This window comes from Saccopteryx bilineata, chromosome 7 (assembly GCF_036850765.1).
Source record: "Saccopteryx bilineata isolate mSacBil1 chromosome 7, mSacBil1_pri_phased_curated, whole genome shotgun sequence".
In the NCBI taxonomy this organism is placed as follows: Eukaryota; Metazoa; Chordata; class Mammalia; order Chiroptera; family Emballonuridae; genus Saccopteryx; species Saccopteryx bilineata.
The window spans coordinates 100,260,419-100,404,597 of record NC_089496.1 but is presented as its reverse complement, the minus strand read 5'-3'; the positions used below and the strand labels follow the sequence as shown (position 1 = coordinate 100,404,597).

The 144,179-nt window shown below is 42.2% G+C and overlaps 2 protein-coding genes, 1 long non-coding RNA gene and 1 other non-coding gene across 9 annotated transcripts in view; 2 read left to right on the top strand and 2 right to left on the bottom strand.

Moving 5' to 3' along the window:
- LOC136310836 (uncharacterized) overlaps window positions 1–11,564 on the top strand; it is a 19,945-nt gene extending 8,381 nt beyond the window's left edge. Inside the window, exons 4-5 of the long non-coding RNA XR_010726621.1 lie at window positions 10,085–10,131; window positions 11,395–11,564. This is a non-coding gene — a long non-coding RNA (uncharacterized lncRNA). The remainder of the gene's footprint in view (window positions 1–10,084; window positions 10,132–11,394) is intronic.
- Window positions 11,565–57,881: 46,317 nt separating this feature from the next.
- On the bottom strand, window positions 57,882–116,862 carry NHLRC2 (NHL repeat containing 2). Of its 4 annotated transcripts, none has more exons than XM_066239679.1 (12): window positions 116,440–116,862; window positions 113,334–113,486; window positions 100,138–100,593; window positions 95,202–95,323; window positions 86,436–86,565; window positions 76,288–76,387; window positions 72,373–72,604; window positions 71,696–71,818; window positions 70,244–70,453; window positions 68,704–68,923; window positions 63,622–63,865; window positions 57,882–59,867 (listed from the first exon to the last, which is right to left on the bottom strand). In XM_066239679.1, the coding sequence occupies exons 1-12, from the start codon at window positions 116,717–116,719 to the stop codon at window positions 59,807–59,809; spliced, it is 2,331 nt and encodes a 776-aa protein (XP_066095776.1). In that variant the 5' UTR covers window positions 116,720–116,862; the 3' UTR covers window positions 57,882–59,806. The 4 variants fall into 4 exon arrangements, with proteins under 4 accessions (XP_066095776.1, XP_066095779.1, XP_066095777.1 ...); XM_066239682.1 differs by having other exon boundaries at window positions 57,882–59,862; XM_066239680.1 differs by having other exon boundaries at window positions 57,882–58,045.
- TRNAT-UGU (transfer RNA threonine (anticodon UGU)) lies at window positions 96,570–96,645 on the bottom strand. Its single transcript has one exon. It is a non-coding gene; the product is annotated as a tRNA-Thr (tRNA).
- A 66-nt stretch (window positions 116,863–116,928) lies between the features above and the next one.
- On the top strand, window positions 116,929–142,923 carry DCLRE1A (DNA cross-link repair 1A). 3 transcript variants are annotated; one of them, XM_066239676.1, is made up of 10 exons: window positions 116,929–117,183; window positions 117,634–118,729; window positions 120,796–122,493; window positions 124,360–124,493; window positions 124,833–124,951; window positions 129,206–129,346; window positions 130,850–130,995; window positions 131,860–132,014; window positions 141,150–141,291; window positions 142,317–142,923. In XM_066239676.1, the coding sequence occupies exons 2-10, from the start codon at window positions 118,267–118,269 to the stop codon at window positions 142,475–142,477; spliced, it is 3,159 nt and encodes a 1,052-aa protein (XP_066095773.1). In that variant the 5' UTR covers window positions 116,929–117,183; window positions 117,634–118,266; the 3' UTR covers window positions 142,478–142,923. The 3 variants fall into 3 exon arrangements, with proteins under 3 accessions (XP_066095773.1, XP_066095775.1, XP_066095774.1); XM_066239677.1 differs by lacking the exon at window positions 116,929–117,183 and adding an exon at window positions 117,281–117,342; XM_066239678.1 differs by lacking the exons at window positions 141,150–141,291; window positions 142,317–142,923 and adding an exon at window positions 138,243–138,357.
- Window positions 142,924–144,179: the final 1,256 nt, after the last annotated feature.

Sequence of the window (144,179 nt, the reverse complement as noted above, 5' to 3'; positions counted from 1 at the left end):
CTTTATCTTGGGGCAGGGAGGACGTTAGACCTTGAGTTGGAAGGCGCATTTGTATGGGTAAAGGTGTCTCCAGAGATGGTCCTAGTAGACTTTACTTGGAATCTTCTAAAAATGCACAATGATCCTGGATAGCTGTGGCTCAACTTGAGGTCCCGTAGCATTGTGAATGGTCACATGCAAAAGAGTGCAGAAGGCCATATGGAAAAGAGCCCAGCCATTGTCTCAGCACACATCCTCTAGGACAGGGATCTCCAAACTATGGCCCGCAGGCTGCATGCGACCCCCTGAGGCCATTTATCCCGCCTCCTGCCACACTTCCGGAAGGGGCACCTCTTTCATTGGTGGTCAGTGAGAGGAGCACTGTATGTGGCGGCCCTCCAACAGTTTGAGGGACAGCGAACTGGCCCCCTGTGTAAAAAGTTTGGGGACCCCTGCTCTAGGAAGACAAAGTTCTAAGTGCTGCCTCTGCCTCAGATGGGGTCTAGGATCTTTAGAACAAGGCCTGGGAGAGTGGGATAGCCCAGAGGGCTGACCCCAGCCCCAGCTGGAAAGTCAGTCTAGAGCTGACTCTAGACAGCGTCTGAGCCACTGTCCTCATTTCACAGTAGGGGACAGTGAGACCTGGAGAGAAGTGTTTTACCCATGGCTTTCTGGTCATTGTGTTCGTCTGGTTCTCCAGTAAGTAGGCTCCAAGATCAGGTTCAACACGGAGGGATTCTGTTGAAAACCCCACCCAAGTCTGGGAGAATGAGAAGGGAGCTGGAGAAGACCCCTGTGAGTGATCTGAGCAGAAGGTTGGGTGGAAGCGTCTTAGACTGCTGTGCTCTCTAAGGAAGGCTGCACCTGGGGGTGCAGGTGGGAGGGTCTTCCAGCCAAAGTCAGCGGAGAGAGGGCTCTTGTGTCTCCCAGGAAAGGCACACCTTAGACTCCCTCCCATGGTATTCCCTGGCCAGGAGCAACCCGTGGGATCCATGGGGTGTGTGGCTCCCATGCAAGGCCAGCAACGCATGTCAGGACAGCAGCTGGGCCTTGGTTGATTACTTTCCCTCTAATGCTCGCAGCCAACTCAATGCAGATGATCGTGGAGTCACAGCTCATACTCATCCTGTTCCTCCTCCACTATCCGTTCTAAACTTCTCTCGCCCTCAGCTTCACTTTGTTAGGTCTTGGTGGCTTAACTTGGTGCTATGACCCAAGCCTTCCCTTCTAGGGGTGTCTGAATGCTTGATAATGAGCCTCTTTCAGGTTGGGGCTGCGCTCACAGTTACAGAGAGACACAGGAGAAGCAGGTGGCATTCTAATGGATCACTCAGATTGATTTTTTTTCTTCCTTGATGACACTTTGGCAAAGAATTCAAAGTACACTGGTAGCAGCCATAAATTATATTGATAGTTCAATGGGACCCTTACTGTGTCCCCTGCCACAAGTGAGTTCCTTTGGGAAACCAAGACCTTCAGCCAGGCAGAGTCCAGAGTTGCGGGGACAGGAATCACAAGACACCCAGGGTCGCTGGGAGTGACGGTAAGTGCGACAGCTGTTGGCTTCTGCCCCTTGACTTCCAGACTCACGTACCCTTCCTACTGGAGACAGTGTCATAGAGGAGTCTCTGACTTAATACACAGAATGCATTCTGAAAAATGGGCTTCCTTATTTCTGAACATTTCCTCTGAGCATCTAGTACCTTTGGACGACTGTTGCAGCATTCTGGGAGGTAGGCTGTCCCAATACAAATCACCAGGTCAGCTGCCCAAGCAGACAGCCAACTGGGAGATGACATGCCTGTCTCTCCATTTTCAAGAGCAGTTTGCTGGATCTCAGGGAAGGTGTTATATTATCTGGAACTTACACTATCATGCACAGTATGATCCATACGAGGGTATTAGTGTTACACTCTGAGAAGTTAGTCAACATTCAGAGTACACTAATTAGGAACCCGCACTCTAGGGGTGGTTAATTTGCATTTGAGAATTCTAAAGGTCACTATAAACCTTCAGCTATTCTGCCTGCTGACCTCCAGCTCCATCATCTGTCCTCCACACTGCTGTATGTGACCTTGTGACCTGCACCCACCCAGCCCCCTTGCCTCTGGCTTCCTGATGGATCCAGCTAGCGGGAGGCACAGCAGGAGACAGGGGGCTGGAAGGAGAGAGAGGGGCTGGGGTACTTATCCTTCCTCCCAAGGCGCAGCCCGAAAAGGCCCTTTGGGGCTACCGATAGGCGGTGGCCACATTTTCCTATCTGAGTCTGCAGCTGCTGTCGGGAGCCCTCTGCTGCAGCCACAGCTTCCTCCAGGCCCTGGGTTTCTCCTCATCCCTGTTCCTTCAGGCCCAGGGCAGAGCAGCCAGGCTCTCATGGTGGCCGGCCCTTGGGTGCTCCAGCAAGCATCCCTTGTTAGTTTCTCCTCACCCTGACCACACCTTTGCATTAGTTCCTGCATTAAACTTTCTTCTGTTCCCTGGCATTGAGACAGAGGAGGGATCAAAGGGACCAGAGGAAAGGAGGACAGAGGGAAAGGGGATGACAGGATGGGATAAAGCTGAAGGGAAGGGGGGAGGACGCTGTAGGGAGGGGGGCAGGGAGATGTTGAGGGGAACACGGGGGAGGGGGGTGCATTCGGAGCGACACTAGAATCTATGTAAACACAATAAATTAAAATCAATAAAAAACAAAACAAAACTTTCTTCCGTTCCCTCCTTTGAATGTGCTGTCCATTTTCTGCCAGTTCTTTGATCTCCAATCAATACCAAAAGGTTTATGAATCAGCATGGGGATCTTTAGAAATCATTTTTGTATTGGCAGAATGAGCGATCAAGCGACAGGAATTAATTGGCTAGAAATGGTGTGCAGCACCTCCGCCCTGACGTAAATAAAACGAGGACCCAGAAAGCTCGGCCGCCTATTTCCTGGGGTTGCCGTTTGGGCTGAAGGTCCACTTAACTATCTGGCCTCTGAACATAGGAACCTCGATGATGCTGAGGCAGTGGGCTGAGACTTGCCAGGAGAATGCTTCTGCCTTTGCCTCAGGGGAACCCAAGGGCAGAGCGCAGGGGCTGTAGCAAGCTCGCCAGCCAGTTGGGTGACTGTGTTTTGATTTGTTTCGCGATGTCTACGTGTTTATGAAAGTTAATGTGTATGTCAGAATTTGGCTAGAACTTTGGATTGTGGGGTTGAGAGATGGTTAGCCTTCCCCCTTCTCAAGCTTTTAGAAGCCACCGATTCCTGAAAAATGGGCTCGGTCATTGTGAATCATCGGGCTGGCTTAGATCCGGCCAGGACAGAGAGAAGCACTCTTCTTTCCTCCCCAGTAGGAAGGGAAGAAAATCATCTTCCCTGGACACGGGGCCTCCCCAAAGGCCAGAGACCACAGAGCCATTCCTCTTCCCATGTGCTCTGTGGGCTGAGTGTGGGAGGACGGGGGAAGTGTTTGCCGTTTTGTAGTAAATGCTGGGGAGCCTGGTGCCGTATCCAATGGCTCTTTTCAGGGCGTAGGGTGCGTGGCAACTCTGTTTTCATGTCTTAGCCCTCATTACCCGTTGGGGCCCCAAGTCACATCAAATCAACACTTGGCTACAAGCTATATTACAAATGCAGCGTTTCATTGCAGGAAACCTCTGGGGAGAGCATAGGGATAACATCTTCCAATTGCAGGACAGGACAAAGAGGCCCAGAGAGGCCGAGCCACTTGTCCAAGGCCACCCTTATTTGGTGGACAGAGACCTAAGAGAGACCCAAATTGCCCCCACCCCCAGGTCCTGCATCCTATGCGAAACAAGGACAAGGAAGCTTGAGGGCAGGGATGGTATGGAGACATACTGATCAATCACTAGGCATTCATTCACTCAACCGTTATGAGGTATCCAAGACAATGCTGTCGCAGGGGTCCCCAAACTTTTTACACAGGGGGCCAGTTCACTGTCCCTCAGACCATTGGAGGGCCGCCACATACAGTGCTCCTCTCACTGACCACCAATGAGAGAGTTGCCCCTTCTGGAAGTGCGGCGGGAGCTGGATAAATGGCCTTAGGGGGCCAAATTGCGGCCCGCGGGCCGTAGTTTGGGGACGCCTGCTAGGGGACAGAGAAATAAGAAAAGACACAGTCCTTTCCCTGGAGAGTTCCTGTCTGGTCAGGGGCTCCAGGTACCATGGGAAATAGCAGTGAGCTAGCTCCCTGGAGTGGGGTAGCTCTAGGAATGCAGAAGCACAAAAAGCAATCGTTCGGACGGTGGTTCAAATGTCTACTCAACTCAGACAGACGTGGTTCAAATCCTAGCACTCCTTGGGCAAGCTACCTAATCTTCCTAAGCCTCACTCTGCCTGTCTACATGAGAAGCACCTCTGACATAATACAGTGAAAATTAAATAAGATTTTGCCTGCTGAAATGCTTCATGGAGAGCTGGGCAACATGGTAAAGCCTCTATTGGCTAGTTAACAGTAATTAATTTAGTTAATAATCAAAGAAGATGGGGTGGGGTGCCATAAGCATACACCTCGGTCCCCGATCAAGTGTCCCAGTGCATACAGTATCCTGAAGGGGTCTAGCTGGGAGGTGGCATTCCCTTGAAGAATGCTAATTAAATGACTGCAATGACTTGTGCCAAGTAAACGTGATCTAGAAACAGGATTAGCCAAGGGTCAACCAGTTATGGTGGGATTACTTGGCCACTGGTTTGTCAGGGTTGACTGAGTGTCACACGGTGTTTGCGGAGCAGGGATCACCTACTTTCCCACGCACTTCGCCTTCAGCCTTCTGATCAGCCACCAACGCCAGCGCAGAGACACAAATTACCAAGAAGTCTGCTTTCAGCGTTGCCTGGAGCGCACCTGCCGTGCAGCTATGTAAAAATGGATGAATTGTTTTCAAGGTTTCTATTTGCTAATCCCTTTGCCAGCTTCCCAAATACCCCACAGTCACGTTTAATTCTAGACCAGTCTAAGGTAGTACAACTTCAGGGCAATAGTGTCATGAGGCCAGTCTGTACAACTGTCACTAAGTTCTTCATTAGTTAATTAAAAAGGTCGTCACCCATCCAAGTACTAACCAGTCTCGACCCTGCTTAGCTTCCAGGATCAGAGGAGATCAGGCACATTCGGGTGCACGACTAAGTGGAACAGCAAATCCACGTGTCTTTCTCTCCCCACTCCCTCCTCTCTCTGATATTAATTTGAAAAAGTAGCTTCTCTTTTAAATAAATAAATAAAATTAAAAGGTGATGACCCGGGTACTCGCACAAAGGGAAGCAAAAAGAGAATGCCTGTTTGTCTAGCTGAGGGACAGACATTTTCGTATCAGGAAAGTGGAGTCAAGAATTTTAGAAGCCTGAAGGAACTGGTTGAAAAGCCAACACGACTTTAGAAGATGTTTTCACCAGAGAACAAAGCCTTACTTTGGTATCAACGCTGGTTCAGAATCAATCACGAATTCAGGACATGAAGCAGTCGAACTTTAGTTTAGTTAGGCCCATATCTGACTATGAATACAGAAAAGGAATGTATACGTGTATTAGCACCCGTAGTGGTGACAAAAACAAACAAAAGCAAAAAACGGTGGCCTTTTAAACCAGCCTATGGAATGACACAATTTAACAAAGAAATAAGACTGTGGAGAGAAATTCCATCCCTGGATTTGTCCTGAGATGCTTCCAGATTTACCACCTACTTCTAAGAAAAGTTTTTACTTAAAATGGTCTAGATTTTTTTTAGTTGTTTAGCATTGCAATTTCTCCTTAACAGTCCAGTTTTCTCAGTTACTTGAAACAAGGTTAACTTAAAAAAAAAATCAATGTAATAACCAGTTCACATCCATTAGGATGGCTACTATCAAAACACCAGAAAGTAACAAGTGTCTGCAAAGAGAGGCAGATGTTGGAATCCGTGGCTGGAGTGTAAACTGCTACAGCTGCTGTGGAAAATAGTGTGGAGGCTCCTCAAGAAACTAGAATTACAGCTACTATATCATTTAGCAATTCTGCTCTGGGTATCCTTACTGGGTATATACTCCAAAGAATTGAAAGCTAATCCTCAAAGAGACATGTGCACACCCATATTCATGGCAGCACCATTTATAATAGCCAAATGTGGAAGCAACCCTCATGTCCATCAATGGATGAACCATCAATGGAAGGTTCTGACCAGTTGGCTCAGTGGTAGAGCCCAGCTCAGAGTATGGATGTCTCAGGTTTGAGTCTCAGTCAGGGCACATAGGAGAAGCGACCATGTGTTTCCCCACCTCTTCCTCTCCCCCTCCTCTCTCTTTCCCTCCTGTAGCCATAGCTCAATTGGTTTGAGCATGTCCCTGGGGCACTGAGGATGGCTCTATGGAGCCTCTGGCCTCAGGTGCTAAAAACAGCTCGGTTGCCAAGCAATAGTCCAAGATGAGCATAGCATGGACCTTAGAAGATTGCCAGGTGGATATCCATTGGGGTGCATGCAGGAGTATGTCTCTCTGTCATCCCTCCTCTCACTTAAAAAAATAGAAGAATGGTTAAACAAAATATGGTATAGCTGTACAATGGAATATTATTTGGCTTTAGAAAGAAAGCGAATTTTGTCACATGATGCAACATGGATAAACCTTGAGAACATTATGCTAAGAGAAATAGACCAGTCACAAGGAGACAAATACTATATGATTCTACTTACATGAAGTACCTAGCATAGTCAAAATATGAAGATAAAAAAGTAGAATGGTAGTCTCCAGGACCTGGGAAGGAAGAGAAGGAAAAGTTATTGTTTAATGGGTGTAAAGTTTCAGTTTTGCAAGATGAAAATAGATCTGAAGATCTATTTTACAACAATGTGAATATACGGAACACTGCTAAACTGTCCGCTTAAAAATGGTTAAGCTAATAAATGTTATGTTTTTTAATATAATTTTAAAAATTAATGTAATGAACACCTCAAAAAACTAAGATAAAGTGGCAGGTGGAGAAATGGACAGATAGGTTAACAAAGTAACTATTAGAAAATAATAATTGTTGATTCTAGGTGGTGGGTATATAAGTATTTTCTGTAAAACTCAACTTTTTTGTATATTTGAAATTTTTTTATAATGAAATGTTGGCAAAGAATAAAAAAAATCAATACAGTAGTAATTAAAATTTATATACACGTACTCTACATATATGATGCATATACTATACATAGGCAGCTAATATTTTTCATTGTGACACACTTTTCTTAAAAATAATTAAACCTCTGAAAGAGTGGACTATGATGAAAATAAAAGAGGGACTCTGCTTGACAAATATTTGCTAAACATTGTTTTATCAGATAATACAGTAACGCCTTGGTGTTTAGAAAATCAATTAGGGCAGAAAGGCTCTTAGAATAGCTAGCTGACTGCTCAGCCCTCTGCAGCCCCAGCCTGCTCCCCAGGGCAGGCTGCATTGCCTCACTTCCAGTTTTTTTGTTTCTCACGGTTATTTCCCTATCTTTAACTAAAATGCTTATTCCGCTATTTCTCATTTTATCAACTTCAGATGTTGTCTGTTGACTTCCTGCCCCGAGATGTGAACTTGGCTGCACACGCGATCCACTCCACCCCCTGCCTCGCCACTTTCCCCTCTCCTTTCTCCCCTGCCGAGTACACCACGCTCCGTTCCTCCACCGGTTAGCTCTCCAGCTTCAAATGTGTGCCCAGGCCTCCACTTTTTGTGCCACTCACCATCCCTGTTATCTCTTGAGTCTCCGTAAGGTGGCATTTTTACATCCCCTCCTCCCCCTTTCTCCTCCTCCCCCTGACCGCCCATGTCTCAGACTGTTCACCAGACCTCACCTTTATCGCGTGACATCAGTTTGAATGTGTCCAAACAAACACAAAAACCCCGCACTTCTGTGTTGAAAATCCCATCCCAACATGGTGAGCAGGCACGCTGCTGCGAATAGAGTCAGCACTTTGTAAACACCTGGACAGCTGGGTGGTAGTCCTGCTGGCCAGCACTAAGCTCACAACGCAGGGGCTCACCAGCACCTCCTTACCCCAGGGAGGCAGACGGCAAGTCCCAAGTGGGAACGCAGACACAAGGCATGCCACGAACTTCTTTCTATGTTATTTAAGCATCTTACCCTGCATATTCTCAGGATTCTGAAAGCTCTCTATATAACTGCATTAGATTTTTAAAAACTTGACTAAATTGCCTGACCTGTGGTGGTGCAGTGGATAAAGCATCAACCTGGAAAGTGGAGGTTACCAGTTCAAAACCCCGGGCTTGCCTGGTCCAGGCACATAAGGGAGTTGATGCTTCCTGCTCCTCCCTCCTTTTCTCTCGCTCTCTCTCTAAGATGAATTTTTTTAAAACTTGATTAAATTAATTGAAGGAAGATAGAGCCATAATGGACCATTAAAGGAAAATTTGGCACATTTAAGGGATGTCCTCAGTTTGTCTGAGCTGTCCCCCATACTGTCTCTTGGCATCTCTATCAGAGACACAGAATGGCCCGGATGGTTAGAGGCAATGAGCGCAGTAGCGCATTCCTCCTGGAGCGGCACCCCTATTTCATCCTGCCACGAGTTCAAGTCACGCATATGATGATGCTGTCATGAAATTATATATCTCTGAACCCAGGGGTTCAAGGGTTTTAGTGATCTTTGCCTCCTCCTCTCCCCATCATCATTCTCTTACTGTCACCATATGGGAGCCCAAGTTCTCCTGAAGTGCAGGCAATTTCACTCTACAGCCTTGCTCCACGATGTCACATGCAATATTGATCCGGTCGCTGTTTGATCAGGAACAGGTTGTTTATGCTGCGTCCTGACACACACTGGGCTCCCTCTGCCCCGTTTCCCCAGGACACTGCCCACAGTCTCGTCCTAGGACTTCACGTACTGTGACAGCCCCAGGTTGCTGTCTGGCGTGGGGAATGCAATAGAGAGCCCCTTTTATTTCCCTTATTCTACCAGAAGAGAAAGCCACAGTTCAGAGCAATTCCGTGCCTTACTCCATAGTGCCAGCTTGCTGACATTTTTGAAGTGTGTGCTGACCTCTGTTGATTCGAAGTCTAGAGTCCTGGCCTCTATCTATCTCCCAGTGATATCTACTTTTGAATCCTCAGAAGCTGTGAATATGTTCCCATTCAAAGGCATGAAGAACTTTCAAAAGTGACTGAGGTTAAAAACTTCGACATGGGGAGACTTTCCTGTATTACCCAGATAAATCCAATCTAATCACACGAATCCTTAAAAACGGGGACCATTCCAGACTGTGGAGAGAATGAATGAGACTTTGGAAGGGAGGGGTCAGATTGATGCAACGGGGGAAGAACTCAGCCCACTTTTCTTGGTTTTCAAGATGGAGGAGGAGGCCACGAGCCAAGGAATGTGGGTGGCTTCTAGAAGCTGGAAAGGCATGGGGTATGCAAGAAAGAACACAGTCCTGCCAACACCTTGAATTCATGGGGCCCTGGTTGGGACTTCTGACCTACAGAACTGTAAGATAAGCGAGTGTTGTTTTACATGACTAAGCTTGTTGTCATTTGTTCCAGCAGCACCAGACAGCTAGTACACTCCCTAGTCCAGCTTGTCATGCCCTCAAAATATATGAAAGGAACCAACCCCTCAGAGCTATTCTGTGCTTAAGAATTGCTTCTACATCATGTAAGGAGAAATCTCTGGACTCTTACAAAATATGCCATGGTGATAACTGAGTTTTTCCAAGTAGCTAAGGATTTATTCATTTAAGACATGATACTTTTTTTTAACGTTTTGTAAGATAAAAATTTTTAACTTTTGGGAAGTTAAAATTGTAACATTTTAAATGAAACACTCAAGTTTAACATTTTACCCTTTAGAAAGAGTAAATCCTTTATAATCCTATATATATCTCCATATATATATTCCTTCATATATATACAAATATGTATACATTCATATATATTCCTTTTTACTTAAATGGAATACATTAAACTTCATTTAACATTTTCAGAATGTGTGTGTGTGGGGGGGTTATTTTAAGCATTAATTATTACCCAATACACCAGCATTGCCTTGGAGATGACTAAGTATTGGAAAACTTTGATATGTCGCAGATTTTCTGGAATGATCTTAATTTTAAATATTCTGTCTTGCCTTCCTTTTCTCTTGTCAGATTACTCTTCCCGATTCCAGGCTGAGTGACAACAGTCACCATGGCTGGTAAGCTACTTGCCTTCACTATAAAGGGCCCCACCTACTGTATTTTCCCGGAATAAATTTTGTAAAAATATCATGCAGTTTATGGTTTGTTGCTTTTAAACCCTGATAGATGATTTTCTGCTCATGGTTTTTGGCTGGTGGAATCTTCCATGTTGGGCTGTTGGCAGGTGACAACAGGTAGCTGTGGCTGTGGGAAGTTAACCAGCAATGATGTCAAGCAGGAGATCTACAGCAGGACCCCAGAGAGAACACAGAGTCCCTTAGGCCTTTGTCTGTTCCTTGACCTGATAAATCTCCCGTCTTGTTTCTGACTTTATTAGCAAAGCCTGCATCCCTCCTAAGACGTCCTTGAAACGAGACTAGAATCACCAGTCAAATGAACTCATGTGATTATGATCTCTCTCCCCAAAATAATGCTTCCTTTCTAAACCCAGGCTCAGAAAATCTAAACCAACACAGGCCTCCAAAGTCCAACCACAACCATCCAAGACATGAGATGTTCTACTTCTTAGCAGTCTGGCTGCTGACGTCACCACCTGCTCACATGACTGATACAGGAGGCTCCTTTCCAGGGGGTGATGTGGCCAGAACCCGTTTTGTATACAAGCCCCCCCTGCCCCCGCCCCCGCCAACTTCTTGGCCCTGATCCTCGGACCTATTCGATTAACTGAGACATGGTTACTAATCACGCTTAATACAAAGCCATGGCAATATGCTGTGGGTATGGGCACCAAGCTGGTCTTCTCCTGGGGTTAGCTTAGTTTGGCCTAGAGAGGGTGGAGTGAGTATGGGTGTGCATGTGTGTATGGCACGTGTATGCATGTGTGTGCACGTCTCTCTGTGAGTGTGAGCTGGTGTGGGCTTGTTCCTGTGTGTGCATGTGTGCATATATGTGTGTGTTCACAAACGCAGCACAAGCAAACACAAGGAGAGAGGAGAGATGGAGGTAGAGAAGGAAAAGAGAGCCAACAGAAGAAGGCAAGGAAGGAAAGACCTACAGGGACAGACACAGAAAGAATGAGTGAGGTAGAGAAGCGAGGGGGACACAGGTGACTGGGCACAGGCAGAGAACAAGACGGCAGGAAGCAAAACTGATGGCGCACAAGACACAGAAAGAACTAGAGGTGCTAGGTCTGCATCATTCCCAGGGTGAAGAAGTGCCCCTTAGGGGAGGCAGGCAGACTGAAAGCTCTCGGGAGAGTGACATTGCCCCCCTGTCACTTGTCTGCCTCCTTGTCACACCCTTGCTGTCCCCTTGTGCAGGTGGCTGTCCACACCCAGCCTCCACCCAGCTCCAGCCCACGGAGATGGCGCTGCCCGGTCATAACTAGAACCGCAGTGTGGAGCCTGCAGTTTTATTTTTTTCTAATAACTTAGCAACATCAAACAAAAAAGTCATGCTTGTCGTCTGTCTCAAAAGGCAAACAGTGGCTGCCTCAGCCGGGGCACCGCCCTCCCTGGATACACACAGGTGAGAGCGCAGACCAAGGGGCTCGGCCCTGGGTTTGTGGGGCTGATGCGGCAGGGGCCTTGGTCCGAGAGCAGTAAAAACTGAGTCTGGCCCTTGTGCTGAGCTGTGAAGTGGGAGGAGTGCACCTGGGAAGCCATGTGTCCCCACTGGAGCCTCCTCCAGCCTGTGGGACAGACCATGTGCTGGGGACTCAGGGGAGACTGAGGCCCAGCTTCCCCATGGGTCATCGGGAGTGTGGCTTTTCCATTCAGGCCTGGGTATGTTTCATCCACAGAAGGAGTTGCCCTGGATCAGTCATTTCCAGAAGTCTGTGGGGGTTCCAGAAGCTTCCACAAGCTCCCTCAGGGCCTGCGGACGGTGACAGGTGAGTGAGCAGGGTGTCATCTCTCCTTTGCACTGACCTAAGGTGTCTCATGTTACCACGTTTTTGACTTTTGTTTGAAGACCGCTAAGCAAAAGCAAGTGTGAAGTTCATCTCCCCACCCCGACCTGGGTGTTGTCAGCATCCCTACCAGTCCCAACACTGATGACTCACCTTTCTAGTGCAGAGGGTAGAGCAGCGGGGTGGGTGGCACTTGGGGACCTGGGAGAGAGTTGGCAGTGAACTTTGGCAGGGAAGATGATTCATTTATTCACATGATTAGGGGGTCTAGACTCTTCTTGGCTGGCTCCCAATGCTGGAAACTCCCCCACAGAAACTAATTCCCTGGGACTGAGGCACATCTGTCCACCACCCTAGAGGAAGCCAACAGGTGTACCCCACCCTGAAGGGCACAGTCTCGTCACTTTGGAATTTCTGGGCTGGGCAGACTCTTAGTTGACACAGTATTCAGCCATAAAGAAACAGAGATGTGACTTCCTTGAAATCAGTGCCACTTTGAAGATGATAAATTCTGCGGAAACCGAGGGGGAACCCGATGAGACGGCTCGTCGGGTTAGAGGTCGGGTTCAAGCCCCGTCAGCGGCCGGTGGCTGTGCCTTCCTGCCAGCTGGCCCTGTTTTGCGTGCCGAGGCGTCCCAGCTGGTCCAGCCCAGCTCTGTCCTCCTGCACCTCACAGGGACCCAGCCACTTTGTCAACAAACAGATGTCACCCCTCAGGATATGTCATTTCTGGGCTCCTGAGCTGCCCAGCTAATGTCACAAGTGGATTGGCCACACTGCATGTTCTGGAAGGATCAGGAAGCAGATAACTGATGGGAGACCCCCCCTCCCCCGTGGGTGCTCTTTGAGCTGTTCTGTTGGACTCGGGAGCTGTGGCGTGGGAGGACCTGCCTGTTCGCTGAAGGGTGTGGGGGAGAGCGACTGCCACTAGACTGTAAAATGACCAACTACTCAAAAGCCAGGTGGGTAAATCTGCCAAATCAGTGAAATGCATCCTGTTCTATTTGGAGGGCACAGCAAACAGAGATGTACCCAGCCAAGTGGCAACTGCATCTCAGAAAGAGATGCTAAATATCAATATTTCAATGCCTGCCTGCTGCCCATTCTTATTAGAGGATATTTTTTTGATACTGGGTTTTACAGGCAGTAAACTGGTATACTGAGTTATTTTTTCCCCCTCTCTCTTAAAAAGTGCTATGTCCATATTTCCCATGTAGCAGGTTAATAGCCACGTTCTCCTTATGTAAATCATTTGTTACCTCCAACCTCAGCCTTCGTCCTCACATGGGAGCATTCTTTGCTGCAGCTGTCGCTTTGCTAGGGAAATCTCTTCATAATTGGACCACAGTTTATTTCTGTTTCCAGGGGCAACCACTTCAGATTTCTGGCATGTGGGTGGTTTGCATACATGAGTCATGCAGATGTTATGTTCCCGCTGAAGAACCAGCCGCGTCCTGAACCAGGCCAGGGCTCTCATCTCCAAGCTCTGTGCCAGGAGGCTGGCTCTACGCCTGCAGGGGGCACACAGGCCTTACCCCAAAGGCCAGCATGATTGCCAAATGGAAACGCTCCAGTGGCCCTCGTGTTTCAGGTCACAGCTCACCTTTACCTGACGCCCACCCTTGCTCTGCCTTCCTTCTCTCACCCCCATCAGTAAGGGTTTTCCCGACAGGAACTCCTTCCATAAATCGCATGCCTCAAATTCCTTCTCAGGTTCTGCCTTTGGAGCCTGAACTAAGACACAGTCTCTACTTCCATGGCCCCGCAGAGCCTGGTGTCCTGAGGGCTCACCTGGTGTCCCAGACAGCTCCCTCAAGCCAGTCTGGTTTCTCTGGTGTCCTGCAGAATGCTGCCTGGGCAAGCGGAGGGTGATCACAGTGGCTCCACTCCAGCACAGAACCAGGGACAACATCCGGCATCACAGGACAGTGTCCTGTGGTGGACCTCTGCTCCACTACATGCATTCTTTCTGGGATGCATCCCAGAGGCAAAGCGCTTCAGGTCTGAAGCCCACAGGCTTATGGAGATGGACAGGGATGAGCCCAGTCGCTGTGTGCAGACGTCTAAGGGCTGTTGTGAATGCGAATGGGGTCTCCCTTACCAGGTGACAGCTGTGTCTTAGTCCCTTCAGCCTGCTCTGACAGAATACCATAGACTGGGGGCCTTATATGCAACAGAGATTTATTTCTCACCATTCTGGAAGCTGGGAAGTCCATGAGCAAAGTGCCAGCAGAATCTGTCTGGAAAGTCCTGCTTCCTGGTTCATGGGTGGCCATCTTCACAAGTGGCAGAAGGGACAAAAGAACTCTTTGGGGTCTCTTTTATAAGGGTACTCATCCCAATCATGAGGGCTCCATCTTCACAACTGAATTACCTTCCAAAGGTTTTGCCTCCAAATACCATCACATAAGGTTTCAATATATGAACTTGGAAGGGGTGGGACACAAACATTCACTCGACAGCAGGCTGTCATCTGAAATTCTACTTTTAGAGATTTGGTTCTTTATGTTGAATTAGTTTGCTCCAGCCTGACCTGTGGTGGCGCAGTGGATAAAGCGTCGACCTGGAAATGCTGAGGTCGCCAGTTCGAAACCCTGGGCTTGCCTGGTCAAGGCACATATGGGAGTTGATGCTTCCAGCTCCTCCCCCCCTTCTCTCTCTCTGTCTCTCTCTCTCTCTCTTCTCTAAAAAAAATGAATAAACTTAAAAAAAAAGAATTAGTTTGCTCCAGAGTCCAGTGGGACAGTTGGGTCCAGGCAGCTCGGATGGGAGCAGGAGGAATGTCGGGACTGTCTCTCCGCCCTCTGCTAACGCTTCCCCATCACAGCTCTGCCCAGGGTTTGGCTTTCTTGCCTCTTCTTTCGGATTTCCGATTCACCTTCTAGGATGTTGACTTTGGCTTTTGTCCCAAAGCCCATTTGTTCATTGCTCTCACTCACCATGGTTCTCACTACCTGATCAGCGGAAGGTCCAGAGGTTGGTTTGGGGGTATATGCTAAATACTTCTTGGCCAGGCCAAGGGGGATCAGTGTGTTGGGCAGAAATAGAAGTCATTGGGGAAAGGATAATGAATAGTTTCTAAAACTATATATATATATATAGTTTTAGAAACTCCAGTGGGGAATTATTTTTGCTTGAGAAGCCTGATAGAGGTGGGGGAAAGGTTCTTCTGATCTTTACTCTCTTCCCTCTCACCTGGGACGAGAAGAGAAGCAGGGGAAAGATGACAGTTTCTATGACAATGGGGGCTCCTCAGCTGGGTCCTGCTCTTGGACCTGGCAGACTTTCGGCAGACACCCTTGCAGAGCCCTGCTGGCCCCTCTCCCCTGCACCTGGGCAACCACACGCCACGCCGCTCTCCTCCAGGTCAACCTCCAGTCTGCCCTGCTGCTCCCTAAACACCCATTCTATCCTATAGATGGATATATAGGATATATCCATTTATCCTATATATATACATACACACTTCCTATGCAGTTTTCCCCCCTGTCTAGTCAGGACTGTTATCCTTTATTTCTCAGATTTTATGTGTTTGGGTCCTTGTTCATATTCTCATGATGTGGTAGAATGCAGTTCAGCTCAACAAATTCAACAGAATTTGCTGGAACCCACTAGGTCCAGGGTGTCATTGAAAAGGTCAGACATGGCATCTGCCCTCAAGGTGTTAATGGGCTGGGCAAAAGGACACAGAGGGTAAACTGAGGATTCTGCCCCCAAGTCACACTTAGCCTGGTGACTCAGCCTCAGTAGCAGCTCTCCCTAAGCAGAAAGGGGTTTCTAGAATATATCAGTTTATTAAAATGGGGCTCTTGTGCCCTAGTGCCCTAGTTTTGATGACCAATGTTTCTATAGGAGGGAGCATCTCTACTCACATTTGGGGCAGAGAGGAGGGGTGTCCCACACCTTGGGAACACTTAGCCACCCTGCTCCCATGCACTAAATGCTAGGGGAATCCCCCACCCCTGTGTTCAGCAATCCGTCTAAGAGACCTCACACACTTCAGTGTGCGTCCTAGGGGGGCGGTGTTGCCTGATTGAGAACCACTGGACCCTGGGGTAGATACGGCTCCCTCCCCAGGAATAGCTTTCCAAAGCATGTGACCCTAGGAATTGTCCCACCACTCATAGACCCCAAAACCAGAACGAAAATGAAAAAGAAGGGATCAGCTAGGATAGAATGGGTGTTTAGGGAGCAGCAGGGCAGACTGGAGGCTGACCTGGAGGAGAGCGGCGTGGCGTGTGGTTGCCCAGGTGCGGGGGAGAGGGGCCAGCAGGGCTCTGCAAGGGTGTCTGCCGAAAGTCTGCCGGGTCCAAGAGCAGGACCCAGCTGAGGAGCCCCCGATGTCATAGAAACTGCCATCTTTCCTCTGCTTCTCTTCTCGTCCCAGGTGAGGGAAGAGAGTAAAGATCAGAAGAACCTTTACCCCACCCCTATCAGGCTTCTCAAGCAAAAATAATTCCCCACCGGAGAAGAAGAGAGGACACTCTGTTTGCCAAAACAAGTCTGTGTTTGGGCCTCCAAAGGACTGTAGGACACAGAAGCTCCTGATCGGCGGCTCGAGGCTTCACCTAGCTGCAGGTGAAAGTTACCTTCACTAGGTAAAATTCAGAGAGAGAAATAGTGTAGGTTCTGTCTTGATCACAAGCCAATGTCATGAGCTTACACAGGTTTCATATAGATTCATTTTGAGAGTAATCATTCTAACTCCGCCCCACCCTGCTCTTCACGGGAACACGGCCAGCTTGGTTAGTAGGCAGCGGAGATTTTGGCAATTGACACAGGTTTTAGAATCACCACCCCCTTCGCCACCCCCCAATTCAGTGCCAGCTTCTATAATTAACATATTGTCGTCAACCGGAATGCTGGCCCAAGCTGAAAAACGTAATGTGTAATTTATTGTGACTGTTTTTCACTGAATGAAGTAGAGAGAAAGTAAATCAGCCATAAATTTAGAGAGCTGGCACATGGCGAGGCTTGATGGGGACAGCACCCCAGCAGTCAGAGGGAAGACCAGCTCCGGGAGACACGCAGGAGCGCTTACTTCCTGGGCAGCGCCCCCAAATTCCGTGAGCAGAAGAGTGCTGATGTGAGCTGCAGATATGCAAGGACTGGTGGTTTCAGTTCATCGTCGAGGGGAGAAAGAAGTGACGTGGGAAGGCTCTGAGATGTGCAGGGTGAAACGGGCTACACCAGTCACAGGCACTCAGCAAGTAATTGATGCAAACCACACAAGCTCTCTGTGGTCTGTGCACGTGACCTGCCAGGGTGGTTAGACCTTCAAGGTCTGGCCAGTGCTGTAATGGTGTCTCAGTCGGCTCGGGCAGCTATAACAAAATGCCACAAACTGGGTGGCTTTAGCCACACACATTTATTTCTCTCATTTCTGAAGGCTGGGAAGTCCAAGATGAAGGTGCCGGCAGGTGCACGTCTTAGTGTGGGCTCTTGTCCTAGCTTGCAGACAGCCAACTTCTCCCTGTGTCCTCACATGGCAGAGAGGGGAAGCTGTGGTGTCTCTTCCTCCTCTTATTATTTTTTTTGTGTGTGTGACAGTGATAGAGAGAGAGAGACAGAGAGAGGGACAGATAGCGACAGATAGGAAAGGAGAGATGAGAAGCATCAGTTCTTCATTGCTGCTCCTTAGTTGTTCATTGATTGCTTTCTCATATGTGCCTTGACCAAGGGGCTACAGCAGACCGAGTAACCCCTTGCTCAAGTCAGCGACCTTGGGTCCAAGCTGGTGAGCTCTGCTCAAACCAGATGAGCCCACGCTCAAGCTGGCAACCTAGGGGTCTCGAACCTGGGTCCTCTGTATCCCAGTCTGACACTCTATCCACTGTGCCACCGCCTGGTCAGGCTCTTCCCGTCATGGAGGCCCACTGTCATGACGTCATCTAAATCTGATTTCCTCCCAAAGGCCTTACCTCTGAATACTATCATATAGGGGGTGAGGACTTCAATATATAAATTTGTGGGGGGAGGGGAGGGGAGGGACAGAAACATTCAGTCCATAGCCCATGGTAACTTTCCTGGGGGCGCAGATAATGGACCTTCTGTCGAAAGTTCTCTGTGTTCCACCTTGAAGAGGTTAAGACTGAGCTGTCCCCCCTTCTGCACACTCCGGGATTTCAGGAAGAAAACGAAATGGGAGGAATGAAAAATCCGAGCTTGCTCAGTGAGGGCCTTCAAATAGCATTTGTCAGGACGAGTGTGTCTGTACATGTGTCTTGTTCCACAAAGGACTTACGGTGGCTTCCAGGGACAAAAACGTTAGAAGTCAGTAAGAGATGTGAGGTAGAGGCGCAACGAAAATAGGGACAAAATATAGGACCAAGCCTTAAAATAGAAAGACAATGAAGTCTATTTTGCTTCAGGGGGGAAAAGTGCCCGGTTTTCTGGGAAGCCAGTAGCATTCTGTTCTGTCTCTCTTTTCAATTAAGAGTAAAGCAGTGTTAGACTCAATTTAGGGAGCTGCATTTTGATGAGTTTGTTCTGTTTTCGTGTTTGTTTGGTTCCCTGACCTTAAATCTCCATTTCAATGAGAAAATTGGGCTCCATCACAGGCAGTTGACAGTTTTCTTGTAACTGCCTTCCTCTAGGGATATTTTGGTGGGGAACTTGGCAATCCATGAGGGTAGGAGAGGAAGTCAAAGGTTAGGAAAGGATCAGAAGGCCTGTACAATGCAGGACTCAAAAAAAAAAAAAAAAAAAGAAAAGGAAAGAAAGAAAGAAAGAAAGAAAGAAAGAAAGAAAGAAAGAAAGAAAGAAAATTCTGGAAGAAACAGCCATATTACACCTAGCATTTAGATGGCTCAGGATTTAATTATTTTCTAAAAGGAAAGAACACTAGTTAGGCTCACTTCCATGACAGCTAAAAGCTCCACAAATAAAACAGGATTATCTAGATAATTGACTTGACTTTTTGCTTTGGCTGTGTAGGCCCAGGGAAGCCCAGTCGTGTTTACTCAATTCTGTGATATTTTTATTTGATGGAACAAAGACCATCTTTTTTTTTTTTCAACCTCAAGACTTGTTTGCCAAGATTATCTTTGGTTAAATACTCCATATTAATAAGCAACACCTTTGTAGTCTCATGTAAGAAGTCCTTTTTATAGCCTCCAGAATTTCAAATAAAACAAATCAGAAACAGGAAGTTACAGAAGTAGTATATCAATACTGTCTAATGATTCCCCATTTTCTACAGGGTCAAGTTCAATGTCATAGACACAGGTGACAGGATTTGCTGTATTTGGACCCTTCTAACTTGGTACCTCACTTTTCCTCCAAAAATACTTCCCTAAGGGGACCATTGGCTCCATTTAAATGTCTTTGACTGGTGTCTCAGGCCCAGGTACTGGCACTTGTCCCCTCGGTCAGTCAGGTGTGGTTGGGGGCGGGGTGGCAGGACGTGCCAGAGAATTAATTTCTCCTCGTGCTCCTCCACTAGGATCAATTAAGATCACTTGGGGTGGGTACTGTGATGGGCCGAATTCTGTCCCCCCATCAAAATTCACATGCCGAAGTCCTAACCCAGTACCCAAGAATGTGACTGTATTTGGAGAGAGATGGGTTCTTTAAAGAGGTGAGTAAGTTAAAAGGAGGCATTTAGGGTTAGCCCTAACCCAATATGAACAGTGTCCTTATAAAAGGAGATTTGGGCACCCAGGCAGATACCCGGAATGTACATACAGAGGAAAGACCATGTGAGGACAAGGCAAAGGAGCGCCATGTACACGCCAAGGAGCGAGGCCTCAGGAGACACCACACCTGCGGACACCTTGATCTTGGCCTTCTGGCCTCGAGAGCCATGAGAAAGTAGATGTCTGTTGTGGAAGCCGCACAATGTGTGATATTTTGTTACGCTAACCTAAGCTGGCTAATATAAGCGTTCTCCGCGAAGATTTTCTTTGTAGCTGAAGTTCATTGTCACAATCCTTCTCCTCAGCGCATCATAATTATTTTCTGTACCATTCATTTAAAAATAAAACCTGAGGTTTTAAAGTGATTTTCTTTTAACTGTTTGTGGGTGGGGTTGTTTTTCTCTCCAATTCTTCATTCGGTCATCAACCAGATCTTCTCTGAGCACTACACGTCCTATTCTAAAACAAGGTCGCCTGAGTCCCCGGCTCAGCCCTGAACCCACCAACCCACTGCAGAACCACAGCCCGGGACACTGCAGGCTCAGAAGAGTGCAATGAGGTTCTTTCCGAAGTCATCATTTTTATGATTATTCACGTAATTGGAATTATTCAAGAAATTTGGAAAATACATAGAAAAAGTATGACTATGAAAATAAAAATTACTCATAAATGCCACGACAAGGGAAAAATTACTGTTAAGATTTTGAAGAATTTTCTCCCAGTTTAAAAATAAACAGGCCTGACCAGGCTGTGGCACAGTGGATAGAGCGTCGGACTGGGATGTGGAGGACCCAGGTTCGAGACCCCGAGGTCACCAGCTTGAGTGCGGGCTCATGTGATTTGAGCAAAGCTCGCCAGCTTGGACCCAAGGTTGCTGGCTTGAGCAAGGGGTCACTCGGTCTGCTGTAGCCCCACAGTCAAGTCACATATGAGAAAGCAATCAAATGCCACAATGAAAAACTGATGATTAATGCTTCTCATCTCTCTTCATTCCTGTCTGTCTGTCCCTATCTATCCCTCTCTCTGACTCTCACTCTGTCTCTGTTAAAAATAAAATAAAATAAAAAATAAACAGAGACTCGGACCACTTTCCCTTGTTGTGAAGGGGCTCTTTAGAGCAATTTTCAATGCTGTAACAATATTCCTTTGTATGGATTTGTTCTTTCTATTTTTAGCATTCACCCGTTACTGAATATCTGACTCTTTCCCATTATCATGTCATCATCATCATCATCATTATTATTTTAAGTAACTTGGCTTATTAGCTCTCCCTATAAATCTTTGTTCAAGTGTCTGCTCACTCCCTTCTAAGGGATCCCTAGAAGGGAACCACAGGCTCATGGAAGATGAACTTTCAGTTCTTGATAAATGACCAAACTGCCACCCTGGGGCAAATGCACAAACCAGACATGATTTTCATTATAGAATAATCAGGTCCATGCTACAGGACCTTCTAGTACTTAGATTTGATAACCCCAATCTTTATAAGGCAGTCAGAAAACGCCTACATACTATCAGAAAGTTGATGACAAAAAATGTTTAATTTTTTTTAGTATTACACCTTACAATTATGACAAGCTTGTCATAATTAAGATGCATTACTAAAAAAAAAACCCAGTGGTTCATTTTTTTTACTTTAAAATTTTAAATCTAGTGCAAAAAGGAGGAGGAATTTAGAAACCCCCTGCAAGCCTTATAGATGACACAATTGCAGGCCAGGGAAGTGGATTTCTTAAGGTCATGCACTTACTCACTCATCGAAGAACTGGCGTTGGCATGCCTGTCTCCTGAGGACCAGTCGTAGGAATTTCTCGTAGGATAGTCACATTAGGGTGGCACATACCAATAAGGATATGACTTACTCTTAAACATTTCCTGCCGGAGCGATCCCTAAGTCAGCACCTTTTCAATTACCTCTGTGAACTAGAAAAGCAGTGGTTTCATAAAGAGGATTCTGAAATAATGAATATTCCTAAATGAGAGGTACCATTGGGAAAAGAAAAACCACCCACTGCAGCCTTATGACCCTGCGAGTCCACTTCTGCAAATATATCCAAAGAAACCTGAAACGCTAATTCAAAACGTTATATGCACCCCTACATGTATTGCAGCGTTATTTACAATGGCCAAAATTTGGAAGCAGCCCCAGAGCCCATCAGTAGATGAGTGGATAGAAAAGCTGTGGTACATTTACACAATGGAATACTACTCAGCCGTAAAAGGAAATCTTACCCTTGGCAAATGGCTAAACCTGGAGAACATTATGCTGATGAAATGAGCCAGTCAGAGAAAGACAAGTACCATATGATTTCACTCATATGTGAAATCTAATGAACAAAACAAACTAACAAAATAGAAACAGACTCATAGATATGAGGAGCAGACTGACAGCTCTCAGAGGGGATGGAGGTTGTGGGTCTGGGAGAAAAGGTGATGGCATTAAGAAAGAAAAAAACCTCATAGACACAGACAGTGGGGTGGGGACTACAAGAGGGAAGAGCGGGTGGGGAGAGCAGAAGAGGGTGTAAGGGAGAAAAACGGTGATGGAAGGAGAGCGACATGGGGTGGTGAGCATACAATGTAATATACAGACGATGGTTTATAGAATCATACACCTGAAACCTATATAATTTTATTAACCAATGCCACCCCAATAAACTCAATAAAAATTTTTTTTAAAAAATCACCCACAGGAGAAATTACCATAGCTTGCCTACAGAGAAAAATAAAAACTTGATTCCTTTCAGAGCCTCTTGACAGACTGACATAATGAATAACTAGTGAGAAGTAAGGGGTTGCTCCTGCTTGTCTTGCAACCTGGGACACAGAGATTGAACATCCAAGAACGGCAGGCACAGCACAGTGTTGTTCTTCCTTGTCTGAGTTTAGAGACTTGGAAACAAGTCTAAGAAGTCGTAGCTTTATATCAGTACCCTCTAATAGAATGTAATGTGAGCCATGCACGTAATGTTAAAATTTCTAGTTGTCATTAAAAAAGTAAAAGTTGATTTTTAGTCATATAGTTTGTTTAAGCCCAGTATACCCCAAACATTATCATTTCAACATGGAACCAATATAAAAAGTATTACTGAGTTATTTGGCATCTTTGCTCATATTAAATCTTTGCAACCAAGTGTGCATTTGTACCCATACCCCGTCTCGGGCTGGGCTGGCCACGTTTCCAGCGTTCGAGAGCCACACGTGGCACAAGGCTTCCATGCTGGACAGCAGAGCCTTATACAGCAGATTCAGTCTCTGGTGGCTTCCTGTCTGTGAGTTTTGTCACTGGTGTGGAAGAGGTATGTTAGAATAGGAAACCCGATATGGTCATTGTTATCTTTTTAAATGGTCTAGCAGGTGATGTGCATAAGTTGTTATTAAGAAGTGGGTGTGGGGAAAAGAGAAGCTAATCAGACTCAGCTGAGCTATTCTGCACATTTGGCTGACAGTCTGAATTCATGTCCCTGATTCCCCAAAGTTCATCGGCTGCTGACCTTGCAGCCGCCGCCCGAAGGCCACCCACTGCCTTCACTGCCACCCGGAGGAGCCCAAGGCTCCGCCAATAACAGGGGCGGGAGGGCAGGCCTAGAGCCGGATGCTGCAGCTGGCAGAACGTTTTTCTTATCAAGGACTCGCAGTCAGAAAAAGAACATCTCCCTGGTCAGGGAGGGTGTCTTTTATTTGCTTTTTCTTTTCTCTTTTAGCTGAAGGGAGTTCCTGGGAAAGACAAATGCCACTGGCAGCGGAAATTCTTGGCAATAAGAAAAAAAACACCCCCGTGCGGACACACGCCCCACCCAAGCCATGGTCTCAGCTTCAAAGCATTCAGCGAGTGTCCAGGCCCTGCTGCACATGGGCCAGTCCCAGGAAAGCTGGCCGGCGACGGGGAGGCTGTTCCCTGCGCTTCCTCTCCCGGGGGGCCAGGGGCTGCCCTGAGAGCAGCGAGCCCAAGGCCGCCTTTGCTGGTTCGGGTCAGGGGTGACCGGAAAGTCCAGGGGACCTCAATGTTCTCCAATTCTGCAAGTAAGAAAGCCTTGAAGCCAGGCTGGAGGAAGCTGGGCAAGGCCCGGAGACCCCCATGCCCAAGAGAAGTCGCACAGCTAGGTAACAGCCCCGCCCGCCGGGGAGTCAGATGCGGCCCTGCATGGCGGCCCGGGCATTTTCCCCCCAAATTCATGCAGTGCTGCACGGAAGCAGGCCCTCACCGTGGAGTGTGGGTGTTGGGAGTGGGGCCTTACAGAAGGAGGGCTGCTCATTGGGAGCCCCACCCTGGCCATCACCCAGGCCAGTGTGTGGGGCTGCTCACAGCCACCGAGGCGACACTGAATCCCAGAGTGGTCACTTCATCCGTCAGGAAACAAATGCACAGTCCCTCCCGTGAACCAGGCACTGTACGGGACACTGGGGGACCGCAGTGGGCAAAACGGGCAGGACCCCTGCCCTTGCTTTCCCCCTACTGACAAGAACAAATAATAAACAAAATAAGTAAATGACATAGGAGGTTAGAAGGTGACAAGTCAGGATGGAGGATAAGAAGTAGAGACAATTACCACTTAAATTGGGTGGTCAGGGAAGGTCTCAGTAAGAAGGTGACCTGTGAGCACAGTCTTCCTAGGTATGAAATGTTTAGGCAAACGCCTTACTTTTCTGGACTCCTAGTAGCAGTAGTCATGGACACATCTATTTAAAATGCTTATTCTGCACAAAGTTCTTTATAGGCATGAAACTCAATCCCCATAGCACCACGAGACAGCTACCGTTTACCCCATATTGTGGAGGAAAAAGCAGAGGCAGACACAAGTGAAGTGAGTTGGCCTGAGATCACACAGTTAATAGCTCAGTTGGGCAGGTTGCCTCCAGAGCCCGCCCCGAAAAGGGGTGGTCTTCAATGGAGAGCTCTTGGGTCTCTCCCAGCTTCAACAAGGGAAATGGAGGGAAGCGTTTCCAATGGAGTGTTGCTCATGGCTCAGGATTTACCTGGACAGGTTGTTCTCTGTGCTTCCATTTTTTAAATCTCCTAACTTGAGTGACAAAATGCTGCTCAAACATCTACTGTTTCGGAAGCATCGTGGATCTCCGCTTTAGGCAGAAAGAAGCCAGCCCGTTGAGAAGGTAGGCAGGACGAGATACCAGCAAAAGGTTGTACGGCCAACGTTCAAAGAGGTCAGAGGCCATGGGGTGACAGGGGCATTGGGCAAGGCTTGAGGCTCGGGGTAGGGGAGTGCTCTTCACTGCCAAAAGGACGTGTATAGAAGGTATGGGTGGGACCATGAAGGTGAGTTTGTTTATCAAAACAACCCTACTCTGATGGCAGTTTCCTAGAGGCGTAAGGTTAATAAGTCTAAAACTGCTCCAAAATCCTGATTATCTGTTCTGATTTAGTGGCTAAGAAGATGCAAAATCAATACCACCAACAAATCCCGACATAATTTTAGCGAGTTTGGAAATGCAGCTGATTTGACTTCCTGATTATGTTGCCTCCCGGGATACACAGCACCTTGACCAGGTAGGAAGCCCTCATGGACAGTGAGAGGAATCATTTCTGTGGTCGAGAGGGAAGAGCCTGAGGTCTGAGCACCAACAGGTGAGCTCTGGCCTTGTTATTGATACTGAGCATGTGATCTTGGGGTATACTTTGTTTTGTGTGTGTTTTATATTTTTCAATTACAGTTTACTTTCAATGTTATTTTGTACTGGCTCCAGGTGGACAGCATAGTGGTTAGACACTCATATAGTTGACCAAGTGTTTGCTCCGGTGTTTCTAGTACCCCCCTATCACCATATATAGTTGTTGTTGCGATGTTACTGACTACATTTCCTATGCTGAAGTTTACATCCCGGTGATTCTTCTGGGTCAGGCTTGTCTTCATCTGGGCTTCTCGTTTCTGTGAAGGGAGGGTGTATTCCCTCCTGCCTCCCTGAATTGTTTAGGGGCCTGCTGAGCTGGCCTAAATATAGCAGCCACTGTCGCTGCTGCACCCAGACCTCTGTGGAGCCCTCTCACTGGTTCTGTGTGCCTGTCCCCCGGGGTCTGAGTACTTTGCTCCCAGAAGCTCCCACCTGAGACCTCCTGTGGGGGTGGCTTTGGGGCTGTGAGCACTGCTCCCCCTGCCCCCGCCTTCTTCTCATGGAGGCCCCTCCGTTGTAAATCCCTTCCACATGATTCTGCTTCTGGGGAACCCAGCTGAAAACATGTTACCAGAGCACTTTGCAAATTTGCAAATGAAACATACTTGCCAGGAGTGAGCATTTGAGATCCCTGCAGAACTGACCGTACACATCTTCTATCTCTGAATTACTGGGGTCAGGATAGAACAAGAGGCCAAAAGGAGAGCAGAAGCTAGCTTTTCTGTAACTGACTCATCCCGATGGGCCTCCGAGGCCGAGCACACCCTCGGAGTCTTCGTCTTCCGGGGCCTCTGGGGGCCTCTACCAGTGCTCTGCCGGTTAAGGCTGCACTGCTGTCCACCCAGGGGTCTTCAGCTCATTCCCACCTCACTCCCTGCCTGACCTTTCTCAGGCCTTCAGGAGAAGGCCCAGGTCCTGAGCCCAGGACATGGGCCCAGGCAAGATTCAGTTGTGAGAGCTGCGTGGGGAAGACACATGCTTTGGGAAATTGTCAAGGGGACTAAATCGTGAACCGAGACTTTGATCAACAGAACTTTTTTTTTTTTTTTTTTTTTTTTTTTTTTTTTTTCTGAAGCTAGAAACAGGGAGAGACAGTCAGACAGACTCCCGCATGCGCCCGACCGGGATCCACCCGGCACGCCCACCAGGGGCGACGCTCTGTCCACCAGGGGGCGATGCTCTGCCCATCCTGGGCGTCGCCATGTTGCGACCCTCCTGGGTGTCGCCATGTTGCGACCAGAGCCACTCTAGCGCCTGGGGCAGAGGCCACAGAGCCATCCCCAGCGCCCGGGCCATCTTTGCTCCAATGGAGCCCTGGCTGCGGGAGGGGAAGAGAGAGACAGAGAGGAAGGCGCGGCGGAGGGGTGGAGAAGCAAATGGGCGCTTCTCCTATGTGCCCTGGCCGGGAATCGAACCCGGGTCCTCCGCACGCTAGGCCGACGCTCTACCGCTGAGCCAACCGGCCAGGGCTGATCAACAGAACTTTTAAATAAGAAACTAAGGCTATTCCTTCCATCGCCAGATTTAGTACTTTTAACAAGAAACACACATGCTTTAAAAATAGGTCCTTCAAGTTCAAAGTCTTGTTTTGATCTCTCTCCTATGGCCGATGAGTTTCCGTGTTTTAGTGACATCCATGGGAGCCTGGGGACGGGATGGACCTGTCACCACATTCAGGTCCTCAGAGTTCTCATCTTCCTCATTTAGTGAAAACATTTCAAGTCCCTTTCAAAACCTGACCCCTTGAAGGCATTGATGAGTAATCAGTTACTCTATACAGTGGTCCCCAAACTTTTTTGGACCATGGACCGGTTTAATGTCAGAAAATATTTTCATGGACTAGGGTGGGACGGATAAATGTATCACGTGACCGAGACAAGTGTCAAGAGTGAGTCTTAGACGGATGTAACAGAGGGAATCTGGTCATTTTTAAAAAATAAAACATCGTTCAGACTTAAATATAAATAAAACGGAAATAATGTAAGTTATTTATTCTTTCTCTGTGGACCGGTACCAAGTGGCCTACGGACCGGTACTGGTCTGCAGCCCGGGGGTTGGGGACCACTGCTCTATGAGACCCATCTGCTTTGTTTCCTAATGTCCGCCCTCTTCACACCCTGCCCTGTCTACCTCTCATGTCAACCACCAGATAGCCAATGCCTGTGCTTATAGACTTGTGCAGGGCATTTCTTTAAATCATGGGTGTCCCGCCTGGTCCCCTTGACTTTCGAAAGGCAGGCTTAACCTGGAACTGAACCTAACTGAAAATTGAAAGAGGAACGGGAAGGTAACAGGTGGGAGGGCAGGGGGCAGACCTAGCTGAGACTGGAGGAAAGCCAGCCCTTTAGTTTAGTGGTCCTCAATTGTGGCGAGGCATCAGCTTGGGGGTCTGAATGTACACAGACATAGAGAATCAGACACTTCAGCCCTGCCAGGAGAACCTTCAGCTCTAGAGAGGTCTAGCCCAAGATTGTCCTGGGTCCCAAGGAGTGGGCAGGGCACAGGGAATCCAGAACCCGGCACTCTGGAGGTCTGGGAGACAGTGAGTGAGTGTGCAGAAGAGAACCAACAGGGCCACTGGTAGATGATTCTGTTGCAGGCTCCCCCTTAGGTGGGGGAGAGCAAGTGTGGATACCAGCCTAGGAACAGATGGCGTGAGTAGTAAGTAAGTGCTTCCCTCTTTCCTGGCTTGTGAAGGCCAGGCCAGAACTGAGCCTTTCTGAGAGAGCCCGGCAGGGATTGAACTGACCCCAACTCAAATCCAGGTCCCCTGTCTGTGGTTCACTGGCTCCACTAAGTGAGATTCCCCAGAACCAAATACCAGAAAAAAAAACCTTATTGTAATCTGCCTCAGTCAGCCTGCCTTGGGGCCAGAAGGCGTTTGTTACATGGGTCCTTTCTGGGGGTGCAGATATGGGAGAAATGGGCTGTGTGTTTGTGGTGGAACATTTACGGAGCACGGGTCTGGTGTAAGAGAACAAAACACTCAACCAGGGCACGCTAAATAAACAGATCACTGATGGATAAGTCAAAAATCTTTTTCCAGTTGGACACATCAAACCACATGAATGCAAATTTCAAAATCTCTAGGTTCTGCTGGAATTTTTGTCGTAGTAAATATTGACCGTTGTCGGTGGGCTGCTGGCAGGGTCTCGTCAATGTTTTGGTCATCTGGAAACTCTGACGGATGGTGGTGGGAAAATACAATCACTGGGTCCTGGCCCAGTCTCTGTTACGAACAACAGGTGTCCTCCGATGACCCTCTTCAACTCACAGCGCCCCCTTCGTCCAGTTTCCTCCTCGGTAGGTTGAGGGCGTTGACCTAGAAGATCTCCAAGATCCTCTCCAGCTCTAAAAAAGCTGATGTTATGACATAAATGAAGGCACCCTGGATAAAACCATCTGATGTTAATTTGGACTTAAAATCATTCTGATAAATGTTTCCAGGCTTGGGAGGTGGCCAGAGGTACACTTGCCTGATCCGAATTGACCTCGTGGCCTTGGGGAGCTGTTGGAGTCTCCGGGCTGGGCAGATGGTGCAGAATTTGGTGCCACTGATAATAATGGTTGGTCCGTATCTGGCTGGACCCTGCAGTAAAGAACACAACCAATGTTTTCTTTCCCATTCGAGCTGGATGGGCCTCAGTGCAAACACAGACTGGAAAACTCCAAACGAGGATACAAATATTTTAATAGATAGTCTGTCAAGAACCTTTCAACTCCTTGAAGGGATGCTCCGGACCTCGAACCGCACTGGCGAGGCCCGAGTCCAAACTGTCAGGTGGACCCTGAGATGTTAGGGACGAGCAGGACAAGGCCCGCGTGGGAGCTGTCTTGCAGAAAAACCGGTCTCTAGCAGGATCTGACCCCCATCTCAAACATCTGCTGTTCTCTTTCTCTTTCTCTCTCTCTCTCTTTAAAAAAGGGTTTGTAAAGTGAAAACGTGTTTTTCTCGTGGGGGAGCATCATCAGAGCAGCCCTGACTGTGGGTGGCCGTCCTTTCGGCTGCACCTTTGACAAACCATCAATGTGATTGTAGAGGGAACTCTGCTTTAAGAAAACGCGATTCACTGAAGTTTCACTTCACAAAACGAAGAGTAAAAGAGATTTTCCCCCCCTCTCTACTAAAGGATGTACTGTAAGTTCATTGAAGTAGTGGGTGAAGTTTCCCAGTAGGCTGTTCACAAGCAGAAAGAAAACCTATGCGCCTGGTGTGGCGAGCGGCAGCTGGAGGTGGCCGGCTCCCTTCAACACTCCCCGGGCGGAGCCACCCCTATGCTGTGTCTCCGTGTGCGTGTGCGTTTATGACATGGGAGGAAACTTTTTCCAGTTGTAAAAAGGTTAGACAGTGTACAGAATGTCCCAGTGCTAAAAGTAGGCTCCCAGGAACACTTGGACACTTCATTGAACATACTCTTAGCCACAGTGATGGGGGTGAAGAGTGACCCCGATATGTTAAAACCACAGTGTCCAAAGATCATGTATAGCAGGCTCACGTGTGATTGTCTTGTACTGTGTATAGGATCACAGATTTTCAGAATGAGATTAGTCTCTTCCCTTTCTTAAAAAAAAAAAAAAAAATCATGATGAAAAAAACACAACATAAAATTACCCTCGTGATAGTTTTTTTTAAGGCCAAATAATATTCCGTTGTATGTATATATCACATTTTGTTAATCTGTTCATCAGCTGATGAACATTTATCTAGTTTGCTTTCACCTCCTGGCTATTGTAAAGAGCGCTGCGGTGAGCGTGGGTTCTCAGGATCCTGTTCCCATTCTTTCCGATAATTACTCAGAAGTGAATTGCTGAATCATGTATAGTTCTATTCTTAATTTTTAGAGAACCCGCCATACTGTTTTCCATAGTAATTCCACCAATTTACATTCCCACCAACAGTGCATGGGGGTTCCCTTTTTTCTACATCCTCGCCAACATTTATTTGTCTTTTTGATAATAGCCATTCTGACAGGTGTGAGGTGATGTCTTGTTGTGGGTTTGATTTGCATTTCCCTGATGATTGGTGATGATGAACACCTTTTCACGTGTCTGTTGGCTATCTGTATGTCACCTTTGGAAAAATGTATTCAGATCCTCTGCCCATTTTTTAATCAGATTGTTTTTTTTGCTATTGAGTTGTAGAAGTCTTCAGTAGTTTTTGGATAGTAAGCCCTTATCAAGTATGTGATTTGCAAATATTTTTCCCATTGAGTAGATTGTCTTTTGAATTGGTTGATGCTTCTCTTTTTTGTTTTCTTGCTGTGCAAAAGTTTTTTAATTCGATGTATTCCCACTTGTTTATTTTTGCTTTTGCTGCCTTTGCTTTTGTTATCAAATCCAAAAAAATCTTTGCCAAGACTCAGGCCAAGGAGCTTACTGCCTATATTTTCTTCTAGAAGTTTTATGGTTTCAGACCTTATGTCCAAGTCTGAGTTAATTTTTGTGTATGGTGTATGATAGCTGTCTGGTTGCATTCTTTTGCATGTGGCTGTCCAGTTTTCCAACACCATTTATTGAAGAAACTGTGCTTTCTTCATTATACATTCTTGGCTTATCTGTCATAAATTAACCATATTTTTTCTGGGTTTATTTCTGGGCTCTTTATTCTGTTCCATTGCTCTATGTGTCCGTTTTTTTGCTAGTACTATACTGTTTTGATTACTATAGCTTTGTAATATATACTGCTCACAAAAATTAGGGGATATTTTATCACTTCATATGAATAAAATATCCCCTAATTTTTGTGAGCAGTATAGTTGAAAATCAGGACGTGTGATGCCTTCAGCTTTGTTCTTCTTTCTCAAGAATCCTTTGGCTGTTTGAAGTGTTTTGTGGCTTCAGACAAATTGTAGAATTTGTCTGTTCTATTTCTGTGAAAAATGCCATTGAAATTTTGATAGGGATTGCACTAAATCTGTAGAATACTTTGGGTAATATGGGCATTTTAACTATTATTATTCCTATCCATGAAATGGGATATCTTTCCATTTCTTCGCATCTTCTTCAGTTTCTTTTTGATAAAGAAAGTGTCTTATAGTTTTCAGTGGTTATACAGTGTGTCCGTAAAGTCATGGTGCACTTTTGACCAGTCACAGGAAAGCAACAAAAGACAATAGAAATGTGAAATCTGCACTAAAGAAAAGGAAAATTCTCCCAGTTTCTGTAGGATGATGTGGCAGCATGTGCGCATGCGCAGATGATGACCTAACACCGTGTATACAGGGGAGCAGCCCACGGCCATGCCAGTCGAGATGTGGACGGTACAGAGGAAAGTTCAGTGTGTACTGTGGCTCTCTAAATTCGAATCCGTGACCAAAGTGGAATGTGAATATTGGCGCGTTTATAACGAAGCGCCACCACATAGGAATAACATTACTCGGTGGGATAAGCAGTTGAAGGAAACCAGCAGTTTGGTGGAGAAACCCCGTTCTGGTAGGCCATCAGTCAGTGACGAGTCTGTAGAGGCTCTACGGGATAGCTACCTAAGGAGCCCTAAAAAATCTGTGTGTGAGCCCACATCGAACTGCACTGAATAGGTATGAAACTGGGAGAGTTTTCCTTTTATTTGGTGCAGATTTCACATTTCTATTGTCTTTAGTTGCTTTCCTGTGACATGTCAAAAGTGCACCATGACTTTACAGACACACTGTACTTGCACTATGATTAATTCCAGGTCACCAAGTTGACTTCATGAAGAGTTGCCCTGTTTTAGAGTAGTTCTACCACACTTGCAAGAGATACAAATAAACTCAAGTCCAATGTATTATAATAATTCAGATGGGATGAATTCTGAGCATTTACTACCTTTGTTTTTAATGTAATTTATTTCATTCTAAATTTATATAATTTAATTTTTAATAATCCCTGTGTTCATTAACCAGTCTTAAATTTTCTAAAAGAATTACCAGTTAGTTTTTGTGAACTGGTGTGAGCCAATGTTAGCACACCACAGATGAGAGTGTCAGGGCAAGCTTTCTGAAGAGGGTGGGACTAAATCTGGGCTTTGGAGGATGGATAGGAGTTTGATAGGCTCGGCAGAAGGTACTCGAGGCAAGGTAAAAGTGTGGCAGATGGCATGAGTAACAATAGAAAGGTTAAGAAATTGCTTTTTTAACAAAAAATAAAAGAGGATAAAAAGACCAAGTATGCATTAAATACTCATAACACACATAACACAAAGCACCCAAATATTCATGATGTAGTAAATATGCATAAGTTATTGAAGTCACTCAAAATATCCACACATTGCTGTTACCCATTCTGTCCCCTGTATCCCCTGCCAGGAAAAAAAAAAAAAAAAGGCATACTGCTCAGCAGGCTAATTGACAAGCTATAGCTGTGGCATGAGTACTTGCCCCTGCATCCCCATGGAGCAAAGGTGTATTATTGGCACAGCTACCTTCTGCCTGTGAGCCCCTGGGCACAAACCTCAGCCCTGGTCCCTGCAATCAAACCATCCGCTGGGAAGGCTGACGTGGCCGTGAGAATATCGCCACATCCAGGGCTCAGGCAGTGTGGTCCTTCACCCGACGTGAGCCTAGGCCACCTCTTTCTCCTTGTGACTCAGCTTTAAGAAACTGTATTCATGTCTTAGTCCGTTTGGGATAGTATAACAGAATACCTTAGACTGGGCAGCTTATAAACAAGAGAAAGTTATTTCTCACAGTTCTGGAGGCTGGAAGTCCAAGGTTAAGCTGCAGCCAGATGTGTGATGAAGTCTGATTTCCTGGGTCATAGATGACTGTTTCCCTGTGTCTTCCCGTGGTGGCAGGGGCAAGAGAGCTCTCTGGGGTGTCTGTTATAACAGCCCTAATCCTATTTATGAGGGCTTCCCCTCATGACCTAATCACCTCCCCAAAGTCCTACTTTCTAATACCATCACACTAGGGATTTGTTTTAACTTAAGATTTTTGGGAGGGAGCAGGGGGACAGAAACATTCAGTCTATAGCAATTAGTTATCTATGGCTGTGTAAAGAAAAATTACTCCCAACCTAGTGGCTTAAAATAACAAACATTTATTATCTCACAATCTCTGCGGGTCAGGAATCTGGACAGTGCCCTCACTCGGGGCTGTCACAGGCTGTGATCTAGGCGTTGGCCAGGCCTGCAGTCCCCTCAAGGCAAACTGGGGGAGGATCTGTTTCTCAACTCACTGAAGTGGCGTTGGCAGGATCCTCCAGTTTCTCATGGGCTGTTGGCCAGAGGCCTCCCTCAGCTCTTGGCCACATGGGCTTCTCCATACGGCAACGCACAGCATAGCAGCTGTCTCCCATCACAGCGAGGGCGTGAGAAGGCAAGAGAGAGGGTGCACAGGACAGAAACGCACATCATTTTATAACCTAATCTCAGGGGTGAGGGCTCATCATTTTGCCGGGTTCGTTAGCAGTAAGTCACTAGGTCCAGTCAATACTCAAGGGAGAGCATTGTACAGGTGTGAGTACCAGGAGGCAGGGGGCCCTGGGTCCCCATCTTAGATGCTGCCTTTGGCCAGCCTGAAAGTAGACTTGGGCCTGACCTGTGGTGGCGCAGTGGATAAAGCGTCGACCTGGAAATGCCGAGGTCGCCGGTTCGAAACCCTGGGCTTGCCTGGTCAAGGCACATATGGGAGTTGATGCTTCCTGCTCCTCCCCCTTCTCTCTCTCTCTCTCTCTCTCTCTCTCTCTCTCTCTCTCTCTCTCTCCCCCTCCTCTCTAAAAAAAAAAAAATGAATAAATAAATAAAAATTAAGAAAGTAGACTTGGAGGTTGCCATTGCAGCGAGGTAGTTCCCACACCACAATTTCCGGTCATCGTCACGCTACTCTCACAACAACCTCGAGATGTAGGTGGTATTATTGTTGTCATCATTATCATTCCTATTTTATAGTAAAGGCACTGAGAGCTTACTGACTCGACTAAGTCCACATTCTGACAAGTAAAAGAGTTTGACCTTGAAGTCAAGTCTCCTGACTTCTAGGCTGTGGCCTTTGCGGTGTTGTACTGGGTTGAGTGGCGTCCCTTCAAAATTCATGTCAACTCAGAACTTCAGAATGTGACCTTATTTGGAACTCTGGCCTTTGCAGATATATGTATATAATTACAATGAGTTAGGGTGGGCCCTAAAACTATGGAGGCCATGTGAAGACATGGGGACTGTGACCATGTGATGACAGAGGCAGAGCCACAAACCAAGGAATGCCAAGAATTGCTAGCAACCAGCAGAAGATAGAAGGGGCCAAGAAGAATTCTGTCTCGAGCCTTCAGAGGGAGTGAATCCCTGCCCACACCTTGATTGCAGATTTCTAGCTGCCAGGACAGTGGGGAAACACATCTGTGTTGGTTTAAGCCACCCAGTTTGTGGTCATTTGTGGTTATTTGTAATGGCAGTCCTAGGAAACTAATCCATAAACTGTCTCCCTGGAAGGAGATTTCAACCACAGACTTCCATTGGGTCTGCCGTGTGTTGAAGGTTGAAGGGCTTCTGAGAACGGGTCAAGTTGCACAGCGACCCCAGCTTAGGCCCACCTATCAGCCCCCGAGGCTCCATCTAGAGTTCAGTTTCATGTTTCCCTTCCCAGTCAGCACACTGTGTCTACTCTAATTCCAAGCCGGTGGCCCTAACCCACCAGGGCTGGGAGAGGAAAAGGCGCCCCGAGAATAGATTCACTGGCTATGATCTCCAGTGATAAATATTACAGGACACCCGCGTGGTACGTGAGATTAGAATGCGTCTGCCTTTCTCCCCCTTGTGCTCTTGAACTTGAACGCACTTGGAGCAATTTGCTCACAGCCACTCTGGATACGTGTGTAGAGTTTTTGGTCGTCTCTGCTGCCCCGGAATTGTAATGGCTTATAATAAGAAGCAGAGGGCAGGTTTCAGCTGGAAAAGGGGTGGGTGTGGTGGGCTGGCTGCGGGACATGTTGTTCTTTGCATCCAAGTTGGCAGGTTCACACAGAGGAATCGGCAGCATTGTTCAAAGGGAGAGGGAGGCTGGAAGAATGTTGTTCAGATTCAATGCCATGGCACAGGGCTCCTGCTCATGTTTGCAGAGTTTTTTGAAATACAAGAATTTCCTCTTGGAGAAGTACAAATAGCTCCTCGTGTGAATTATGCTTAAAATGTAAGGGTTATCCTTAAAATAGTACTCAAAAATGTCTGCCACTCTCCTCCTGGTGAAGGAGGCTAGTTGTGCCACTGTGTTCACCAGAGCCCAGGGACTAGAAATGCCCAGTTTGTGGTTCAGGAGGCTTTCAAGTTGGGAAGAACCTTACAGATGACATAAGCCCACTCCTTTGACAGACAGAGCAGCAAAGGCACAGAGTCCCTCTCCTGTCTAGAGCCTCCTTGGTCCTCCCTCCAAACCAGGTGACCCAAGGGCTCTCTGCTCTTCATTTCTCTCCCCATTTGCCTCTCTACTGTCTTCTTCTTAAATCTACAGCTGCCTGGACAATCTCTGTCTCTACAGCACCTACAGTTTAAGTTGTGGGCACCACTAGGGTGTATCCCTCCCTCCACCCATCCATCTATCCATCTTTCTATATGTCTCATATTTATTGAGCGAACTGCTATGGGTTTGCCACTATGAACTAGGGATACGGAGATTATTAGGGCAAGACCCTTGCTATCAATGAACTTACAGTCTAATTAGATAAAACTTGTAGGCAAGTACCTAGATTCCAATTAGACTTCTTCAACGGAATGCAGGCTAGCTCCTCCTCAAGCAAATCACTTGAAGAATTAGAAAAAAACTGTTAATAGAGGACATGGTCAGTCTTACAAGTCAAAGTTAGTGAAACATATATTTGTCAACCATACATCCTGGATTTTTCAAAATATCTATGGCTTAAAATATTCCATTCTTTGTTTAGTTGATGTGACCTACCGTTGGTCAGGAAAAGCTGGACATCACACGGTTGGGGTTGTCTGCACCCAACCCATTTTCTCTGCCACCTTCCTTTTCTGCCTCAGACAGTCATTCTCTTGACTTTGATCTTATTACAAAGTGCTGATCTCTGGAAGGGTAACATCCCAGGGCCTAGGCCATATGTCAGCTGCATCTTCCTCCATCCCCTGAAGCCTTGCTTCCAACGGGGTACTGTGCAGTTGATGCAAAGGTGCTTCAGCGTGTCCCGAAGTCCTGGCCTGTGGAGCTGAATGGGGGACTGCATCGTGTGACTCTCATGAAATAGCCATGAGCAGAATGCTTAGGGGATGAGATCACGGGGACTCGGAGCAAGTATTGGAGATGAAAGGGCAGATGCGGTGAGAAGGTTCCGGGGAATGGGGCAGAATCAGAGAGATCCGCTCTGCCAGGTAGGAGCTGTCAGCTCCGGGGCTGAGGGACCTGGACACCCAAACCTTCATCAGCAGGGTCTTGAAAGCCTTGGCACTTCAGTTTTATAAGTAAAGGAAGCCCTGCTCTTGCTTTCCCCAATAGCTTAAAGAGGAAACGAGTCACCATTGCTTTTCAGATGAGTGCAAACACCTTTTCTCTATGCGTGGGGAGCAGTGGCCCCCTGAGAGGAAAGTGTTCACTCAGTCGTGGACAGCTTCCATCGGGAACTAGGGAGCGTGCCAGGGAGTAGGCTACAGGTGCCCAGGGTGTATCCAGCCTGGTGGTCCTGACACACATCCCTGTGCACCCCAGATGTTTTTCCCCCTAAAGACCTTGCCTTACTGGTATTTCAACTCCAGCTGTCAAGGTAATGAACAAAGATGTTATATATCATATGCACATTCGAAGTGAATATGTAAAGCTATAATAGATTTGTTAAAAATGGACATCTTCCGGCCCTGGCCGGTTGGCTCAGTGGTAGAGCGTCAGCCTGGCGTGCAGAAGTCCTGGGTTCGATTCCCTGCCAGGGCACACAGGAGAAGTGCCCATCTGCTTCTCCACCCCTCCCCCTCTCCTTCCTCTCTGTCTCTCTCTTCCCCTCGCGCAGCAGAGGCTCCATTGGAGTAAAGATGGCCCGGGCGCTGGGGATGGCTCCTTGGCCTCTGCCTCAGGCGCTAGAGTGGCTCTGGTCGCAACAGAGCGACGCCCCGGAGGGGCAGAGCATCGCCCCCTGGTGGGCAGAGCGTCGCCCCCTGGTGGGCGTGCCAGGTGGATCCCTGTCGGGCGCATGCGGGAGTCTGACTGTCTCTCCCCGTTTCCAGCTTCAGAAAAATACAAAAAAAAAAAAAAAAAAAAACCAAAAACGGACATCTTCCCTCACTAAAACTTATTTTGTTTATCCAAGCATTTCTGAGCACCAGCTGTATACCAAACACTAATGGGGCTGACAAGCTGAGTCACCGAGGTGAGGCACGGCGCATCAGCCTTCTGGGAAAGTTGCGCTTCCTCCCTGCTCAGGGAGTTTCCTGTTTAGACCTGAAATGTACTTTCTAAGCCAAGTTCAACAATGAGCTTCATGGTGAGCGTCCTTAAATTCCACGACAAGGAACTCGAAGGCATTGTCCCAACGCTCTTGTTGATTGATATTGTCTGAAATAAGATTCAGAACACCTCTCTTTGATAAATGTTTTGACTTCAGGCGTGTGACCTATTGCTTTCTGCAGTGGTGCTCAGACAGAGTTAAGGTGCCTGAGTATTGCCTCCAGCATATACCTGTTTGTACTGTATCAGGCTGGAAGAGCCCTTAGGTATATCTTTTGTGTCAAGGTCCTTATTTTTTAGATAAGGGTAGGGGGACCTGGTGTGGGTTATTGACTGTCCAAAGCCATGGCACCTTAGCTTTTTAGAGTAAGGAAGGCACCTTAGTCTTTGTTACCTAGTTTTGTCTCTAACCCAAAGGAGCAACACTTTGCTCATGCCTTTTGCTGGTTAATCACTGAGCCTCTGCTTGAAAACATCTGGGAGAGGGGACAGGATTTTTCTGTCCATTCCATTTACAGACATGTCTACTTGTCCAGCTCTCCTCGAGAATCAGAGGGATCTGATTTTCTGCTGTATCCACTGGCCACCTTTAAGAACCACCGGAACAAAATCAGAGCCTTCTATGTCCTGGGAAGATTACTCTCCCATCGATCCCTTTACCTGACTAGACCATTAAGGTCACCCTGTCTTACTTTCCCAGAAGGGTTAGGGCCACACTGACTTTCTTAGTGTGGCTTAGTTCAGTATGTTTATTTATTTTGCTTTTACTTATTAATGATACCCATCACCTTCTAAAAGTCCCACCCACCTCTTCCCTTCTTTCAGGTGCAGAGGGCTCTCATTAGAACATCAGTGAGTTTACTGCAGCCTCTAAAATCAGGGCATCAAAGCGAGCCTGAGTGTGCTTTCCTGACAAGGCTGCTTAACTATAATCATAGATCTGTCACAAAATAGGCAGGCTTATGAGGGGTTGTCAGAGTCTTTCCTGAAGTGGGAGATGCTTGGGGAAAAAAATATTTTTTCTAAGTATACTGAAAAGGAACAAAGAGGACAAAAAGGAGGATTAAGTGACTTTATGAGAGATTTGCGTAGTTGCAAATGTTGCAAGCTCTGCCTTAACGATAATGCTGACAGTTCCTGAACAAGGGAAAAACGAAGTTCTGAGCTGGATGTGCAGTTGGCTGTGACATTTCCGTTCTGTGAGGTTATTATTCTCTTAACCTAGGGAGGAAGCAGAAGTTTTTCGTCTCTTAACCTAGTGAAAGTGTCCATTTTCGGCCACCCAGATTCCAACCAGTGGTTCTGATGGGGAGTAGACCGAAGGGCAGTCACTTAATAAACACTTGGGTTTCCTTAAGCCGTGTCCTGCTCAAATGCTACCAGTTATCTGGTTACATTCCACACCATGACTCAAGGGGGTTTGGGGACTCTTAAGCATTTCTTAGAAAAGATTAAAAAAAAATTTTTTTTTAAGCCACTTGGATTTATGTATCAGCATGAAGGAAAAGAATTCAGACCCTCTGGGTTCCGTTGTGGGATCCTGGAGGGTGTTCTAGAGTTCTCTGGTTCTCGGGCAGCCTCTTTGAGGCCCCAAGGACATCTGCCCAACCTCCCAGTCCTGAATGGGTTCCTTCCTGGTTGCTTCAAGGGCCGGTACTGACATGGCCCCAGGTCACATGGCATTTAGCGGAGCAATTTTAAGGAGGACACGTGATGACTCGACCTGGTGCTGTGGTCCCTCTGTGGCGGTTGGGCTTCTCCTGGGGCCCTATCACATCACATCACATCACTCCCTTCCCGTCCTCTGGGGCCAACCTTCCCAAGCACTCCATTGAGTTCTCAGTCTCCGGCAAGTCCTCGGCATGAGTCGGGGTCCAGAACTTCCCAGGGTGCACTGCGCTCTTTCCCCTTTCCCACCACGCCTCGCCCTGAATCAGACGTACATCAGCAGAAAGAGTCACAGGCCCTCAGACTGTCCCAGCGGCACGGCACACTTCTCCTTCTCCAGGGAACTTTTCCTTCCCCTTTTCTTCTTCACACAGGCAGGTCCAATGAGAGCGTTGTATTCAGACACAGCGGAAAGGCCCCGCCCAGAAAGGGAGCTTCATGAAGATCAGCTTACCCTTTCCTCCAAATGACAAAACCATACCCCACCACCACCACCAACACACCCCTTTAAAATTCCCAGCGATGGTAATGCAGGCTATGAGCCAGGACAGGCAGAGGTCAGTTTTCAAATGAAATGTACTGTCAGTACTCTGTCCAGGGCCCTGCAATACGATCCAAGTCGGTTTTGAAACCCAGGTTGACAATGCTTCCAATTAAATTTCATTGTACCTGCGCATGCAAAGGGAAGGGACATCAGAGAGAAAATCCAGTGGGTTGGCAAACAGAAATAAATGCCGGGCACCGACAGTAAAGACACCTGGCTTTTCTGGAGCCTGATGTTTGTTTCTTAGGTGAGGACAATGAATGACTAGGGAGAGCTGGGTGTGGCTTGGTTACATCCTCTAACTTGACGGTGAGTCTGTTGTTGAAACCTTATTTCCAGGCAGAAAAGATGTGAATGGCCTGCATGTGAATGGCCATGATGGTGGCTTCTGGCTTTACAGGAACTGAGGAGAATAAGGCTGGTGAGCTAGAAACCTTTGATTCTAGGAAACTCGGATAATTCAGTAGCTTTTTGAGCACTGAATGTGATTGGGTTTTGGAGCCCAGTGTGTATTTTTACTTGCCCACTGGGTGCAAGCTAGAATTAAAGAAAATGGCCTATCAGTTTTTGGCTCCATTGTTTCTTTACCAACTGTCCGAATCCAATGCGAACCTACATGGGCCAGAAGGCTGCTCTGATAGTGGCCCTGGCCGTGGCTTCTGGATTTACAAAAGGTTTCTAGCTCACCAGGCTTACTCACTTCTGTTCCCCATCTCCTTTTCTCTGCACAAACTCTGCAGAGATTGTCCTTTTTAGTTGCTCTTTAAAATGGCTTTCTTGTATTTTAATAAAGAAAAGTCACCTTTCAGATAAGAAGTCAAGGTCGAGGTAAATGCACGAATGCACGTGAAATCAGGGTTCCTCTTACAAAGGAAATGTAGCTCCCTTACTCTCCATGGAGAGAAGTCGAAAATTGGTTGGGAAAGGGAGATGGGTGAGCACTTTATTTAAATAGAAAAGTAACAAATATTTGTAATTAACACGTCACTTGTCTTACTTATGGACTTTGATGTGTTTTGAATTTATTCTTGCACGTACATTTAACACTGCCTTCTACGATCTTTCTGGGCTTTGATTTATTTCTAGCTAAAATGTGTCAGATGTTAACCTGGCACCCTAATGAGAAGGGTCTTGTCGCCCACTTTGAAGCAGTATTGGTGGTCCTGGAGTCGCAGGGACCTGGTTTGAGTCTTGGCTCCATAGCACTGTCTGGGTAACTTTTGGGCGCCGTCATTTAATGGCTCCTCGGATCCGTTTCCTCTTTGGTAAATGGGATAATGACAGTCTTCACTTCCTGGTGGTGTTGTGAAGATAAGATAGCGGAGTTAGCATAGCCACTTACGCCAGGGCCAGGCACATAGTAAAGAGCATTAGTTGGTATCCAGGGATTTCTGAGAAAAGTGACAGAGTCGCTTCACTAGGCAAATGCCTTCGTCTGCAAAGTTCTCTGCTCTCCACCACCCTTCCTAGGAGGAAACAGGGCAGTGAGGACACCTCCTGTGTGCCCAGGTTTAAACCCTAAGTAAATAACAGATTTAATCTCATGGGAAGCGAGCGCATTTTGTTATGGGCACAAAAACATTTTATCAGTGTTCAGACAAAGTAAACAATACATGAAAGGACGTCATTTTTCCGATTTTCCTAACACGGGGGGCAGGAAAATGGCAGTGAGTTTCTCAGCAGCCTTCGGGCACCCGCGGTACAATAAACAAGACCATGGAGGTTTTGCTGCGAAGTAGGGACCCTGGAGGGCCCTTTCTGCATGCCTGGCTTCTAAGCCCACTTCTCCCATTAACAATGGGACTGTGAGTAAGTCACAGGCTCCACGGGCTGGATTCCCCTGACAACATGATGGGTCAGCTAGTCAGTCCCCACAGTCCTGTGACCTCCTGCATCCTCAAACCAGCTTTCACAGGCTGTCCTTTCTCACTCTGGGGTTTGATAAAGGCATTTGATGATAGCAGACTGCCTAATAAAACCCACCTTACTTGAAGGCCCGGGGCTAGATGTGTTTGACCTAGGTCCAGGGAAAATACCCCAACCTGGCTGTGTTCTGAGGTGACATAAGATGGGCCAGCCATCTCCTCTCATGGGGATTCATTTGGGGACGTCCCTTTCAGGGCCACCACCCAACATTGGCCATGGTTAAATGGAGGTGGACAGGAGGGTGTTCTGTTTGGAGAAGGAACGATGTTAATGAAGCGATACCCAGATGGCCAATGAAACTTATCCGGCGTTCCTTCAGAGTGATGGATGGTCCTCACAGGGAGTTTAGAACGTTCCATATTTAGTTCCAAACTGCACGTCCTCGTCTCCATTTTGCAAGCGGGCCAGCTGTCTCTCAGTGGGAGTGCGTGCTGCTGTTTCCTCCTGACGTGGGTTTACTTGACACTGTCGTGCTTGCTCCATTTGAAAACAGTCCACTTGCCCTAACTTGGAAATCAAATGCGGATCTCTGTTGCTTTGAGATGAGGATGCTGTCTGTTGCTGGGAAATGGGCCACCAGTTCAGTTGTGCGTCTTGTCTAATTGCCCATGATTTGTGAAGGTCTGCAGATCATTGTGAAGGGCCATCTAGGCAGAACACAAGCTTGGTAACAAGTCATGAGAATTAATGCACAGAATGCCAGTCCCCCCTGAGCGCCCCAGTTTGCTCCCCAAGCATGCTGCTCTCCTCCCGTCAGCTCGCCAGCAACCGTGACATCTGTAGTTAGGATGCCAGGAGATGTTCAGGTGTTGTCGCCATGATGGGCCTGCTTGCCAAGAAAACCCCCAAAACAAAAAAAAAAACGGGTGATGCTTTTGCTGTTCTCTTAGTTATTATTTTTACTCTCCATAAAAGACTGTAGTTTAAAGAAAGAAGGTCGATCTCCGACCAGGGCACACAGGAGAAGCGCCCATCTGCTTCTCCACCCCTCCCCCTCTCCTTCCTCTCTGTCTCTCTCTTCCCCTCCTGCAGTCAAGGCTCCATTGGAGCAAAGTTGGCCCAGGCACTGAGGATGACTCCATGGCCTCCGCCTCAGGCACTAGAATGGCTCCAGTTGCAATGGAGCAACAGCCCAGATGGGCAGAGCATCGCCCCCTGGTGGGCATGCCAGGTGGATCCCGGCCGGTTACATGTGGGAGTCTGTCTCTGCCTCCCTGCTTTTCACTTCAGAAAATAAATAAATAAATAAATAACATAAATAAAGAAAGAAGGTATTTTGTAACCCACCACTTTTTAAAAGCAAAAAGCCAAGGCTGTTACAGAACCCAAGTTTGTGTGCTTGATGTTTCAAACAGCCAAAACTCAAAACATCAGTTTCAAGTAAAGTTTACTGATCAAGAAGACAGAAAGCCTAATGAAGCCTCAGATCTATCTTGCTAGTTAAGGGTTTTAAAGGGCTGAGAGGGAACTGATATGCAGAAGTGCTGGTCAAGCAAGTTTTAATCAGAGGACCTTGGAACTTGGCCATTTACGGTAAAAGGGTGTCAACACTGGGTCTTCCTGGGCAACAGAAAGGGTTGTAGGGCTCAAGTTTTCGTTTTGCCTTGGTTCTTTTTTCCATTTGTGTGGTGGTTGTGGGGGAATGGAGTGGGACTTTGGTGACAGGTGCAGCCGGAGGTCAAAGTTCCCTCCTCTGCACATGCTTCGGCTGTATGACTTAAGGTTTGGGTCTGTTGTCTCTGCAAAGCAACTCAGTATATCATTTAACAGGATAGGATCATTTTGAGCTGGTTCTTCAGTTATAGCTGTATTGAAACTTAAAGTTAAATGTGCAGTTATAAGTAGCACACTTGTATATAAGACAGTCTCCAACTTACGATGGTTCAACTTACGATTTTTTTTTTTACCTCACCATGATGTGAATGTGAAAAAAAGCATTCAATAGAAACCATGCTTCAAATTCTGATCTTTTCCCAGGCTAGCCAATTGCAGTACGATATTCTCCCATGGTGGTGGACAGCCAGCTGCGTCTGCCAGCTGGGCGATCACAAGGATGAACAACCAACCAAAACTCTACAGTGTATGCATCACGTTCGGTGACACTGACTGGGGGCTAATGTAATCTCCTGAGTGCAGTTAAGGCGGCTAGGCTAAGCTAGGATGTTGGGTAGGTTAGGTGTATTAACTGCATTTTTGACACGATATCTTCCACTTACAATGGCTGGGTTTATAGGGACATAACCCCACTGTAAGTCAAGGAGCATCTGTACTGGGTGAGGGTGATGGAAGATGGTAAGAAAACACTGAACTTGGGGAGCTATGACAAACCAACCAGGAAGCAGTGAGTGCCCGATGGCATGCACGGGCACACGGCTGGCCTTCCCACGCCCCTGCCAGCCTTTTCCAGGAGAGGGACACGACAAAGCGGGTTGATTCGATACGAACTGGGCTAAAACTGAAGGGACTCTGAGGACTGCTTTTCTTTTTTCTTCCTCCCTCCTTTATTATTTCTTTCTTCTTTTTCAACTAGAACGTCCTACCTGTGTTAGTGTCCTATGCTGTCATAATAAATTACCACCAACTCAGTGGCCTAAAACAACACACGTGGATCTTCTCACAGACCTGGAGGTCGCAAGCCCACACATCTCAGCCAACGTGAAGACGTCAGCAAGGCTGTCTTCCTTCAGGAGGCGCTAGCAGGGAACGTCCCTTTTCCAGGGTCTGACGGTCACCCGCTTCTTTGGTGACATATTCATGGGTTCCAGGATGAGGATGCGGGCATCTTTGAGGGGTGTTATTCTGCCCACCACACAGCCAGGATCACTGAGTGTGGTGATCAGCTGCTGGGTGTGGGGCTGGGGAGGGAGTGGTGGGGACAGGACAGTGACTGCACATGGCAGTGAGGTTCAGGCCACACCTCTCTAGCAGTGGGGATAACCTAGGAGTCCAGAACTTCTGGAACGGATTCGGAACAAACTGATCATCCTGGCTTCTTTCTTGCAAAATTACACAGCTCACTGTGCGTGTTGCCAAACATTAATTTGAGTGAGGTGACAGACGTGTATATCAATATGTGTATATGTGTGTGTGTATATCCAGCATATTTTATAAATGTTAAGGCACCCACGAGACAGGAGGAAACTGTTGAATTTAGCTCTTACCTTGGGAGGGAAGCAAGTCCTTCAGGTGAGAGGTTAGCGACGGGCTGTGTCTCCAGCAGGAGACATGGACAAATCAGTGTTCTTTGAAAGGGAGTAAAAGGAGTTGCCTGGCTGCTGAGTTTACTTTGACCCCGCCCTTGCTTTCCAGCTCTGCCCCTATTCCTGACCCTGCAGTTAATAAAATGTGATGCTTCCTGAAGCAGAGACCTTGCTGGGTTTCCCTCCATCAGACGGACAGCCACTCCTGCTCCCAAAAACAAGAGCCATAGCAATATTCCTAAGCCTTTGGGACCATCTACATTTTTATAGAAAATATTCTCTTTTAGGGACCTTGTTGGGCAGATAAAATATATTATGCTCACTTTGTTAAAGATGGCGCTGCCCACGTGGAAGCCCATCGCCCAGGTGATATTAATGTGTATTGGGGACGGGCTGTGGGCAGGCAAGATGCTTGTAGCCTGGGGCTTGGTTTAAGGACAAAGCTTTTCCCACCCTTTTTGATGTGGGATGATGCAATCCCATCATGCCCCAGATTAGTGACTTTGTATTAGAGACTTCCCTATTTTGTATATTGGATTAAAGGTTTTGATTTCTATACTATAAAATGGGGGCAGAACGGGAGCTTGCTCTCTTGGTTCCCAAGATTAGCATTAGAGAGGAGAGCAGAGAAAGGCCACGTGGAGGAGGCCAGGAGAAGCAGCCAAGATGGCGGAATGTTGAGTGAGAAGCCAGTTTGTGCAGAGTTTGTGCAGGGAGAAGGAAGGAGATGGGGAACAGAGGTGAATAAGTCTGGTGAGCTACAAACCTTTGATTCTAGGAAACTCGGATAAGTCAGTAGCTTTATGAACATTGAATGAGTGGGTTTTGGAGCCCAGTGCGTGTTTTTACTTGCCAGCCAGGCACAAGCTAGGATTAAAGATGATGGTCCATCAGTTTTTGGCTCCGTTGTTTCTTTACCGTCTGTCCGAATCCAATGTGAACCTGCATGGGCCAGGCTGCTGTGATGGTGGCTTTGGATACTGGCTTCACAGACCTCAAGTTATCTTTAACAGATTCCTTCCTTTCCCACCTATCTTCCCCCCTGCCCCCACCCATCAGAATCACAATCTCCAAAAGAATATTCTAAAAGAAGGAGGTAGATGGGATGAATACTCATAAAAGTTCCTCTCCAGGGGTCTCCAAACTTTTTACACAGGGGGCCAGTTCACTGTCCCTCAGACCATTGGAGGGCTGCCAAATACAGTGGTCCTCTCACTGACCACCAATGAAGGAGGTGCCCCTTCCAGAAGTGCAGTGGGGGCTGGATAAATGGCCTCAGGGGGCCATAGTTTGGGGACGCCTGCTCCGCCTTCCACCCTTCACTGAGGGCCAGCAGCCCGCAGTCAGTAAATCTGCTCACTTTGTGATCAAGTTCAAGGCTGGCAAGAGGCAAGCTCGTAGCCCCTTGCCAGGCCTATTTTGTGTCCTTGCCTTAATCTTTAATCTGGTGACCATATGTTGTCTCGGAAGGATTAGTTAATTAAAAGGCCTGATTTTCTGAACAAGCTGGACTTGCATTGGCAACATTCCAGAATATGAGAACCAAAATAAAAAAAATAAAAAAAGCAAAAGCAAACTTGTTAACTGCAGAAGTCTGGGGAAAAAAAGCTTAGTAATATTTTTATAAATGAACAAAATTTTTTAAAATTAATCTGGGCTAGAAAGAGATGTGGAATTTACTGTGAATGCATGAGCATGTTAACCCACAAGAAACGTTTCTCTATTGGCAATAATAAAAGTGGTGCGTATTGGATTAGGACTCCTCTGAATCAACTGTATTCCTCAGGTCGAATTTAAACTACATAGTAAGCAAATACTACCCAGTTAGAGAACCATATCACTTCGTTGTTATTTTTTTAAAACTATGGTAAATATTTGCATAGAGTTCATTTACATAGTTACTATCATTGTCCCTTGGGGCAGCTGTGGCCAAGGACCACAAACTTGGTGGCTTCTAACAAGAGAAATGTTCTCTCTCCAGTGCTGGAGGCGGGAAGTAGGAACACAAGGTATCGATGAGGCCATGCTTCCTCTGAAATTCCAGAGAAGAATTGTGCTACTTCTTTCTCCTCACTTCCAGCAGCTTCTGGGAATCCTGGGTGTTCTTTAGCTTCTGATACATCCATCAGGCTTTGCTTCTGTCTCTGTACAGCCGCCTTCTCCTCCCTGGGTGTCTCTGTGCCCTCACATGTCTGTGATCAAATTTCCCTCTTTCTATAAGGACACTGGGCATGGGATTAGGCTGACCCTAATACATTATGACTTCATCTTAATCACTTGTGCAAAACCCCTACTTCCAAATAAGGTCATATCGGAAGTTCCAGGTAGACATGAATTTGGGGGGGAATGCTATCCAACCTGGTACAGTGACCATTTCCCTGGCTCAGCTTCTCTGTCCATAATGAGACCCACATTGCTTATTCATGTTTGGTTTTCGTGTAATGGATACATTATTAATCATTCTTCAAGACAGCCCGTTCTTTGAGTCTCAGTCCTGAGATCTAGTCAGACTGGAAGCTCTAAGGCCAGTAGTCGCCTCCATCGCGGCCATTCACATGCAGGTTCCCATTACATTAGGACAGACGGTAAAGAAACAGTGGAGCCAAAAAATGGTGGGCCATTCCTTTAAGTCTTGTACCGGCTGAAGAGCAAACACACAGGGCTCCCAAAGCCACTGACTTCTCCGGTTCTACAACCAGGAGAATCTTTTCCGGTTTTTCCTAGAATCAGAGGCCTCATCAGTCTCAGTCACCAGTCAGGTTCTCCATCTGCCAACATGGCTTCTACTCTGCAAAACTGGCTTCTCCCTCAACACTCTACACCAGGGGTCCCCAAACGTTTTACACAGGGGGCCAGTTCACTGTCCCTCAGACCGTTGGAGGGCCGGACTATAAAAAAAATTATGAATAAATCCCTATGCACACTGCACATATCTTATTTTAAAGTAAAAAAACAAAATGGGAACAAATACAATATTTAAAATAAAGAACAAGTAAATTTAAATCAACAAACTGACCAGTGTTTCAATGGGATCTATGGGCTTGCTTTTGGCTAATGAGATGGTCAATGTCCGGTTCCATATTTGTCACTGCTAGCCGTAACAAGTGATATGACGCGCTTCCAGAGCCGTGAGGCATGCATCCCGCGTCACCAGAAGTAGTACTGTACATGAGCAATGCTGTGCTTTGTGGCGCTGCCACATACAGTGCTCCTCTCACTGACCACCAATGAAAGAGGTGCCCCTTCCGGAAGTGCGGCGGGGCCAGATAAATGGCCTCAGGGGGCCCCTGCTCTACATCCTCTCTTTCCTTGCCATCTTGGCTTCTTTCTCCTTTCTCCTTGCCTCCTTTCTTTTTAAAACTTTTCTGGCACCAAAATCTCTCCTCCAGCATACATTAGCATAACAATGGCCCTTCCCAAGCAGGAAGGTAATTTGCAATTCCACAGATCAACTACCTGGCTGCCCAGCGCCATTTATTTATTTATTTTTAATTTTTTTTATTTTTCCGAAGCTGGAAATGGGGAGGCAGTCAGACAGACTCCCGCATGCGCCCAACCGGGATCCACCCGGCATGCCCACCAGGGGGCGATGCTCTGCCCATCTGGGGCGTCGCTCTGCTGCAATCAGAACCACTCTAGCGCCTGAGGTAGAGGCCACAGAGCTATCCTCAGCACCTGGGCAAACTTTGCTCCATTGGAGCCTTGGCTGCGGGAGGGGAAGAGAGAGACAGAGAGGAAGGAGAAGGGGAGGGGTGGAGAATCAGATGGGCGCTTCTCCTGTGTGTCCTGGCTGGGAATTGAACCCGGGACTCCTGCACGCCAGGCCAACGCTCTACCACTGAGCCAACTGGCCAGGGCCCCAGAGCCATTTTTAACAATAAAAGTGAGCAAACTCAAAAAATACAAAATGTAAAAACTCATTTGCCCAACAGAAGCTAAGCTTCCTCTGGAATTATGTCTATGCAACCTGAAAATTATTAAGCAAGGGATCTTTTTTTCATGTAATCTCTATAGAGAGGAGAAGGAGGGGGGAACAGCTCCTGACCTCTTCTCAAAGGAACTGATTTCATTTACAACAGAGTGTAAAAGTTCAAATGTTGTAAAAGCACACTCAAGAATGGTGGAGGTTGTAATTAAAGGCAATGGAGAGGTGATTCACACACCTGGATTTAAAAGAATACAGTTTAGATTGTAGGCTGGCTCCTTTGCAAGAGAGAACTGAGGAATTAGGTGGGAGAAGTCCTCCCAAGGTCAGAACAAATACCAAACACTAACCTAAGAAACTATTCCTTCAAAGGTGCCACAGTTTGACTGGGTTCCTTTGTAGAGCAATTTAAACCCCAGGGCACTGTTGACAACAATAGAGCTACTGGCTGGAAGTTACTTTGAATCTTACAGCTGGGTGTCATCAGAGAAAGGAAGAAACCCCTACCAATAAATACCATAGTCACTGCAGGCAAAGAGAAACTGTGCCCCCTGAGAAGCAATATCAGAGGCTTAACACTGTGTGTGTGTGTGTGTGTGTTTGTGTGGGATTTCAATAAAATAATACAGCCTGTCACTAAAATTAAGCAAGCAAATCAGTAGAGGACCAGCATCCAGAGTTGCTATGGTATGTTACCTAAAATGTTCATTTGTCAACAAAAAAATTATGAAGCCCTGGGCAGGTGGCTCAATGATAAGAGCGTCGTCCTAGAGTATGAAGGTCATGGGTTTGATCCCCAGTCAGGGCACATATGAGAAGTAACCAATGAGTGCACAACTAAATGGAATAACTAAGTGGAATAATGAGCTGATGTGCCTCTCTCTCTCTCTCTTTCATCAATGAAAATTTTAAAAAAATTATGAGGCATGCAATTAAACAGGAAAATATGGCCTGTCTGTGAGAGCAACCAAAGGTTGGATTTAACAAAAATAGACTTCAAAATAGCTACTAAAAATATGTTCACAGAACTAAAGTGTGGTTTAAGTACGAAAGGAGGGTATGAAGACAATGTTGCATTAAATAGAGAACATCAGTGAAGAGATAAAACTATGTGTGTATGTGTGTGTATACATATATATATATATATAAAAGCCTGACTAGGTGGTGGTACAGTGAATATAGCATCGACCTGGGACACTGAGGACCCAGGTTCAAAACTCTGAGGTCTCCAGCTCGAGCGCAGGTTCTCCAGCTTGAGCACGGAGTCACTGGCTTGAGCGTGGGATCATAGACAGGACCCCATGGTCGCTGGCTTGAGCCTAAAGGTTGCTGGCTTGAAGCCCAAGGTTGCTGGCTCGAGCAAGGGGTCACCAGCTCTGCTGTAGCCCCCCAGGCAAGGCACATATGAGAAAGCAATCAATGAACAACTAAGCTGCCACAACAAAGAATTAATGCTTCTCATCTCTCTCCCTTCCTTTCTGTCTGTCCCTATCTCAGACTCTGTCTCTGTCAAAAAAAAAAAAAAAAAAAAAAAACAAATGGAAGGTTTTCGTAGATTTTCTTGAATAGATGTTTCTTCATTTGTTGTATGCCCTTGGGACAATAAACAATTTATAACTAATTTTCATCTGTTATAGTTGTTCACAGGAAAGAGAGTCCCCAGACCTCTCCTCCTGTGATATTCTGTCACTATGCTCAATCTCTGGTCGTAGTTTTTTTCCACAGAATGCGTTGCTCCACTCCTGACTTTCTAATACGAGGTGGCCTTGAACAGTTCAGGGAGGGCTGACAGAAAACAAGATGGAGAAAAGGAATTTAGGAGGCGTCTGTGTGGGGAGTTAACATTGAAGAAAACGTGAAAATATGACATGATTAACTTTGATTAGAGAAGGATAAGGTTATGAAGAGCTAGTATATGTGTTCACTGAGCAACAAATGAAAAACTTACATGCAGCGCAAGGTATGTGATGGCACACAAGGAATTACCTGTCTGCAAGGTTTTGATAGGATGCACTGTTCATACAGGTTGCAGAATAGCATTGTTGAAACACGTTCAGTCCTTTGGAAGGTTGACCTCACGAGTGACTAAAATGCAGCTTCTCTCTCACCTTATTTATTATAGAATTTGGCAGAGTCACAAACTATCAAAATAATTTCAGTTTTGTACCTTTCGCCGATAACATTGAACTATACCAAAACACCCAAGAACATTTTAAAGTTTGTTAAGAGCAAGGTGCAACTGAGCCAGATAAGGTTCTGGGCCACACAGATGATCATTTGGCTCTTCCTCCAGAAAGATACACAGATACAAGCAGCTGTCTTTTCTACTTTACTTTCTGCGAGGCTGACTTCAGTGTGATGCTTGCTGCCCAGACTGGGCATTCCGTAGTAGACAGTGTCCTTAGAGCCCTGGCAGTGCTGGGGTTCTTAGGACCCGTCAGATTCCTGAACATGGGCCAGCTATTGTTTTCCCCTTTCCAGGATGCCCAGACAAACTAGACTTCAAATATTTATCCTCCTTATCTTGCTTACTCTAATAAGGTTGTGGTGTCTCTTCAAATGAAACACCAAATCGAGAACAATTTCAATTTAAAGAGATAGGTTTTATTCAACGAGCTGCCTCTTTTTCCAATTAAGATCTTCAAGCTATTAGGAGAGGCGAATGCTCCTACTGTGGGTAGGAGTCCAGAAGTCGGCCTTTTTTATGGACCCTCTCATTCCTCTCCCTGCTGGTCAGAGATCTCGTCAGGAAGAGGAATAGAAGCAGGGGTACTATCTGTCAGCTTTTCTAGCAACACAATCCAACTATGCTGGACCTATATTTAAATAATAATTTGCTAAATACAGTCAATTTTACTAGTTGTTAAAACTGTGTTCTAAGATTGACTAGAATTTGACTTTTGAGTCAAAAAAGGGGAAACAAGAGACGGCATGGGGGGCACAATGCAGTGTGTGGAGGGTGTTATGCTGAGCAGGGCACTTGATACCATATCAACATGATAAATTAAAAATAAATTTAAAAAAGGGGAAACCAGAAACTACAATTAGTCAAATACGCAAAATTATATTTATATATATTTATACTAAATTATGTATGTATGCCACAATTTTAAGAAAAGTCTTCTTTCTTTTGATATAGATATGTATCAATAGTGATAACTAATTTAAAGTAGTTCTGTATATTTGAGGGATTTATACCCCAGTTGGAAAATAATTAGCCAACACTGATATATCACTGGGTGAGGGATTGCTTCATGTACCGAAAAGGGAATTTCAGATTGCAGGAGTTTGGAAATTCACTGGCCTGTATTTCAGTTCTCCAAATCCTTTGATTACATCTGCTCTTTAACCGCTGACAAGAATTGAACACAAAATACCATCAATGTCTAGATGTATTTCATGTGTCATGAAAAAAAACCACACAAAGAATGATACATTTTTTGGAAAGCTTTAAGATCAAGGTCACATTTCTGTAAAATGCCCAATTATCAAAAGTTGAATAGTGCATGATTTTTTATAAAACTTCATCTTAATGGAGTTTAAAAATAGTCTAAGTAAGGTGATATATATAAATATTTCAAATCTTTTTTTGTGGCATTTTCATAAAGAAAAAGAGGGGGACGAATCTTCAATTTTCCCCCCTCAAGATCTGTTTCTTAAAAGTTCTTACCTCGTTGGGAGTTTAAAAATGCAACTGAATTAGCTTGAGACTGGAGTGACAGAAAGTGACTTACACTAACAAGGTGCATCTGGAGAGCTAAAAGGGTTTTAAATCATTTTCTCAGTCTTACTAAAAATCTGTGAACATACCAATATCTGAGTTGTAGTGTGTGTTTCATTGTAAAAAAGACTGTTATAAATTCCAAAGGCATAAATAACAAATTATTATTTTGAAGTAAGACTAAATGATTTTTCCATATACACTGTTCACAAAAATGAGGGGATCAGGGAACCTGCAGATAATCCAGTACTTTCAGCCTTTTGTAAAGTGCATTTTCACCAATGAAATAAAAGTTGGTTTTGCATCTCATTTGCATAAAACAACTTTCTTTGACTTGTCATTTGCTTTTCTGATGTTCTTGTTATATCAAAAAAAAATAGGCCCTGGCCGGTTGGCTCAGCGGTGGAGCGTCAGCCTGGCGTGCAGGGGACCCGGGTTCGATTCCCGGCCAGGGCACATAGGAGAAGCGCCCATTTGCTTCTCCACTCCCCACTCCTTCCTCTCTGTCTCTCTCTTCCCCTCCCGCAGCCAAGGCTCCATTGGAGCAAAGATGGCCTGGGCGCTGGGGATGGCTCCTTGGCCTCTGCCCCAGGCGCTAGAGTGGCTCTGGTCACGGCAGAGTGACGCCCCAGAGGGGCAGAGCATCGCCCCCTGGTAGGCAGAGCGTAGCCCCTGGTGGGCGTGCCAGGTGGATCCCGGTTGGGCGCATGCGGGAGTCTGTCTGATTGTCTCTCCCCGTTTCCAGCTTCAGAAAAATACAAACAAAAAAATAAAAAAATAAATGCTTTTATCACTTCATATTCATTTTGAAATATCCCCTAATTTTTGTGAGCAGCATATATTCCAAATCTCAGAATCTTAGAATGGCTCAAGACTTGGGGTCATCTTTGATAAGCACTTGGATCAACACTGACAGGCAGAGACGCTCTCATGGAGTGAAGGGCTCACTGGAGGGTTTAGATTTTCCAGTTGTTAGCCTTGGGGTGAAATGTTTCTCTAACATTCTCATAAAATGGTCCATGAGATATTCATACTCAGTGTACAGATGAGGAAACTCAATGTTGATGGAGGTGAAGTCACTTGCTCAAGGCTAATCTGTTACTAAGTGATGTCGGGTCAGCTGGCACAAATTGGTGCTTTGGATACAACATTATGCTTCGTAACAAATTGACTCTCATTTTACATGATTTCTCTTCACATATTGAGATAACCATCAGCGGCTCCCCCAACAAATGTTAATTTATTTCAACACCGTTTCTTGTTACTCTTCTGGTTACACTTTCTAGACTGCACACAAACCAAGTAATACCACTGTGGGAAATAGAAATAATCTTTTTCCCACTTTGGTTTGCTCTGTAAAAAAAATCACAATATTCTTTTGTAAAGATTCAAACACAAACATAAGGTCTACTGGAAAGTTCTGTCCATTTTTAGAATAAAACAAAATACAAATTTTTCTGTCAATAAACTTTATTAAATAATATAATTGCCATTATTATTGATTTCTTGCCAGTGTGAGGGCAATTTGTATATCCCATTTTTTAAAATGTTTTATCTTTTGATGCGAAAAATTGAACCAGTGCTTGTTCGATATCTTCTTCATTTTTGAATTTTTTGCCCTTCAAAAAATTTTGTAAGGAGAAAAACAAGTGCTAGTCGGAGGGTGCTAAGTCCAGGGAATATGGTGGATGTGACAGACATACTTCTGTAGCATTTCTTCCTTGTTGAAATTCGTAAAAATTACAGTGGCGTAAATGAACTTTATCAGTAGCCATGGGTACACACTATCGCTTCACACATAAGACTAATGTGAATCAACTTTGTTTTAGTTAATTTGCTACGTCAGTATGTATACATTAAGTGATAAAAATAGAGAGGCACACATGCGCCAAATAAACATGTGCTTACGTGTCGAAACTTGTGATAGAAACGAACAGAACTTTCCGGTAGACCTTATATATATGGTAAATACTAGTCACTCCCTCGCCCCCGTATTCAACTCTGCATAGTTCTTAGGTGTTTGTTGGGTCTTTTTGTTTATCTATTTCATGCACAATTTCATTACTACAGTTTAAATCAACACAATTCCAAGTTCAGTTGCCGTGGGATATTTACTTAGACACAATTACCTAAGTACAAACTTCACTGTTGGCTCTTTGGCCCACAGATTGCTGTGTGATAACTGGTTTCCCATGAACAGTGACCAGTAATGTCACTTCTTTCAAAGCCTGGTGGTGACTGGTCACTGTATACATTCGTTAGTGCAAATTGTGTAGTTGTGTTGCCTTCTCGTGACCCAGTGATAAAGCCCCGTGATCATTTCCCCAAAACAGGTAATCAAAAGGGGAAACTGGCCTACAAGACAAAAAGCACAGCAAAGGAATGAAAAGTGGGAACACTGGAAGGGAAATCTGAATTGAACGTGAACAGCGCTGTAGAGAAAACAGCCGGCTATGGGAATGTTTGGGAGACGGGAGACTTGGTGAAGGTGAACTCTTCGACATAAATCAGCGAAGTGGCCGTGATGAAAAGGATGATGATGTCCCAGAGGAAATGACTCTGGCCAAAACTTCACATTAAAAGAACTCTTGGAAATATAGCACAACACTGCAAGCACAGAGATGAAAATGTTAGCTGATCCAAACTTAGAAAGGAGCATGACAACTTGCCAGGGCAGAGAGAAGATACTTGTGCTGTATCATAAATTTTACGATGAGAGGAAAGCAAGCATTGTTCAAATAACCCTTGGTAAGTTTTCTTACAAAGAAGTAAATGCTTTAATGCTCACAATTTATAATATTTTACATTACAGTGTATTAAATATTAGCTTTCTTTATTTTCCATGTTTGTAATTGACACCAAGTGGTTAGTATTTTAACAAACATTTGTAAACATCATGGAACACTTATTTTCCCCATCAGTTGAGTGCTTTGCAGTTCCAGCCTGCACGATCATTTGTGTGCTCTTCTGTGCAAAGCAAGGACCGTCTGCGCGTGTGTGTGTAAACCAATAGGCTCTATACATGTGCACATTTCCTTTTTAATTGGAAGGTGGTACCGTTTGACACTCTTCACCCACTTTTGCCTCCCCTACCCTCGGCAACCACCAGTCTGTTCTCTTTGAGCTGGGGTGCAGAGCCCCACTGCCAACACTATATGCTCTTCCATTTCTTCTGGCCTTTTTGTATATATTTTTTTAATTCCTCTCAAATTCTGTGTATAGCGTTAAGCAGAGCTCTATTTTTTTCTTTTCAAATGTTCCCAGTACCATTTATTGAAAAGAGCAGCTTTTCCAAATGTTTTAGAAAAATCTATTTTAGTCACAATTGCATTTTATTTTAAATTATCTGCTTGCAGAAGCTTTAAATAAACAACCACCACTAAGTATTATGCTCTTTTCCCCAAAAGTTCAAGCAAGAAGTGATCACTTCCAGGTTTCTAAGCAGTAAAATGATCTCATGATATACTTAAAAAGTGTTATTAAAAACCAGAAACGTGGCTGTAGAGAGACAATATTTAATGTTCATGAAAACATGTACAAAGCTTTAGGAAAGAGCCGTCAGGAGTCAGCGTCCGGTGCCAGCCCTCGAGCTCCCCGTGGCCACGCCCTCCGGTCCCTCGGACTTGAGAAGTGCACTGCACACTCTTCCCAAACACCTCCCGGTGACACAAGTACTGGAAAGTCACTGAGAAGTCTCGAAATCAATGTAGAAAGACAGTGTTGTATAAAAATATATTCATCTGTCTACATGAAACACTTAAAAATGCAAATAATTTTTTTTTTTTTTTTTAGAACTAGACCCATGTCTAGAAATATCAATGTATGCCCTTGTAAATTGGATTCCATTGCATTTTTTCATTTTTGGAGAAAAAAGTAAATACAATCAAATCTTTGGAATGACAGATAGGAAGTCAGCACAGCATATCAACTCTATTCTCAGAAATAAAACTACACTTTTAGCAAACACACAAGTTTGTCTTTACAATCTGACAAATTTATGAATTGTTACAATTTGAAAGTAATTATATAATATCAAACAGAAAACTGATTTGCCCATCGTCCACGTGTCAAGTAATGACAGCAATTAAAACATTTTTCAACTGGCTCTCAATGGTCCCTCACGGTGAGAATTTAAAATTTTTGATATTAACCTACCTAAAATATAATTAGGGAGGTATACCTCAGAACAGAAGTTAACTTCAAAGTCACATAGGGTACTTTTCTCTTCCTCTGAAAACATATTAGGAATTCTAGAAAAAATATTTATCACAACCAAATCACTCTGCTAGATCTGTTCTTTGTGTAACCACGGTTCTTCTGGGAAACTTCTACAGAAATAACTATTTTTAAAGAGAAGAAGCCTCAGGTGTGGAGAGGAAGCAGCAGTCTACTTTTTTACAGGTAGGTTTGGATGATCAGTATCAGAGGCATGCATGAACAAAACACTTCAAGACTACACAAACAAAAACCGTGTTTGCGTTCTGAACACTAATAAACACAACAGTGAACACAATGTGCATGCTCACAGAACGGATACATTTCTGGGGGGACTAAGAATAATGACTACACATTATAAACAGACTGTTACAGGGCAGAGCCCTATGTTTTCAGAAAAGAACATTCTAGTTTTCCTCTTCTTTACCACAATTTTATCAACTACTGTTTTATCCTCTATACCTTAACATTTTTCAAAAGCATAGCACACTAGGGTAAGAATCATAAAACACTGTTTAAAACTGGCCAAATTTATCTGAGAGCTCATTTTCTTCTCTACTTCAGAATGAGGCTTCATCGCGAGAATTTCTAATGTACCTATGTACGTAACAAAGTAGATAAAAGCAAGAGGCAGTTAATTCTGTTTGTCCATCTGACTGAGTTTCAAATTCTCCACGTTCAAAAACTTGGGACCATTTTGCTTAACCGCATCACTGAAAACACCAGGACTATAAGTTGCTGCTAAAGGAATTCATCATGCCACGCCCGGCAGTTATAAAAATGCTTTGGGCCCACGGGGTAGCACTCCGGGGCGCGTGTGCAGGGCTTTCCATTGTGTGGTTGCTGGGACAGGCTGGGCAGTGTATCTGGAAATACTTGCGATTCTTTTCTGTTTTGTTCTGTTATGGAGCTTTCAATGGAATTAAATGTCCTCTGGTCTGTAAGCTTGAGAGCCACAAGCAGCAAAAAGGAACACACTAAACACTGACTATAACTAGGCAAACATTCCACAAGAATCCAGGGTTTTCACTTTCCAGCTCTAACGTTGAAGATAATGAAACCAAGTCAACCGTGCGCGGGCTCTCTGCTGGTGAGACCGACGGGGGCCAGCCAGAAGCAGCCGGTCTCACCTGCTGTTTCCTGTAACTGTCTGTGTGTGACCGAGCTGAGGCTCGCTGGCCGTGGAGCACACACAGGCAGATTAGTCGAGCCTCTAACTTTTCATTCCATTGTTTCTATCACTGTATTGTAAGGAAATGGGAAAAAGCAAACTTTTAATCATTCAGGACAAAATAGTGACTTTTGCTGAGTGTGAATTCTTTATTTAAAGAAACTATATATGTGCAACACAAAGAAAAGGAGAATCTTGGTGACCAACAGTGAATTCTACTTGTAAATAGGATGTTATCATTACCCTTTTAAGTTGATGTACTATTCTTTCTGAATTTCAGAAATGAGATTTTATAATAAAATTAACAAATTCCAATATTATTTAATTTAAATGAGCAAACTAACAATAAAAAGATGTTTATATTTTTGTACCTGGATGGCCGTGTATCATAATCAGTGGTATGTAGTATTTTGTTGTTTTTTTGTTTTAGTATTTTCCCGGTTAGAAGCAGGGAGGTAGACAAACAGACTCCTGCATGTTCCCGACCAGGATCCACCCAGCATGCCCACCAGGGGGCGGTGCTCTGCCCATTTGGGGCATTGCTCCATTGAGGTTGGAGCCATTCTAGTGCCTGAGGTGGAGGCCATGGAGCTGTCCTCGGCGCCCAGGGCCAACTTTGCTCCAATGGAGCCTTGGCTGCAGGAATGGAAGAGAAAGAGAGGAAGGAGAGGGGGAAGGGTGGAGAAGCAGATGGGTGCTTCTCCTGTGTGCCCTGACAGGGAATCAAACCTGGGACTTCCACACAGCAGGCCGATGCTCTAACACTGAGCCAACCAGTCAGGGCCTTGTTGCATTCTTTTTAATAGTAGCTAACGCTGGAATAATAGGTTGACCTGAAAAAACTTTAATACAGAATTAATACATATTTGAGTCACTGTTGGGGGGCGGTCTACAGACCACAATGTTATTTATGAAGCAAGGAAGCACAGGCCTTTATGTATGTTATCAGATTGGCCAAATAGGACGTTTCTAGAGCTCACTTTGCTTAATAAAACAAACTTTTCTTAAATATAAATGATTTTGGGTCTGAGGCAGTTCTGTGCCAAGAATTCAGTTAAACTTCATGATAAGGTCTTATAATTACCTTTTGAAGACCAATTAAAATAGCCTTGTCAGAACTAACACTGAAAAGCCATTTAATTCTCTAATATATCCATTTGCCAAGAAAAACTCTGGATAGCATCTGAATTTAAGAAAGAATGGTACAGAAAACCTTCTGGGGAACAAGAATTATACAGCCTGTTCCATACCTTGGAACATGAGTGTATCATGAGAAACCCTAAAAGCTAATATAATGAAATGGGTTTCAAGTTTAAAACCAATTCTCACTAGGACCTTTTGGGTTCTTTGGATTGATTAGTTACTATATATGTATATAACTATGGAAAGTTTGTTTTTAAGGAAACTACAGCATGGTGGGTGAGCAGGCTCAGCCTCTCCCTAACTCTGGGACTTATATAACTGTAATGCTTATGTAACTTCTGCGTCTCAGTTTCCTCATCAGGGAAGCAAGATAAAATAGTACCTTCCTCATAAGGTGGTTGTGAAAATTAAATGAGTTCATACATAGAAAAAGCACTCAGAAAAGTGCCAGGCACACAGCAAGCACTCAATAAATTTAGCTGTTATCCTTTATTGAACTACTGCAAAGGTTTAATAAGGCATTCACAAAAGGATGGGAGTCCTCTGAATTTCTCAGTCTGTTTTCGCTTTTCAGCTGGGAGTAGTGCTGGGAATTAGGAGACCTGTGTTCATATAAAACCTGTCCCTTTCTCTCCTTCAGTTGTTCAGCCCTGGCCGAGCCACTGCGCACGTGGGCTCTGCTGCAGCATCAGGCTGGCTCTGCAAGCTCTGCTCGAGAGGACACCCACTTTCTAAAGCCGTTTCCTGTTCTGCAAAATGGACATCGGTTACAATGAAGCTCAAATGAGGCAAAATGTACAAAGGTACTTGGAAGATTTTGTAAAGCACTATTAGTTACAAGAACGTGGTTTGGGGTGAGCAAGTTTATTGCTCATAGTTCTAGAAAGTCTTTAAAATGTTTTAAAAATAAAACTGCAGGTATGCTTCTTTATAATATTGTTTATAAAACAGTAATATAATTTATTATGAAACTATTTCTCTTCTTAAATCCCAACTCTATGGAGAATATTAACCTATCTGATAGCTGGTAGAGAAACAGTTTGCTTTAGAAATTGTGGTTGCAGGGGTCATGTCAAGCCATGTGTTTGTGGTCATAAGTTATTATTATTAACTAAGCCAATGATGGGCAGTTTCATTAATTACTAAATGCTTTACAAACACTAGTTCATTGAGTCCTTACTGCAGCCCTGGGAGGCAGGGATAGTAGCTCCATTTTATAGGGTTAGAATCCAATGACTGGGAAGTCCCTGCTCTTAACCGCTACATTCCATTCATCACACAATAAACACACCAGAAGAAAAAGCCATAATCATTTCTGACTTCCCCAAATCACATGCTTAGAACTGGTAGATCCAAGAGCTCTAAACTATGTTTTGATCTTTGGTAATAAAAGTGACTTGAGAAAAGTTGTTACATAATAAGTGCTTACTGTTCATTTAAAATCTTTAAAAACATTTCCAGTTGGTTTTTCTTTTAAATAACATATTGCTCACTGAAAAAAAAAAAAAAAAAAAAAGAGTACAGAAAAGTAAAATTAAAATAAAATAGCCTCGAGTCCATCACTCAGGAGAACCAGTCGGCACAGTCCTTCTGCAGATATTTTTATTCAATTGTGAACTATGGGATTTAGTTGATTTTTGATGATTGTTTTAAAACATGATGCCAAATATAGTGGCTAGACTAAACTTTTTTTTTAATTGGAAGATAAAAACTAATAGTAAATTTTGTGCAAGTAGAAACTTATATTACAGAGATGGTATTATCAATATCTTCCCAATTTTTCAACTATGGAAAAACAAGCAGAGTATACTTACTTCAGTGGTATTAGCTCAAAAATATATTGGCCATAAGAGAAAGTTATGTGAGAAATTCTTGAGTTGCTCTTTGTATCTGTATGTGTATACCTCCCTACAGGTATACACATACATATACTCATCTACACATATTAAACTCTTTTAGCTGTAAGGTTTATAGCTTTCTGCAGGCCTGATAATATATACTATCACTAAATCTATTTTCAGAACAGTTAGGAAGATACCGTTTTTCTAGCCACTGAACTTTGCCAAAGTTACACTTATGGGTGATTGAATTGTAGTTTTCCCTTATGAGTAGTTGTTAAATATTTGCTTGAGACCGCATATTCAAGATTAGGAAAATTCTTCTCAGGGATCGTATCAATCCAGAGTACAAATGCAAACCCTACCATTTGTGAAATCATAAGGAGGGGTGGAAAAAATACTGACAAAGCAGAATAATTTAGGGCAAAGACTCCAGGTATTTTATGTCCAAGTGTTTATAATGCCACGCTCCTGGCACTCTGATTAAGGTGGCTTACACTACTATCACTGAGTATCATAACTTATGCAGGAAGAAAAGCAAACGTTAAAAATATACAAACGTTCCTATGGAAAACAGAAGGCAGGCAAGGATCAAGAAATTTTAAAAAGTAAACATTCTCATACTTCCTCTTATGTAAGAGGTTTATGTTAGTCATAAATTCTAAGAACCTATTTATATTGCTTTAGTGTGATCTATAAAAAAATCACACTAATCATAAATAATATTTTGAATGTAAAAAACAATGCAGACAGGTGGCTGGGTTTTAAGAATAAGAATGTTCATTAAAACTGTACTTTAAAAATCAAGAAATACCTAAAACACTGTATAGACAAAGGAAACATTAATAGATTCTAAGAAATACTTAAAAAATTTTTAATGTACATAAAAAGGTATGTGTACAATATTGAAAAACATTAAGATATATCTGAATTACCAAGTTAAAATTGTATAAACTTCTTTTAGAGAGTGAAACTGTTTATGCCCTTAAATAGAAAAAGGTAAAGCCAAAATATTCTCATCCTATCCATCTGGAAATGAGAAGTCTAATCATCAAATATTAAAAATGAGAATATTAATGTACACCTCTTTATTATAGAACATTTTTTTGGAGAGAAAAGGTTTGTGAGGTAATTATATGCAATCTTAAACCTAATTCTTTACATTTATCCCTCTTTAAATAGCTTTAACAGGTTAAAAAATAAGTCAAAATTATAATCTATGCATTTCCTTACTTCAGAGATTTAGTTAACCTAAATCAAAGAAGAGACAGTATATTCAAAACTATATTTCAAAAATATATAAGGAAATAGAACGATGATACTTAAAAGATTCTACTTCAAATTTAACTTTTTGAAGGAGGGAGGTCATATGCCATATTGTCTATGAATATTAATTGAATATGGTTTACCTGATTTTTAAAAAACATTGTAAGCTGATTAAGTCACAAAAAGTTGAATCAGTTTTAGTAAAAATAAGAACAGGCCTTTAAATAGTTATAAAGGGAAATGATGATTTAAAGAAGCCTTTCAGTATCTTTTGGGGTTAAAAAAAATCCTGTGTTATCAAATCTGTTTGTTTCAGCCTTAATATTTTAACAAGTAACATATTAGAATATACTATATATATTAATAGCATGAAAGTGCATCACGTTGAAATTTTCACTCTGAAGGCTTAAATGTGATTTTAAAAAACGTCACAATAAATGATCATAAATTATGAATATGGGAACTGAAAACACCAAAACCCAACCAACCTGCATTTAAAGCTTACACGTAAAATGTAAATTTCTAAAACATACAAACCACTTACATCTGCTATCACAATTGTTTATCATTAACTATAGCAGTATCGCAGTAATGTGTCCCTAAGTCCCTTCCTCCTTGAAAGCCCTATTTCTGAGGACTCATTTGTTATCTGGTAAGACTGCTCATTCAGAAAACAGTCAAGGGAGTGAGTCTGTATGTCTTTGGAGACGTCTCTGCATAGAGTTAAAAGGCATTGATAATGGTAAGTTAGAACAGCAAATTACATAGTAAAACATAGTAGAACAGACATGATCTGTTTTCAGTGTATCTGAACTGAGGAAACCGCAGAAGAGAACACAGCACACTTCCCACCCAGGTACTCTTAGGCTCCTCCGTGATGGAAGCCGTTTCAGGGGGAGGGAGGGTGGCAACAGACCTCACGCCTTGAATGTCAGGTGGCCTTCTACCAACATGTGGACTGGACCTTGGGTTCGCTTTCAAGTTACTATGAAAGTTACACATTCAGTGTGCTGCTCGCTATTAATAAAGGTAGAAAAAGTTAGGTAAAATATTTGGTATCATTATTGCTATCAGTGATCACTGCGAGTTATCTCATGATACTGTGCTAGCCTGTTAAGTGTGGACTACGTCATGTGCCAGAGAGCAGCACAGATTATGCCGTGGTCTGGACTACAGTCAGTGACTTAGCTGGTCCACAGCCAGAGCAAAGGGCTTTGTTTATAATAAATAATTAAATAAGGAGCACAGCTGTGCTTTAACATCAGGTGCAGACCCGAGCAGTGGGTTTCCTGGTGTCCAGAGCAGAAGTCAGGTTTCTGGTCATGGGTTCCAGCGATGGCGAGGACAGAGTACAGCGGCTGAGCGGACTGGCGGCCGTCGGGGCGGCTAGAATGCATACCTAAGCTCCACGGGAGGGGGGCGCCCTTGCTGGGCGCCGGTGATCTGCACGGGCTGACTGAACAGAACCCCTTGCATCGTGCAGGCCCCGCTGTCCGCGCTACAGTAATAGAGAAACACGCTGATGGACACGACGGCTTCAGGTGACGGGCAATCCCCGGGAATCTGCAGGGAGATGGTGGGTTGACTGGAGATGCTCTCTATTTCTCCAGATGGCATCTGTCCCTGAAGAAGCCATTCATGGCCTAAAATATAAAAAGATAACTCACTAAAACTGCACAAGAAGGATATAGGTATTCAGGACTATAATATGAAAACTACAGAACAATCTAGGGAATACAAATGGATGTATAACTTTGTCGTGACTTGCAAATTAAGATTATGATAATTATCAAAAGGTAATCGGAAAACCTAAAAAATTCTTTTAGAAATAAGTCACATTGCATATAATATTCAAATGAGCTTAAACAATGTAAAAACTGAGATTCTGTCTACCTCTTTAATACATAAAACTCTTCTAAGACTTACATAAATAATCTATGTAACAAAAGTCTAGAAAAACCACCAAAAACTTTAACCTTATAGCATTAAAATGTTTAGATGTCTGTATTCATCTAGTGCCTTCCGTCAGGATGAAGGCATGTATCACGAGGAAGCACGTTCTCACAGACATTCAGCGTTAGAAGGGGTTGGCATCAAGAGCCAGCATTCAGGAAGTGCAGGCCACACTTTCCTGCCACCCTACACAGAACAGTGAACATCACCCAATGACTCAGCGACACGGGGCTGTCTGTACAAAATCTGAACTGCCTACTGAGTAGTGATGAAATTCTAGGCCCACTTCTTAGCTTTCCTGTCTTTCTTTTGACCTCAGGACGAGCCAACACTCGGAGCACCTGTCTCTACTGGTCCTCTCCATCTCTCTAGTTCATTGCCTCTAATGTTCTGTTGACTTTAAAATCAAAGTTGAGAAAAACACGTCCAATAAAAGGAGAAGGTGAAAGGTGAGAATCGAAAGAGTTCAGACCAGAGCTTTTATGCAGGAACTTTTAAACAATTATTTAAAAATTATCTTTAAAATTCTTTGGCCTTCTTTGTTTATTTCTGAACTGAAGAGTGTGTTTTATTTTATTGAATCTTTGATTTTGCTAAACAATAGGTTGGAGGGGAGTGTCTTATATTTTAAAACAAACAGCAAAGTAAATCGAGCTATTTTAATGAATAATTCTAGAAATAAAACACAGAAAATGTTCCTTCAGATATTTTTCACATACCTCACACGGGATTTGTGAAGTTATAATCTGCTAGTGGCTCTTTTATGCTGGCTTTTTTGTTTTGTTTTGTTTTTGGCTTAAAACCTTCACACAGCCTGACCAGGTGGTGGCGCAGTGGATAGAGCGTCGAACTGGGATGTGGAGAACCCAGGTTTGAGACCCCAAGGTCACCAGCTTGAGTGCGGGCTCATCTGGCTTGAGCACAAAGCTCACCAGCTTGGACCCAAGGTCGCTGGATCCAGCAAGGGGTTACTCGGTCTGCTGAAGGCCCACGGTCAAGGCACATATAAGAAAGCAATCAATGAACAACTAAAAGTGCCACAATAAAAAACTAATGATTGATGCTTCTCATCTCTCTCCGTTCCTGTCTGTCTGTCCCTATTTATCCCTCTTTCTGACTCTCTCTCTGTCTCTGTAAGAAAACAAACAACCTTCACACATGCTGAAAACTTTGACTATATAGATCCATATTTATTCACAAATAGTGACTGTCTCTAACTGGCCAAGGGGAAAAGAAATGTCCCTTAATCATAGGTGTCCAAATGTACTCTATAAAATACTTTTCAAAAACCTTAAATTATTGGGATTCTTGCCTAAAAGCTTATTTGTTCCTATACAATAAAAATGAAACCAACATCTTGGATAAAATAGCTAAGAATTTGTTCTATAGACTGCTTTATTTTCCTATAATACTATCAATATTTTACTCCGTCTCAATGTTAATTTGTGTTGACAAAGTAGAGTTATAGTAAACATGTTAATATCCTATTTTAAAATCAATACATTGCTCTTTAATTTCACACAGAGAAATGAACAGTGATCTCCAACGGACGCAATGCTTTCAGACTAATGGACACAGAGCAGTTCAACAGGCAGCCAAGGAGCTGCTCTGAACCTACAGAGGGATGAGGAACAGTCGAGGTTTGAGTCCTCTTGTGGCCACAAAGCTAGCTCCTAGCACCTCATGGCTCAGCCTTCTCCCGCGTGCAGACAGGTGGGAGGGGAAGCTTCCCCACAGGCTCAGTCACCCCAGAGCTGGACTCTAATTCGAACCCAGCAGTTCCTCCCGGCTAGTCCACCCAGCTCTCTGCTCACTTGGTGTGGACCCGAGTGGGTGGTCGCAGGAGTCACTGCCGCCCCGAGAATACACCAAGGTAAGAAGGCACAGATCTGGGTGGTGTACAAAAGTGTGTGAGAGGGCACAGGACCGGAGGGGGGGTGGTAGTGAAAGGCTTAGTGGGAACACCTGAAAGAGTGGGGGAGACGAGGACAGCGGAGATCACGCAGACCAGAGGTCAGAATCTAGCTCTGGGCGACTAGTATTTTGCTTTAAAATCAGCACCCAGTCTGCAGAGGAGCTGAAGGCACTGCTGTGAGGGGCAGGGCGCTGCCTCCTCACTGTACACAACAGTCCACACTCACCGAAACACACACTCGGGTCTTTACAAAATTTACAGGAGCTGCATACTTGGAGAACCGACCCGAACAGGAAGTGTTCTTAGATCAAAAGACCCCAAATTATTATTGAGGGAGGACAAAGGCTCTGCCTGGATTCTGATCACAGTAATTCATTCGTATTCAATTACATATCCTCCAACACTGTTTTATTCTGCTCCAACGGCATCCTTTTAAAGTATGGCTTTGGAATCCATTTTCTTGTAGCAAGCACGTAACAAAGTATAAATTCTACCTCTGGCCTCTCTGAAGAAGCCACTGCTTCAGGCTTGATAACTGGTGGTTGAAGTCTCAATGATACTATTACTTTGAAATAAACAGCAATGGACAGCTCTAAACCATTTAACAAACTATTTGGAAGACTAAACATCATAAAACAAAGAACTGAATTGGAAAGGACTTAAGTTACTTCAATTAAAAGAGCATATATTTAAGTTACTTCAATTAAAAGAAAGGATATATACTCAAGGGGAAAATCGAGGTAACTCTTGAGAACAGACTGTGAGAGATTCCATCACTGTATACGGAAAGGAACAGCGGTACACACAGCTAACAGCGGATCCGGACTCCGGAGACCTGACATTGGCTTCTTACCTGTCACGGGGGCAGCCTGCTTATAAACACTGCTCAGCACTCCCCTGCACTGTGGCTGCCTGGGCAGACAGACACAGCCTCCCTGTGAGCATCCGTGACAGCAGCCTCAGGCTGCTCAGCAGTCACCTGCCTTCCCCTCGTCTGCTCTACCCACTCTCCTGGGTGACCTCTCATCCCTTCACTCCTGCAGACCCTGTCCCCCTCCCACTCAGGCTCAGTCGAAGGCCTGTGCTTCCCAGTGTATTAAGATAAGACAAGCATCAGAAACACCTACCTCCACAGCCACCCAGCCAGAGCTGAGTCACACATGCGGCCTTCTCTCCTCACTGCATGTGTCCACATCCCTGGCAAAGGCCAGCCTTCTACTTGTGCAGCTGATCCTGTCCTTTCTCATATCCCACAGGATCCCCACCCCGCCACATACCAGCTCTGTTCTCTGCTGGCCCTGTGCCACCGGGAAGCACGCTGTTCTCTCAGCTCCATTCCCCTGCCCAGCAACTGCTCTATGTATCTCCTCTGTGTAGCTGAACTCCTGGTACCTGTATTTGCCTTCCCAAGTTCTCCTCCTCCTGCTCTCTTTTAACCTGTCCTAAGGAGGCATCTCCTCTAGCATTCTGCAGCGGCTCTGGTCAAGGACATCAACTGACTCGATAACATCAAATCAACGATCGATTCTTAGTGTTGATCTTCCCTGGGCTATCGACAGCCCCTGATATGCTGGTCACTCTCCTCAGAGCACCCGGCCCCAGGAAACCGCTCTCTTGCAGGCGTCCCCAAACTACGGCCCACGGGCCGCATGCGGCCCCCTGAGGCCATTTATCCGGCCCCCCGCTGCACTTCTGGAAGGGGCACCTCTTTCATTGGTGATCAGTGAGAGGAGCACTGTATGTGGCGGCCCTCCAACGGTCTGTGGGACAGTGAACTGGCCCCCTGTGTAAAAAGTTTGGGACCCCTGCGTGTGCTCCTGTTAGCTGCCTTGGTCTCCTTGTCCCCGTCCCCGTCCTCCCCCCCCCCCCCCCCCCCCCCCCCCCCCCCCGCTCTATGCTGGAGTGCTCTAAAACAACAGTGCCACTCCAAGGACAGTCCGCGGATTGGACTGGTGCCCATCCACAGACTGTGACGAGTTAAGTACAGAAATTGAACGTAAGGTTTAGATACTTTCATAACATCCAAATGTGTAATTGATGGCTTTGAACTTTTTTTTTTTTTTTTAAACAAAATTACTTTTTAGGACTAATAACCCTAGAGCCCAGTTGAGAAGGAGTAGCACAATGGAAAAGACACTAAGCTAAAAACAAGCAGAACTAGGTTTAAATTCCATTTTTTTCGCCTAATTCAATATATGCCCTTGACCACTTACCATAATCAGCATAATAAGCATTTATTATAATTACTTTTTCTCTTTGAGCCATTAGCCTCCTCATAATAGATGGTGCCTTTCACAGCCCTAATATTCGAGGACCTGTCATTCTGTGACTACAGAAGTCTGCCTCATGTGACAGACTAGCCTCGTAGCGAATGGGGGCAATAATGGTTGAGTAATTTTGGGTGAGTTACACTGTTCTTTAATGAAAGAGAAGAATTTTAAAGACTATAGAAAACTGCTAAAGTGGGGTTAGAGCTGAATCTATTCTGTCTCAGGACGTCCCTCAAATCCTGCCCAACTATAGAGCAAAAATATCATGTACAAATGAGAGAAAGTACTAGATTAAATATCAAGAATTTATGGAATATTTGCATTTGCAAGATTATTTTCATACCTTCAGCTGTTAGAAACCAGCAACTGGGTACTCCTTCAGTTAGTTTTGTTCCTGACGGGAGCTCTAACCTTAGCTTGAACTGAAGTGTCTGTCCTGGCGTTGCAGCCACTGGGGAGAGGCTAATGCCTGGAGCTGACTTTGGAAGTTTGGGTCTCATCTTCTGTTTCTCTGCCAGCAATGGGCCATCTACCATAGCATTTCCAGATCCAAAGACAGGGAGCTAGGGAACAAGAAAATTTGTTTATTGAAGCACAGGTACTTTAAAGTAATTGTACAGTGAAAATGTTTTTTTTTTGTGTGTGTGTGTGTGTGGCTTTTTTTTTGTATTTTTCCGAAGCTGGAAACGGGGAGGCAGTCAGACAGACTCCCGTATGCGCCCGACCAGGATCCACCCGGCATGCCCACCAGGGGGTGATGCTCTGCCCCTCTGGGGCGTCACTATGTTGCATCCAGAGCCATTCTAGTGCCTGAGGCAGAGGCCACAGAGCCATCCTCAGTGCCCAAGCCATCTTTGGTCCAATGGAGCCTCGGCTGCTGGAGGGGAAAAGAGAGACAGAGAGAAGGAGAGGGGGAGGGGTGGAGAAGCAGATGGGCGCTTCTCCTGTGTGCCCTGGCCGGGAATCGAACCTGGGACTCCTGCACGCCAGGCCGACGCTCTACCACTGAGCCAACCGGCCAGGGCAAGAAAGTTTATTTTTAGACTTCAGTCTAACATGAGATTCAGAAATACATTTTGCTCTGGTAAAAAGATGAGCAACACTTACAACGAAGCAAGTTATTGTTCAATATATTTATGGACGGCAGAAAATTACAGTAAAACTATCAATTTAAATGTAGTGAATATATTCATCATCTTGTAATTTTCATTGGAAATTATATGGTATCATTCATCTTTTATCAGTGTCAAGAGTAATGACACTAATGATGACAATGTTTTTATTTTAAAACATATCCTAGAAATTCCTAGAATTTTAGAAAAAAAAACCCCAAAACAACTCTTGTGTTCTTCTTCAGGCAAATGGGATGCTCCAAGGCAGCCTAACAATTTTATTAGAGACCATGCCTGTATCTTTAAAAATTGAATAGAACTTATTTTTCTTTCATCTTATTTTCAGTGTCTTGAGAAATGTGGTTTCTAGAACTTCTTTTGAATGGCATTTGGTAATGGATTCACCAGAGGAAAAAAAATTACACCTTAATCTAAGAATCATTAAAAATAAGACTAAACATCCCAACCCCCACAGTATGTGTGGGTAGTGTGTGCCAGTATGTCTACATAGTTAAAATAGATGAATCCTCTTTTTCTTTTCTGAGTTTATCAAATTCTTTCCAACTTCTAGTATCTTTCTCCAACACTCCTGACACAAATGGAATTTTCACTTTAAAAATAATGATATCCTTGAAAGACACTGACTATTCTACCAACATGCTTCACTTTCACCACTAGAGACGAACCAACCAAGAGTGCCTTCAGTGCTGTGAGGATCTCAGAATCACTCGTAAGATGATACCCTAGAACTTATACTTGAAGATTACTTACCACAGAAACCGTTTTTGTTTCTAAATCCATCACTTTAATTTGATGATTATTCGTGTCTGCTACGTATAACAACTGGCCGTTCTCTCCAATACACAAGCCTCCTGGTTCATTAAAGGTTGTTTCAGAAAAACTGGAACTGACAGCATTGCTTGTGTCACCAGTTCCTGCTAATGTTGTACAATTTTTTGTTTTTGGATCCACAACTTTAATCTAAAAAAAAAAAAAAAAAAAAAGATATATCTGAAGCTCAATCTCATGTTTGTGGTATGGAAAAGTACAACCAGAGAATTTCTGCTAGTCATTAGTATCCTTTAAAAAAATCACAGAAAAAGAATAGGAATTTCCGTATTTCCTTGAAAAAGCCAAACACTGAAATTATAGTCTAAGGCAGGGGTCCCCAAACTACGGCTTGCGGGCCACATGCGGCCCCCTGAGGCCATTTATCCAGCCCCTGCCGCACTTCTGGAAGGGGCACCTCTTTCATTGGTGGTCAGTGAGAGGAGCACATTGACCATCTCATTAGCCAAAAGTAGGCCCATAGTTCCCATTGAAATACTGGTCAGTTTGTTGATTTAAATTTACTTGTTCTTTATTTTAATATTGTATTTGTTCCGTTTTTTTTTTTTTTACTTTAAAATAAGATATGTGCAGTGTGCATAGGGATTTGTTCATAATTTTTTTTATAGTCCGGCCCTCCAACGGTCTGAGGGACAGTGAACTGGCCCCCTGTGTAAAAAGTTTGGGGACCCCTGGTCTAAGGGGAGATACTCCATTCCAAGAGCCGAAAACTATGTAAAACCCCCAGTTATAGCTTGTCCTCTAGAAAAGATCTTTGAAGAAATTATGAAATTTCAAAAAATGATTTCAAAAAGTTACTATTTTTTCTCACGACAGGACACAGTTGAACTTTCTTCTCATGAGCATCTAACCTTGGCTGAGGAGTTGCTACTTAAAACAATGATTCTAGCTGCCTCACTGTATTAAATGTCTCATCACAAAATATTAACATTTTCCACTGATTTTAATAAAAAATAGAAATGGCTGTAGTCAATGAAATGCTGCTTTTACTTCTGTTTTAATGAAATTATTTGCAAGCAGGCACTGCAACTATGCAGCAGCTCAAAAACGTTCATTTGTTCAATGACATTAATTTCTGTGCTCCGTGCCTTCTTGTTTTCTGAGTTTGTGGCTGAGCAGTCCTGAGGGCTGCAGCGCACAATGCTGGCTACTGCCGCTGGGAATGTTGATCAGTCCCTTCCCGAGCTAGAATACCACCAGGCCTTCTTTGAAAAGAAAGGGCCAAGAACAGAAAAGGCTTGTACATAGTTGTCAGACTATTGTTCCTCTTTAGTAAGAGTTTAGAGTGGCAATTGTGGGAGGCTCACAGATTTTTCGGCATCTTAAATATCACAGATGGAAAGCAAGGTATTACATAATTCTGTCAAGACTTACCTTGTGGTTATAAGAGTCTGCCACATAAAGTAAATTCCTTTTTTTGTCCCACGTTACTCCAAGCGGGTGCTGAAGCTTTGCACTGACTCCTACTCCATCAATGTCACCAAAAGCAAATAAATTCTTTTTTTTTTTTAGGAAAAGAAAAAAAAAGCATGTATTAAAATTTTTACAGTGTTTTGTTAACATATAAAATGAAGATTAAGAAGGCTGTATATGCTACTCAAATTAAAGGGCAATGATCTGATTTTCTTTAACAGGGCGAGCCTTGGATTCAGACTGGAAAAAACGGCAGAATTCTGAACCTGTACCACTTGTGGAGCTTGGTCGTTTTATGGCCACAGCAGTCACACATCTGCTCAGGAGCAGGTCAAGTCTAACAATCTGCACTCTTCCCACCACCCTGCCAATCATCCAACCTACACTCTCCTCTTCTCTCACTAATCCACTCGTGTCCTTCCTGTCTCCCTGCAGCCTGGGCACACCGATCATCAAGCAGACTCAGCTGACTTTTCTTCGAGGGTTCTGTGTTTCTGTTCCCACTCCCTATCATTTCACTTCTGCATTACCCTACGGCCAGGCCGCGAGCTCTCCCCCCAGGTTTGCAGAACTCCTCACAGCTCGGGAAGCTGCAGGCCTGGGGAGCAGGCAGGCTGCGCGGGAGGGGCCGGCATTACCATGGGATCCCGCTCTCCTCCAACAAGGTGCTTCACGGCTCCGTCCCGCAGAGAGACGGTTCTCACCGCGCTGCTCTCACTGTCGGCCACGAACAGGCAGCTCCAGGGCTCCTCGGCGGCCAAGGACAGGCCCGAGGGCTGCGCGAACCCCGCCTTGTGGGGGTACGCGTTGTTCCGGTTCTCTTCGTTTCCGCTTCCGGCAAAGCGTAGGCAGGTTCCCTTCTTCACCTCGCTGAAGGGACAGGGTCACAGGTGAAGTCAACACTGTTACAGTGTGCCCAATTTAGTTAATAAATGAGTGTAAATGATGAAATCAATGGTGATAAGCACTGTAAAAAAAACCTACTGATCTTGCCCAGTTAGATTGTGAAGTAAGCTTTCATTGCAGTTTTCTAATCATTAGCTCGTCTGCCTACTGTGCAGGGAGGGACCTGTCTAGTTTTCTGATATACAGAAAACGAAACCTATTCTCCATGGCAGATAGGAAATCCTTGGCAAGGGTAGAATGATCAGAATAAAGGTCATATCATTGATGGGATAGAGTTTTCTTTCTCCGAACAGTCAGAGATAGGCATAGCTGGATCCCACCTTAACTTCATGTAATATTCAGTTCTGAAAGGTAATGAAAAAGATCATCTAGCTTTTGAAAACTCAAAGCTTAAATTTCCATTAAAATGTTTTGTTTTCTTGTACATAGTAGAGACTATGAAAAAGAATTGAAAGAATCCTTTTAAAATATAACCAAATCAAGCATTACCCTTTTTAAGAAATGGATATGATTATGCTGCTTTAATCAGTTAGATCCATTTCTTACATACATTAAGGAAATTTCTACTTAAAAGGATTATTGCAATTATTTCTGTTCCTTTTGTAAGGAACAGAAATTGTTATGCCTTGGTTTTTGGGTTTATGCGGGAAGGAAACCTGGTGGTATCTTGTGTTGGGGAAAATGAAGAGACTGACTTAGATGCAAAATAATGAGACTATATGCGTATCACATCCAACTATGGCACAACGTGCAAAAAATCTAAAATGATCACTCTTTGATTGATATGTTCCCAGTTCTCAGGTAGGGAGCAGAGGAGAAGAAATACAGAATGTATAAAATATGGCCGCTTTTTCAAGGTCCTTGGAAAAATAATCTAGTCAGAGAAAAACATGTAATAACAAATATGTCAAGCAAATAAATTAAAAGGTAATTACTATAATGAGTTTTAATCTAAAAAGGAATTCCCCCTTAAGTATATAAGAGAGAAAAAGTGGGGAGGAACAGTAACTTCTAAAATGTTAGGAGTCATTATCAATGAAGATCAATAATAAAGATAAAGCATCCTTAAAATTATAATTCAGGTCAAAAATGATCTGGTTGGACATTTTCCCATTAAATAATGAGAGTAAAGCCAAGCCAAGTAGATAAAATCAGAAATTAAAGAGGAGAAGTAACAACTGATGCCAAAAAAAAAAAAAAAATGCAGGGGATTTTACAAAAATATGAACTATATGCCAACAAATTGGACAATCTGGGTGAAATGAATAAATTCCTAGAAATATACAATCTTCCAAAACTGAATCAGGAAGAATCAGAGAATCTGGACAGATTATAATCAGTTTTGAAGCAGTAATCTAAAAACTCCAGAGACAAAACTCCTAGACCAGACGGCTTCACAAGTAAAGTTTATCAAATATTCAAAGAAGAACTAACACCTCTCCTCCTCCTAAAACTATTCCAAAAAATTCTGGAGGAGGGAAGACTCCCAGGCTCATTTTATGAGGTCAGCATTATCCTAACTCCAAAACCAAATAAAGACACTGCAAAGAAAGAAAACTATAGGCCATTATCCCTGATGAACATAGATGCTAAAATCCTCAGCAAAATATGAGCAAACCGAATCCAGCTGTACATTAAAAAGATCATAGATTATAATCAAGTGGAATTTATTCCGAGGAGGCAAGGTTGGTACAATATCCAGAAATCAATAAATATGATGCACCACATAAACAAAATGAAGGATAAGAATCACATGATCCTATCAATAAATGCAGGAAAAGCTTTTGATAAAATCCAGCACCCATTTATGATAAAAACTCTCAGCAAAGTAGGAACAGAGGGAATACTTCTATGTAATAAAGGCCATCTATGACAAACCCACAGCCAACATCATACTCAAGCAAAAACTATAAGCATTTCCCTTAAGATCAGGAACAAGACAGGCATGTTGGTTTTCCCTACTCTTATTCAACATAATACTGGAAGTCCTAGCCACAACAGTCAGACAAGAAAAAATAAAAGGCATCTAAATTGGAAAGAAGTAAAATTGTCATTGGCACATGACATGATAGTGCATGTAGAAAACCCTAAAGATCATATAAAAACTATTAGCACTGACAAATGGATTTAGTAAAGTAGCAGGATACAAAACAAATATCCACAAATCACATTTTTATACAATAATAGTGAACTATCAGAAAGGGAAACTAAGTAAGCAATCCCATTCACAATTGCTTCAAAAAAATAAAAGACCTAGCGATAAATTTAACCAAGGATGTAAAAGACCTATACTCAGAAAATTATAAGACACTAAAGAAAAAAACCAAAGACATAAATAAGTGGAAGCATATATCATGTTCATTAATAGGAAGAATTACCATTAAAATGTCCAAACTACCCAAAGGAATCTATAGATTCAATGAATTCCTATTAAGATACTAATGGTGTATTTGACAGACTAGAATATTCCAAAAATTTATATGGAACCACAAGAGCAATAAGAACAAAGTTGGAGGAATCACTCTACCTGTTATCAAACTATACTACAAGGCCATAGTAATCAAAACAGCATGGCACTGGCAATAAAAAAATAGATATATAAAATAGAACAGAACAGAGTTCAGAAATAAACCCACATCTTTATGGTCAAATAATATTTGACAAAGAAGGCAAAAACATACAATGAGTAAAGATAGTCTACTACAGTGGTTTTCAACCTTTTTACACTTGGGGACTAGTAAAAAGAGAATGATTTCGGGGATTGCTAAGGTAGAAATCACCCTGAGCATATGTGAATTTGACTAAAATCATTGGGTCTATAATCTTCAAACAACATCAGGGTGGTCAGCTCTTTCGTGGATCAGTCCAGACAGGCAGTTGAAAACACTGGTCTTTTCAATAAGTGGTATTGGGAAAATTGGACAGATTCCTAGTGCAAAAAAATAAAGCTAGACCATCTTTGTACACCATACACAAGAATAAACTCAAAATGGGTTAAAGACTTAAATGTTAAGACTCTAAAGCATAAAAATCCTCGAGGAAAAACAGAGACAGTAAAATCTTGGAGATTTTTCGTAGCAAGAGGGAGCTATAAATAAGGAAACAGAGGTGTAGAAAGTTCCAGTGGCTCTCGGAAGCTCACACAGCCAACGGCAGAGCTGGGACTCACTCTCAGGTCAGACTACAAAACTGGAGCTATTCAACACTATGTTCTACAGTGCCGATATGTGAACTAACGATGGAGAGGTCTGAGCTGTGTGGTAAAAGATGAGTGTCCACCAAACGTTCATAGTCCTCTTCCTGGAAGCTTGCTGAGATTGCCCATTCCAGGTGCCTTGAGTTAAGTGGTCATGAGACTGACTTTGGCTGATGACATGTAAGTAGAATAGACACTTTAAGAGCTAGTGAGCGCCTCACCACCTCTTTCGCTGCCAGGATGACCAGCAGAGCTCAGATGGTGGCTGCTGTCTCGGCCAGCGAACCTATGTGAGTGAGCAAAGAAACAAAGCTGTCTTGAGCCGCCGAGTCTGGGCTGTCTGTTACAGCGGTGTATGTCCCAGAGAAGGTGGAGAAGATGGAGACTGGGAAAGGGAACTCGGCAAACCCCAAGTTGTGCAGCCTACCCACAAAGCGATGTTGCCACTTACTTCTTCTTTGGTAGTCGGCCACAGTCCAATAGGAGTGCCCATATCTGATGAGTCCCTGCCATGGCTATCCACAAAATGTCATTTCTTTGGACCTCTGAACCTTTACAAAAAGAAATAGTAAATATTATATATGTATTTGGTTAATACAAAAACATCAATTGTATGAGAAATTTAAGCTAAGGGAATATAGCAATATGTTTATAAAACATCTAATAGAAAATAAAAATATTATGTTTTAAATTGCTTTTGAAATTTTTCTCTTTTCCTTGTGAAAGATATACTTCTTTAGACTTATAAACTTACCTGTAAATTCACAGAAATCCAAAGAAGTAGTTTTTTCTTTTTTAAAAAAATTGAATTCATTGGGCTACCACTGGTTAACAAAGTTACACAGGTTTCAGGGCAACCTCCAGCACATGTCTGTACACCGCACTGGGCGCTCAGCGCCTCAGTCCAGTCCCCGTCCATCACCATTTACCTCTCCTGACCCCTGCTCCACCTCCGCCCAGCAAGCACTACACCGTTGTTCTGTGTCCACGAGTTCAAAGTGTCTAACAGTGGTATGTCCCTGCATCTCTGGGCAGAATCTTTCAAAACATTTGATTTTTTATTTTATGTGACAAAAGAAATGGGTTGACACATACTTTCCAAAGAAATTGGCAGTCAAATACCTCGCACTAACCACCTGAATTATATACACTTTAGTAACAGGTTCTTTAAACAATTTCTCATGAAAAGACTCTTTTTTAATAGCTTAAGAAATATATACAGGGTAGGCCAAAAGTATAGTAGGTTTACAGTTGCTTGTATGGGAAATAATACAATAAAAAAAGCTCTGTGTTTTGTGTACTCACAACTCTAAACCTTCTTGAGCCCCACCCTTTGTTTCTGCCACAGTATCAGCTTTTCAACTTAGATGCACATCACAACTGCTGTTTAAAATTCAACTCTCTTAATTGGTTAGGAAATATTTTCAAAAAGATACAGCTGACATGCAGAAAGCTAAGAGTACAATATATTACAGTACAGCTGTTTACAAAATCTTTTCCAAAATTTAAAATAGTTGTATAAATTTACAACTTATTACAATGTGACAAGGCTCTATTTCTCAAATTAATTTTATTGTTAAAATATTTAAATATTAATTTGAGATGTAGTCTGAGGTTACTTTTACATATAACTGAGACATTTTAACTAAAATAGTTTGGTCAGACATATGCTCTAAGAAATTATCTTAGTAAGGTTATTTTATTTATATTTTCTTTTTAAATTATTTTTGTTTGGACAGTGAGAGAGTCAGAGAGAGGGACAGAGAGGGATAGACAGACAGATAGGGAAAGAGAAGCATCAATTCTTTGTTGCAGCACCTTAGTTGTTCATTGATTGCTTTCTCATATGTGCCTTGACCATGGGGCTACAGCAGAACGAGTGACCCCTTGCTCAAGCCAGCGACCCTGGGTTCAAGCCAGCAACGTTGGGCTTCAAGTCAGTAACCTTTGGGCTCAAGCAAGCGACCATGGGGTCATATCCATGTTCCCAAGCTCAAGCTGACGACCTCAGGGTTTCAAACCTGGGTCTTCCGAGTCCCAGTCCAATGCTCTATCCACTGCGCCACCACCTGGTCAAGTTATTTATATTTTCTTTAACTTCCAGTAATTTGTATCCAAAAGAAAATTTTCTTCCTTAACCTGTAACTTTAAAATGCCTTTCAATTTAACAACAAAAATGATGATGGCAGTTCTTAATAAATTGTGGTTACTATGTGCCAAGCACTTTACAGAGATGATCACGTAGGTTTCCTCAAAGCCACAGAAGATAGGCAGTACCACTAGCCCTTTGTACAGATGAAGAAACTGAGGGTGAGAGAGGAAAGGTAACTTGCCAAGACCGCAGAGCTACTAAATGAAGGAACTTGACTCAGGCAGTCCAACAGAAAAAACCTATTTCACATGTTGCCTTTTCTCTGTATTCTTAATTGATCTTAATTGATATCCTATAAAATATAAAGGACATTAGTTTATTTCAACTTAATTTTTCATAGTCAAATATTTTTATAAACATAAATTGTATTAAAAGTGACAATGGCATCCATATATTCTGGGGACTCATCCTCTGTTTAATCATTTTAAAACTAGATCAAAGCTTTCATAATTATTTAACTTTTCCTGTTCCATGAGAGGAGAGAGTGGGCAGGTGACTACAAGCCGAGAGAGAGCTCTCCCGGAAACCAGTCATGCTGACACCTTGACCTTGGACATCTAGCCTTCAGAACTGTGAGAAAGGAAATGTGTATTGTTTAAGCCCCGCGGTCTGTGGTCCTTTGTTATAGCAGCCCGGGCTAAGACACTCCCGAGGATAGGTACGACACAAGGAGATTTGCGATAAAACACTTATTTAGCATCAAATGAGGGTCCTGAATTGTACAATAAAAAAAAGCAGCAAAAAGTATGAAGATTAGCAATAAAACTGTAATTATGAGATGTTAACAGGCTTCTAAAGCCTCTACATCAGCGGTTCTCATCCTGTGGGTCGTGACATACATATTTTATTTCCGATGGCTTTAGGCGACCCCTGTGTTTTGGTCGTTCGACCCCCGCCGGGGTCGTGACCCACAGGTTGAGAACCGCTGTTCTACACTGACAAGAAGAGCGTGATGGAATATACGTGACAGACCCGTCGGGTCTCCGTTACCCAGTTCTCTGAACAGGCCAGTCTCGTGCCAGTCTAGTCCAACCAGGGTCTACTATTGTATATGAAGGCGGAGCTTCATAGTAAGAAAGCATTTCTGCAAAAGCCTAAGGAATGAGAAAACGTGGCCAGGCTGTGTCTGGTCAGGATTCAGGTGTTTGGGATTCTCCACAGCAACTGATGAGGATGGTGGTGACGATGAACAAAAATGACAACCATCCAGAACACCAGCTCTGTTTAAAGTGCTGAGATAATAAACACTTTGAGTTGTTTCCTTTAACAGTTTAGTGTTTCCATCCAACCTTAGAAAGTCTACTATAATCTCTATTATATAAAGAAAGTGACATTCAAAGAAGTTGAATAATTCATTGAAATTCACACAGTTAAACCTGGAATAATGATCGATTAGCAAGTCTGGTTACAGACTGTCAATGTTCTCACCAGAATGAAGGAATACAGAAGTGAGCCGATGCTCCTCTGGCCAATTCTTGCTTTTGGCCTGATCGCCTCCCTCCCCTCGGCCTCTGCCCCACGGATTTAACTCCGGCTTCAAGTACCCAAGTGCACCACCGTGTGTGACCGGAAACAGCGACTTGCCCAGTGTACCACAGCTTTCTGCTCCAGGGCCACTCCTGCCCTCTCGCCCTACATCCTCCGGCTGAATCATCTTTTACCAGTATTTTTTCCAGCCCCTTGACTTTCCATTTTTGGTTTGGTTCAGCTTATCAACATCTCTTTATAACCTCTATGATGAGACTTCATTCTTATAGCAAACGGTGGTAATAACAAACATATATATTAAACATTTCTATGTGCCAAGCACTGTTCTGAGTGCTTATATATAGTCTCATAGCCTTTGAGATAGGTACTATTTGCATTTTCCATTGAGGGGAAGAAGTTGAGACATAAGGAGTCTAAGTAACTTGTCCAAAGTCAAAGTCACACAGCTACTAAAATGTGAAACGAGTTAGAACCAAGCAGTCTGGCTCCAGAGTCTGTGCCCACAACCACCACGCTCTCTGTCTTTTGGGAAGTTTTCACCCTGCCTGCTCATTTCACTGAGGGCTGAAGTTCGTTCTCACAAATAAAATAAGTTAAAAAAAAAAAAAAGAAAGAAAACAAGGTAGTCTGGCATTTATAATGTCTGTCAAACTAACAAGAGTCATATGAATAATTTATGCTGCTCATCCTGGATTTTAAAATCAAAACACATAGTTTTATCACTATGGGTATTAGTTTTGTTCCTTCTAACAAGAATGCGACAATCACGAATATTTCAATTTTAAGAGTACACTTAGTACCACTGACTTTCAACGGCCACAGATTAAAAACAGGGTAATGCCCAAAGCTAAAACGGGTTTGAGATTATTTTAAAGGTAAAACCCCCTCACGATTATCAATAAGGATTAGTAAAATAGTTTTGGAAAACAGGAATAAAATCAAATGAAATATGAAAATGAAAAATATACCTACAATCCAGCTTTTGCTTAAAAATATTGTTATTTTAAGCAACTAGGATCAAAATAGAGTTTACTGACTAGAACTCTCCTAACAGCATCTGTGAAATCATCCATTTCTCCCGTCTCTAACCCTCCTACGAAGCAAAGCCTTAAGCCACGAGAAAAGAGCAGTGAAGCCCAGGATTCCCTGGGCACAGGAAAAGACCAACTCGAGGACTGGAAGAGGGATAGAAAAACAACCTCTACCTCTGGGGGAGAGCAGGCAATTGTCTTTGGCTGAAGACTCCATACTGACACCAAACAGAGGTTCTCCACTGCAGGTGGAAAAGCAGGAAAATCTTCAAAACCACTCACAGATCCAAGGCTGAGTTTAGCTCCAGAGAGAGACAGACAAAACAGGGACAATGGAAAAGCTCCCCGCCCCCTTCCATGGACCCCAGGCACCCAAGGCCTCCCCGAGACTGAGGCTGATCAGAACAGAGAACCCTCCCTCAGTTAGCTCCAGTGCAGTGCCACCTAGTACAGAACGATCAACGGCAGCAGGGTATCCCTCATGCAGCTGCAAGAGCGCAGAGAGAGCCACTCTGGTTCAGCCGACAGGGTGACTGAACGCCAAGGTGGAGTGCTGACCCTGCAGAAAACCCTCCCGCCTCCAGTTCCTGTGCTTAGGCAGGACCAGCCCCCAGCTAGAGCAATTCAAAAGCTATGGTGGACTGGCAGAATTCACAGCAGTTCTAAAACTCAGAGCCAGCCCAACTTCTGACCACACTGACTCACTGCCCATAATAACTGCATCAATACTATTGATCTTGGCTTCTATAGTCCACACAGGACAACTGAAATTTAAAACTGAAAAGACAAACATAAAGTAAGCAAAAACAAAACAAAAAACCCCCACCCAAACAAAACAATACACACACAAAAGCAAAAGCCTTCATCAAAACTAAACAAAAAAAACACAACTTTTTTTTCAAGAGACAAAGCAGCCAACAGAAACAGATTCAGAGATGACCTGCAAGCTGGGCTAACAGCATGGACTCTGAAATCACTGTGCTTTACTATGTGAAAGGCGCTACAGCAGGGGGCAGGAACCTACGGCTCGCAAGCCAGATATGGCTCTTTTGATGGCTGCATCTGGCTTGCAGACAAATCTTTAATAAAAAAAAATAATGTTAAAAATATAAAATATTCTCATGTATTACAATCCATTCATTTCCTACCGCTCATGTTCATGGTTGCAGTTGGCTGAAGCCAATCACAGCTGTCCTCCGGGACAACATCAAATTTTTATTGGATAATGCGTATTGTACACAGGTCGTTGTATGGCTCTCACGGAATTACATTTTAAAATATGTGGCGTTCATGGCTCTCTCAGGCAAAAAGGTTCCCGACCCCTGCACTAGAGGAAAAGGCTGCCAACACTAAGTAGGTGAAGAATTTCAGAAGACAGATGGACTCCAAGAAATAGTAAAATGGAAATGCAATTTAAAAAATCAGATGAAATAGTTTCATTAGTTGATTAGAATTGAGGAAATAATGATCCTAAAAATAAAACAATAAATATTATCCACATTGAAACACAAAGAGGGAGAAAAGGAGTAAACTAAAAAGAATACAATATGTAAAAAGGGTTGGATATATAATATCAACATCTAACATATGAATAACTGAAATCCCAGAAAGAGAAGAAAGCAGAGACAAAATATTTGAAGAGATAACCGGTGAAATTTTTTTTCACAGATAATGAAGGAAGGACATCAAATCAGAGACTCAAGAATTCTAGGCAGGATAACCTCCTAGACATATCAGTCAAACTGCTAAAACCAGAGAAAAATCTTGAAGGTAGCCAGAAAAAAACACACACACTTTATAAACAAAGAAACTAGAAAAAGAAATCAGAGCTCTTATTTAATACTATATGTTATAAGACAACAGAATGACATCCTTAAAGTATCAAAGAAAAAAAGAAAGTCAATCCAGACATATATGGAGTAAAAAGATCTTCCAAAAATGAAGGCTGAAATACTTTTCCAGACATCTCCCTCCCCTCTCCCTGAAAAAAGGGCCAAGAGAAATCCCTGCCAGGAGCCATCTGCTACAGGAAAGCTCTTCAGGCAGAAGCAATAGTATTCAAGAAAGACACTTGGGACTCTTAAGAAAACAGCCACTTGGGCAGTTGCTTATAAAATTACACATCTATCATAAGACCCTGCAATTGCATTCCTAAGCATTTTTCCAAGAGAAATAAATACTTATGTCCACATAAAAACTTGTATACATGTTTATAGAGGCTTTAATCATAATTGTCATAAACTAGAGGCACTGGAAATGTTTATCAACTGATGAATTAATCTATAAATTGTGGTACAGCCAAACAATGAAATACTTCTCAACAATAATAAAGAAGCAACTATTGATACATGCAACAACAGGGATGACTCTCAAAAGCATTATGCTAAATAAAACCAACCAGACATAAAAGACTATACTGAAGAACAAGAAATACATTGTTGCCAGTGGCTGGATACAGTGGTGGAGGGATGGCAGGGGGAAGTTTTTTCGGGTGATTGGAAAGAGTCTACATCTTGAATGCAGTAATTGTTATAAAACTGAATATGTATGTCAAAATCCATATAACTTATACCTAACAAGGTTGAATGTTACTTTCTGTAAATTATACTTCATTAACCTAACTTTTAAAAAATCTAAAAAAGCCTTATAAATACCTAGTCAATGTGATATGATAGCATAAGAATCTTTCCTCAAATTTTAGAAATAGGAATACTACAACTCCTTTTAATTTAATAAAATAAAAATATACCACATTGTATAAAATTTATTCATCAAAACAATCCTGCATCGTCTGTTACTTTTAGAAGATTAATGTTTTTGTGGTATTTTATAGCGTATTAACTGAACTTCTTATGCAAGCACATAAGTACCAGCACTGTAAATTATAAGATTAACATACTAAATAATTGAATTTCAATCATAAAACACTGTGTAAGGACAGCTAAACTTCTATCTAGGGAAAATACTGGTTAGAAGGCCAAGGAAGGTTAATGGGATTTGGGCACATTATCCTTTCTATAAATGATTCAAAATCAGGGAAAGTCTACTTGGGAGACTAGCAGGGACTTGGAACTTTTTTTTTCCTTCTTTTTCCAAGTGAGAGAAGGGGAAATTGAGAGACAGACTTCTGCATGTGCCCCGATCAGGATCTACTCAGTGACCCCCATTTGGAGTCATGCTTGCTACTGAGTTATTTTTAGCACCTGAGGCTGTGGTTCCAAGGAGCCATCCTCAGTGCCCAGGGCCCACTCCCTGGAACCAATCGAGCCATGGCTGCAGGGGGGGGGGGGGGGGACAGGAAGAGAGGAGGGGAGAGGGTGGGGAAGCAGATGGTTGCTTTTGTGTGCCCACAGAGGGAATCAAACCCAGGACATCCACATGTCGGGCCTACGCTCTACCATTGAGCCAACTGGCCAGGGCCAAATGAATGTGATTTTATGTATTATTTTTTAATGAATGCCATGTTGCCAAAATATTATTTTAGTAAAAACAATTTTAAGGAGAGCAAACATTCTATGATCCAGTTGCCCCATACTCCAACAATACATTAATTCAAGATAAATTTTAGAGTAACTTTAATTAATGCTCTTAAAATTATTTTTGAGTAACATCATTTTGAAACTCTGACGAGAATCTGACCGATTCCCCCAAAACTTGACAAGAATTTCTGGGAAGTTTAAGTACCTAATAAAGCCTAACCGTGAATGCCTTGGGTATATAACTGAAGGTTAAAAACTCTTGGGCTAGAGTGGCCATTGTGATTATAGGTCCTTCATACAGGGCTTGAAACCTTCACTCTCAGCCAGCATTCTGAAAGGCACTGAGCTTAAGTGCATTCAAGATTACTCCTCCACTTGCCAGGGGACTGAAGTGAAGCTATTTTCAGCTCTAAGTGAAATGAAGAGCGACATGCTTACAATGATCTTTTTGAGCTAAGTAAGGTAGGACTCACTTTCTTTACTGAAAATTGAGCTTAATAATGACACAGCCTGAGATAGCATGTCACTCCAGCTGACTAAGGGAGTACCTGTCAATAGAACCAAGATTTTCCTTGGAAAGAAATTTGAATGCATTCTCAATACAAGACCAACAACCAAAAATTCCACGCTATAGTATCAATATATGATTGAAAAACTTGTAGCCTTGAAAAATATTAAAGCATTTCTTGGCCATTAAATGAATCCAGCTTAGTATAGCATCCAGTAAAGTAGATCCCGTTTATAAGTAGTGTAAATTCTGATTTATGTAGCAGATTGAACTACTGGCCTCGAGTCTTGACTCCTTTGCAGTAATACTACATGCCCACACCCCTGACATGCGTCCTGTAGGCAAGGTGCTTATCCCTGCCCCGGATCTCTGAGCTGAGTTATGTGACTTGCTTTAACAACAGTAGGTAAGAAGACAACGACAGCAAAGGCTTAATATGTGTAACAGGGCTTACTCTTGTGGTTCTACCTTTTGCCAAAAGACTAAGTTCAGGAAGCTGCTGGTCCAAGGAGGAGGAGAATTAAAAGGAGCAGAAGTGCACCCAAAAAACGCCCTGGAACCAAGCCCAGGCTCTGCCTTGATCAGCTGAACCTCAATCCCATGTTAGTGAGAAATAAAGATTCGGGTTTGTGTGGGTTTGGGGATGATTTCTTATGAAGCAGTACTGTGGCAGTTACTGACAGATATAGTCAATACAGGCGTAAATTGCAAAATGAAAAAATCAATGACTGTATTCTCTCTGGACTGGTAGCTACGATATAAATTACTGGGGCTCACACACTAAGGGCAGACTTTTTTTCCTTGGGGAAGGGTAACAGTACACCAAAGTAACAATTCTCATCCCACTTTGACTATTTTACTGATAGGTAAGTTTCAGGCTATTTTTTCATCTATAAGATTTATGTTGAGTATCTCAGTGGCAGGAAGACAGGAGTGTTAAGTTCTAGTGGGGATGAGTATTTTTAACCCTGAAATTATTTAGAACTGCTGGTGTTTGGTGAGTTGTAGTTAAAGAACTTATGCAAAATACCCAAGTTATATATATTTAGCACAGGTAATACCAAAAGTTCATTTGGTTATTTTATAAATATTAAAAACTTTATAAAAAGTTAATCACAATGAAAAAATTAAGGTCTTTGAAGTGTAAGAAAATTGGCATCAAAATAGAAAATTATCTCAAATGTAAAGCCATTCAACTAAATAGTTGCTTATTCACTTTATAAATATATTAAGACCACGCAAACTATTTAGGCTCACATTTCATTTTCAATGTATTCTACTAACTTACTTTATTCATTACTCTGGATTTAGACATGTAGATAATAATCTCAGCATCATTGAGGGCCAATGAAAAATAAAAGTAATTATGCTTCTGGATCATCTTATAGTCAATTAATATAGGTAATAAAGACTGTCAAGATAATATCAATCTCATTCATTAATATCTACATAATTCAGTAAGGTCAAGTTTTTAATTGCTCAAAAGAATATATCATGTTTCAATATAAATTTTAATAATCACAAGAAAGCAACTGTTGTTTTTTTTTCAAACTAGAATAAAAAGGATATTGCTAAATGGTATAGTTCATGAATAACCTTTTGGAGTTCTGAAACTATAATCCTCCTAATTTAAGAATATTCAGAACTACATTAATTGGAAGCTTCAGCTAAGATGAGATTCTTTCATTTAGAGTAATACATAGTCTACCTTGTGTATAAAACATGTAATGGTAAACATGTTATACATAACAATAAATACTGTCTTATATATATTATTACTGGCTTTGTATTTACTCAATTAACAAATCCCAAACCACAAGCATAAAAATATAAAATTACTAGCAACAGATACAATCCAAACAAATATGCTCAGAAAAATTTTAAAATCTTACATTTACTAAGCTAAAGTTTACTTATATTTCATATTAAAAGCTTACATACCTGATGACCCCAAAACGACATCCCATGGGGAACTAATGGGCTGTCGCTCTCCCTCGGCCCCGCCTTCTTTGTCTGTGCCTTGAATCCCAATGCCAGCCACGGTGCTCACCATCTCAGCTTCCAGGTCAATCTATAGAAATCAATACATGCTTTAGGCAACGCATGCTTATTTTAGTCTTCTTTTGGTACAGGAAGATTGTCAACAGAACATATAGAAAGTAGTTGCGACACAAATACTGTTTCTTAAAAAAAAAAAAAAAGCTTAACCCTTTGAGTAGTGAGTTTTTTTCATGCTCACTGACCCCCAGGAGTGAGTTGTTTGTTTTTTTTTTTTTTAATGAAATTAGTTCCAGTTCCAGTTTTATTAACTTAAAATCATGTTTGTTTGATAAGCAATTTATGGAAACATGAAGAACATACATTTGCCTTTAATGTTGCCTTAGACATGTACGATCGTACTCTGGATGGTCAGGAGGATGTACATGAACGCCTGTACAACTCAAAGGGTTAAAAAAGGCTGATCAAGTAGAAGGTGATCTTGTTATTCAAAAGCTCACTCCTTTTCTTTTACAGGAAACTGAGGCACTGATCATTATGTAACTTTCCTGTGAACCCACAGGCAATAAGCTGGGGGAAGGGTCTCAGGAAATAAAACCAGAGTATTTTTTTCCCGTGGAATGTGTTAAGCTTTTCAGTATATGCACTGAGGCAATACACAGAGTGTAGCAGAGCTAGAACTGCCTGTGTTCAAATCCCAGATCCTCAACTTACTACCTGTGGGCTCTTGGGCATGTTACACAATGATCTGTGCCTCGGTTTCCTGTCAAAATGAAAGTCTCAGTCATTATGAGGATGAATGGATGAGTGACACCTGGATCAATACCAAGCACATAGGAATCTCTCTGACACATGTCAATTATTAGCCAAACATAATTGAAATACATTTAATTTTAAGAAACACTAGTTTTTCTAGATTTTTCTTTAAAGTTGCACATTCTTTTAAAATATTTTATAGTTAAGATGAGACCAACACCAGTTCTGGTAGCAGCGTAATGAGGGAGGGGATCAGAGGACCGTGAGGGGATGGAGGGATTACCATCTGTGAATATAACGTTTCCTACAACTAAAAAAATGAGAAGGCAACCCAATAAAAAATGCGTCAAAGATTTGAACAGACATTTTTTAAAAGATGTAAGAAAAACCTGTGGTCATTTATATTTCTTTTTTTATATTTCCTTTTAACTCAGGGTGTTGATCTGAGTTTAAAAGAAATATAAATTACAACAAGGAAATCCACTTTAAATCCACTAGAATGGTTAACATGCAAGAGTGACGGTAGGTTGGCAAGCATGTGCAGCAACTGGAACGCCCATACACTGTTGGAGGATAGAGTAATAGCTGGGTAAAATATGTAATAAAGCAATTAAGTGAAATGTTGATAATAGATGGTGTGTGTATGGATCTTTGCTGCAAAATTCTTAACTTTTTTTTATGTTTGTGGATCTATAAATTAAGAAAGTATCATAGTCTTGATTAGAGTAACATTATAATAAGTCTTGAAATCAGGTCCTGTAAGTCTTTTAACATTTTCAAGATTATTTTAGATGTAATATATCCTTTGTTTTGCATCTCCATGTAAATTTTGGAACTGTCCACTTCTCAATATCCACAAAAATGCCTGCTAGAGTTTTGACAGGGATTGCACTGAGTCTAAAGATCAATTTGGAGAGAACTGACATCCTAATATTGAACCTTTCAATCCAATAATGGATTAATTTTTCTCGACAATATTTCATAGTTTGAAATACAAGTCTTGCATGTATTTTACTGAAGTATTTTGTTGCTACTGTAACTAGAATTTTAAAATTTTCATTTCCAATTGACTGTTAGTAGTATATAAAAACAGTTGTTTTTTGGGGTTTTTTTTTTTTTGTATTTTTCTGAAGCTGGAAACGGGGAGAGACAGTCAGACAGACTCCCGCATGCGCCCGACCGAGATCCACCTGGCACGCCCACCAGGGGGCGATGCTCTGCCCATCCGGGGTGTCGCTCTGTTGTGACCAGAGCCACTCTAGCGCCTGGGGCAGAGGCCAAGGAGCCATCTCCAGCACCCGGGCCATCTTTTTGCTCCAATGGAGCCTCGGCTACGGGAGGGGAAGAGAGAGACAGAGAGGAAGGAGGGGGAATGGAGAAGCAGATGGGCGCTTCTCCTGTGTGCCCTGGCCGGGAATCGAACCCGGGACTTCTGCATGCCAGGCCAACGCTCTACCACTGAGCCAACCGGCCAGGGCCAGTTGATTTTTTTATATTGACTTTTTATTTTGAAACCTTCCAAAATTCTCTCATTAACTCAAGTAGCTTTTTCATAGATTTTGTAGAATTTTCTATATATATGACATGGCATTGGCATTGGCAAATAGACAATTTTTCCTTTGTAGGCTTTATGCCTTTTATTTCTCTTGTTGCCTTGCCCCAATGGCTAGCATTTCCAGTATAATGTTTACTAGGCCTGGTGAGAGTGGGGACCCTGGCCTTGTTCCCAGTCTTGGAGGAGAGCATTCAGTATTCTGCATCAAGTGTAGCTATAGGCATTTTGTAGATGCCCTTTATCACAGCCACAATGTTCTCATGTTCTTTTCAAGTTTACTGATTTCATCATGAAAGGGTTATTATATTGTTTTACAATGTTTTTCTGAATACAGATTGTAACCATATGGTTACTGTCTTTTATTCCTTTCCTACAGTGAATTACACTGATTTATTTTAGCACTATCCTCTTGCATTATTTTTTAATTAATTTATTCATTTTAGAGGAGAGAGAGAGAGAGAGAGAGAGAGAAGGGAGGAAGGATCAGGAGGCATCAACTCCCATATGTGCCTTAACTGGGCAAGCCCAGGGTTTTGAACCAGTGACTTCAGCGTTCCAGGTCAACACTTGATCCACTGTGCCACCACAGGTCAGGCTCTCTTGCATTATTTTTAATGGCATCTTCATAATCTTTTGAAATTGTAAAGAAAGTTATTAATGGAACATTATCTATACTTTTAGTAAACTCAATCTGCAAAAATACAATAGGCAGCTAGGGATAGGCCCTTGAAATAATCCTGACTTAAGAAATGTGTCATAGAAATTGACACAACAATCAAAGAATTTCTCTCGCAAAAAGCTCCATGTCCAAGTGGTGCTACTGGGTGTTTCAGAGAATGTTCAAACCATTAATTCCTATGTTAGACAAGTTATTCCAAAATTAAAAAAAAAATAATAAAAAACTAACTAGAGCATTGGATGAAATTAGTGTTAACTTGATTCCAAAACCAAGTTACAACAGTACCAAAAAATGTAGGGCCATTTAATTATAAACATGTTTTGAAATGTAAAGTATAATTTTGGATAATCAAATCCAACCTAACTTATAAAAAATTCATCATTAAGCCCTGGCTGGTTGGCTCAGTGGTAGAGCGTCAGCCTGGCGTGCAGGAGTCCCAGGTTTGATTCCCGGCCGTGGCACACAGGAGAAGCAGCCATCTGCTTCTCCACCCCCCCCCTCCTTCCTCTCTGTCTCTCTCTTCCCCTCCCACAGCCAAGGCTCCATTGGAACAAAGTTGGCCCGGGCGCTGAGGATGGCTCCATGGCCTCTGCCTCAGGCGCTAGAATGGCCCTGGTTGCAACAGAGCAACGCCCCAGATGAGCAGAGCATCGCCTCCTGGTGGGCGTGCCAGGTGGATCCTGGTCGGGCACATGCAGGAGTCTGACTGCCTCCTCGTTTCCAACTTCAGAAAAATACAAAAAAAAAAAAAAAAAATCATTATTAGGTAAGGTTTATCCCAGGAAAAAAAGATGGTTTAACATTAAAAAAAAAAAAAAATCTGTTAATATAAATTCATCATATCAATATACTTAGGGCAAAACATTTATACAATTATTTCAATAGATACAGAAAATATATTTCATAGAATTATATAATAAAATAATTCTTTTTTGTGTGTGACAGAGACAGAGAGAGAGACAGAGAGGGCCAGACAGGGATGGACAAGAAGGGAGAGAGATGAGAAGCATCAACTCATAGTTGCAGCACCTTAGTTGTTCACTGATTGCTTTCTCATATGTGCCTTGACGGGGGGGGGGGGGGGGGGGGGGTGGAATGCAGCAGAGCGAGTGACCCCTTGCTCAAGCCCGTGACCTTGGGCTCAAGCCAGAGACCATGGGGTCATGTCTATGATCCCACACTCAAGCCAGCAACCCCGCGCTCAAGCTGGTGAGCCCGCACTCAAGCCGGGGACCTTGAGGTTTTGAACCTGGGTCCTCTGCATTCCAGTCTGATGCTCTATCCACTGCACCACTGTCTGGTCAGGCATAAAATAATTCTTACTAACTAGGAATATAAAGAAAGTTTAACTTCATAAATATATTTTTCAAAGCTCCAGAAAATGTTAAACTTTTGATAAAACTGACATGTATTTTCTTTAAGATTATAAGCATGACAAAATACCCACTATCATTGCTAATGCTTTAAAGAAACTGAGGTTCTCTCCAGCAATATAATAAAACAAGAAGCTTATAAATAAGAAAATATAAACCTACCACTTGTTTTTTTGCAGGAAACATTATTTATATGAAACAAACAGAAGTTTTTGCAGCAATGTATAAGCTGATCCCAAAATTCATGGGGAATTTTAAGGAGCCAGAACAGCCAAAACAATGTTGAAAAGGAAGACTGTGGGAAGACTCACATTTAACTGCTTCGAAGCTTACTAAAGGTGACAACAATCAAAACACTGTGGTATAGATCAATGGGACAGATTTGAAAGTTCAGATATAAAACCACGCACGTATGAATAACTGATTTTCTACAAGTTGTCATGATTAGTTAATGGAGTAGGAAGTCTCCTCAATAAATGATTCTGGGAGAATTGGCTATCCACATGTAAAATTATGAATTGTATCCATAATTCACACCATATACAAAAATCAACTCAAAATAGATCAAAGACCTAACTGTAAGAGTCAGACCTATAAAAATTAGAAAAAAACATGAGTAAATTTCTCTGACTTAGTATTTAGCAATAGATTCTTACATGTGAAACCAAAAGCATAAGCAATGAAAGAAAAAACAATAAATTAGGAATCATCAAAGTTTAAAACTTCTGTACATCAAAAACATGATTAAGTAAGTGAAAAGGCAAAAGTCTGTAAAAAAGTATTTGACAATCACATTTGGTAAGGTGTTTGTATTCAGAATATATAAAAGACTCTTACGACTCAATAGTAAAAAACACAAATAACCCAATTTAAAAATTGGCAAAGAATCTAAATAGATACTTCTCACAGGAAAATATGCAAGTGGTTCATAAAGCATAGAAAAAGATGCTTGACATCATTACCCATTAGGAAAGTCCATATAAAAAATTACAATGAAAGGTCACTTCACATGATTAGAATTTTCTAAAAAATAAAAAATTTACAAGTAATGGTGAAGCTATGAAGAAATTAGAATCTATATCTATCTATATATGTAGACATGTAGAATGGTGCTACAATTGTGGAAAACAATTTAGCAGTTTCTCAAAAAGTTAAAACAGGGCCCTGGCCGGTTGGCTCAGCGGTAGAGCGTCGGCCTAGCGTGCGGAGGACCCGGGTTCGATTCCCAGCCAGGGCACACAGGAGAAGCGCCCATTTGCTTTTCCACCCCTCCGCCGCGCCTTCCTCTCTGTCTCTCTCTTCCCCTCCCGCAGCCAAGGCTCCATTGGAGCAAAGATGGCCCGGGCGCTGGGGATGGCTCTGTGGCCTCTGCCTCAGACGCTAGAGTGGCTCTGGTCGCAACATGGCGACACCCAGGATGGGCAGAGCATCGCCCCCTGGTGGGCAGAGCGTTGCCCCATGGTGGGCGTGCGGGGTGGATCCCGGTCGGGCGCATGCGGGAGTCTGTCTGACTGTCCCTCCCTGTTCCCAGCTTCAGAAAAATGCAAAAAAAAAAAAAAAAAAGTTAAAACATAAAATATAAAACACATGAATCAATTCAAATACTTAAGTACTGACTCCCCCCAAAAAACAACCCCCCCCAAATGTATGTCCACACAAAACTCGTATGTGACCCATGTATTCACAATAGCCAAAAACTCTAAATACCTTAAATGCCCATCAACTGGTGAATGGACAGACATAAGGTGGCACCTCCACATATCCACACAAGGAACGCTACTTAGCAATGCAAAGGGGTAAACCACTGATATGTTACATCACGGATGAACCTCAGAAACATGATGGAGAATAAAAGAAGCCAGACACAGGAGACCACGTATTGTTTTACTCTATTTATATGAAGTGTTGAAGAGACTTTCTGTCTCTACAAAGATCACTGCTGTGGGTAGAAATGGGGATTAACTGTAATGGGCATGAAGGCTGTTACTGGGAGAATGAAAATGTTCTAAAAATGATTTATGGTTATGGTTGCACAACTTATTAAATTTACTAAAAATTACTGAATTATATACTTGGACTTTAAAGCTATGTAAAATATATCACAGTCAAGTTGTTTAAAAAACAAGTACACAAAACACTACTTGTTTTATAAGGTCATATACAAATAAAAAGGTATGAATTAAACATCGGAATGACTGCCTGCAGATATGTTTATGCAGGGGGAACGGCAGTGGGGATGAAGAGGAATTTATAAATTAATAAATAAATTATCCTAAACCAGAGGCTGGTCCGCATGAAACAACATAAGCTACAAATGTCAGATTATGATCAGCCCTTCGTAAATGAGGTCTTAAAAGTAAAATAGAATTTTTAAAAAAATTTTTTTTTAACTTTTTTATTTTTCTGAAGCTGGAAACGGGGAAAGACAGTCAGACAGACTCTCGCATGCGCCCGACCGGGATCCACCCGGCACGCCCACCAGGGGCGACGCTCTGCCCCTCCGGAGCGTCACTCTGCCACGACCAGAGCCACTCTAGCGCCTGGGGCAGAGGCCAAGGAGCCATCCCCAGCCCCCGGGCCACCTTTGCTCCAATGGAGCCTTGGCTGCGGGAGGGGAAGAGAGAGACAGAGAGGAAGGAGGGGGGGTGGAGAAGCAAATGGGCGCCTCTCCTATGTGCCCTGGCCGGGAATCGAACCCGGGTCCCCCCGCACGCCAGGCCGACGCTCTACCGCTGAGCCAACCGGCCAGGGCCAAAATAGAATATTTTTAAGAAGGAAAACAATAATTCCACTATACTTCCTATTTTTGCGGACACTAAGTCATACAATATAAAAATAATTTTGGGTATGCTATATTTGTGATTATGCTACTTAAAAAATATTTGAAATGCAGTCAATATTTCAAAACCCAGTATGTTCTAAAGCAAGAGAAATAACTTACACTTTAAAAAGGACAAGTACTCCCTGAATATCATAGGGTACACTACTTCAATAACCTCTTAAGATATCTAAGCTACTATAAATTTAAAAAAGCTTACAACCCCAAAGATTATGATAAATAAATATTGACCTTTAAGAACTTAGTAACCACAGAAAACCACTTTTATCCCCCAAAAGTATATACCATGAAATCATTAGTCCTATGAAAAGTTCTGCCTAAAAAGTGGCCCTTCCTTGGTCAGTAAGTTTAGAAATACTGCATACATATCCCCTAGCAATGTATTAAGAATACATTATCATTGTCGTGTTGAGAATCTAAGAAGACAATCTTCAAGACTAAGAAAACTAAATCTGCTTTAATTTATAAACCCACAGAATCCTTTTTCATGTAACACCTTTTCATATTAAGAGAAATATACACGTTAGAAAATGCTTCACTAAAAAGCAGATGTTCATTCAACAAATACCTACTGAACACTGGTCCAGATCCGGTTCTATACATGTTTTTTTTTCCCATTATATGTATATATATTTGATAATAATACTGTCAAATAAACAGACATAAATATCAATAGAGAAACAGCCAGAAAAGCAATGAAGCATCTGAAACAGTATGTTTAGCAGGATGGGTTAGATAAATTTAGTTACTTATTTCCTAAAAAAACAGCAACTTAAAGGCCACTGGATTATAGCCAAAATATTCATCAATAAGGAATGCTTGAATAACTACGCAGTTCTACAATAGATATGATGCAATCATATCATCCATGTGACCAATAAAAAATAAAAAGTTGAAACCCAGATTGCAGAAGATTATGTAAGTACAGTAGGATTATATCATTTTTTAAAAAAAGGATTGTCTAGCCTTTTACTATAAATTTTCTTGTATGTGAGTAGAAAGTTTCTGAAAAGACACATTTTAATAATGGTTGGTTACCTCCAGGGAGCTGGAGCATGATCAGGGCATGTTTTTTTTACCTTCACGTATTAATTTTTTAAAAACAAAATCATGCATTACTTTTATTATGAGATAAAACAAATTTAAAGACAATTAACTGCTAAGTATTTACAGGCAAACCAGAGTTGCTGAAGGGAAGCAGGAAGTGGTATGAAAATTTAACTGAAAAAGGACAAAACACCACTTTGTAAATAGTGTTTAGGAAAATACCTGAAGATGAGGAGCTCTTGGGTGTTAGGCACATTACTCTGAAACAAAGGACCAAAAAAGGGACTTGATTGATGAGTTTATCTTCAGAGACAACTATAAGCTGACACAAAAAAAACAAGATGCCGAAGAATAAAACTAGAACCCGTACCTCTGAGAACAGCTGAATACTTAATGTAGCAAGTAAATGTCAGTTCTTCTGATTGGAAGTATTAAAACTTTACTTAAAATGGAAAATTACCTTTCTTATAAGGTGGTTTTCAGTGTCTGCCACATATATGATATTGTTCATTATGGCTACCCCCTGTGGTGAATTAAAGGCTGACTCTGAAAATATTCCATCTTTTCTTCCAGGGTTGGGTCCTAAAAGACAAGATAGCCATAAGACAAAATTTTTCCACTTAATAAAACCCCCAAAATAAAATTTGTATTGAAAACTTGGATTTTAATATAAATAACATGATGTTTCTATCTGAACACTAAAATGTTTCCTAAGATATCCATTTTTCTTAAGAGTAACAAATGTGGCTAATGACGGGGCTTATTGTATAAACGGCTACAAGTGCACTTAGCTAAAATTGTATCAGAAGGAAATATTTTTAAAAGCATCTTAATTATCCATTACCTAGACTAGAGAGAATTAAATATAATTTTAATCTTTTAGCATCTAGATGAGTGATATGGAACAATTTGGGAAGATATGCTCATTTGGTAATAGCACTGACCCTTGGACAACACTGGTTTGAATTGCATGGGTCCACTTACACACATATTTTTTTTCGTTTATTCTAAATTTGAAGATGTAATTGGTTTTATTGAACGATTCTTGAATTGGGCAATATCCCATCAAATAAAAAGAAAGGAGCTTCCTTCGTGGATTTTTTTCATAAATACTGTAAATGTATTTTCCTTATGATTTTATTAATAACATTTCTTTACTCTAGCTTATTTTATTGTAAGAATACAGTATATAATATACAAAATACATGTTAATCATTACTAATGTTATCCATAAGGCTTCTAGTCAACAATAGGCTATTAGTAGTTTAAGCTATTAGCAGTTAAGATTTTTGGAAGTCAAAAGTTATATGCAAGTTTTCAGCTGCACAAAGGGTCAGCACCTCTAAACCTCACATTGTTGTAGGGACAATTTTACAATGAAAATTATGAACCCTTTCCTTATAGAAAAATATATATACCCATAAACTGTCACAAATACCATATTTTTCGCTTCGTAAGACCCACTCCCCCCCCCCCAAAAGTGGAGGGGAAAATGCCCGGTAGAGCAAAAAATACAGCATTTTATTAATTTTTTTTTTTTTGTATTTTTCTGAAGCTGGAAACAAGGAGGCAGTCAGACAGACTCCCACATGCGCTCGACCAGGATCCACCCGGCATGCCCACCAGGGGGCGATGCTCTGCCCCTCTGGGGTGTCGCTCTGTTGCAACCAGAGCCATTCTAGCACCTGAGGCAAAGGCCACAGAGCCATCCTCAGTGCCCGGGTCAACTTTGCTCCAATGGAGCCTTGGCTGCTGCGGGAGGGGAAGAGAGAGACAGAGAGGAAGGAGAGGGGTAGGGGTGGAGAAGCAGATGGGCGCTTCTCCTCTGTGCCCTGGCCGGGAATCGAACCCGGGACTCCTGCACACAAGGCTGACGTTCTACCACTGAGCCAACCAGCCAGGGCCTTATTAAATATTTTAACACAGCATTTGGTTCAGGAATAATTTTTTTCTTATTTTCCTCCTTAAAACCCTAGGTGTGGCCTTGGCCAGTTGGCTCAGCGGTAGAGCGTCGGCCTGATGTGTGGAAGTCCCGGGTTCAATTCCCAGTCAGGGCACATAGGAGAAGCACCCATCTGCTTTTCCACCCTTCCCCCTCTCCTTCCTTTCTCTCTCTCTCTTCCCCTCCCACAGCCAAGGCTCCACTGGAGCCAAGTGGCCTGGGTGCTAAGGACAGCTCCATGGCCTCCGCATCAGGTGCTAGAATGGCTCTGGTTGTAGTGGACCAACAACCCAGACGGGCCAAGCATCACTACCTGATGGGCATGCCGGGTGGATCCCAGTCAGGCACATGCAAGAGTCTGTTGGTCTGCTGCCCCCTGCTTCTCACTTCAGAAAAATACAAAAAAACAAAACAAAACAAAAAAACCTGTAGGTGTGTCTTTCGGTCAGGTGTGTCTTATGGAGCGAAAAATACCGTAATTTCAAGGGGTTCCTAAATCCTCAAGTCCATTCAAGCACTTCTTACTAGTCCATGAACCCTTCACTTACTATTTCACTTTGCTACAGAGTTCTTTATCTCATAACCCTGTAAGAATCAGAATGATTCTGGTCTAATGTCCTACTTGGCCTTTGTAACACATATGGAGCTTCAAGAGTGGAGAGTACAAAGCATAATAAAATATAATTGTTAGATTTTGACCAGAGGCCAAGCTATTCAAAGCCTCTAAGTTAGTATTTCCACACTAGGCTCTAAAGAACTCCACTGTCCGCGAGATGTTCGTAAGAGAGGTAGTATGATGTAGTGGACAGGAACGTGAACTCAAGAGCCCTACAGACTAGATATAATCCCAGCTCTACAGATTTGGTTTTAAGGTCCTAGCTGATGATCTGGAAAAGATCTTTGTGTCTCAGTTGGTCTTCTGTATAACGGATCTAGTAATATACCTCATAGCACTCTGAGGACTAAATAAATTATTACAAATAAAGAGCTTAGAATAATGCCAGACAGCCTGACAGGTGGTAGCACAGTGGACAGAGCATCAACATGGAAGGCTAAGGACCCGGGTTCAAAACTCTGAGGTCCTCAGCTTGCACGCCAGCTCACCACCTTGAGAGTGGAATCACAGACCTGATCCTACGGTCACTGGCTTGAGCAAGGGTCCCTAGCTGAGCCAGTGACCCTTCTCCCCCAGTATAGGCACGTATGGAGAAGCAATCAATGAACAGCTCAAGTGATGCAACTACGAGTTGATGCTTCTCATCTCTCTCCCTTCCTGTTTGTCTCTCTCTCTCACTTAAAAAAAAGAACGCCACACATATATGTATTACTATTATTATACTATCACCAACAGTTTTACTATCATTATTATTAATAATACTATTATTGTTGGTGGTGAAGGTTACCTGAGTGAAAAGAGAGAGAATTGTCATCACTCTGAATTCGAAGACACTGTGTATTAGACCCCCTCCTGGCTACTCATGAGGTACATTAGCAGAGAAAAAGAAGTACAGTGAAACCACCAACAAAAATCTGTTCATCCATATCTAACCAGTGTTTCCTGAGTACATCTTACCACAAAATTCTTTTCTAAAAACTCTGGAATAAATATTAATTTATTACAAGGTAACAGGATTCCTAGAAACATGTTTGGAAAGCTAGCTTGCTGATAGTTTCCTCTGTATAACAAAAAAGAATATTCACCTCCACTATTTTGAAAATGACAGAATCTATTAAAAACTCTTCTAACCTGCTACGACATGTACATTTTGAGTAACAATTCTCATAACTGCTGTCATAAACCAAGTACTACAATGCTAAAACAAAATCAGCAATGTAAAACACAAACATACTCTAACAAAACAAACAAGAAACAAAAAATTCAAGAGCTAAGGGAATAAATAACACCTCGACCTACAAAGAAAGCACCACGGCTTAGAAAGGCACGTGTCCCTACTTTATGTACTAATGCTGCTTGTGTCACTAAAGCAGCACTGCAGAGATGAAGCGCTTATCTCTTTGAATATTATGTTAATAAATTATTTAAAAACTATTAAGATTTAATTAATTCTGTAGATGTAAATAAGAACCCTTTTTAGACTGAACGCCACGGAAATATGGAACAAAATAATCTATGCTTGAATTGCACTTATACTTTGCTTCACCCAAAGGGAAATGGCCCAGAATTATCCTTACGGAACGAAAGAAAAGTAGAATTATATACAAATTCTAGATTATTTATTTTGTTATCTAAATCTCAAATTCCTAGGTTATTGTCCTGGTATTAAAAAATATATGGCTACATTTTGATGGAAAGTAAAATACTTCCATTTAAAATGCCCCAAATCGCCTGACTGAGCAGTGGCGCAGTGGATAGAGCGTCGGACTGGGATGCGGAGGACCCAGGTTCGAGACCCCTAAGGTCGCCAGCTTGAGCGCAGGCTCATCTGGTTTGAGCAAAGCTCACCAGCTTGGACCCAAGGTCTCTGGCTTGAGCAAGGAGTTACTCAGTCTGCTGTAGCCCCCAGTCAAGGCACATATGAGAAAGCAATCAATGAACAACTAAGGCGTCGCAACGAAAAACTGATAATTGATGCTTCTCATCTCTCTCTGTTCCTGTCTGTCTGTCCTATCTACCCCTCTCTCTAACTCTGTCTCTGTAAAAAAATAAATAAATGCCCAAACCCTGGTCCTGGCAAGGCAACTCAGTATGTCAGAGCATCGTTCTGATACGCCAAGGCTACGGGTTTATCAGGGAACTTACAAGTATCAACCAATGAACACATTAATGGGCAGAACAATAAATCAATGTTCCTCTTTCTCTCCTTAAAAAAAAAAAATCAATCAAATAAAAATTAAAATGCCCCAAAATGTATAGAGTATAAAGCACCGGTCGGTCCTAAAATAACATTCAGCAATGTTTTATATATTACAATGTTGAATAACATGCAGGAGGAACTCAACTCTCTTTTGTATCAATTAGCTTACAGGAAAATTTGTTATAGCGTTCCACTTAAAGTTGCAGAACCTAATGATGTTGTTAAGTGAGCACTTATTGTAACACTTTCATGAGATACAATAAGTGTGGCAGTTTTTTGAAAAAATTAGAATATACCAAACATACTTTTAAAATTATTAAAGACTTCCTCCTTTTACTTGTAAGGGCCTTAGTAGGTCTTTTTTTGATTTTTTTTTTAAGTAGAAGAGATGAATTCAGATACCACACATTAAATTAACAACATAATTTCATGAAGTCAATGTATACTACCCTTCTATAATTAGTTTTTATTTCTGGATTCCTAATAATTTCCTTGAACTTCTTTTTACTAAAAATATATTTTTAGTAAAAAATTATGATATGTATATTTATATATATACATATCATAATTATGTATATAATTTTTTACATATCATATATATAAATATTTATACATATCATAATTAGAAGCAAACTCACCTCCAATGCTGAACTGAATTTCTCCATTCTTCCAGACGACCAAAATTCTATGATGTCCAGTGTCTGCTATGACCAATCTCTTGGAAACATGGTCTACTGTTACTTTGCCAGGAAATAACAATGGTGACGGTGGCAAAGAATCTTTGTAGAGTTTTACTCCAATTTTATTATCTCTGATCTGACCCCTGTCTCTGTAGTACTTTAAAGCTATTGAAGTATACAGAAATAATTTATCTTTGTGCCCCTCTCCAATCAAAGAAAACAGCATGTTTCCACGGGGTCCAAGTATGACCAGAGTTGGCCAGCAGGACACTTCCAGTTCTTGCCAAAGGCTGGCATCTGCATCATTAACCACAGGGTGGGTGATGTCATATCGAAGAACAGCACTCTTAATGTTATCCAGAACTTTCTCATTTGGAAACTTAGCCGAGTGGACACCAACAATCAGAAGACCATCTAAATAAAAGAAATAAAAAGTTAAATACTATGAAGTATTAAAGTATGAATAGCATCATCCACACATTAGGTGTTGGGTCATTCACAAATGTAAACAATCCGAAGATTAAAAACAAGAAAAAAGGCAGAACCAAATTAATATCTTCAACTGCATCTAAACACATATATTAAAAAATTAACATTTAAATCTCAAGACAATCTTAATAACTACATAAAATCATATATGTTCAAAACCATGTGACTATTAAAACTCTTTGGGCCCTGGCTGGTTGGCTCAGTGGATAGAGTGTCGGCCTGGCGTGTGGACATCCCAAGTTTGAATCCCAGTCAGGGCACACAAAAGAAGAGACCATCTGCTTCTCTCCCCTTTCCTCTCCCTCTTCTCTCTCTCTTCCCCTCCCGTAGCCAGTGGTTTGATTGGTTTGAGAGTTGGCTCTGGGCACTGAGGATGGCTTGGTTGGTCCAAGTGCATCAGCTTCAGGCACTGAAAATAGCTCAACTGATTAGAGCATTGGCCTAAGATGGGGGTTGCTGGGTGGGTCCCAGTTGGAGCACATTTGGGAGTCTCACTATCTCCCTTCCTCTCACTTAAAAAAAAACCCAAAAATACTCTTTGTGTCATTATTCTAGATAAAGCTTTAAAAAATACACATTTTTGCCCTGGCCGGTTGGCTCAGCGGTAGAGCGTCGGCCTAGCGTGCGGAGGACCCGGGTTCGATTCCCAGCCAGGGCACACAGGAGAAGCGCCCATTTGCTTCTCCACCCCTCCGCCGCGCTTTCCTCTCTGTCTCTCTCTTCCCCTCCCGCAGCCAAGTCTCCATTGGAGCAAAGATGGCCCGGGCGCTGGGGATGGCTCTGTGGCCTCTGCCTCAGGTGCTAGAGTGGCTCTGGTCGCAATATGGCGACGCCCAGGATGGGCAGAGCATCGCCCCCTGGTGGGCAGAGCGTCGCCCCTGGTGGGCGTGCCGGGTGGATCCCGGTCGGGCGCATGCGGGAGTCTGTCTGACTGTCTCTCCCTGTTTCCAGCTTCAGAAAAATGGAAAAAAAAAAAAAAAAGAAAAAAAAATACACATTTTTATAGGAAGATGTTGAGATTTTAAGTTCTCCTCCATCTGTTGTAAGCCCCTTTGAAATTCAGTGACTCTGCCTGCTTTGTGTTGGCATTTCTGGTCACATTATTCTAAAATTTTCTGACCTAACTATATTACAGATTAACAACAATATAAGAAAGATGTTTCCATGATATAAGGTCTTTGGTTTATTTAAAATTTCTATTATGATTTTTAGCACAACTCTTATTGTAGGCAGAACTGCTAAAAACTAAAAACAACACATTTCTTTTATTTCATCAATAGTATGTCAAGTATTGGGGGAAGAAAGGAAGTGTTAAGCTGAACTGAGAGAAAAAGCTCGGTATTGACTACCAAGGTAGCAGAGGTAATAGTGGCGACGTAAATTAGAATCTCCCAACACACCTGTCTAAACCATCCAAACCAGCATGCAGAAATAAAGCCACACAAATTAGGATGTGTAAGTGCCCAACTGTTCATCCTTCCATTTGCAACTATCAACTCCGAACCAAAATGTACACACACACCCCAAAACACACACTCCTACACATATGCCCCTACACACCTCCCCACACACCCCCTAAGGACTGAGACAAGTAAACAACAGCATGCAGACTGGTAGGTATTTGGAAAAGCAACCCACATGAGGGTGTTTCCAGTTTTAGTTTGTTTTGCTTCGCCTTTCATGGCTTCACACTGAGGTTCTGGAGCAACACAGGCAGGCGGGTAACTCCAACAGAAACCCCACCACCTTTCTGGCTCAACGAAGCAGGGAAACTCGAGGAAAGGAGAAGCCCTGCGGGAAAGAGAACTGGAAAAGGTGATGCCCCATTTCTGAGTATGATTACTTACAAGTCTCGGCTTCCCTCCTAACTACACATGTGTGAGTCAGACCCAAAGATGTATATCAGATGTTTAGAGAACTGAATTATTGCATTGATGGAAGGGGAGACAGACATGATGAAAGATGAGGAAAAAAAAAAAAACTAACAAGGTTTGAACTAACAGGGTTGAATATCCACTAAAACAAACCTATCAATATTCCCCAGAAGTTTATAACAGAACCCAGAGTCTGAATATCATAATAGTTCAATGTCCAGGATACAATGAAAAATTACTTGACACTCAGAAAGAACAAGGTAATGTAACCTATTGTCAAAGAAAAAAAACCTGACTGATACCAACACTAAAAGGAAGCAGACGTTTTAAGAACTTTCAAGGAACTATGATAACTATATTCCATGAGGTAAAGAAATAACACTCTTGAAATGAATGAAAAGATTTAAAAAATGTAAACAGAGAAACAGAAACTACAAAAAAAGAATGCATGAAAATTTTAGAACTGAAAAATACCATACTTGAAATAAATTCACTGGCAAAGAGAAGAAGCTAGAGCAAAGAGTCAAGGAACCTAAAGATAGTTAACAGCCTGTTCTCCCCTCAAAGGGTGGTTGTGGGGATTCAAAAGGAGCATCTGCAAATCCCTTCATCTACTGCTCGGCATAAAACCAGACCTCCGTATTTCTGGCTGTTCAATTAATGTTATTATCAGTAATATTAACAAGATGTAAAATGTGCTGCCTATATTCTCCCTTATGGCAGTGTAGCTATTTATATTATATACTCATTTTCTGTCTTCATAATATTACACTGTCCCAGATCTTGCAATACACAGTCTGTTACTCTTTGTTACTGGGGAAGAATTGTGGATTGATAAAGAAAACAGTAATAAGAACAATTCAATCATTATCCTTAAAAAAATAATGACAACTCAACAGAAATGATCCAATCTAAAGAAGAGGGAGGGAGGGAAGGGAGGGAGGGGAAGGAAGGAGGGAGGGAGGGGAAGGAAGGAAGGAGGGAGGGAGGGAGGGAGGGAGGGAGGGAGGGAGGGAGGAAGGAAGGAAGCAAGCAAGCAAGCAAGCAAGCAAGCAAGCAAGCAGGCACACATGCACGCACGCTAGAATCTCAGGGATCTGTAACCAGTTCCAAAATGGATCTAATATTTATGTAATTGGGGTCCAGAAGGAGTAGAGAAAGAGACCAGGGCAGAAAAAAATTTTTTGAATAATGCCAAAACTCCCAAAATTTGGTTAAAGATGTACATTTACAGAATTTAAGAATATAAGCACATTCCAAATAAGACAGATTTAGAGAAAATCATGTCCGGACACATAATAAATTGCTAAAAATCAAATAGATTAAATAATTCCACAAACACCTGGGGAGCAGCTATAGAAAAAGGACATAGTGATGGAGTAGGAAGAAACGTCCACTTAAAATATGTTCAGTTTACTTATTAGTTATACCACAATGAACTTCTTAAAAAAACAAAACCCAGCATGGGCTCTGGAGTCAGACTCCATGTACATATTACCTTGGACAAGTTACTTAAACCTCTGCCTCAATTCTCTTACTAGCACAATGAAGAAAGCAACAGTAACTGCCTCACAGATCAGTTTTGAGAATTAAAAAAAATAATAGCCCTGGCCGGTTGGCTCAGTGGTAGAGCGTCGGCCTGGCGTGCAGGAGTCCCGGGTTCAATTCCCGGCCAGGGCACACAGGAGAAGCACCCATCTGCTTCTCCACCCCTTCCCTTCTCCACCCCTTCCCTTCTCCTTCCTCTCTGTCTCTCTCTTCCCCTCCCGCAGCCAAGGCTCCATTGGAGCAAAGTTGGCCCAGGCACTGAGGATGGCTCTATGGCCTCTGCCTCAGGCTAGAATGGCTCTGGTTGCAACAGAGCAACCACCCCAGAGGGGCAGAGCATCGCCCCCTGGTGGGCATGCCGGGTGGATCCCGGTCGGGCACACGTGGGAGTCTCTCTGACTGCCTCCCTGTTTCCAACTTCAGGGGAAAAAAAAATGTGTCCGGCTTTTAGCATAGTACCAAGTATACTGTAAAAACTTGATAGATGTTTGCTGTTTTTTTATGTTATAAATACAAAGACAACCATTAAAAGAAAAATATGGAGTGACATCAGCAGCACAGTGGTGTGAGTTGTTCCCTCCGTCTCTCCCTATTAAGTTATAATCAGTAGGACGCCCATGGCCTGTAAGAGTGAGTACCATTTGTACAACACACCAGGATGCCTGAGAGAGCTACACGTCTCTCCAGCCGAAGGCAGGTGGACTGGCCCTCTTGGGGGTGGCCGAGCCAGAGGAGCAGGGGCCAAGCCGGCAGGCAGCGGAAGGCCCCAGAAGCCACTGTAGTTCCTGGGACCCAGCCAACCCCTGTGCTCCACCCCGCAGGGGAGGCCACAGCAACCTAAGCCCTCCCGGCGGTGGGAGCCCCACCAAAGCCAATAACCCAAAGTCAGGAAAAGAGAGGAAATAATAAAAATCAGAGCCAAAATAAATGAAACAGAGACTAAAAAGACAATACAAAAGATCAATGAAAGTAAGACCTGATTCTTTGAAAGGATAAGCAAAATTGACAAACCTTTAGCTAGACTAAGAAAAATAATTAAAATTAGAAATGAAAAAAGAAAAGTCACAATGGATACCACAGAAATACAAGGATCAGAAGAGGCTACTGAAAACAATTATATGCTAACTAACTAGGAAATCTACAGGAAATGAATAAATTGTTGGAATCATATTGAATCCGATTGAATCATGGAAAAAATAGAAAATCTGAATAGACCTATCATTAGTAAGAAGATTGAGACAATTAAAACTCTGAAAAAAATGGAAGTCCAAGACCAGAGAGCTTTACTAGTGAATTCTAACAAATATTCAAAGATCTAAAGCCTATCCTTTTCAAATCCTCAAAATAATTGAAGAAGAGGGAACACTTCCCAATTCATTTTATAAGGCCAATTATTACCCTGATATCAGAACCAGACAAGGACAAGACACAAGAAAAGAAAGTTATAGGCCAATATCTCTGATGAACAGATGTAAAAATTCTTAACAAAATACTAGCAAACTGAATACAACAATACACTAAGAGAATCATATAACACTATCAAATGGGATTTACACCAGGGATGTAAGGATGGCTCAATATCTGCACATCAATGTTACACCACATTAACAAACTGAAGGATAAAAATCATATGATCATCTCAGTAGATGCAGAAAAAGCATTTGCATGATCTGACATCCATTTATAATTAAAAACTCTCAAAATGAGTACAGAAGAAAATTATCTCAACATATTAGAGGCCATATAAAATAAACCAACAGCTAATATCCCAGTGAAAAATAGAAAGCTTTTCCTCTAAAAACAGTGAAAAACAGAAAGCTTTTCCTCTAAAAACAGAAACAAGACAAGGATGGCCATTCTCACCACTACTATTTAACATAGCAATCAGGAAAGAAAAAGAAATAAAAAGCATTCAAATTGGAAAGAAAGTAAAGCTGTCAATATTTGAAGATGACACAATTTTACACATAGAAAACCCTAAAGACTCCACCAAAACTATTAGAAATAATAAACAAATAAAGCTACAGGGTACAAAATCAATTTACAAGAATCGTTGCATTTCTATACACCGACAACAAAAATCAGAAAGAGGAATTAAAAATATCCCACCTATAATTGCAACAAATAAAACAAATACCTAGGAATAAATTTAACCAAGGAGGTAGAAGACTTATACACTGAAAACTATAGACACTGTTGAATGAGACTTAAGATTCTTGAAAATGTTGCTCTTCTGTTGCCTTGCTTTGTACACATTTGTGAAAAGTCTGCCCAGTGTAATGCAGGTGGCCTTTAAAAGTCGTTTGTTTTCCTGGAAACTCTGATGACTTTTTAAAAACAACTTTAAAATGTAATAGTTTTACTAGGATACCTCTTAGGGTGTCCTAGGTGAATTTTCCCTGGTCTCTGGTAGGACCTTTCATTATGTAGATTCAAGGTTTTTTTTATTTCCCGGACAGTTTCTTGGGTTCTAATTTTAGATAATAACTCATCACTTGTTTTGATTTTATTCTTCAGAGTCTCCAAGTATTCTTATGTTGGACCTCTTCTGCTGTCTTCCTACTCAATCATTTTTTAACTTTTTACTCCCTTCTGTAGCTCATTTATATTCCCTGCATTTTACCCCTCCTTTACTTCAATGCCCCTATTGCATTTTTTTTTTTTTTTTTTTGTATTTTTCTGAAGCTGGAAACGGGAAGGCAGTCAGACAGACTCCCGCATGCGCCCGACCGGGATCCACCCGACACGCCCACACGGGGGCGATGCTCTGCCTATCTGGGGCGTTGCTCTGCCACAATCAGAGCCATTCTAGCGCCTGAGGCAGAGGCCACAGCGCCATCCTCAGCGCCCGGGCAAACTTTGCTCCAATGGAGCCTTGGCTGCGGGAGGGGAAGAGAGAGACAGAGAGGAAGGAGAGGGAGAGGGATGGAGAAGCAGATGGGCGCTTCTCCTGTGTGCCCTGGCCGGGAATCGAACCCGGGACTCCCACACGCCAGGCCGACGTTCTACCACTGAGCCAACTGGCCAAGGCCTGCCCCTATTGCATTTTTATATGAATTTATTGTGTCTTGAATACCTTGTAATTTAGTCTTCATTTCTAACATAATTCTGATCTTTCCCTTCTATTTCCGAGTTCAATCAGCACATTTCTTCCACTTTTTTTTCCTTTTTGTTTCACTTCTGTTCTTAAGTTTTTAAATTTCTGCAAGTTGCTTTTTCATTATTCCTAAAAACTGAGGATATGTAATTCAACTCAAGAACTGTGTTCCAGTTTTTGTCAACTCTGTGGTCATTTTTTACATGAGAATCTTCATCAGCACTTCAACTTTGAGTCACACTTTCAGCTTTTCTCAGTTTTATTTGGATGTGATGCTTTTAATACTCCTATTCATTTTGTGGACAGGGCTCCCAGTTTGAGAGCGCCCTCTTCTGACAGTTCACTTTCTCGGTGCAGTTTCACTTTTGGATAATAGCACTGTTGGAAGGAGGATGTTTTTCCTTAGTTTCTGTAGGATCCTTAACTTTTCCCTCTTATTTTATTTCTTTTCTTCAGTACGCTATCTCCAAGGAAAACCACACATTTATACATCTGATTCCCCTCAGAAGCAATGTTTTTATGAGGTTCCTGTTTCTAATCCCACATTTTTCAAGATCTGGTGCTACAATCTAGCATACAAATCTGTGTTCAGTAATTTTGCACCTAGAATTGGGTTTTCCCTTTCTGCAGGTAAGGGGGTTACTCCGTGCTTCACCCAAGACCTCTGAACCACTGTTTATGGATCTTATTAACTTCCCCCGTCCCTGATCTCAGTACCAGCAGCTTGTAGCAGCAGGACCTTTAATGAAATTCCGTTTATTTCTCAACTTATAGGTAATGATATTCTGTCTCCTAATACTGCTGAATACAGGATCAAGTGTGGTTTTATTTACCTTCCTTGATATGTTTGGAGAGGAGCAGAAGACAAGTGGAAAGGGCCAAAATCAGATGACCCCATTTTCCTCCCAATCTGGAAGTAGCAGAGATTAAATAAAGTCTTGCTTTTAGCATCAGATATATTGAGATAAACTTTTCTTAAATTTTGCCCTTTGCTATTCTGTCAATTGACTAAATAGATATAACTGAGTCCTAAAACCAGCCTCTTACTTAATGGAAAAAAATAAGAAGTGTTTCCAATAAGATAAAAATGCCTACTCTCTCTACTACTATTTAACAATGAATTTGGAGGGGGGTATGATTCAACAAAATTAGACAAGAAAAATCAGTTGCAGGCACAAAAACTGGCAAAATTTATTTGCAGATAATATCGTACAGCAGGAAAACCCCTGCCAATTATAAAACTAAATCAAATAATAAAATATTTAGGAAGTAGCGGAATATAAAATTAATACATGAAAACCAATAGCCTTTATATATCTATACAAAAACCAATCAGAGAATATAATGGTTGACAAACCCCACTTACAATAAATAGCCATAAATGTACGAAAAGATGTTTGACCCCGCTCTAAAATGCATCTGAAAACTACACCAAGATACCATTCGTTTCTCACCTCCTAGATAGTAAAAACTTGAAAGTTTGTCAAGATATTTAAATGGAGCAGTGAGGAAAAAGAGGTACACTCATCCACTGCTAGTAGGAATCCAAACTGGGTCAGCTCTGGGTGGGATTTGACAAGATCTTACACAACTTTAAATACATTTCACTTGGACCCAGCAATCCCACTGCTAGGAATTTACCCTTAAGGTGCACTACCAACAATACAAAAATATATTCACAAGATGCACTATTTGTAACTGCTGAATACTGGAAACAACCTAAAAGCCAAAACACAGGTTAGGAGAGGGGCTGAATAAATTATGAGACACACATACACTCACAATAAGATATAAAGGAGCACAAAAACGTCTATAGTAAGTCACCTTTTGTATTAAAAAAAAAAGACAAAATAATAGAATAAGATAGAAAGAATGAGGAAGAGAGGCCTAAGCACCTTCAAGGGAGCACACAACCTATTAACTATCCCAGAGTCCAATCAGATTTTCCTGCCTTGCTTTCTCTCACCTTCAAGTAATCTTCCTTACCTTCCCTCCTTAATTCCAAATAAAACTAATTGCAAACTCATTCTCTAGAGCATTTGAGACTGTGCCTCATGCATGTCATCAGGTTGGCGCAAATAAACATAATTCTCTACAGATTTGGACGTTCTTATGCCAACAATAAAAACCATATTGTATTGTCTAAATAGAACATCTATATTGATCTTTATACAAAGTCAACTGCCAAATAGTAATGCTGCCCATTTTTTTCAGTGTCAAGAACCTTAAATAGGAATACAGATATTTTTCTTCAAATGTTTTGCTTTTTCAGTTAACCATACAGAATAAAAAAGCAGGAAGGACTGAGAGCCATCGTCTTTTCCCTCTGCTGAGTCTGCTTTAATGTTTCACTATAACACATTACAGTCGTGAGCACAACATGCTGGGGCCTGTGCGCCCTCCCAAAGAACTATTAAAGCGGGTGGTGGTTTTAGGAACCCTGACACAAATGACATATTCACTCATTAAAATAAATAGGTTCAGCCTGACCTGTGGTGGCGCAGTGGATAAAGCGTCGACCTGGAAATGCTGAGGTCGCCGGTTCGAAACCCTGGGCTTGCCTGGTCAAGGCACATATGGGAGTTGATGCTTCCAGCTCCTCCCCCCTATCTCTCTCTCCTCTCTGTCTCTCTCTGTCTCTCTCTCTCTCCTCTCTAAAATGAATAAATAAATAAAGAATAAAAAAAATGAATAAATAAATAAAATAAATAGGTTCATTCTAAAATTAAAAACGCAGTCTTCTAATTTTTAAGCATAAAAAAAATAGTATATGCTATATAATGAGAATACCAGCATCTACTCAGTAGTCTAGTGACATGTAGGTTTTCAAAAGTCTAACTATGTATTAATAATATACACCTAGCAATCACATTTTAAAATATGCTAAGCTTCCTAAGTAGGTATTTTCTTATGAAACAAAGACACTTTTCCTTAGATAATAGCCTTTGTGCTAAATTTTGGGTATTAAATAATAACAATCCATTAATGTATCCAGCATGAAAAGGTAAAAAAAAAATTTAGAAACTGTCAAGTAGAAAAACAAACAATAACAAAAAACCCTGAGGTACCCGTCAATGTAATACAAATGTGAATTAAACTGCTAAGAAGTAAAAACAACTTTAGGGTATAACTACATTTTTAAATAATGTTGAACACCAGAACCATTCCTTACTATTAAGTACAGTATTTTTTTTTACTTCTTGATTTAGACTCTTTGGGCATTAAAAATTCTCATATGCCACTATACAAATGATACAGCTCACTCACCATTACAAACTTGACTTTAAAAGCTGTTTTACAGAGGCAGGAGCCCGGGTATTAAATTGGACCTCTTTCAAGGTGCTTTTGAACAAGCACTTTCTCACAAAGCTGAGCAATTCAGGCTTACTGATAAAATGAATTGAATATTCCAAGAAATTTAAAATAGATTGTGAAATGTCACTTTCAAGAACTATTACCATTGCTGCAAATATGTTCAGAAACATATCAGACAGCAGCGATACAAGACACTTAGCTGCAAGAAAGCAAATGCAGTTGGCAACAGCTAACTTTGATGTCATAATCTCTGGGAGTGTCTGCTCTTCTGACTACGAATTGAACTTATATCTTAAGCAATATAAAAATCTTATTCTTAAATTGCCAGTATTTTCATATAGTAGCATATTACTGAAATGTTAAAGATTATAATGTTGCCCTGGCCAGTTAGCTCAGTGGTCAAGCATCAGACCATGTATGGAAGTCCCAGGTTTGATTCCTAGTCAGGGCACTCAAGAGAAGCAACCATTTGCTTCTACACCCATTCCCCTCCCTTCTCTCTCTCTCTCCCCCCTCCCCACACACAGCCATGGCTTGAATGGTTCAAGCAATTTGGCCCTGGGTGCTGAGAATGGCTCCATGGCCTTACCTCAAGCCCCCAAAAATAGCTTGGTTGCTGAGCAACAGAGCAGCGGCCCCAGATAGGCAGAGCATCACCCTGCAGGGGGCTTGCCAGGTGGATCCCGGTCAAGGCACACACAGGAGTCTTTCTCTCTGCCTCCCCACATTCACTTAAAAAAAGAAAAAAGATTATAATGTTGAGACCATTTACAAAGTATTTTACTTTTCAGAAGTGTATTCCTATGCAAAGATAGTTTCTTTTTTCTAGTTTTTTTGTTTGTTTGTTACAATGTGCTATAAAAATGAGGTTTCCAGTAAAGTGGTAAAGAAATTAGGAGGATCCATCCTAAGAAGTCATTGACTGTGTTTCAGGTATGGGATTAACCAAGAAAATTAACCAAATACAGTCTTTTAGGGCATGGGTAGGGAACCTTTTTGGCTGAGAGAGCCATGAACGCTACATATTTTAAAATGAAATTCTGTGAGAGCCATACAACAACCCATGTACCTTACGCATTATCCAATAAAAATTTGGTGTTGTCCTGGAGGACAGCTGTGATTGGCTCCAGCCACCCACAACCATGAACATGAGCGGTAGGAAATGAATGGATTGTAATACATGAGAATGTTTTATATTTTTAACGTTATTATTTTTTTTATTAAAGATTTGTCTGCAAGCCAGATGCAGCCATCAAAGAGCCACATCTGGCTTGCAAGCCATAGGTTCCCAACCGGTTTTAGGGGTAATCTTAAAGTTGAAAACAGTAACTCTGGGATTCTTAACCCAGTCTGTAGTGCCTCTCTAAAACTCAAATTTTATTATGATATCCTTCTATTAAATAAACAAACAAACAAAAAACCAAATTTAAAACAACCTTTAATATCTCTGTATCTTCAATGGAAGGAAAAGTCTCAACTGCTAAGACTGTTAAGACAAAGCCCTTCATGACACGGTCCAGGCCTAACTACCTTCCTCTCCCTTCACTGTCCCAGCAGCCCCTGCAATTTCGCTACTACGCTAGTTACCATTCCCCAAGAAACCTCCTGTTTTGTGCCTCCCAGCTTGTTGACCTGTCCCTTGTGCCCTCAGGAGTGTCCCTCCTGTCCCTTTTTCACTTTCAGCTGCACTGTTGCTCCTTTTCCCAGTTCCACCTTAACTGTCTCCTCCTCTCAGTAATCTTTTCCAGTGCTTCTAGGCAAAGGGAGTTCCTCCTGTCCTCAGGTTCCAATATGCTTTTCAACCAACTCTGATACATAGTTCACCGGCAGTACCTTACACCCAGTATGTTCAATAAATGTATTTATTCACATGGCTTTACATGGGCTTTATTTAGCAAGACACACAGGCAATTCAGATCCTAAGAGATGAGATACTCCTACTTCTTAAGTCAATATAGATGAATTTGTGACAACGTGATTTAACTACTGGGAATATTTGAGTTCTTGATAAATCATTGTTCGGTAATTTCTAGATACAACCTTTTACAGTGTAAAAGCAACTGAAATTTCCCTGAAGACTTTACTACTCTTTTTTTTTTTAACTTTCAAGACATCCTTCCTCTTGTACATGTATTCTCTATTCTCAGCTTTACTCATGAGATCAATGACCCTCTTTTTCATTTATCCAAAAGTAGAGCTTCAATTAATGTCAACCTTTATGCTCTCTTTTGGAAAGAAGTAAACAAGAAAAAAATGTCTGAAAGAATTTCAAACTTCTAAAGCAAATACTAAGTATAATCTCCTATATCTTCAGCATTTGCAGGGCCGTAAAAGAGGATTTCCTGGTGTGCTCTGTAAGAGGTTTTTCATAAAGCAGGGTCAAAGAAAAGATATCTGTTATAATATTCTGCATTCCACCATTGCTCATGTCATTTGAAATTAAAGGACGAATAATCAACTTTAAACCTTATATCACAGTTCTTGAGAAGAGTATAAAATCAGAGTCACACATTTAATTTTCTCAAAGAACAAATTCAGGTAAGTCTAGATACACAAAATGACCTTTTCAAAGTATTTGATCACGAAAAAAAGTACATAATTATGTTCTATCCTTTGAGAAAAATATACTTAATATACTAAATGCTGGTTCCAGTATCACTACGCTTAACTGTTCATGAAAAGGTCCATAGAGTCTTTAATTCATAGATTAGAAATAATTTTTAGAATTATTGCAGTCTGCCAAATGTTTATTCTGCTATGAGCAAATGAGTCAGCTACTCTTCCAGTGCCCAGGCTACAAGTCTCTTAGAAACCAACGGAAGGACAGTTACCTTTGTCGGAGTAGGTGTGTTCTAAGGCATGGAGGTCAGGCAACAGGTGAATACAGTTGATGCAGCAGTAGGTGAAGAAATCCAGGATGACCACTTTCCCACACAGATCCTTATAGACAGAAATCGGCCCTTCTGTGTTCAGCCATTCTAATCCTGAAATTTACACAAATAAATAATCATGATGAAAGGAAAAGACAATTTACCTAAAACTTTTCCCTAAAATGTGAACCACCTATTTCTAAGGAGAGAAGGGGAGTGGGGAGGAGGGAACAGGGGGACAAGTTGGGAAAGAGTTTGCAGATACAGCAAGGAAAAGGCACCAAACTCTTTTGGAAACAGTATGCCAGTCTGTTTGTGAAAGGAAGTAACATCGACACATTTAGGTAAACGAGAGGAAACACCAGATATTAGAGGACCTAAGTACACAATTAGGTACGAGTAGGCTCCTGAGAATGAAGGTCAACCTTAAGACTAGGAAGGCCTGACTAAACAGAACAACAAAAAAATACAAAGTGTTCAAATAAAAGGATAAATATATAAAATACCTAAACTAATTTCATGAGAAAGAACAGAAATGCTCTAGATTTGAGACCTTAAATACAAAATATTTTAAATGCAAAGCTAAGCAAAATACCCTGTTATTAGATTCATGGAAGCAACATTAATATTGAAGTGTATGTTCCCTTCCCTCCAAAGAAAAATAAAATCTCATTCATCTGTACTTTTGCAAATTAGAATTTATTAACTACTTGACCATTATTTACAATTTTAACTATAGACTATGAAGATAGATTTTGTTAAACTAATGTTAAAAGTAAACCATCTTTATTAAACCAACTTAAGAAAACAAGATGAGTTTGTTGCTTATAAGAAAATATGCTGGTATTAAAGCTATTCATTATACCTTTTTTACAAGTACAGTTGACATACGATATTTGATTATACCTTAAAGCAGGTATTTGGAAAAAAAATTTTTTTTTTTTAAAAACTGAAAGCCAGAGTTGGGGGGAACAAGTGCATAACAGCTAATGACTAATAACAGTAATGGGAGTTACTCTATTACAAAACTCTAAAAAAAACCCTGCATATCCAATTAGCATTTCTACCAATTAATCCAAGCTAGTGAAGTTTTCAGGTACAATGAACTCTTAATTATCCATTTTAATAAAATGTCAGTTGTATGCCAGATCAAGTGATCATATAAAACTTCAAACTAATATGTTTTACGTCCTGGTTGCAAAATATTTATGAATGTCTTCTAAATTTATTTTCTGTAAATAGTTGAGTGACTCAGATTAGGGGGTAGAGGAAGTAATATTATTACATGTCAGCTACTGTGCTGGGTGCCTCTCAGGCTTAAAAATAATAAATTTTATAAAACAATAATTACAATAAATATAATTGTTAAGAACTGTTAACATTTACTGAGCTCTCCTATGAACTAAGAACTTTAGATATATTACCTCCAGTCCACATAACAAATATGAAAGGTAAATACTTGTTCTGTTTTGTAAATCAGAAGTCGGCTTGGAGAAGTCAAGTAACTTGCTCGAAATCATGCAGCTAACCAAGAGAAAAACTAGAATTTAATCCTAGACTATCCATTATACCAGTTTCCCATAAACGTTTTTTTTTAAAGAAATGAACAGAGCAATATTTGAGAGTTATGTTTTTGACTTCTTGATTACAGTTTACTGATAAAAGAAACCAAGAAAAAACTCATCTCTAGTATTCTGTCCTCAGTACTGTAATTAAGTTCAGGAGAAAATTGGACTATGTCACAGACCTAGCTTGAATATTTTGTTACATTATTTACCACTCACAGAAGTCAAATCTCATGGTAATAAAATACACTCATTGTAAAGACAAATAAAGACTAGAAAATAAAAACACTTGGTGTAAATCTTAGCTGATAGCTTGCCCTTTTATAATAGTGCACTACATAACCAACTTCTCAAAAGTTCTTCAAGACATATGCATATATGTATATCATCTTTTAAAATTTCTTTGATAGGGTAGGTACTCCTGCTTCCAATGCTTTTGTAAGAATTCCACAATACAGTATGTCAAATCCAGAATAGGATTTATAACTGAAAAAATAAGCACTTTTCAAGGTGGGAGCAGAAGGCTTGGAAAGACACACAAGACTGTCGTCAGAGGTAAGGTTCCGATATACCTCTCATGAGATACTGAACTCTGGCCCATCCAACCGATTAACTATACATGTGGTTTCAGTGTCATGCCAGGAGACATGCCAACAACCACCCGGCAAAACAATGACAGTCCCAACCAAAGAAGGTAAAGTCGGGTTTCATTTATCATAGCAAGATGTGCTTCACAAATAGCACTGCTGGGAATATCCGTTCCCTCCTTTTCCAAACACAGAGTAGGGATTCAAAACCTTGCAGACGGGCCACATTGATTCCGATTTTTAAAAGTACAAGTTTCAGGACTTGGGACAAAGTGTGGCACTGTTAAGAAACCTGCCCATCTGGGGTCTTAAAAAAAAAAAAAGCAACGGTTTTATTTACACTGAATTGAGTGGGTCTTTATAAACCCGACTTTGGCAGATATTCGCTGTCAGGCCCTCGGCAAATGAGCTTGGCCTTGCTGTGCCTCAGTTTCCCCAACTGTAAAATAGGACTTAGAAGAGCATCTCCGTGGGTGGCAGGGAGGATTAAGTAAGATAATTAGGCAATACCCCCGAAGTGTTGAGAAGTGTTTATCACGGGAGAGGTGATTAATACATGCTAGCTGGTAGGATGCAGAAAGATGACGGTGAGGACGCTGGGCAACCAGACAGGAGGGTCGGGGTGGCACGGGCACTGTCAGCATCGCCGCGGGGGCAATGTCTAGTCAGGTAACCTCAGGTCGGACGGGGCTCAGGACGCGGGGACGCACAGGCAGGCCCGCCTCCAGGAACCCACCGCCGGCTGCCACCCCGGGACAGGGGACGACAGGGGTCGCGGGTGGCGGCTCCCGCCCGGCCCGGCCCGGCGCCGCACCACACCGCACCGCCACGCCTCGCCCCCCGCTCCGGGGGAGGGCGCCGTCCCCGAGGAAGGGGAGGTTCCGGAGGGGTCCCACCCCGAAGCCAGCCCCTCACCTTCCGGAAACTCGGGCACTGACAAGTCCTGCTCCCAGCCGTCCACCTTCTGCAGATACTGGTACACCAGGCTGTCCTTCTCCTCCGGGGTGACGGCGTCGAGCAGGGCGTACTCCAGCGGGGTCTGCGCCGGCAGCAGGCCCGCCAGGCTGCGGCTGCGGGCGCCGGGGGCCGCCATCTTCTCTCTGGACGTTCCAGAGGCGGCCGCCGGCCCGCGGGATGCGCTCGGGGCGGGAGAGGCGGGGAGTGCTTTCCGTCCTTGGGTTTCAAAACGGCACATTCACCTCACTCCCCGACCAGCCCCGTTGCACACTCGGGACACGTTTTATTTCTTCCGTAAGCATGCATTCAAAAGCTAAAGTTACTCCAGGTCGCCGCCAGTTCCCGGGCGCGTAATCAAACTGGCGCCCCGGCCACCCCGCCCCTCCGGGATCCTCCCGCCCCGGCGGAGCCTGGACATCCGGAACGCCGGATTCCACGGGAACAGGCCTCGCGGGGATCGTTCTAGAAGCTGCGAGAGCACCGCTCCCCCCTCCTTTCCCTTTTAGGACAAAAAAATAAAATGAACCCGCAGGGCTGGAAAGGGCACAGGGTTGTTGTTTTTTTCCATTCTTTTTAAAAGTCCGGCTCTTAGACCGGAACCAGCCGATTCGACACAGCACTGGCAGCAGGAAGCAGTTCCCGACCAGGAGAGGGAGAGGAGTAGCGCTATATCTTCTAGGGAGAGGCTTTGAAAAGTTGCGGGTGAGTGGCCGCTGGCTTTGGTCCCTACGCACACACAGGCATTTGTCGCCCCCGCAGTGCTGAAAGTGCCGGCGCGAATAGACTGTCAGCGGGGCAGGGGGAGGGGGCGCCGAGGGAGCGGACGCAGCTGGAGCTGCCCCGGGGCGGTGCTGGGGGCAGGTGCGGCGGAGACCCCAGGGGGCCAGGCTGCAGTGGTTAGGACAGGCGGGCTGTGATTGCTTTTATGCAGCGGGCTGTGGTAGTAGCTCATGGGCTTTCTTGAAGCCTCCCACGTGCAAAGAGAAGGTAGAGCCCGTGGGAGGCCAAGGGCAAATGAACCTTGGTTTTGAGACTAGTGAACAGAGGGCTGCCCACCTACAGGACCGACCACCTCTGTGGTCTGGAGTGAGGAGTATGGCCTCAGTGCAGGCACGACTTCACATGTTTACGTTTTGTTTGTTTATTGCGCAGTGTTTGGTCATTGCTCCTGGAGGAAGATTGTGGACTGACCCAGGAAACTGAAGTTGTTGAATATCCACGAGTCATGGATAAGGGCAATTACCTGAACTGGGAATCACACACCTCTTTGATTATGGAGTGACCAGTGTTAATTAGCAAAATGAGGTAGCCCCTTAGTGCTTGGAACACCTGCTGAGCCAATTGGCCAGAGACTGTGGGTGGATTTGTGAGTTATTTGGACAGCTGTCCAGTTGAAAGAGAACTGATCTGATCAGAGCTTTCTAACACTTTACAAAGCTCGTCCTAAGACGCCCGTTATTGCTAAGTTTCCAAAATTTTACTGATTTTATTTTTATGAATTAAGTCCTGGAAAAGGCATGAACAAAATAGTAGCCACAAAAATAGAAAACTTCTCAGATGCTTCCTCTGTGGTACTTCTCTTAATTTTATTGTAGCAGATGTTCTGAGGTATAAAGTTTGTAGTTTGCCAATATATTCGTTACCAGGCCCTTAGTTTCCCATCAGGTTAGTGGATATTTTGTTACCTTTTTTTCCCCCAGCCAGATTATTCCACTTAAAAGTTTTTTAACAAGAAGCAGACTCAATTAAGATTAATGCTTCTTTAATGATAAAAATCATTTTGCCATGTTAGAAGACACTTGTTCAGAAGAAGGCATCTGGGAATATAAATCCAAAAGAAAACCCAAAGGAGTACGTACAAATAATTGCTCTGAGACTATTCCACAATCTGTTGAAAACGCAACAGATGGAAAATACCAGTCTAAACGAAACAGAAATAAAAGAACTGTGAAAGCAAAAGAAAAGGCAAAGGGCCCTGAAGTGTGTGTTGGAGAAACAGATAGTCAGACTTCCATACTTTCTAGTCAGAATTCCAGTTGTGGAGATGGTACCCAGCAGTCCCAAGGCCAGGAGACCACTCCAGGAAAGCACCGTAGGACTCCCAAGAGGAAACACGTGTCTCCAAAGATACGTCCAGTTTATGAGGGGTACTGCCCAAGCTGCCAGATGCCTTTTTCCTCACTAATAGGTCAAACACCTCGATGGCATGTTTTTGAGTGTTTGGATGCTCCACCAGTCTCTGAAACAGGTAAGATTACAAAAAAAGATAGTGGCCCTGAAATAGACTTGCACGAGGCCAGAGGGAGGAGTCCCGTGAAACAAGCAAGGGAAGCGATAAACCAAAAGGGAAAAGAGACACTCTAGAGCAGTGGTCCCCAACCCCCGGGCCACAGACCGGTACCGGTTCGTGGGCCATTTGGTACCGGGCCGCAGAGAAAGAATAAATAACTTACATTATTTCCATTTTATTTATATTTAAGTCTGAACGATGTTTTATTTTTTAAAAATGACCAGATTCCCTCTGTTACATCCGTCTAAGACTCACTCTTGATGCTTGTCTCGGTCACGTGATACATTTATCCGTCCCACCCTAAAGGCCAGTCCGTGAAAATATTTTCTGACATTAAACCAGTCCATGGCCCAGAAAAGGTTGGGGACCACTGCTCTAAATGATTTAACTCTAGAAGAAGCAAACAAGAAAATGCATGTTTACTCTTCCTGAGAAGGGTAAAAAAATAACAGCCATGGTGTCATTGTAAAGAAGGTTGCAAACTTGGAAACAATCTAAATGCATTTTATAAAAGTCCCTTAAAATCTGAATTATTTTTCATAAATAGTAATTGAGCGCATAGTATGCTAGATACTTTCACTTTAATTTACATGACTCACAGTTGCTTGCACAAGTTAGGTGGTATTGACATTTGTAGATAAGGGCTCTTAAAAGATAAACAACTTACCCATTTTGCTATCTTTTATGAAACAGACTTTTAGCAAATTGTGAATATAATCCAGTCTTAATAAATGGGGTTCTGTTGGGTGCATAATGCTAATGTACAGGAAGAGGAATTGGAAGGGGTCTTAGGTTATTAAGGTTCAAATAATCAATACGTGTCAGTTGGTGACTGAAGTAATGCTGTGTTTTTATCTTTTAAATGTATAAGAAATGTCATGTGTAAATGTAGAAAATCCAACATGGAGTATATGGAGAATAGGTTATGGTGATTGGTATATTTAAAATTATATATACAGTAGGTAGATGTATAAGAATTAGAATTCAGTAGAGTAAAATAATATTTGGTATGGCTTTCCTGTTAAATATGATTCAGAAGACATTTTATTATTAGCCTGTCAATTTAAAGTTTTGCATGAAGATGCAAAAGAACTCTTAAAATTTGGCATTCTTTATAAAAGTATAGCAAGTGAGAGCCTCATCAAATGCTAGTAATTTGCTTTTAAGTCCATAGTGAACACCTCAGGGTAAAATGTCTTACAGATGAAACCACCTCAAAGAGATTTTTCTTTTGTGTTTCTCATCACTAAACTCTTTTGAATCGTCTCAGATGGACCCTTCTTGAATTGAACTCTATTCTATAAAAAATACTTTTATGAGTTTTAAGGAATAAAGTCTTCTAATTTAATGTATCATCTTTTGGGGGGCAGGGATGGAGAGGATCATCATGTTTATAAACCAGGGAACAAACATACAAGGGGGTATGCCAAAATGGTTTACAGAACTTTACTCAATCATCATGGTATGATGGAGAATGGTTTTCAGATTATTATTAACCAGTTTATCAAGGTGAATTTCAAGTCTTAGAACGGAATCTAAATTGTCCAGGTTATAACTAATTAAGATTGTTACTATTGTTATTGTATGCAGTGTGAATATTAAATAACGGACTCTAATTAGCTACTACAGTTGCCCCGTAAGAAAAACTGAGGTAGAACTTCAGTTCTGTGAAAGATATGTCGGCCTTTATTCTTTATTGCCTGAGCAGTAATGAACCAATGAAACTGATAGTGTCGATTTGTAGCACCTGTTTAAGAAATACATAATACAATTATAACATGGGTTTTGAAGAAGCTCATATCTGTTTGATTTAAAAATAATAACTGGCACCTTGCAAAAACAGACTGGATTACTGTTATTTTACGCTGACCTTTTGATCTGTGTAAAGATGGCTGTTGTCCCAAGGCCTCAAAGTAGGGTTGATGACTTGAACCTTATGTGTTAATTTATTAATACCAATACTGTCAAAAATTTAGTCTGTGCTTTGATACTGTAATACCTTTTTTCTTTATTACAATTTTCAGAGTGCCCTGATGGTCTTCTGTGTACTTCAGCAATTCCTTCTCATTACAAGAGATATACTCACCTCCTGCTAGCTCAGAGTAGGTCAGGTAATAGTCCTATTAGCAGTTCATCACATGGCTTAGGTGGTAGTTTCAGTGAGACTAATTCAGCCTCTCTTAGTAGCCTTGAGGAAAGGAAATGGCCCTATCAAAAGCAAACTGAGAACTTACAAAATGTTTCATTTGCTCCGTTGTTGGTGACACAGTGTCTAAAAACATCTCAGTCTCCAACTGAAACCAAGAAAAATATTTCCTCTTCAACAAATACCCAAATGTCCCAGCAAGCTCCACGATTTACACAATGTGTTAATAATAACAAACTGGTAGGAGTGAGTTTGCCTCTTGCTGAAGAATTAGACAGCCAAAACTCAGCGCACATCAGTGTGCCACTGCCAGAAAATGACTGGAGTGACTGTGAAATTTCCTATTCTCCACTTCAAAGTGATGAAGAAACTTACGATGATATAGATGAAAAGCTGGACGATTCACAACAGGAACTGCTTTTTGCAGAAAGCTCTAAAGGTGGCAGCCTAGAAGATGACAACAGCTGTTCTTTGCTGGAAAACTTCCACTGTCCCTTCCTGAGGGATCAGGAGAGTGGCTCCCAAGTGAATAGTTTCTTAATTCAAGATAAATACAATGAGGAATTGTATAAATACAACACTCTGAATGATTCATCTCAACCTCTTTTCCGGGATGAGAGTATGACTTTGTGTCATGATCCAGCATACTCTGATGATGGTGATGGTTTCCTGGTGTTTCCACGTGCATTAGCGGGGGTGTTTGCTTCTAGTTATCACGCCCCTGAAGCAAAACCAGATGATCCAGAATTTCACTTATCTCCATCGAATAAACAAAAACAGCTAACTGAAGAATCAGCTGTTTACAATCAAATATGTCTTCCACTACTTGAGAGTCAAATGACAAAACCTTTTGAAAGCCAGGTCCTAGGCAGCTGTCTTTCGTTCCATCCATCCCAAAGTAAAATTGGAGAATTATCAAGTAAGGATGTTAGTGCTAAGAATAGTCCTAAGTCAGCGTGTTTCTGCAGAAAGGCATTAGTTGGTATGCTAGACAGTAAAGTTACAGGTATAAATACAGAGAGAATTTCTGGTGCAGTGACGGCTGCTAAGTCTTTGAAAATGTTGCCATCTGGTTCTCAGTGTAATGCAACACAGCCTTCTACCAAGGTAATGAAGCAAATGGATATTGGTGTGTACTTTGGTCTACCACCTAAAAAAAAAGAAGAGAAAGTGCTGGAGGGAAGTACACTAGAAGGGACGAACTTACATCCAGTTTTGAGCCCTAATGAAAAGAGGTCCAGGCAATGCAAGAGGAAAGCAGAAAAATCTTTAAGTGATTTAGAATTTGATGCAAAGAGTTTAAATGAGAATTCACAATCTGCGGAACTTTCCAGTAAGAAAGCACAGCATCAAAGAAAGAGACTTAAAAAGTCAGACTCACTACAGGAAGGAACACCGCAGAAGAGGTCAGACTACCGTATTAACAGGAGAAAAGCTAGAGCAGTCCATTTAAGTGACAACATTTTTGTCAAGTCAGCTTGTGGTAGGTGTCAGAGAAGTAACACTAAAATCCCAGAGTCGTCTTATGCAGGAGAATTAAGGAAAAGGACTTGTCCATTCTATAAGAAAATATCTGGTAAGTTGAAATATCAGTGCTTATTGTATCTGCAATAGAAGTCAACTTTTTTTGAATTTCACATTCATTGCCCCATGTGTGTGTTGGCATGAAATAATTTTGTGTATGTGTTTTGGTGGGGGGGTTTTGTGTGTGTGATACTTCACTGACTTGTAACATAGATTTTTTTATGTTTGTATTTCATCTTTTTTGCTCCATTCAGTAAAGTTTTATTCAACATATTGTATATATAAGATACTGTACTGATTAGGTAAGTATTATAGATTTGTAAAGACGGGTAAAGCCTGACCAGGTGGTGGCACAGTGGATAAAGTGTCAGACTGGGACGCAGAGGACCCAGGTTCGAAACCCCAAGGTCGCCAACTTAAGCACGGGGTCATCTGGTTTGAGTATGGCTTGAGCCCAAGGTCGCTAGCTTGAGCAAGGTGTCACTCGGTCTGCTATACCCCCCCCCCAACAAGGCACATATGAGAAAGCAATCAATGAACAACTAAGGTGCTGCAACGAAGAATTGATGCTTCTCATCTCTGTCCCTATCTGTCCCTCTCTCTCTGTCACAAAAAAAAAAAAAAAGGACTGGTAAAGATTAGCTTAAAACAGAAGGAGGAAAAACTCCCTATAAAATAACTATAATAAAAGACAGGCTCTAAGCACTTAAGAGAAATGCAAAATACTAACTGGCTCCAAAGAAGGAAAATGTGACAGGTTATAAATACTGCTCACAAAAATTAGAGGATTATTTCAAAATCAATATGAAGCTATAAAATATCCCCCTAGGTCATCATAAATGCCAAACATTTTAAAACTATGTCATAACTTAGTTTCTCAGCCTTTTCATATCCTTGTAATTTCTCATGTCTTCATAGACGAGTTAATAGAAAAATTGTGTGGTGAGATGAGTTTTGTTATTGAAGGAACCATTAACTCCTCAAAAGAATATAAAAGAAAACTGCCAAAAAACACTTGGTTTCAGAAAGATTTTTAAAAGGGCTTTATTGATCATTTAGAGCTATAATTCAAAATATTTATGTAGAGAAGAGCATTTTTGTACAACATAGCACTAGGTTTGCTTTTAAAAGTTATTTTGATTGATTTTCTGTATTTTAAATGAGTCTAAAACTAGTATTTATGTGTTAAGTCTCAGTAGAATTATTTGCTTATTTAATTGCATATAATTGGTTATTTCTTTCATGAACGCCCTTGGGTATTTCATGAACACATTTTAGAATAAGCTCAACCTTTTTTTTTATTGCTTTTCTAAGGAGACTTTTTAAAGCATTTTTTTTTTTTCGTTTCCTTCCCTCTCTCCCAACCCCCACAATGACATTCAAATACTACTGATAAACTGTTTATCTGTTATTGAACTGTGGTGCTTTGTAGGGCCACAAACCATTCTAATATGTAAGATTATTTGGGCCTTCAATCATCTTTTGTCCCTTAGAAGCCTATCACTGTCATCTGCCATTGAGCATTCATTCATGTTTTAGAAGAAAGTTAGCATTCTCCTTCTGCTATTTTGAAGACATAAAGGAATTTAGGTACCCAGTAAGTATCAGGAAAATATTCAGAGAAATAAATTTTTTACTCAATAAGACAAAGGAGTAATTGGTTTGTGGTCTAGTATTTTGATTTTTTGTATAATTATTCATTTAAAATTTTTTTGTCTATACTGGGATATTTAGTGGAAACTTACAAGACTCATTTTCCTCTCTTGTATCACCTTTTGCTGAATTAGTCTGGAGTAAGTGTTAAATGATAAAGTTAAGTTAGGCGTGAGATCTGATGGCGTACCGTATTTGTAATCAAATGGTGATCCCTTTTCTTTGTGAGTGTTGCTCAAACAGCCCTGTGGTGTTTTCCCTGCAGGAACTGGCTTCACAGTTGATGCCTTTCAGTACGGACTGGTTGAAGGTTGCACAGCCTATTTCCTCACCCATTTTCATTCTGATCATTATGCTGGGTTGTCTAAACACTTCACATTCCCAATTTATTGTAGTGAGGTAAGTTTTAGTGTTCTGAATTGTGCATTTGTAGAATGCAGTGAATTTCTAAGCAGTTGGGTTAAAAAGGAATAATAAGATCCCTCATTCTACTAGGCAAGATAGAGAAACCAGATCCACATTGAGTTTCTAAAATTCATTGCATTATTGTCAATAGGCATAAAAGCTTTTTGGTTTCTTTTTAAAATATGCTTTAGTTTATGAAAACAATAGATGAACTACTTCACAATGTAAGAAGGGGAGAACAAAGAGTATTAAGATGCTTGGATTCTAAACTAGATATGCAATAAAATACTTAGTGTTTCCTTGGATCAGCAGTAAGCACATTTTGTTTTGCAGATAACTGGCAATTTGTTGAAGAGCAAACTTCATGTGCAAGAACAATATATCCATCCATTACCAATGGGCACTGAATGTGTAGTGAATGGTGTCAGAGTTGTTTTGCTTGATGCCAATCAGTAAGTATTAAAGTTACCTTAATAGCCTATTTTTCTAATATTCAAAAGGAAGACACATTGGCCTGGGTATTTAAGAACTTTTTTATTGATATTAATAGGTTTGATATTTCTTAAAACTTGAGCTGAACGTGTTTCTCCTTTTGAAAAATGTAACGTACCTAATTACAGAATCCATAAATGTAGAAAGCCTCAAAATGTTATCTAACCTTCTTTTTATCCAGTTTACATCACTATGCTTGACATATGAAACTCTTTATTTTAAAAAAATATATGTTAACATTGTTGCAGCTGTTCTTTAAGAGATAACCTTTTGCCATTTCCTTTAATATCACTTATATAATTTAACAGTTTGTACTCCACTCAGATACTAGAAGGTTTTCTTTTTCCCTTTAAGTAATTTTTCAGGCTTTTGATACTAAAGAAATGAAAGGATTTGGGGGTGGGGTGGGAATGGTTTCTCTCTTTTCCACATTTTTTTAAACGTAGAGTACTATCACTATTTACATCGCAAAAATGCAACTATCAACTTTGCTCTTCTTTTCACAGAATGTTATCCTCCTGTGCCTTAGAGATCCTACCTACTCAGAAAATTAAAATTAAGACTAAATCTAGCCTGACCAGGCGGTGGCGCAGAGGATAGAGCGTCAGACTGGGACGCAGAGGACCCAGGTTTGAGACCCCGAGGTCGCCAGCTTGAGCGCGGGCTCATCTGGTTTGAGCAAAAGCTCACCAGCTTGAGCCCAGGGTCGCTGGCTCCAGCGGGGATTCACTCACTCTGCTGTAGCCCTCTGGTCAAGGCACATATATGAAAGCAATTAATGAACAACTAAGGTGCTGCAATAAAGAATTGATGCTTCTCATCTCTCTTCCTTCCTGTCTGTCCCTGTCTGTCTTTCTGACTCTGTTTCTGTCACACACATACAAAAAAAGACTAGATCTAGGTCTTCTAAAAATCGAGGCCAGTGCTCACTCTTCCGGTTGCCTTCACATTTCTGTCTGCTATTCTCTTTATAATCACCAGTTATGACGACTCAAATTCTCATTTTTTTTAGTCAACTTTATTGAGGTATAATTTACATGAATAAAGTGGATCTATTTTAAGTGTGTGCTGAATTTTGGCATAAGTACACCCCCACATCATTTCCGCCACAGTAAAAACACAGGAAAATCTTCCCACTCCAAAAGGGTTCCTTGTGCTCTTTCTCATTGCACCCCCAGATCCCTCCTCTGGTCCAGGAAATCATTGATCCGTTTCCTATCACTGTGGATTAGACTTGTCCTTGGGGATACATCCAAACGAAATCATAACAGTATCCTCTGTGTCCGGTTTCTGTCACTCATCATGGTTTTGAGACCCGTCCATGCAATGGTGTGTATTAGTACTGTGTCCTTTTTTATTACTGAGTAGAGTCTATTGTATGGACATACTACAATCTGTTTATCCACTCACCTTTGATGGACAACTGATTTTCAGTTATTGACTTTGTATCCCAAGATCTCGCTAAACTTGCTCATTAGTTTTAATAGGTTTTTTGTAGGTTCTTGAAATTTTTCTACATATCCAAGCATGTTGTCTGTGAATAAAGCAAGTTTTTTGTTTTTTTTATTTTTCCAAAGTTAGAACTGGGGAGGCAGTCAGACTCCCATATGCACCAAACTGGGATCCACGAGGCATGCCCACCAGGGGGCGATGCTCTGCCCATCTGGATTGTTGCCTCATTGCGGCCGGAGCCATTCTAGCGCCTGAAGTGGAGGCCATGGAACTGTCCTCAGCACCCGGGCCAACTTTGCTCCAATGGAGCTTTGGCTGCAGGAGGGGAAGAGAGAGAGAGGAAGGAGAGGGGGAAGAGTGGAGAAGCAGATGGCGCTTCTCCTGTGTCCCCTGGCCAGGAATCAAACCCAGGACTTCCACACGCTGGGCCAACACTACCACTGAGCCAACCAGCCAGGGCCTAAAGGAAGATTTGATTCTGACTTTCCATACGGAGTGCTTTCTCCCGTGTTGATTGTACTGGCTCAGACCTTCAGTACAGTGTTGAATAGGACTGGTGAAAACAGGCCTCCTGCCTTGTTTCTCATCTTAAGGGGAAAAATTTTCATTCTCTCTCCATTGAGCATGAGGTTAGCAGTAGGTTTGTCACAGATGCCTTTCATCAGGTTGAGGAAATCCCTTCTCTTCCTAGTCTGCTGAGAATTCGTAATCATGAATGGGTGTTGAATTTTGTCAGATACTTCCTTGGTATCGAGACAATCGTATGATTTTTCTCCTTCATAATGTGAATATGGTAAACTAATGATGGATTTTTTTTAATGTTAAGCCAACCTTGCGTCACTGGGATGAACTCCACTTGGTCTTCATGTATTATCTTTTTAAAAAATATATTACTGGATTTGATATGCTAATATGTTAAGGAATTTTATGTCATTTTGTGATGGATATTGGTCTGTACTTTTTTATAATGCTTTTGTCTAATTTTGATATCAGGGTAATGCTGACCTCATGAAGTGTTCACTCTTCCTCTATTTAATGAAATATGGTTATGTAGTATCTGGTATTATTTTTTCCCAAAGCATTTGATAGAAATCCCCAGTAAAATCATTGGGGTCTGAAGTTTTGGAACAAGGATATAGGGGAAGATTTTAATTACAAAAGTAATTATTGACTGTGTTTTCTTAGAATTCACAATGACAGTTCTTTGTGTTTTGGACATAATTTCCAAACCCCCTTGTGTCAAGGGTCTCCAAGACCACTTTTAGGCTCAGTGGTTTACTAGAAGGACTCCCGACTCACGGGACTTAGCAAAGCTTTTAAATTTATACAGCTTCTCACAGGGAGGAAATGCTGATGAAACTCAGCAAGGGACGAGGCAAGTGGGGAAACCCAGGAGAAAGCAGGCACGAGTGGTCAGGTGTCCCTGCTCGTGGAGTGGCACAGATGTGCTAACTCTCCCAGCAGCAAGGTGGAACATTGCCAACCGGGGAAGCTCACCAGGGCCTTGTTGTCCTTGTTTTTATTGAGGGTCACTCATGGAGGTGTGCAGCGCCACGTGGCTGACCTCAGCTACTCAGACTCCAGTCCCCTGAGCCGTGGTCGGCAAACTCATTAGTCAGCAGAGCCAAATAGCAACAGTACAACGATTGAAATTTCTTTTGAGAGCCAAATTTTTTAAACTTAAACTATATAGGTAGGTACATTTCTTATCGAGGTAGCGCCCGCACGTGGTATTTTGTGGAAGAGCCACACTCAAGGGTCCAAAGAGCCACATGTGGCTCGTGAGCAGTGGTTTGCCGACCACTGCCCTAGCACAAAACCAAGAAATCTCCACGGATCACATAGTTGGCATAAACCATCTGAGCACACGATCAACAGATGGCCCAGGCCTCAGGCACACATAATGCACTCTTATCAGCAGAATGTTCCAAGGGCTCAGAACTCGCCTCCCAAGTGCTAGTCCTAAAGACGGCCTTTCTTGGGAATGTGTGATGTTTGAGAAACCAGACCTGCTAAATTAGTCGTTTCTGGCACACTTTTTTCTTCCTTTCCTTTCCTTTCCTTTCCATTCCTTTCCTTTTCTTTCCTTTTTCTTCCTTCTTCCCTCCCTCCCTCCTTCCTTCCTTTCCCTCCCTCCCTCCCTCCCTCCCTCCTTCTCTCTCTCTCTATTTCTCTTTCTTTTTATCTTCTTTCGTTCTTCCTTTCCTTTTTTTTTTTTTTGTATTTTTCTGAAGTGAGAGGAAGGGAGACAGAGAGACAGACTCCTGCATGTTCCCAACCTGGACCCACCTGGCACACCCACCAGGGAGTGATGCTCAGACCATCTGGGGTGTTGCTCCGCTGCAACCAGAGCCATTCTAGCGCCTGAGGCAGAGGCCATGGAGCCATCCTCATTGCCTAACTCTAGGCCAACTTTGCTTGGATGGAGCCTTGGCTGCAGGAAGGGAAGAGAGAGATAGAAAGGAGAGGGGGAAGGGTAGAGAATCAGATGGGCGCTTCTCCTGTGTTTTCTGGCTGGGAATCGAACCCGGAACTTCCACACACCGAGCCAACACTCGACTGCTGAGCCAACCGGCCAAGGCTTTCCTTTCCTTTTTGATGATGTGAACTCCCTTAATTAAAGTGCTACATTTTCTCGGTAGTACAATGTTTTATCACAGCGGTCAGCTAATAAGGTGCATTAACTCAATATTGAAATAAGTACTCTTCCTGTAGGTGCTTTGCCTGTGTTAAGACTATTTCTTTGGAATGTTTGTGTTCAGCTGTCCAGGTTCTGTCATGATCCTGTTTAAGCTTCCCAATGGTAAAGTCCTGTTACACACCGGCGACTTCCGGGCAGACCCCAGCATGGAACGTTCACTGCTGGCCGGCCAGAAGGTCCACACGCTGTACTTAGATACCACGTAAGAGGAGCTCTGCTCGTGTGCTTTCGATCCCCACAGGCAGTGTTGGCCGCTTCTGTTGTGAATGATTTGAGCCTTTGCTTAGGCTTTTTGTCAATGATCATGTTAAGGCTGTTTATCAGAGGGGTGCTGTTGAAATGAAACATACTTGCTGAAGGACACATCTGGGATTACATGTCTTAACTTACCATGGCTCAGTTGTTGTTGTTTTTATAATTTCCTTTTGAAAATATGGTTTGTGTGAGAATCCTACTACAGACACAAGAAAGAAAAATTGGAGGGTAAATGAGGAAAACGCCCTTTTAGTTTATCCTCTCAAAGTATCTAACTACAAAGCATAATTGAGAAGAGGCAACTGAGGCCAGAGTAGGATTCTGTTCCTCAGTATTCAGAATTTGTGTTGTTTCTCAAAACGGTAATTTATAAGTGACAACCTTGAATTACTAAAGTGCTGCAAACATTGTATAAGCCATTATTTCTTTTATTATATATTAAAGTGCTTCACTAATTGGTTAGAAATTAATTATATTACCTATTTCAACCTATTCCAAGGAGAAAAGAGTTTGGATGGCATATTTTAGTAAAATATGGTCTTACCACATTTTGGGTTCAGACATGAGCTATTTTTCCATTCCTTTATATGTGCTATAAACACTAGGTAAATTAAGAAAACAATCAGTTAAAAAAAAAAAGAATACCCTTTTCTTATTACTTAGTATTATTCTACATACAATTCTGAATTTCTCTGTGTGTATTTATAGAGAAAGGCTTAAGATTGTTCTCTGTTCTGATGTCTGACCAACAAGAAACAGTTTTAAAAATTGGGAAAAATATGTTTCTCTGGTGTCTGTACTTAATGGCTTTTTTTAAGTGAAAAAGCACTTAATTTTCATCTCAGATATATAAAAATAGTAGTCTGAGGGTTAGTTTTCACAGGATGTTACCGTGTTGAGGTAGACCCAACTGGATTTGTTACATTCCTATGTGCTGTATCTATTTCTCTCCCATGCAGAGAGGATAACAACCATGTGAATACTGTTTGATTTAAAACTCCTTCATTAAGTTCATGTTTCGTTTCATTATTTTAATAATGATTTGTTTTACTATAGCAGAATTTTTTAGTCCAAAGATCATTCAGTAGATTTTTTTCTTTGATAGTGAATGGGGTTGAAAAAAAGATACTGAGGTTTATAATTCAGAGCTAAAATAGCTGGCTGGCTAGTAATATTCTTGAAGGGGAAAAAAAGGCAATTTCTTTATTTGAAGGTGCTAAGAGAAACCTAATGAAAAAAGCATATTGAAAATACATAACCCCATCATAAATTATCCATAGCTGGTAACAAATATTTCAACCACAGGCAGTCAGAGAATGTGCAGTGGCGTCAATAGGGTCTACTGTTAACATGTGTAATTTTGCTAAGGCTTATTTTCTAGAAGAGTGGTCTACTTGATGCTGTGGCTTTCTTGTCGCTCTTTCGTGAGCACCACATTCCCGTGTTACAGGTACTGCAGCCCCGAATACTGCTTTCCGTCTCAGCAAGAGGTTATCCAGTTTGCCATCAACACTGCCTTTGAGGCTGTCACTCGAAACCCGTGTACTCTTGTTGTCTGTGGCACTTACTCTATTGGAAAAGAGAAAGTCTTCCTAGGTGGGTGTGAGCTGTATCTAATTTACATTAATATATTATAAAGATCAGCTTCTTTTTGCATAAAGCCCTTTCGGTCACTATTCTTGGGCTTCGGTATTTATTTCCCCGAAATGGTTCCATATTACCTTTGAAGTTGGAGGAAAACTTGATGGAGTCTGATTCATTTAAACGCTGAAAAGCTTAACTTAACGGAAACATTTGATAAGTGCGTTTAAGGTGGCCTTTCGATCTGCAAATGTTTATAGAACAAATGCTTGTGCTCTGTTAGTATTTTCATAAGTTTCAAAGATGCCTCGTACAGAGTTGTATCACTGCATTCTTTGATAATAACCATCAATTACTTCTCTTAGAGAATAGCTTTAATTTTTGTTTTTAAATGATTTCTGGAGATGTAACTGTAGTTTGTCTATAGAGTACTAAACTGTTTTTGCGAAGTACTTTCCATTTCTTCCCATCTATGGTCACATAAGGTCAAACATTAAGATATGAAGTGATGAAGCCAGGCTTTTAACTCCCCCAAATTTGTTTTTTTTTTTTCCTTCTTCTACCCCTTTCTGTACATAGTTTGCCATTTTTAAATGATAGCTTTTTAAAAATAAATTCCTTGGTTTTCTCACGACTTATACCACACAGTTAACCACAAAATTATTCAGCCTTTTTGCAATATTATGGCAAAAGTGTTGAATGTTTTAACCAACAAAATTATTCAGCCTTTTTGCGGTATTATGGCAAAAGTGTTGAGTGGTTTTTGCAATATTATGGCAAAATTTATTTGGTACATTCTTATTTTAAAATTTGGGTAGATTGTAATATTTTTTCATAAGCTGTAATTTTACTATTTTTAACCTTTTTCTTTGTCTACAGCTATTGCTGATGTTTTATGTTCAAAAGTAGGCATGTCCCAAGAAAAATATAAAACTCTGCGGTGCCTCAACTTACCAGAAGTTAATGACCTCATCACTACAGACATGTGCACTTCACTAGTTCACCTTCTTCCTATGATGCAAATTAATTTTAAGGTAAGCATCCAAGAGACCCGTCTTCTTAGGATGAACTTAGAAAAGGTAATCTGATGACTGTAAACTAGAATTTTATTTTCCTGCATTGGATATGGAGGAATACAGTTACAATGGAGTCATCACCTATAGTAAATTCATCCTAGAATTTTATTTTGTTTTTTGTATTTTTCTGAAGCTGGAAACGGGGAGAGACAGTGAGACAGACTCCCGCATGCATCCGACCAGGATCCACCTGGCACGCCCACCAGGGGCGACGCTCTGCCCACCAGGAGGCAATGCTCTGTCCCTCCAGGGTGTCGCTCTGCCGCGACCAGAGCCACTCTAGCGCCTGGGGCAGAGGCCAAGGAGCCATTCCCAGCGCCCGGGCCATCTTTGCTCCAATGGAGCCTTGGCTGCGGGAGGGGAAGAGAGAGACAGAGAGGAGGGGGGGGTGGAGAAGCAAATGGGCGCTTCTCCTATGTGCCCTGGCCGGGAATCGAACCCGGGTCCCCCGCACGCCAGGCCGACGCTCTACCACTGAGCCAACCAGCCAGGGCCTTCATCTTAGAATTTTTAAGGGGAATTTTAAGTGTGTTTAGTTTTTTGTGTGTGCAGCCCTATGTTGTAATGCACATGCACACCAAAAGAGCTGGCATCAGGGAAGAAACACATGCAGAAAAGTCTATAGCTGTCTGGTCATTCAGACCTTCTGTGCTTAGATCGATTTCCAGTTCTTCTTGGGTGGGTGGGGGAATCACTGGAAAATTCTAAGGAATCCTTACTGTTTTTAAGACCTCTTCTGTGTTAGTATCAAGCCCAATGAACTGATGTATGTTGGAAATGTCCTTGTGAGGAGTAAAGAGTGGAAGTGCAGCCCAAGTGGAAGTCCTAGTATTTGTTCCGGGTTGAAAATTAAGATACATCAGGTGTGACCTCTCTGTGATTTGAGAGGCTTGTCTGATTTATTTGTACAGTAAGATTTAGTCCATTTGCTAGTGTTTTGACACCTAGCCATGGAATACAGCAAATCTGTGTGTATTAAAAACGATTCAGAACATAATATACTCAAAAAGATGTATTTTCATTTTTTTCTGTAATGTTCATGAACTAACTTTCATGGAGCTTTTTGAACTAGCTTGGGATGCTAGTAAGATTAAGGTAAAATTGTAATGGCCTGTTTTCATGAGTATATAATTCATAAAAAATTGAAAGGATAATCAAGTCAAAGTTCTGTCCATTGATATATATGGTAACAGTTGCAAACAATTTTAAATTTGGGAGGCATCCAATTTGTATGGAGGCTAATGAGATGAGGAAAATCATAAAATGAACAGATATCCTGAAGAGAGTATAGCATTTTTAAATTATTTTACTGTTTTCTTTTCTACTAACTTAATGTGTTCCATTTGAGTAAATTATCCATTTAGGAGGACAGTGGGAGTGGGAGAGTCAGAATATTGTGGGAACGAAAGCTCTAGACCTTTACAAGAGTGATTCAAAGTGCCACAAGCCTCAGAGAGCTCTTATAAGGAAAGAAAGGCCGTTGGGCAATTGGAATATCTTTGGGGATCCGTGTAAGAACTGTTGCAGTGAAGCAATATTGGAAGGAAGCCAGATGGCCGAGGGCGGCCAGGGAACGAATGAGGAAGTATAGAAATGGCCATATGAACGAGAAGATATACAAGTGACCGAGAAGCACAGGAGAAGAGGCTCAGCACTGTTAGCCAGCAGGGAACCACAAATCAGAACCGCAGCGAGATGCCACTTCCCACTCTCGGAGAGCTAAAATAAGGAAGACAGGCAGCATCAGCTGTCCGTGCTGATGCAGAGAAATTAGAAATCTCATTCATTGCTGGTAAGATTGTAAAACGGCATAGCTACAATGGAAAAGTTTGATAATTTCTTAAAAAGTTAAACGTAGAATGAGCATATCCCAAGCAATTCCATGCCCAGGTTTGTATGTACCCTAGAAGATTGGAAACACATGCCTACAGAAAAATGTCTACGTGAGCGTTCATAGCTGCATTATTCACAATAGCCAAAAAGTAGAAACAACTCAAATGCCCATCAAATGATGAATGGATAAACAAAATGTGATGGGCCTATAAAGCAGGACTATTATTAAGCTATAAAAACTAATGAAGTACTAAATATGCTACAGTATGAACTAGCCTTGAGGACATTTTGCAACGCGAAAGAAGTAGCTACAAAAGGCTACATTTTATGTGATTCCATTTATATGAAAAGTCCAGAATAGGTAAATCTAGAGACAGTAGTAAATTAGAAGTTGGCAGGGGTTGGGGGAGAAGGAATGGGGAGCATCTGTCAGTGGATATGATGTCTCTTTTGGGGGTGATGCAACAGTTCTAGCTTTAGATAGTGGTGATGGTCACACAATTTCGTGAATATACTAAAAACCACTGAACGGTACAGTTAAAAAAAAAAAGACTGGCAATCATCTGCCATGAAGACAAAAATAAAAAAGTAATGAATGAATGAGAGGTGAAGAAAGGGAGACAAGAAACCTGGATCGTGGCTGTGAAGAGGATCCAGATGTGTTGATGGCCAGAGGGAAGTACTCAAAAGGGAGCTTGTTGGCTTATTTTTTTGTTGGCTGTTAAGAGATGGGGATTTTTATACTGCGAGGATACGGAGAAATTGAAGATAGGGGAGAGGAGGAACACTTAATGAAGTCAGGTTTCTGAGAAGGCTCTGGAAACAGAGGGATTCATTAACCTTAAACAGGAAAAGGGTCACCCCTTCCTCTGACAATTCCCTTGCGACCCACAACTTCTACAGACTGTTTTTGCTGATAAGCATTGCCTTCTGTTAGAGATCATATATTTACGTATCCACACTTAAATGAGAATTAAATCTTCAAGCAATTCCAAACTCAAGTACCATTTTTAATACAGGAATTCAAGTCAGGTGTAATGACTCAGAAGTGTTTCTTTTGAACGTGTTTGGATTTTTTTTAGCGGGCGGAGCTGGCTCGAGCTTTGGGAAAAGGAATGACCCAGAATCAGTGTCTTTTTTCTGTATTTGTCATCTGTTGCTGGTATTACCTTCAGGAGACCTTCCCCTTCCTCCAATAAAGTGACCAGATGTGAATGACATTTTTGATGATTTCTTATCTTCAGAACACAGAGCAGAAGTTGACGCTGACCATGAAGTTGTATTTTATTTAGTACTTTAAGCCGTTATTTTTACTAGGCAAAAATAGTTTTGTTGCATCAGAGCTAATGACCTTTTGTGAAAATATAACCTGATACAATTTCCGGGATTTCTAAGGCATGCTGAAACCCTTTAAAGCTCTGTGAATAAGCCCATTCATGCTCTCTAGGGATCCCAAGTTTATGTACATTATGTAGAGTTGACTTCCACCCATGACTAACCCCTAATTGAATGTGGTGAAACATTATAACAGTCCTGCAGATGACTGTTTTGCATACTGAAAAAATAATTCTGGTGGCATATACAGAAAGCAATTTTCTTTTTCACAAACTGCTTACCAACAATCAGAGACAAATCATAGATCAGAGACTTTATGTTGATTAAATCATTCTTAATAAAATCCCTCATGATGGTAGTTCTCCATCTGTGGTTAATTCATGACAAATGGCTGTTGGCAGTCTTTTCTGTATGTTTGGCTCGTATAATAATAGCATGTGACACAGGTTAATGATATTTTTGTGGTCACTTTAATTTGTCTCATGAAAAGCAGACATTACTTCTCATTTGATTCTCCTGAGTGACAGATAGGAATGGATAAGGTTGGATACCTGTATCAAAAGTTGGATTCTTGCCCTGGCCGGTTTGCTCAGTGGAAGAGCATCAGCCTGGTGTGTGGAAGTCCCAGGTTCGATTCCCGGTCTGGGCACACAGGGGAAGCACCCATTTGCTTCTCCACCCTTCCCTCTCTCCTTTCTCACTATCTCTCTCTTCCCCTTCCACAGCCAAGGCTATATTGGAGCAAAGTTGGCCCAGGTGCTGAGGATGGCTCTATGGCAGGGGTCGGGAACCTATGGCTCGCGAGCCAAATGTGGCTCTTTTGATGGCTGCATCTGGCTGTCAGACAAATCTTTAATAAAAAAAAATAACGTTAAAAATATAAAACATTCTCATGTATTACAATCCATTCATTTCCTACCGCTCATGTTCATGGTTGCGGGTGGCTGGAGCCAATCACAGCTGTCATCCGGGACAACACCAAATTTTTATTGGATAATGCATAATGTACACGGGTCGTTGTATGGCTCTCATGGAATTACATTTTAAAATATGTGGCGTTCATGGCTCTCTCAGCCAAAAAGGTTCCTGACCCCTGCTGTATGGTCTCCGCCTCAGGTGCTGAAGATGGCTCTAGTCACAGGGTAGCAACACCCCAGTTGGGCAGAGCATTGCCCCCTAGCGGGCATGCCGGTGGGTCTCGGTTGGGCACTTGCGGGACTCTGTCTGCCTGCCTTCCCACTTCTCACTTCAGAAAAAAAAAAAAAAAGACAAAAGGTTGAATTCTCAGTTGATGGTATTAAACCTCTGTTTCCTCTTATTTCCTTTTCTTTGTGGGGACCAGGGGAATAGGATTACTAATGGAGCAAATTGTATTACATTAGTAGGTCCTAGAACAAGCAAGACAAAAAACTTGAAAATTTGCAAAGCCAAGGATATTGTAATGAAAACTTAGTTATATATCCATAACTTAACCTTTTGTTTTGTGGGGGAGGGAATCAGGGGTTGGTAAGACATATGACTTTAATAGTAGGTATTCTTGTATTGACTTCTATTGATAGAAGCTCACTGTTTGATAGAAAAGAAAAATGAAAGGAATGTTATTAATTCACCAGTAAAATATAAGTGTCTGACAAACAATGCATGCTCAGCCTCTTACTAGTAATCAAACAGAATAACAAGCATGCTTGTCTTCTACCAATAGACAGTTTTTTTTTGTTTTTTCTTTTTTTTTATTTTTCATTTTTCTGAAGCTGGAAACAGGGAGAGACAGTCAGACAGACTCCCGCATGCGCCCGACCGGGATCCACCCGGCACGCCCACCAGGGGCGACGCTCTGCCCACCAGGGGGCGATGCTCTGCCCATCCTGGGCGTCGCCATGTTGCGACCAGAGCCACTCTAGCGCCTGGGGCAGAGGCCACAGAGCCATCCCCAGCGCCCGGGCCATCTTTTGCTCCAATGGAGCCTTGGCTGCGGGAGGGGAAGAGAGAGACAGAGAGGGAAAGCGCGGCGGAGGGGTGGAGAAGCAAATGGGCGCTTCTCCTATGTGCCCTGGCCGGGAATCGTACCCGGGTCCTCCGCACGCTAGGCCGACGCTCTACCGCTGAGCCAACCGGCCAGGGCCAGTTTTTTAAGGTAATATTTCTATTCTGACATTCAGAGAAATTGGCATTCCCATCCACTTGGGTGATAGTAGAAATTAGGGGTAGATCCTTTAACTCAACAATTGTATTTCTAAGAATTTATACTTAAAAATGAGTTCTTTGTGAAAAGGTCGAACTGTAAGGCTCATAGATACTGGCGATTCATTAGATCAGGGGTCCCCAAACTATGGCCCGCGGGCTGCATGCGGCCCCCTGAGGCCATTTATCCGCCCCAAACGCACTTCTGGAAGGGGCACCTCTTTCATTTGTGGTCAGTGAGAGGATGCATCCTGTGCTCCTGGAGTACTATATGTGGTGGTGCCGCAAAGCGTGGCGTCGCTCACGTACAGTACTACTTCTGGTGACGCGGGACACACGCTTCATGGCTCCGGAAGCACGTCATATCACTTGTTATGGCTAGCAGTGACAAGTATGGAACCGGACGTTGACCATCTCATTAACCAAAAGCAGGCCCATAGTTCCCATTGAAGTACTGGTCAGACTTCTCCCAGGAAGAAATACAAATGGCCAACAGATATATGAAAAGATGCTCATCTTCTTTAGCTATTAGAGAAATGCAAATCAAAACGGCAATGAGATACCACCTCACACCTGTTCGATTAGCTATTATTAGCAAGACAGGTAATAGCAAATGTTGGAGAGGCTGTGGAGAAAAAGGAACCCTCATCCACTGTTGGTGGGAATGTAAAGTAGTACAACCATTATGGAAGAAAGTATGGTAGTTCCTCAAAAAACTGAAAATAGAACTACCTTATGACCCAGCAATCCCTCTACTGGGTATATACCCCAAAAACTCAGAAACATTGATACGTAAAGACACATGCAGCCCCATGTTCATTGCAGCATTGTTCACAGTGGCCAGTACATGGAAACAACCAAAGAGCCCGTCAATAGATGACTGGATAAAGAAGATGTGGCACATATACACTATGGAATACTACTCAGCCATAAGAAATGATGACATCGGATCATTTACAGCAAAATGGTGGGATCTTGATAACATGATACGAAGCGAAATAAGTAAATCAGAAAAAAACAGGAACTGCATTATTCCATACGTAGGTGGGACATAAAAGTGAAACTAAGAGACATTGATAAGAGTGTGGTGGTTGAGGGGGGAGGGGGGAATGGGAGAGGGAAAGGGGGAGGGGGAGGGGCACAAAGAAAACTAGATAGAAGGTGACAGAGGACAATCTGACTTTGGGTGATGGGTATGCAACATAATTGAACGACAAGATACCCTGGACTTGTTATCTTTGAATATATGTATCCTGATTTATTGATGTCACCCCATTAAAAAAATAAAATTATTTTTTTTTTAAATTTATTTTTATTTTTTTATTTTTTACAGAGATGAGAGTGAGTCAGAGAGAGGGATAGACAGGGACAGACAGACAGACAGGAACGGAGAGAGATGAGAAGCATCAATCATTAGTTCTTCATTGTGCGTTGCAACACCTTAGTTGTTAATTGATTGCTTTCTCATATGTGCCTTGACCGCGGGGCTTCAGCAGACTGAGTCACCCCTTGCTGGAGCCAGCGACCTTGGGTTTAGGCTTGTGGGCTTTTCCTCAAACCAGATGAACCTGCACTGAAGCTGGCGACCTCGGGGTCTTGAACCTGGGTCCTCTGCATCCCAGTCCGACGCTCTATCCACTGCGCCACCGCCTGGTCAGGCAAATAAAATTATTAAAAAAAAAAAAAAAAGAAATACTGGTCAGTTTGTTGATTTAAATTTACTTGTTCTTTATTTTAAATATTTGTTCCCATTTTGTTTTTTTACTTTAAAGTAAGATATGTGCAGTGTGCATAGGGATTTGTTCATAGTTTTTTTTATAGTCCGGCCCTCCAACAGTCTGAGGGACAGTGAACTGGCCCCTGTGTAAAAAGTTTGGGGACCCTTGCATTAGATGATGAGAGTTAAGAGTTAAGAAAGGACAGATAGCGATCATTCAAAAAGACCCAAAAGGGCCTGGCTGGTTGGCTTAGTGGTAGAGCATCGGCCCCATGTGTAGAAGTCCTGGGTTTGATTCCTGATCAGGGCACACAGGAGAAATGACCATCTGCTTCTCCACCTTTCCCCTTCCCCTTCCCCTTTCTCGCTTTCCTTCTCCCCCCTCTTCCCCTGCTTCCCCCCTTTCTCCCCCCTTCCTGTAGCCATGGCTTGAATGGTTTGAGCAAGTTGGCCCCAGTGCTGAGGATGGCTTTATGGCCTTGCCTCAAGCACTAAAATAGCTCAATTGCTGAACATCGGAGCCACGGTCCCAGATAAGAAGAGCATCAGCTCCAGACGGGGGTTGCCAGGTGGATCCCTATTGAGGTGCATGCGGGAGTATGTTCCCTCTGCCTCCCTGCCTCTCGGTTAAAAATAAAAAGACCCAAAAGGTGGGTTTTGTTGACTGTCTCTCCCTAGGCTGTAAGCTTCCAGAAGGTAAGGCTGTGTCTCTCTTCCATCATGCAGACACCAGCACCTGCCACTAATGCTGGAACACATCCTGTGGGATGAGTGAATAGGTAGATGGTTGAGTGGATACCAGCATCTTTTAGAACACTTCACTCATTCAGAGCATGTATGATTAAGGAAGAAAGGGGAGATCTTTGGAAATCCAAGATGACACTATGTGTAGTTTAGATTTTTTATTGTTTTAAATAGAACTAGAATTTTATTACAAGTTTACACTAAGCCTTTGAAACTCTGGATTTCATCTTCAGACCTAGAATAGTAGACTTTTTTGTTACTCCTTGTGACATTCTCTTTAACTGGACTTTTATTTTTCAAAAATTGAACTTTGGTTATTAATTTTTTTAAGAATTTTATCAAATATCATCACTTAGAATGACTTTAGTTTGGAAAGTTTTATTTTCTGTTCATGATTCATTAGGGAAGCCTATTACTCCCAGTTGTATCAGCATGAAAAGTTTTCGTATTATTCTAGTTCATATTTAAAGGTGGAAAGGAGAAATACCCAAGAAAAATACCAGCGTGCATCTTTCGAATGGCTGTCTGCGTTGAGGGTATAAAATTATTTCTGTCTTTCTCTTTGTCTCAGTTCTCTCTTGGTATCCATGCATGGGATATGTTTGGGTTGATGTTTATTACTTTTAATATTTGTATCTAATAGAAATGCTATTAGATACTAGTATCTCTAATATTAATATCCTAAGAGTACTAGGAGTTGGAGAGGTGTTTGTTTTTGGTAGCTATCTGAATTGTAATTTTTAAATAGGTAATTACTATGTTTAAAGTTCTTCCATCTTAGTTTTTTTCAGACTGTACTTAAGCATGCTTAACATTATGTAAGTAAAAGTGAAAAGAAAAATTTTCTCAGTGATCTTATTTTATTTTTTGGAAGCTAGGCACTAGATCAGCGATTTTCAACCTTTTTTTTTTATCTCATGGCACACACATAAACTACTAAAATTCTGCAACACCAGAAAATATATTTTTTGCTGATCTGACAAAAAAAATAGGTATAATTTTGATTCATTCACACCAGAAGGCTATTGTGTTGGCTGTTGTCATTTTTTTAAATTTGACAATCTAAGAGAAAAGTGGTCAGTGCCCCTAACTAGTCAGGTGTTGCATGTTTTAAAAGTTCTTGGATCACCAGTTGAAAATTGCTGCACTAGATTGTTGCAAGCTATGTTTACCAAGTGAAAACTTCTTGTGACTGTGCCCATGTACCATCTTTAATCATTGTTTTATTCCACATAACCCATCGTCCTTGACCATTAGATCAATATCCTATTTTTATTTAACAGGGTTTACAGAGTCATTTGAAGAAGCTTAATGGCAGATATGATCAGATTTTGGCTTTTCGACCTACAGGATGGACGCACTCTAATAAATTAACATGCATAACGGATGTTGTACCCCAGACCAAAGGAAACATTTCAATATATGGTATAATGATCAACTTTTCTCACTTTTCATGTTTGTAATTACATTTTCAAGAAGGGCTGTAAAATCAAAAAATGCAAGAAAAACAGGCACAAAAGAAGCTTTAACAGTTTGAGAGTTTCATATTGCCCTGTGAACTCGAAACCGGTGTATTTGGTACATTAGAAACTGATATAAAGGAGTTTGACCGGAGGAAGTAGATGCTGACTAACCGAGACCCCGTGTTTGCGAGCTCAGTGACATGCAGGGGAGATGGCAGAACTCCCTGAAAGGAGGGAGGTGCAGTGGGGCGCTGTTAGGTGACCCCGGGAGGCCGAGAGCAGGAAAACTATGCGGACATGTGGTGGCAGCCAGAGCTGCAGACGCGACCTGAATTTTTTCATCTCCCCGGAGGTTTACTGCTGTCCTCAGAAAGTGGCTTATTGCAGTAATGGCTGGTGGAAACATGTTTGCTGTGTCACTAATCCAGTGACTTACTTTGAGCCTCTAAAAACCCTCGTTTCCTCAGAACAAAGACCCTATTTCTATGGTACTTGATCTTCAGTAAAGCAGATGAAGGGACTTTTTAGAATTTAACTTGTTTGTTTTTCTTATTACTACTATTTTTTTTATGTGTGCAAAGCTGGGGAGGCTGATAGCGGCTTCCGGGCTCGAGCTCAAGCACCTCCTGCTTACTGTGCTTCCGTTTTTACTCATATTCCTAGGATTCTCTTGAAATTCACAGCTGAGCAAAGTGCTTCCAGGAAAGACTTATTTGAAAAGGGAAGCCTAATTATAAATAAGAATCTATAGAAAGGTATATTGGTGTCTACATAGAAAAGGAATAGGATTTTTTAATGTTCAGAGTTCTTGTATCATTTTCATGTTTTAATCTTTATTTCTCATAAAGGATCAATTTTATTAGGAATAAAGCATCAGGGAGTTTTTGACAAAAATAGTCTGGATTGCTTTTGTTTTATTTTGGGCTTGTGAATTTTTTTTCCTATCCATTTGGTTTCTAGTAGGCAATCTTCTCTTTTGTGTTGTAGGAATCCCTTATAGTGAACACAGCAGCTACCTGGAAATGAAGCACTTTGTTCAGTGGCTGAAGCCCCAGACAATCATACCTACTGTGAATGTTGGCAGCGTGAAATCCCGGCAGGCGATGGAGAAACACTTCAAAGAATGGAAATTGGAAGCCGGATATTGATGTTACCTCCAAGGATTCAGGAGTGGTTAAACAACTTAGGGGTAGCTTGTTAGTAGTTATATCTTCAGTGATGTGAAATACATTTTATATGAAAAACCTCACGAAGGCCACTCACACAGCTTACTTTCTTATTTGCGTCTGAGTGGCACGTTCGTGGTTCATGGTGCTGGCCGAGCGCCTCTCGGCATCATCAGTGATCGTTGGGACTGGCTGCCTCCCTCAGACCCTTGACTCTTGCCCCTCCCAACGGGGGCCGTATACTCTGCGTCCAGCCTTCACAGGGGACGTGAAGTTCAGGGACAAGGATTCATTTAATGTATAATTAGATTGAAAACGTTATATATAAATAATTATGTCTTTAAAATTATTTAGTATAAGGCATATTTTTATCAGATAAAGCTTTTATATATGATATGTATACTAAAATTAAAAAATTAAAACTTAAATTTGCTCTATAGTGTCTTGGTTTTTAGGATTTATAACTGTCCCTTTCATGCAGATTTTTATTTTTAATTTTTATTTATTCATTTTAGAGAGGGGAGAGAGAGAGAGAGAAAGGGGAAGGAGCAGGAAGCATCAACTCCCATGTGTGCCTTGACCAGACAAGTACAGGGCTTTGAACCAGTGGCCTCAGTGTTCCAGGTTGACGCTTTATCCACTGTGCCACCACAGGTCACGCCCTTTCACGCAGTTTTATGAAATTTTAATAAAAATAATTCAACATTTTACTCTGAAGAAGATGAATCCAAGAGGCTAGATAATTACCCAAAAAAAGATGGAAGAAAGTTTGCACTAATGATGTCTATCAGAACTGTCTACTCACGATATCAGATAACCAAAAGTTTAGATTGCAGTGTTCTTTTTAAGTGAGACTATGTAATTTATAAATCTGAATTTCTCCAAAACAGATTAAATAACTAATTCAAAATGATAATTTTAGGCCACGACATATTACAAATGTTTTTATGGGGATTAAATATGAAAATGGCTAGCATAATGAATATACACTTGTGCATACATGTGTTTTATTTACTTATTTAAGCCAGAGAGACAGAAAAAGGGACTGACAGAAAGGGAGAGAGATGAGAAGCATCAACTTAGAGTTGCATCACTTTAGCTGTTCATTGATTGCTTCTCATATGTGCCTTGACTAGGGTGGGAGGGCGTTACTCCAGATGAGCCAGTGATCCTTTGCTCAAAGCCATTGACCTTGGGCTCAAGCCAGCGACCTTGGGCTCCAACCAGTGACCATGGGGACATGTCTATGATCCCATGCTCAAGCCAGCGACCCGGAGCTCAAGCTGGTGAGCCGGCACTCAAGCTGATGACCTCAGGGTTTCAAACCTGGGTCCTCAGCATCCCAGGTCGACACTCGACCCACTGTGCTACCACCTGGTCTGGCTATATGTATTTTTTTTTTATGTATTCTTAATATTACCTCCAGCAGTGAAATTAATTTGGGGAGTTCTGAATAAATGTTTCTATGGGAAAATGTTTTCGGTAATGATTTCTGTCACCAGAAGGGTAGTATTGGCCATGCACTTTATTTTCTTAAAATTTGACTTTGTTATAGAGGGAAGGGTTTTAGGGATCCCATTTAGGGGAGGAGAAGCTCTTAGGGGCATAGTGCTAGTGAACCCAGTTTACATTCTCAGTTGGCTTCAATTATATATTTAGTATATTTTAACTTGTTTGGGCTTGG

Coding starts and splice junctions, on each gene's coding strand:
- NHLRC2 (XM_066239679.1), bottom strand. CDS start 116,719: ATGTGCCGTTTTGAAACCCAAGGACGGAAAGCACTCCCCGCCTCTCCC. Junction 113,487..116,439: donor AGTGCCCGAGTTTCCGGAAG/GTGAGGGGCTGG, acceptor TGTAAATTTCAG/GATTAGAATGGCTGAACACA. Junction 63,866..68,703: donor CTGGTTTCTAACAGCTGAAG/GTATGAAAATAA, acceptor TTTATATTTTAG/GCCATGAATGGCTTCTTCAG.
- DCLRE1A (XM_066239676.1), top strand. CDS start 118,267: ATGTTAGAAGACACTTGTTCAGAAGAAGGCATCTGGGAATATAAATCC. Junction 130,996..131,859: donor AAAAGAGAAAGTCTTCCTAG/GTGGGTGTGAGC, acceptor CTTTGTCTACAG/CTATTGCTGATGTTTTATGT. Junction 141,292..142,316: donor AGGAAACATTTCAATATATG/GTATAATGATCA, acceptor TTTGTGTTGTAG/GAATCCCTTATAGTGAACAC.